General features: G+C 37.8%; 1 protein-coding gene and 1 long non-coding RNA gene across 2 annotated transcripts in view; one reads left to right on the plus strand and one right to left on the minus strand.

Moving 5' to 3' along the window:
• Positions 1-15284: 15284 nt before the first annotated feature.
• Positions 15285-100757, minus strand: LOC118280486 (uncharacterized). The gene is made up of 11 exons (XM_050701839.1): positions 98835-100757; positions 50496-50876; positions 25322-25433; positions 24368-24813; positions 23481-23623; positions 22577-22673; positions 21475-21800; positions 20760-20909; positions 19959-20142; positions 19250-19528; positions 15285-18483 (listed from the first exon to the last, which is right to left on the minus strand). The coding sequence occupies exons 1-11, from the start codon at positions 100332-100334 to the stop codon at positions 18172-18174; spliced, it is 3930 nt and encodes a 1309-aa protein (XP_050557796.1). The 5' UTR covers positions 100335-100757; the 3' UTR covers positions 15285-18171.
• Positions 100758-141574: 40817 nt separating this feature from the next.
• The window catches only part of LOC126912004 (uncharacterized), a 1038-nt gene continuing 102 nt past the window's right edge, over positions 141575-142510 (plus strand). The window contains exons 1-2 of the long non-coding RNA XR_007706613.1: positions 141575-142397; positions 142477-142510. The exon at positions 142477-142510 is cut by the window's right edge and continues 102 nt beyond it. This is a non-coding gene — a long non-coding RNA (uncharacterized LOC126912004). The remainder of the gene's footprint in view (positions 142398-142476) is intronic.

Here is a 142510-nt window from a genome sequence, read left to right on the forward strand (position 1 = left end):
AAACCTTAAATTGAAGTAAAAAATGTATTTCTTGAATAAAAGATTGTATTTTTATTTTTGCAGACGTTTTGCTATGTATGTAGTTATTCATAAGTGAGTGGAAAAGGGTATATTTAGTTGTTTTTTATCGAGTTAGTTTCGCCCCCCGGTGCCGCCCGCATTTATTGTAACGAAACTCGTTCGCGATTGATATAGACCGGTAATGGTGGGTTGATAATAGAAAATGGCTCCCATATTGGTTTTCTACCAAATTTATTGTTTTATATCTACAATTTTGTCGATCTGGTTGAGTTTTCAAAGATTAGTTGAAATGTATCTTCACGAATCTTATAGTTAATCTAATTGCTTAAGGAATTAGGCAGAGAAATACTTAAAAAGGTCGACAGTCTACTCTATTGGACTTCTGTCTTCTCTACATAAGAAGGTTAAATCATGATATCTTCTCGGTTTGAGCAAATGGATTACTTACTTACTTTAATGGGTTTTAAATGCCTAGGTTTATCAGAGAGCGCTGCTGCTCGGTCTCTGTCTAATGTGTAGTCCCTTAATCGGGTATATGACACCCGCGAGAAGAGTAGTGGTGGTGACAAGTGTATTCTACTCTATTGTCACCGCACGGTAGACACTATACAAATATCAAGAATTCAAGTAACGTAGAATAACTCGTCCAATGGGCAGACAGTCTAATTATAGAATCTTCAAATCTTCAAGAAAAGAGCGTATTCCTTTTTAAAAGGCCGGCAACACACTTGTGACTCCTCTGGTGTTGCGGGTGTCTATTGGCGGCGCTGATCGCTTACCATCAAGTGACAGGTCTACTCGTTTGCCCCCCATTCCATAAAAAAATACGATGATGAGATTATTACTTTTTATGACTTCATATTTAGACATACCTACTACAAAACCTAGAAATTTAAACTGTCTCGACACTAACACTTAAACTGCTATTTCTGGTCATCATACCCGGGAATCAAACCTGAGATCCTATGTACGGCAGTCGCACTTGCAACCACTCAATCAACGAGGCAATCAAAATGAAAATAAAGCTAGAAAATGGGTAATTGGACAAGACCTATGTTTAAAGCGTGTGAAGATATACCTAACATTAAATATTGAAACTAGATTAGTATATGGAAGTAAGTAGGTACTTAAAACAAATAAAAACCTTTAAATTGACTTTGAAAGAGACATCCCCACTCAAAACTCACCCCCTAAAAACAAAACAGCTGATCTACCTACTACCAATTTCCTCTTTCTACGCCTAACCGTCGAAAAAACATGAAAAAATTGAGATCATCCACATGAATGAACAATTTAAAGAGAATTTTTCATGTTTGTAATAAAAAAACATATTTTTCATTAATTGCTAAGACGTCTTCACTCCACGACGTCCAAGCATCGACTGAGCTTAAAGAAGACTAGCGTTCGAAAAGAAAAAAATCGTTCCAATTTCAAAATTGGCCCCGCCCCTCATTGTTATTGGCTGTTACCGAGTCTATAACCGCTTTTGTTTCCTACATTTGAGATTCAACTTTATTACTTTCTGTTTTAAGTTGATTTTGAATTGGATTTTTTATTTGTGGAAAAAAGTATCATGAATTTTATTTCTTCAAGCTTGATATTAGAATTAATGAGGTAGAGTAGGACAGTTGGTTATTGCGGTTAAATGTTCTCTTTAAGATTGAAAATTATTTACTGAAGCTTTGGATTTTCGTTCCGTTTTGAGGTTATAATCGTGATTGCTTCGTATGTGGGGCTTAGTTTTGGGTTTGGGGCAATTTAAATAGTGCTAGGTATATTTTTTAAGTGTGGGAGAGCCACGCTTCGGCACGAATGGGCCGGCTCGACCGGAGTGATACCACGGCCTATAGGAAACCGACGTGAAACAACACTTGCGTTGTGTGAGTGACCTTGACCAGAGGCCCAATTCTGTGGCTCTAGTGAAAAGGGATGTAAGTCTAAAAATGCAACTTTACAGGAGACGCAAAAAACGCTCCGCGCGATGTTTCGGTATTTATAGCGGTCAAACTGCTGCCGAATTAAATACATGTGATGTGTTTTATAGGTAAACTTTTTATGCTCTTTGCTATTATGGAGTTATTTTTTATGTAAACTTAATAGTTTCCGAAATAGTGACTTATACCAACCACAAAATGAAAGCCTAAAGGGTATAAAATAAGTTATACCCCTTTACATTTAAATCAAAAGTTTATTTACACAAGTGAAAAAGGATACGCATTTGGAATATTTTTTATGATAACTAAGTAATTCAATGGAATAATAAGTGATTAACTATCAGAAACACGTGTATTTGTTATAAACTTACCATCAACATGATTAAAATTTAAAAAATATGAAAAATAGTTACTTATTCCCTTTTTCACATTGATTATAGACAAGTTAAGGGGGACATAAAGACTTATATGAATCATTTTGTGTAACTTATATCTAATTTTGAACACAAGTAAAACTAAAAAAATACTTTATAGTGTTTTTTTAACACAAGTAAAACTAATAAATTACTTTATAGCGACCAGCCATTCAAAAACGAAATATTATTTACTTTAAAAAAATACCCATATAAGATCGGAAAATTGGTCTACTTATACAACTAATACTGAGTCATTCCCGCTCGTCCACACCCTGTCACCACACGTCTAGTCTAAGAGTTAATAAAGAAAATATGAAAATTACTTTAAAAGTACATACTTACTAATTCTAAACTATTTTTTGCGTATTTTATACTAAATTTATAGCATAAAATGTTTCACATTTTAATTTTACACACTGAGTATTGTATCAATATGAATTTAAATACAATTAATATGTAAAAAGTTTTAAAAGATACAATCTCCTGGATATACTATTATTTATAATAAAAAATCTATATATTAATACGTGAAGCAAAAACTTTGTAACAGTTTTTACGAAAATTGCGCGGACGTTGGAGCATAAAATTTGGTACACTTATAGTTTATGTGTAGGAGAATTGCGGAACGTTAATATTTTTCAAAAATAATGCTTATAAAGTACATTAAATCAATAAATAAAACATTACACACACATGCATAGTATCTGATCGTATTTGACAAAACGTCAAAATCGATAGACATTGCGATGGTATTTTCTCACGTCTCATATGAAAAGAGGTTTCTAATTGAAGGAGGTTTGGTTATTCATGATGCGCCGGAATATATTAATTTGAATTTTACAAAACTAATAGCAATTCGTTAAATACAAATTATCCTTGAACGTATGTTAAGTGGTATTGTAAATTAAATCATATATGGTCGAATTTCGACCACTAGGCGACCGCTAGTGTTAAATTAAAATGTGACATATTTTTATGTTATACATTTAGTAGGTATAAAATACGTAAAAAAATCTTTAGATTTATTAGATGAATGTATATTTATACAAATTTTCATATTTTCTTGATTAACTCTTAGACTACACGTGAGATGATGGGGTGCGGACGACTAGGAACAATGCGTTCTATACGTCCACAGAGTAGATGAACAGGCAGCTTGTGTTGGGCAGTGGCGACCCCACGGACCTGACTCCCGGGAGAGGCCCTATTTTTCGACTCCGGTTAGTACCTGCGACTAACCGGAGAGGCCTCTCCTACCTCATTCTTGCCTTAACCGGCTGGTTTGAGTGGAAATTCGCAAGAGTGGAGTTGCCTTCAACTCCAACCCGGGGAAGGATGTATCCCAGTAAGATGCTGGTAGGGGTCTTGACCATACTTCCGGGATTGCTCTAATAGCCGTGGGATGCCTCTCCTTCCTCAAGCAGCTCAACGTATATTGCCCCCTTGTCGCTACATGCTAGCCGTTTTCGGGGGCCCAGTAATTGAGTTTGAGAGTCACCCCCTGCCTGTTTATCCGTATGTATCAATATTGGTCAGGGGCAGGGGCCATAGTACCCCATAGTTAACCGGTTAACTATTCCACAGCCACCCACACCCATATCCCTATCATTTCTTTTTACCATATCTCACAATAGTTCTGCATCAACCGGGGATTGTCCTTTGGTGTACTTCCATAGTGCATACAGGGATAATCGCCGGTTGATGTCCCGTTACATTTAGATTAAAAAATTTCAACGGGCCTCCGCGAGTTGGCTTCGGCTCCTCATATGCCTTCCAAAGGTCCGGGACCCTGTGGTCCCGAGATAGGAAAAGAACAAACATAAAATAGTAACAATTAATAAACGGAATAACAAAAAAAGCACCGAGTAATAAGTAAAATAACCTATGTCAACAAGTTACGACTCTTTACAGGAATAAACACTTATCATTCGTATTTAATTTTATTATTGTAGGAAATATTATTAGAACAGAGACTAGAAACTCAGTGTAAAAGGGTACATGTTGACTAAAATCCATACAATTTTATGATAACATTGAAATAATCGACTAAAATAAGTGGAAAAGGATACAACTCACTCGCGTAATTATCGATTTTCAAAAATAATAATCAATAAACGGAAAAACAATAACAGCTTTGGTTTAGCAAAAAAAGCATCGAGTAAATCGAGTTGCAGTGCGCTCCCCACCCACCCGCACTGTACCCCGAATCGTCCATTCGTAACTTTTTACACGTAAAATGAAACATACTCGTAGGATATAAATACAGTTAAATCGATTTAAATTGATTAATTTCAATAATAAAAACGTGAAAACTGATGTCAACAGACTTGTTTTTAATTTTTCTGTTTTATGTAGGTGAAAAGAGATTTATGTCTAGTAAAACCATTATTCACTAAACATTTTTTAAAGAACAAGTACACTTAAGCCGTTTTACGCCAAATAAAACGAAACGCTGGAAATCTATAATTAGTTAAATTCCTACTCACAAAGTAAAGATGTCATAGTTCTGTATAAAGAAATTTGAATATACTTATACCCGAACTTTCCATTTTTTTTGTTTGAGTTAAACCCTTTTGCACACAGTAACTTCTTTATTTTTAGAGATAGGTTAGATCCGTTTTCACCAATCGATAGAGCATTTTTTTCTGAACACTTTGGTGTACTTAACTCATTTTCGGCAAAATCGGACTTATACCCCTTTTCACTAGGGCCACAGAATTATCCCCTTCCTCATCCTCGATTCCCTAACAACCCTTAAATTACTAACTTCCAAAAGGCCGGCAACGCACTTGTAACGCCTTTGGTGTTTCGAGTGTCCATGCGGCGAATGCTTACCATCAGGTGATCTATCTGCTCGTTTACCGGCTTATACCATAAAATAATATTATAAAGACGGAGCAGACCGATAGCTTGATGGTAAGCGGTTAGCGCCGTTTAGGGACACTCGTACGATTATTACCAAAGGTAAATTATTACGGGTGCGTTGTGAACCATAATATAAGTATGAAGAGGGAGCTGTTTAAATACCTAGGTCGTTCTTTCCGAGAAGATGGGGTTTCCGAGAATGATTCGTAATAAATACGAGTTGGGCGTCCACTTTGTATTATATGGTACCTATTTTGTTTAAAATGGATTTTTAATAGAGCAACTTACGTTAGCTGCAATCGGAAGATTGAAAAAAAAAAACAAATTGATTTTAACTTAATTTATTTAAAAGAAAACTTTTACGTATCTTCACTGAAGGACAGACTGACAGACTTCTTTATTTGTTCACGTTTTAAAAGTACCTATTTATGATTCAATTGGATTAAATGATTTGACTTTGAATACGAAATTATTCTAACTACCTAAGTGTCTAGAGTAATACATAAAATTGGAACCGATACGACTTTCAAGAAAATAGCGTATTTAAATGTCAGCATGGCACCTGTGACTCCTCTGGTGTTGCGGGTGTGACCGCGCTGATTGCTTACCATCAGGTGATCCGTCTGCTCGTTTACCTCCTATTCCATAAAAAAACCGTCTATTCTAAACACCAATCTCAAATCTAGTTTAACAACGACGCAAGTGTTCAGCTCACCCCCGCTAACGATAAACAGCGTGAATAATCACACGCATATTTATGCTTATAATAAATTTTATTCAAATTGCAAGCGTATTTACTAAATATCTTTAATTTGATACGGCCAGTTGGTGAAAGGGGTGCCATAGGGGTGCGATGTCAAAACAACGTGTCTATTGTATTGTTTGGGTGAGTTTTTGTGTTGGTCTGTCGAGTGGGTGAAAGAGCGAATGTGATGCGAAGGGGTGTTTTGATTCTTGATTTTCTAGGTCGGACTAAAATGTTGGATGAAACTAGTATTTTCGAAAAACTAAAACGAGACTCTGCATCTGTTAAGGCATGATGCTGATGATGATGAAGAATCACTCGTAAGTCACAGTAAGGGAGTATTAAACCAGATTTTTTATTAATTTAGTAATTCTCACGATAGTTATTATAAAAGAACCGTAAAGAAAAAATTGTTCAATAAGGACTATTTTTTTTTCAGTGCCTCTTTGCCCTACCCTTATTTAGGATTTCCTTCTGTGTCGTGGGTTTCGTTTCGTTTACAAACATACAAGTTCACATACACATGACACCCAGACCCGGAACAACAATTTCTGTAACACACAAAGAGTTGCTCCGTGCGGGAATCACTCGCTACACGTTGCACGGCAGCCGGTTGTCCAGCCACCGCACTAATTCTCTCAGTAATAACACGGAGTCTACAATGTGACTGGTGTACTCTCTTGTCATTTCTTGTTCCATGTAGCTCTGTCACGATTAAGTACATGGTTTCCTAGAAAAACTTGATTTTTTTATGGAATAAGCTGATAAACGAGCAAACGGATCACCTGATGGTAAGCAATTTACCCTTAAATTATTGTTGTTGAACGGACCTTGATGAAGGCTATGAGCTGACTTGCGTTATATAATACTTTTTATCCCACGAGAATGAGAGCGAAGCCGCTGGCAGAAGCCAGTAACTCTGACTTTTTACAATTTTCACAAAAGTACGAAAGTTTTGCATTTACTAAAAGCTTTAAATAATTTTAATATCACATCAACCAACCAAACCAATAAACAGAAACGAAACATCATAAACAATAATAAAATAAAATGAAATTAACTCCAACTCATAATAAAAATAAAAATTACTAATAATAAATAATAAATTCTCTATGAACGCGTGCGATTGACGTGCATTTTGGCGGCAAACGTGCGACGCCATATTTTAATTGTCCGATTCGACGCGTCACACAGAAATTAGGCACGGCGAATTAGCATTATTACAATTTCAGTTTTATTTTCATATTTATTACGATTTATATCGACTAATGGCGGATTTTACGCTTCGGTTTATTATTTTATTATTTTGCTTAGTATTTAAATGGGTTATGGTGATTTTTTTGTGAATTTAAAACTGGTTTTGTGGTGATATATGTGAGTTAGGGATGGTTTTGTTAGTGGCACGCTTCTATTTTGCATTTGCGGGTGGTAATTTCTCAAGTTAGATATTTGTAATACTTACCTAGATATTGCATAATGTCCTAGCGGGTTTACCGGGGCTCCGGTTGGATGCAGGAGTAGGAACGGGTTACGGGGTGGTGTTTAGTCAGTAAGAGTCTGACACTCTTTCTCGCCTCAGCTAAGCGGGAGAAGTCATTTCGATGATTTTTCTGTCCCGAAAGAGGATGTTTCACAAAATGTCGCGAGGAATTTCTTACAATTTTCTTTTATAATTTAGTAAAATAGATTTTTTTTTATCAAAATTTCCATCCGTTTCTTTACTCGGGAATCGAACCCAACACATTATTTGTTCGACCAAGGGGCAATTGCTGTCGAATAATTTTATCAAAATTGCCAAAGCCGTTTCGCAGTCCAAAGGGTCCGTCCACAGCTGAACATAGGAAATAGACTTTTTCAAGAGCAAGAAATTTAATAGAAGTCGATCTTATTATTCGACATAAATAATCAGGCGACTTTCAACTCTACGTGTATTTAGGCCAAGGTTGAATATCCAGATGGTAATTTTAATTCTAGGTACCTACTTATATATCGAACCACTAGATAATAGTTTTCGTCCAATTCAAGAATGGAACCAGATATTTTAAAATCCATTGTTATTATTATCATAAAGCACCATAAACCAGTTCATTACTTTATTTTTACTGTATAAAAAATGTAGTCTTACTAGCGACATCTATTATCGAGTAGTAATATCAAAAACGTTTTGTTGCGACATCTATTATTGAGTAGCAATATCAAAAACTTTAAACGTTACTACGACCAATGTCCGCTAGATGTCACTGTTTTTGGATTAAATATAACGAAATATATTTTTTTTCACAAAAACCACGTTTAGCACATCCTTTGTGGGGATTAACTTTGAGCTGTAAATCGTATGTATTTTTAGACGAGACCATATCTGAGAATCTTATAGTGTCATCTCTTGGTTGAAAATTGAGTATAGTGTCATCTCTTGGTGTTTACAATATGTGTTATCCCAGAAAAGTAACCAGGGGGCCTACTCTAATTCAACGAAAAACTAAATTTCGTCCGTTTAATTTTCGGCTGTAGGTTTTATTGATTTACTAATAGAATTACTTAAAATAACGTTTTATTTTTAATTCCATATCAAAACCTATTTATTTATCTTCATTTCATTCGTTCATTTTTGTTCACGAAAGTTCGCAATAAATAGAATTGTAGTATGCAATCTGTGAAGTTTCGGACGAAATTTCGTTTTTCGTTGAATTAGAGTAGGCCCCCAGAATTATATCAGTTACCTATGTATGTTACGACTTACGAGTCTCATTTAATAATAGGTGAGTTTATTGCCTTTTATTAGGCACTAAGTACTTGGCATTTTCCAAGTTATACGTACTTTCTAAGACAAAGACCACGGACAAACGGTGAAGGAAAACATCGTGAGGAAAGCTGGGATTTTCTAATTACAAATTTGATGCGCCAACCCGCACTGAGCAAGCGTGGTGATTAATTCTCGAACCTTCGCTTGTAACACCTCTGTTGTTTCAAGTGTCCATGGGCGGCGGCGATTGCTTACCATCAGGTGATCCATCAACTCATTAACCGACTTATACTACAAAACTTGATAAAGAGGTAATCAGGAGAAAAATAAAACCAAAAAATCCAGGATCTTAAACATATCGTGTATTATTTCCACAAAAAAAAAATGTATTACAGACAATTTTTTAATCACATTTTAACTGGGCCTAACTGGGTACAGCAATAATAATTAACATAACACGACTTATTATTAAATAATAGTATTTTAATAATTAAAACCTAAGTTATATACAAATACAATGATATGGGAACAGTCTAGTTTAGTTTTAAAATTAATTTTAAATAATATCACGCCTTTAATTCCCAAAGGGGTAGGCAGAAGTGCACGTATATCTAAAATTTAAGGTAAGCGTCCACAGGCCCGCATCGTACGCATCGGACGGATCGCATCAAACGGATTAATTTTTCAGACTGCGTCCACTGTATCGACAGCGATCGGATTGCCGACGCGAGTATCAGCAATCGGATTGCCGATGCCACTTTCACTCGGATTTTTGACATCGGCATTCCGTATGACGTCATCAGTACGCATCGCATGTAGACATTGTCGATGATGCGGTCCGTACGATGCGGATCAGTGGACGCAGTTGTATGAGTTTCTATACAAGACAAACTAAAATCCGTTGCGTGCGATGCGTACGATGCGGGCCTGTGGACGCTTACCTTTAAAACCCATTTTTTTACCAGTTATGTTATAAGTCCCATGTAATAGAGGGTGAGTCTATTGCCATAATGTATTTAAAAGAGTGAATACAAAATGCACCTTAAAGTATGAAAAATACAGTTTATATTTCAATAAATTATCATTATTTTGTTGTCTATTTATTTAATACACAATTTAATTAATATTAACGGTTTACTAACGTAACAAATCATGTTTAAGAATGCTCTACTAGCTTCTGATTATAAGTCCCGATGTGGCTTGAAATTAGTTGAGCATTCTCAAATGATTTACGTTACGTGTGTAAGCCGTTAATTTTAATAAAATTTTATATATCTCGTAATAGTTATTATTCAATATTAAAACATTAAAATCCTTTATAGGTTTATGAAGAAAACATTGAAAAATTCATTGAAAATTGGAATGTTTATATAAAATACTAAAAATATAATACATATTCAACCTTACAGCTTTGTAATAACACTTATAATGCATTAAAGTTTGACAAATTGATATATTTTTCATGTCTTTACATAATTAAAAACAGTATTACATACAAGCATACAATATCTACCCTTAGTATGAGTTTGCTTTACGTTTAAAGTAATCGAAACGAGAGCGCGTTCGGTGTTCTGATTGGCCGGCTCGAATAAACCAACCAATCAGTAGTTTGTCTTACGTTGAACGAAAACAAAACAAGAGCACGTTCGGCTTTCTGATTGGCCAGCGCGAATGAACCAATCAATTAGAGCGCCAAACGCGCTTTGTTTCGATCTCGTTAAACGTAGCATCTAGTTTCACTGTCAGACAGACTGACGGACAATTCAATTTTACGTTTCAAAAGTGCATAATTTAGGATTAATTGTAAATAAATGCTATGACTTAAATGTTAAATGAAGTCGTACTAAGCCTACAGAGTGCCGAACGCGCTCTCGTTTCGATTACTTTAAACGTAAAGCAAACTCGTACTAATGCGTACAGGGCAAAGTAATATCATAATTCTTTGATGACGATTCAATATATAGGAATGGCAGTTTTTAAATCAGAGAGCCTTCCGCCTGAATACTCAAACGCTACTCAATTTTAAGTTGTACTTAAATATCGTGCTATCTCTGTCATTTTATAAAGAATTGATAGAGACAGAACTACATTTGAGAGCGTCTTAAAATTGAGTAGCGTTTGAGTATTCGGACATTAGTTTAGTAGGTTAAAAAACAAATGTTTTTGAAAAACATACATAATTATATATGTCCTTTACAAATAACCAAGTAATTTAGTTTGCAGGTAAGAAATTAAAGATATTCAATACAGACAGTAGCTATTGTTATACTAAATTGTACGCTTTGTAACGAAGCCATATCTTTTGTAACTCAATCGGCTCTAGACAACCAATGTTTTTTTTTTAAGGGTGAAAATCATCCAATGACTTCTCCTGCCTTAGGCGAGGCGAGAGGGAGTGTCAGACTATTACTAAGTAAAAATCGCCCCGTTCCTATTCCTGCTTTTCGAGCCGGAGCCCCGGTAAACCCGCTAGGTAGTCCGCAGCTCCGGATCAAGCATCAGCCCTACTGGGCCCCATCTGTGGTGGTCTGATGGCTCTTTGAGGCGCGCGCAGAACACGACATGCCGTACGTACGGATCTGGTTCTGTTCGGGCGGCGAACTACCCTTGCTCGCCGTCCGCAGGCCCGCACTCACGGTGGCCGGAGATCGTCGCGCGAAACAACCAAAGGTTACTGTCTCTGTACTGAATCTATCTTTATTTTCTTTAAATAACTTGGCTTTTAATCCTCGAAAGGGAAGGCACAATGTATACCCACTTTTCCATTTATGTTATAAGTCCCATGTAATATTTCGAACTTATAAGGATTATTTAACTATCTAATACACAATTAACTAAAAAATCACGGTTTACCCACGTAATCACGACATCGCCGCGTCTGCGTACGCTGCTCATGATGAAGAGTCCCTCTGTGACTCAAAAACTAGTAGAGCTTTTCTCCATTAATGTACGTGAGTAAACCGTGATTTTTATTAAATGTAGTATGTCTCACGATAGTTATTATAAAAATATCTAATACACATATGTAGTAATAATAGGCACTTAGGTAGGAAGCTCTTAAACCATGAATAACAGATCATAACATTACCTCTTTCCAAGAAGGGGTAGGCAGAGACACCGGAATTCCTAGTCATAATACCAAATAACTTTACTACATTATCCCAACTACTATAACTGCAAAAGTAATGCATGTTTTAAAGAAACTTTTCTAAATTTTGAGGAATGTCTAACTACCATACTCATGTCCGAATACTCAAACGCTACTCAATTTTAAGACGCTCTCAAAACTAGTTCTGTCCCTATCAATTCTTTATAAAATGATAGAGATAGCACGATATTTAAATACAACTTAAAATTGAGTAAAATTTCAGTATGCGGATGTAAGATACATTAAATGATAACTTAAACTGTTCCACAGGCCCGCATCGGACGCATCGTACGCAACGGATTGTCTTGTATAGAAACTCATACAACTGCTTCCACTGATCCGCATCGTACGGACCGCATCATCGACAATGCCTACATGCGATGCGTACTGATGACGTCATACGGAATGCCGATGCCAAAAATCCGAGTGAAAATGGGATCAGCAATCCGATTGCTGATACTCGCGTCGGCAATCCGATCGCTGTCGATACAGTGGACGCAGTCTGAAAAATTAATCCGTTTGATGCGATCCGTCCGATGCGTGCGATGCGGGTCTGTGGACGCTTACCTTAAAATGGGCATTACTTTATTTAAAACCTCTTTACGCTTTCTCATTATAATTTTGCATACATGTAGTTGGGAGTATGAATAAAGGGACATAGGCAGGCAAAACCGCGGTAAAAGGCTATAACAATAACATTACGCCATTTCGCCAAAGGAACAGGCAGAGAGTGTAGTACCCTTAGTACGAGTTTGCTTTACGTTTAAAGTAATCGAAACGAGACCGCTTTCGTACCCTTAGTACAAGTTTATTTTACGTTGAGCAAAAACAAAACGAATGCGCGTTCGGCGCTCTGATTGGCAGATGCGGATAAACTGACAAATCAGAGCGCCGAACACGCTCTCGTTTCAATCTCGATAAAACGTAAAACAAACTCGTACTAAGCTCTCTGATTGGTTGGGTTATTCGAGCCGGCCAATCAGAGCGCCAGATTTCGATTACTTTAAACGTAAAGAAAACTCATACTAAGGTTTCTGATAAAAAATAAACAATTCTAAGATTATTATATGTTATCGGCTTACTCACGTAACTGTTTGACGAGGAACTCGACTAGTTTCAAGCCATGCTAGAGGCTCATATGGTGAGTAGCAGCGCGACAATCGCCGCGTCGTGTGTCGCGGAATGCTACTCATGAATATGAGCCTCTAGCATGTCTTGAAACTAGTCGAGTTCCTCGTCAAACAGTTACGTGAGTAAGCCGATAACATAATAATAATTAATTTAGTATGTCTCACGAAAGTTACAATAAAATTCTAAGATTATTTGTAGGGTTTGTGTTATTATTATTTTATACACAAGTATCAGTCGATATCTGATTGTTATTTTTATTTTAAACTAAAACATAAGTTATATACAATGTGATGTTAATACCTAGGATTAAATTAAAAAATAATTTATTTACATTTTCTTTTTTAATAATATAGTGAGATTATTATTGGGCTTATTACAAGACATGTCGCTTTTTGACCACCGAAGGCTGAAGGGGTAGGCAGAGGTGTACATATACATATGTAACAACCATTTTTCACCAGTTTTCATATAACATTACCTATATATTTTTTTGGGAAATTGTGTCTTACTATCATACTCAGAGACATTTAATGATTACTTAAACTATTCCTTAGTAACGATTTTGTTACGAAAACAATAGGGTAGATGACTAATTTTCGTTTTAATGTCTGTCTTGTAGATTACTTTAAAACATTAGACACGTATTTTTTATTTTCTTACGGAAACAAATAAATAGATCGATTTGAAATATCGCGTGACGTGACTTTTAGGTACATTTTATACGTAGAAATGACGTATTTGCTCCCACTCCCAAACTTTGATTCGTTTTATCATCTTATACGACAAAACAAAAAAATACGTGTCTAATATTTTTTCATTACCTAACTGACGGACTAAATACATTTTTAATTTTCATACCCCGTCATCATCCCTATTGCTAAGGACTGGGTTAAGTAACCATTAAATGACTTGCATACGGTAGTAAGCTTAACTTATACATACAGTGAAACTTTATTAAGTGGGACCTGGATAAGTGAGAAACCTCCACAAATGGAACTCATACTGAGGTCCCAACACATTGGCACTGAATTACCTTTATTAGTGGGAAAAACAATCCTCTTTATCTGATGTCTCACTTAACAAGGTTTCACTGTAATATGTATATAGAATCAAATAACATAACTGGTGAAAAGTTTGTGTAGTGTGTACCTCTGCCTACCCCTCTTTGAGAACAAAAAGGACAATGTTTATTATTACTTTAAATGTCGTATTTATTATTGATTTAAACACCATTATAACAACTTAATTAAATACAGTTTCAATAACTCATCTATCAGTACCCCTTTTTTTTGAGGGGGAAAATCATCCAATGACTTCTCCCGCCTTGGGCGAGGCGAGAGGGAGTGTCAGACTCATACTGACTAAAAACCACCCCGTTCCTACTCCTGCCTGTCGAGCCGGAGCCCCGGTAAACCTTCTAGGTAGTCCGCAGGTCCGGATTAGGCATTAACCATTTATCAATCCCTTAGTATGAGTTTGCTTTAATACGTTGAATTAATCGAAACGAGACTGCGTTCGGCGCTCTGATTGGCTGGCAGTGAATGAATCAACCAATCAGAGTGCCGAAACTCGCTCTCGTTTAACGTGAAGCAAACTCGTAATAAGGGTTATGTAGATGTCTTTACTAGAGATACAATCTTATTTAATAATATAAATGCGAAAGATTGTATGTATGTTTGTTACTCAATCACGTCAAAACGTCTGAAGGGATCAGGATGAAATTTGGAACAGGGGTAGATTATAGTCTGGAATAACACATAGGCTACTTTTTTCATGGACACCTGAAACACCAGAGGCGTTACAAGTGCGTTGCCGGCCTTTTGGGGGTAAGGAATTTAAGGGTAATTGAGAAATCAGGCATTGGGAAGACTGGGAAGGGGGTGGGAGGTAATTGGGCCTCCGGTAACATTACTCACACAACGAAACATGACGCAAGCGTTGTTTCACGTCGGTTTTCTGCTCGGCCGTGGTATCACTCCGGTCAAGCCGACCCATTCGTGCCGAAGCATGGCTCTCCCACAAATGTACAAAAATTGTATCTCTAGTAAGTAAATCTACAAATATATGAGTTATTGTCACTGGTCGCTAGTGGTTTAATTGTAACCTAAAATGTATTTTAATTTAACTAATAAAATAAGGACAATAATCAGTCGTTATAACAAAACCTAACTACATAACATTGAGGACAGAATCGAGAAAAATATATCTATCCCTTTCTCTCTTATTAAAAATTGCATATCCGTGATATTATGTGCGAAATAGTGTTATTCTTTTTATTTTATATTTAACCTAGGATATCGTCTTTTAATCCCCGAAGGGATAGACAGAACATATACACAATGTAACCCCCACTTTTCCACCAGTTATGTTATAAGTCCCATGTAATAGGGGGTGAGTCTATTGCCATATACTGGGCACAATTTTAAACTCCTAATAGTTTATTTATGTAATAAATAAGATGTTTATAAGATCATGCCATTATCTACAATCAAAAGGGTTAAAAATCCATTTTTTTAACATTAGCTCATGTAAATGACAGTCAACCTCGCTACATCCTTGTTGACTGGACATCTACACTACATGAGCTGCTGTTTACATGTGAACATTAGCTCATGACGATACTAGAATGATATGAAATATTAATATCACGCTTTTTATTCCCCAAAGGGGGTAGGTAGAGTACATAAGAGACTTCAATTCGAGACTTTGGGCTATTACTGAGAATTTCTAAAATGAAAATCGTAATACTAAATGATTTCGATATATTAAAATACTGTTTCAAAACCATTGATTATCATTCAGTTATCATAAAAACTGCTTCCATAGTAAAGTTTCTTCGGGAAAGTTGTTTGTAATCATGAGTACAATCACGTGTTTAAATATCGTTCACTAATTACCAGTCACCCTATATACTTATGTGTCAGTTACAATAATCAAAACTTTAATCAGAGGTTATGAAACAGTCCTCTAATAACTTATTTGCAGTAACATATCATCACGCCCATAACCCCGAAAGGGGTAGGCAGAGGTACGTTAACAGTATACTCTTTCATTTTACAATATTAGTAGATACACGAGGCTATATAAACCATTTAACCTTCCTATACTCGCGCATTGGTCTGTGAGACCGACGAAACATTTTTTCAATTTTTTTTTTGTTTTTGGTAACCCCAGCGACTCCATTTTTTTAGTAGCTGCCGGATTCGTTGCCAACTTCATTTTAGTGCACACAGTGCGTTTGTGCGAAACGCACATGTTGGTGTGTTTGGCGCCAATCGGTCCGTCAGACCGACGTGAGTATAGGCGTAACTTTTATCGTCAGTATAAAAGTAGTATAAGATTGTTACTGTGAAGCTGATAACCAAGTGAATCTGTGATTTACATATCTTATAGCTATTGTTTTTTACAAAAAATAAAGTTTATTTGAGTTTTTTTTTTGAAGAAATATGTTTTAGTTCAGTTTACTTAGTACATAAGAAAAATATGTCAATTTTGAAGGCTAGGCAGAGGTATGAGACTGATAGTCAAGTTAAATATATAATTAACAAGTTATAACATGATATGATTGTTTCATTATATCCTCTATTTTGAAAACAAAATATAATCTTTATAGGTTTTCATAGAAAAAAAAATAAATGACAGCAGTTCAAACTATCGGTCTGTGAGACCGCGCGCGAGTATAGCTGTAACAAAAAATCACGCGAGTATAGGAAGGTTAATAATGGTCTCGCTTTGTAAGATCTTACCGCACATTCGACGGTCAGTTTAGGGCCTATGCACATCACGTTTTTTAAACGCGCGTCGCCGGCGCGTTTTTCTCCTGCACTGCTGTGGTTCTTTCCTCAAAAGACCACTACAGAATCAACTTGCACGGTTCTCCGACATCTTTAATTGATTTTGTCTGGACTTTAAAAGAGACTATGACCTCTGAGTTTGTTTCGGCATTTCTTCTCAGAGTAGTCGGATAGGAAATGCCGGCCTCATCTAGTTATTTAAGAGATTGACGTGTAAAAGTGTTATTTTATAACCTATTTGCAAAATAAATATCATTTATCATTTATTTATCAGAGCAGTTTGTTGTCGTTTGTATCAATACAAAAGTGTGAATCTACGCTAGTACCAATCGACCGATTTAGTGCACCGCACGTCATTGGAACAACGGAGCCTTTTGACACTTAATAACTGAAATTCAATGGCCAATATTGTAGAATTCACGATTGCTACACACGCGCTTTTACATCGCGTCTGTTTTTTTTTAAAACGTTGCCCCACACTTGTATTTTCTCCTGTGTCGTGGGTGCGTTTACAAACATACAAGTTCACATACACATGACACCCAGACCCGAAACAACAATTAGTGGATCACACAAAGAGTTGCTCCGTGCGGGAATCGAACCCGCTACCCGTTGCGCGGCAGCCAGTTGCCCAGCCACCGCACTAACCGTGCAGTCAAAAACCATGTTTCGCTATACAAGCGCGTCAGGAGTGCAAAGGTCTACAGGCTGCGTCTAACTTGCGTGTGTATCGCGTCTGTATCGCTACAAACGCGCGTCGACGGCGCGTTTAAAAAACGTGGTGTGCATAGGCTCTTATACTGGTTTCATTAGCTTGATGCATGAAGCTATACAAAATTAGTTCGCTTTTCCAACAAGACAGACAGACATACCAGTTTAGATCTTAACAGTCTTATTAATAACATAGCGCTATTTAACTCCCAAAGACGTAGACAGGACCATTTTTTAAATATTGATATATTATAACTCCTAATTAAATTAATTATGTTATTTGCGTAACTTTTCGAGTTGACTCGACTAGTTTCAAGTTAGACAGGAGCCTATAATCTTTAGTAGCTTGTGCGAGAATCGGTAATATCATTGAACAGTGTTTTTTTTCTTGAAACATGGCTCTACGCTAGTATTTTCTCCTGTGTCGTGGGTGCGTTTACAAACATACAAGTTCACATACACATGACACCCAGACCCGAAACAACAATTTGTGGATCACACAAATAATTTAGTTACATAATTAATTTAAAATATCTCACCATAGTTATATTACGCCATTTAAACCCCAAGGGGGTAGACAGAGGTCCAACAAAATAAATACAAATGTAACACCAACTTTTCACCAGACACATTATAAGACCAAAACAAACACAGAATCACACTTTACGCGACCAAATCCCTGAGTTTACTTTTGAGAAATTTGACTTTTTTATTGACTACGTTTTTGTAATTGCTTCTTGAACTATCTACCGACTTACTTGAAGATTTGGTTCGGCTTCTAACTCGTTCATCGAATAAGCCGTAGTAGTTGGGAAGGGGGGTGTCCACCAGGTCTGGAGGGGAGTTGGGGGTGACTTTGGAGTGGTGTATTGAAGACATGTTTTGTATGAAGTGGGTGAACATCGCCGTCTCCGTGAACCATTCTAGAAAGTACTGGTTCTGTTTTGATGTTGAGCTCTTTATGAATGCTTCTTTCTGTGGAGAGAAGGGGGAGTTTATTAGTGTTTTTTTGTGAAGAAGTATGTATTTGTTATGATATTTTTTAATATTATATTTTAAAATAAAGGGGGTTATATGTATAGGGTGATTGGTAATTAGTGAACGATATTTAAACACGTGATTGTACTCATGATTACAAATAACTTTCCCGAAGAACATTTTTGTATTAGTTTTATGTTTATCACCATAACAAAACAACAAAATTTCATTGTTTGGGAAAGCTGTTTGTAATCATGAGTACTATTACGTGTTTAAATATCGTTCACTAATTACCAGTCACCATATATACCATTACTAGCTAATGCCACGGTTTCACCCGCTCTGCTTGGCTCCTATTGGTAGCGTGATGTTTTATACCCCGTAACGTTTCTTGATAAATGGACTATCTAACACAAAAACAATTATTCAAATAAAAAAACTCTTCTGAATTGTTTGAACGTGCCGGAAATACTGGTCCAAATTGAATAATATTTTTTGTTTTGGATAGTCATAAATTGATACAAAACTAAAAAAAAAAAAGCGCCTGTAAAGTGTGTATAACCTTTCCTTAGCTTACAGCTTTCCAGAAGATTTCTTATTACTGAAAACTTACGAAAGCCCCAATATCGCTTAACTAAATCCAGGAATCGAACCCGAAACTCCATCTCAATATTCAATTTTCTATAGACCTCGTGATAACTTCGAATTAATGAGAGTCGACTGTACTAACAAACAGAAAAACACTAAAAACATAAATACTCACATCAAAAACCACCCCATTACGTCCCAAATCCCCATCCTTAACCTCTCCAAGATGGAAGAATCGCCAGAAATCACCAAGTATATCCACGAAGAACCTCAGAAACGCTTCAGAAATCATCAGGTTCCTTGTTTTAATGTCTTGCTCCCTATCTTTGTTTTTGCTAGTTTCCATTTGTAAAGCAGTCTTTAAAGTCTTATAGCATGATGTGGGGAGGATCGTAGATTCGTCTCCTTGGTAGTAGAGGACTTTTGATGGGTGCGTCAGGTCTATTAGCATACCCTGGTGAAGAGAGACGGTGTGGTTATTAAGACAAACATTTATTAAATTAAATGACAAATAAATAAAGGTAATGAAATAAAAAACATTAATGATGATAAAGGGACCCTTTATCATTACTGTTTTTTATTGATATTCGACTAATTTCGGACTAGCTCGAAGTCAGTCAAACATCAAAAACTGTAAATGATGATGGCATTACAGAATATAGCTCAAACAATAGGTAGTCGAACTTTATGCAGTCGAAATTTGGTATTTATGTTTCTTTAAAGGTTCAGGATCACCCGACTAATTTCGGAAAAGTTCGAAATCAGTCGAGCATGCTCGAAAACCGTAAGTATCATACCATACATAATCACACTTACCCAAAACTTAAAACTAAAATATACCATAACTATAAATAGACCAAAAAATCTCCATTTTACAAACTCACCTCTTCAAAAACAACAGAACTGAGGTCCGAATCGTGCGGCGGGTGCAGCATACCCGCGAGGATAGGCAGCGGAGCCTCGAGGACCTCGCGCTGGATCTCCATGGGGATGGAGGAGATCAGGGGCTGCTGCCACACGAACGGGTACAGGGAGGCTTGCAGGGCTTCCACGCACGATGATACTGATCTGTAATTAAGGAAATAATGTTTTATTACATGTAATTAATTTATAGAAGTAATTGGCTAGTTACTTCTTTGGACTGGCTCGTTGGTCGGGTGGTATCAAGTTTAGTTGCGACTACCGGACAAGAGGTCTGATTGGGGTTTGATTCCCGGGTCATGTAAAGTATTACAGAGCTAGTTTCGGTTTTTCGATAATTTCTCAGTAGTAACACGGAGTCTGGAATTGTGTCCGGTATATGGCAATAGGCTCTAATAATTTCTGATTATAAGTTTGAAATCGCCAATCCGCATTGAGCTAGCGTGGTGATTGATGCTCACACCTTCTCCATGTGAGAAGAGGCCTTTGGTCAGCAGTGGACACTTATAGGCTCCCCAAGCTCCCAATTCCCGATTCCCCAACAATCCTCATATTATTGTACCAGTTTGTGTAGTCCATTAATCGGGATTAGCACACCCACAGGAAGAGAAGCGGTAGTGAATTTATCAAAAATATATATTTACTTGGTTTATGAGCTGATTATTGATTGCATTGAGCAAGCGTGGTGATTAATGCGCAAACCTTCTCCTTGCGAAAAGAGGCTTTGGTCAGCAATGACCACTTATAGGCTGTTGATGATATACCTGAGCTGATCTCCAATAATGATGACCTTCCTCTCCAGCAGCAGCGACCCGAACACCTTGATGACCAGCCCAGCGCCGAGCAAGTCCAGCAACACCGACATGTTGTCCTCGTCCACGCGTGGCTCTATCGGACGCTTTATTATTTTTGTCCTGGAAGTAAATTCAAATTGTATAAATTAGAATTTTTCTTTAACTATCATCATCATCAGCCGAGAGACGTCCACTGCTGAACAAAGGCCTTAAACTATAAATATTGTTAATTATATGTCGAGAATCGAATCCGAGACCCATTACTCAACATTCACACTTAATTACAGCACAGATCAACAAGACAGAATTGCAGCATTTAAACCAAAAACAAATATTTTGGTTTGATTACTTGGGAATTGAATCAAGATTACTTTTACAAAACAAAACAAAAATAATTACAACCGCATCAAAATCGGTCCGGCCAATCGTGAGATAATCGCACATAAACATACATACATTTAACGCCTAATAGAGGGAGTTTTTTAATTCACTTTTTCTTTGTTTTAGTTTTAAATTATAGTAAGTTATACATATTTAGTTAATTATTTATTTATGTATTATTTCATGTACATTTGTACACTAAGTACTACGTTTAATTTATGTTTCAAATAAACATTACAACCCACGTCAAACTAAGAACCTCATTTTTTTTAAAGTCGTTTAAAAACTTAAAAACACAACTCACCTCAGCATATTATCAAAGGTAACATTAAAATTCTTGACCCCATTATTATTTTCCAAATCATAAAACGTTGCCATTTCACTTTTCTCTTCCCTCCTCAAATCTGGCAAAGTCTTACTTTTGGGAGACACATTATAATCACCGCTCGGTACATTATAATCCCCGTTCGGGGATTCGTAATCACCGGGGATGTCGTAATCGTTGTTCTTGGCGTAGCTGATGGTGATTTCCTCGCCCGGGTTTGGGAAATCGGTTTCGAATAGCTGTTGTAGGATTGAGTGGATCTCTACGTCTGAGCTGCCGTGGTGTGATTCTATTTCTTCTAGGACCTGAAAAATTATTAAACATTATTATTAGAAAGAAGAAAGAAAGAAAAACAGTTTATTTGCACCATTAAAAAAAACAATAAACATAAAATTAATAATTATAAAAAACATAAAAGTCGCGGTGCAAAAATGACTAAATTATTATTTATTAATTACATGACTAAATTATTTACAATTTAAAATACCTAAAAAGAAATAAAAACTAACTTAAAAGTAAAGTAAAGAAAAAAATTTACAAAACTAATTAATTAATAAAAAAATTACATGGATTGAAGCTTTAAAGTGTAGGAGAGCCATACTTCGGCACGAATGGGCCGGCTCGACCGGAGTGATACCACGGCCTCACGGAAAATCACCTTAAAACAATGCTTGCGTTGTGTTTCATTGTGTGAGTGAGGTTACCGGAGGCCCAATCCCCGATTCCCCAACAACCCTTAAATTCCTAACTCCCAAAAGGCCGGCAACGCACTTGTAGCCTAGCCTAGTGTCCATGGGTGGCGACGATTTCTGTACCATCAGGTGATACGTATGCTCGTTTACCGGCTTATACCGTTAAAAAAATTGGTAGTATCGATAACGAGGACGCTTATAATCGAATCCAGGCGCTCTGATTTCGACCTATCAAACAGTAAAACAAACTCGTAGACTACGTGGTAGTACCCTCCGGTAGTCCACTGGGCGGCAGTAGCTGGAAATATGCAATTATTAAATCAGGTGATCCGTCTGCTCGTTTACCGGCCTATAACATAAAACAATTTGTAGTAAGATAATGTATGTACCTTATAATAGAAGCCAGGCGCTCGGTAGCGACCTATCAAACAGTAGCAGAGTGGTAGACACGTGGTAGCACCCTCCGGTAGCACTCGACGGCAGTAGCTGGAAATATACAATTTTCTAATTAAAATTGGATTTTCTATGGAGGGAAAACATCCAATAACTTCTCCCACTTTGGGTAAGGCGAGAGGGAGTGTCAGACTCTTACTGACTAAAAACCACCCCGTTTCTTCTTCTGCTCTTTGAGCCGGAGTCACGGTAAACCTTAAACCTACCACTGGTTTGTCTTTGCGTCATCAAAAGTTTTGCTGGTAGAAAATGCCTACGGTAATAACCCCACCTTGTACACATTTATGCGCATAAAGAGCTAAATAAATAAACGCCATCTGCCGTTTTGGTATCAATTCTGACGTCACTATCGACAAAACAATCTGGATTTTTTGATGGAGTAAAATCGCCCAATGACTTCTCCCGCTTTGAGTGAGGCGAGAGAGACAGAGAGAGTTTCAGACTCTTACTGACTAAACGTTAGTTGATTAAGTCCCTCTACGTCGAGGATTAGAAACGGGGTAGTGTGTACTACGCCGTTCCTGTTTCGAGCCAAAGCCGCGGTAAGGTTGTCTACAGCCCCGATTGGACTTTAATCCAACTGGGCCCCATCCCTGATCCGGAGCTGCGGACCCTGATCCGGAGCTGCGGACCCTGATCCGGAGCTGCGGAATACCTAGCGGGTTTACCGGGGCTCCGACTCGAAAAGCAGGAGTAGGAACGTGTTCGTTTTAGTCAGTAAGAGTCTGACACTCCCTCTCGCCTCGCCCAAGGCGGGAGAAGTCATTGGATGACTTTCACCCCTCAAAAAAAAACTGGACCCAATCCACTATTGTAGTATAAATACTGAGCACAACTCACCCATAAGCCCTCTCGCCCCTCTCATCAGTGAGCACCAGCGAGTAGCACTGCAGGCTGCGAGCGTCCACCGACCACTCGCTGCGGGGAGACGAGCTCATCGTCTCCGGGAACACCAGGTTCTCTATGTGGGGCGGCACTTGTACCTGGAAATTTTTTGTTAAGACATTTTAATATTTTGCGCAGACTTAAATAATGTTAACATCAAGCTTTTTCTTATCTGAGGAGATAGTTCATAGGTTGATTTAAGAGATTTAACTCGAGATGCTTATCAATAGCATTTTTTTATGAGATAAACGAACACAGATCACCTGACGATAAGCAATCGGTGCCACCCATAGACGGGTGTCTGGATGAATGCAACATCAGAGGAGTAGATTACTTCGTAATTGATCTGCTATGAGGAAAGTTCTGCTATAGAAGTCCCAATCTTCCCTTTTTATCCCCAAATGGATAGACAGAGGTGAGCATTACGACACATAATGCCATTGTTCAACGTTCACCAACTTTTTACCATTTGTATTATAAATCCCATGTAGGGGGTGAGCCTATTGCAATATACTGGACATCATTCCAGTGCTACTACTGAGACATTTTCATAAAACCGAAAAAAGCCCAGCATTGCTTTTGCCGACCCGGGACTCAAACCCGAGGAACCCTTACCCAGCAGTCGCACTTGCAACTACTCGACCAACGATTCATTAAAAGTGCGCACGCTACACATGATGAGAAGCCCCTCTGTTACTGTTTTCTCCATTAGTACATTAATGGAGAAAAGAGTGAGTAAACCGTAATTTTTAGTTAATTTAGTATGTATCACGATAGTTATTGTAAAAAATACAATCAAGACAGTCAAAATTCTTAAATATATTGAAACAATAATCACTCACCTGACTAGGAAAAACGCTTTTAACATACGCCTGTCCAGTCATATGATTCAATCCGACCAACAAGCACAAATTGAACAATCCTCTTTCACGGGGCTCAAAAGGCAAATCTATACATCCAGCCTTCTCATCAATACTCATATTATCAATACTATCAGAACTGGCATCTAACACGTCTTTCATCGACAGGACATTCCCATCTGCATCGGTTAGGTTAAACTTTGAAGCAGTATCCATTTTGGTGATATTTCCTTGGGACGTTCTAAAGCTTTTCCAAGATCTGAATGTGGAGTAAGGGTTGTCAATGACTTCGGATTTGTAAGAGCAGATTGAGGTTTGGTGCCTGAATCTCTTGATGTTCTTCGGGTCTAAATAGGCGACTCTGGTTGACACTCTTCGCACGTAATTCTTTCTTTTTTCTGTCAAACTTCTTGTTAGTTTTACTGATTCTGTAATTAGAAATATGAGAAGAATTATAATAGAGATTGGATGAGATGGCGTTTGTTTGAAATTAAGTTTATTAACACATTGAACGCCGTGGTGGTCACCGGTGACCGACGTTAGCGGAGGATTTGCCTTCAACGGTTTTCTATTGGCAGTCAAAGTCAAAGACTTAAATATTATGTAAAAAAATGTCGTGGTTGCTCGGAGGCTTAAGACGTCCGCTTCTCATGTATGAGAGTGCGGGTTCGAAACATACCAACAGCAAGTACCAATGTGACTTTTTCGAGTTATATGTACTTTCTAAGATTATTTAGACACCACTGACAAACGGTGAAGGAAAACATCGAAAGGAAACCTGGGCTTATAATTGTAAGTGTAAAATCGCCAACCCGCATAGAGCAAGCGTGGTGATTAATGCTCAAATCTTCTCCGTGTGAGAAGAGGCCTTTGGTCAGCAAGTTTGGTGACACGCATAAGTTCAATATAACTAAGTTCCATTTCAAATTCTCTTACCTTCGCTAGTGCTGCCATCTGAGTTCTCTGTGGGGAAACTGCCAGGCTTATTGTCGTCCATGTTGCAGACAGCTGTGACCGTCTCGAAGAGCTCGTTCATCAGATCGTTGAGCTGGAACAAACAGACATACATACATGAGCAACACTTTCCATTTAATTAAAATAACGAACCATTTAAGTTTAATAGAAAACTGTTGAAGGCAAATCCTCCGCTAACGTCGGTCACCGGTGACCACCACGGCGTTTAAAGTGTTAATTTAATTAAATTTTAATTTTTAATGATTTAATATTGGTAATTAATATTGGTTTATAGTGGTTACAGCTTTAAGTCGCTTTTCCACCAGAGATGTGTTAAGTAGCTATGCTACGAGGATGTAACAGCTAAGCTCTGAAACTATGTGACCGTTTTCTCTGATACTAAGATATGTAACTGTGCGAGAAAGATACGATACTCGAGTATGCGATGAATCGCTAGTAGGGAAGCCATCCATAGCACGCATTTTTTTCATATAAAAACATATCTTAGTTGAATCTGTTTCCACCAGTGCTAAGCTATGTGTAGCAAAGAATATGATTGGTGGAAGCCAAACGCATCCACAACAACGTAGCATAGCAAATCTCTGGTAGATAGGATTGCACCGAGAAAAGCCAAGAAACTCCAAACAAAACTACACCTTACTCACCAACAAAATAAAAACGAAATTCACAAACCAGTAATAAATACGACAAAAAAAAAATTGACAACCGCGCTACTTCAGCGCTGAACTATGACTCAGGTGATACGACTATCCATGCGAAAAAAAAACAATAGTTTGCAACCATTTCTGTGAGAATTACAGTTGTGTGACCGAGAGGTCGTGGCTTAATCACAGGTTAAGCTACGGTGGCCAAGGTCGAATTGACGATGGGTGTCCATTTTCCATTCAAGTTGTTTATGGGTTTCTATGATGACTTTAATGGTGAGTCAGACGCGTAAAATATGTGACGTTGGGTTTCATTCAAAAATAGTTCTTTGTATTTTTGTGGTATAAGCCGGTGAATGAGCTGACGGATTATCTGATGGTAAGCAATCGTCGCTGCCCATGGGGGTGTAAATACATACCAGAAGCATTACAAGCACGTTGCCGGCCTTTTGGGTTGTTAGGATTCGGATTCGAGGATTTAGAAGATTAGGATAAGGTAAATTCTGGCAGTATAAAACTATTTCAAAATAATTATACACAGGAGCAGCACAACCTTAAATTATTTTATATTAACATTCAAGGCTGTTCCTCAAAAATCTTAGAATTAGAGCTGTTTTTAGAAAAAACTAAGTTTGATTTAATTTGTCTATCAGAGCATTGGTTAAAGGAGGACCAACTAACATCTTTAAATCTAGAAAACTACAATGTAATTAGTAATTTCAGTAGAAAACAAATATTACATGGTGGGTCCCTAATATTAGTTAAAAATAGTATTAAATCTAAAGAAAGGAAAGACATTGTAGCACTGTCAGTTGAACACACCATTGAGTTGTCCTGTGTTGAGCTGGATAGACATGTTGTAGTTTGTGTTTATAGACCACCTAATTATCAGAATCTTCCTTTATTTGATTCTGTCATGGAGGATGTTTTAAGAAAGGTTTCTACTAGTCACAAGTCAATAATTGTTTGTGGCGATTTCAATATTAATTTATTAGAAAATAGTACAAGCAGTATGGAATTGTTAAATTTGTTTGGATCATTTAATTTAAAAAATGTTTTTTTAGAACCAACTAGAATAACATCCTCGACTGCCACCTGCATTGATAATGTTTTTTGTAATTGTGATTACAAAGAAAAACATATTATAAATAGCTTGCCATCCGACCACTGTGGACTGATGGTTGCGTATAGCTCTTATTTGCCTTTGCTAAAAACTCAAATAAGATTTAGACAAACTACACTTAGAAATTTGGAGAAATTAAACAATTCTTTAGCTAGTAAATTAAGTATAAAAACATTTGATATTAGTAATGTGAATAAGTTTTACAACGTTTTCTTTGAATTATTAAACAAGGAATTTAACAATATTTTGCCACTCAAAAATAAAGATATTCATACCAAATTTGTATTTAGCGATTGGGCTACTGTAGGTATTAGAAAGAGTAGAAATAAACTTTTTGATCTTTATGGCATGAAACCATATAATAACGACCCCCATTTTCAACAATATGTAACATCGTACTCAAAGACTTTTAGATTAGTGTGCAAAGCCGCAAAACGTCTTTATATCAGCAATAAAATAAAATCAGCTGATGACAAAATAAAGACAACTTGGAAAATTATACAAAACGAGACTGGTAGGAAAAAAATACATAATTCAGAAATTAAATTAAGATCTGAAATTGGACAAATTTCTTCAAAATGTGATGTAGCACAGGAGTTTGAAAATTTTTTTACTAATATTCCTATTAAAATAACTAGAGATTTAAATTCTTCAGCTACACTCTCAGCTAGTTTGCTTAAAAAAAATGTAAAATCATGTCAACATGACTTTATTTTTCAATATACGAATCCTCTAGAGATCGTAAAGGTCTTTAAAGAAATTAAAATAAAATCAACTGAAGATCTTTGGGGACTATCAGTGAAAGTCTGCAAAACAATTATTCAAACTATAGCGCCCTGTCTGGCTATGATTTTTAATAAAAGTATAGATGACGGTGTTTTTCCTGACCTTATGAAATATAGCAAGGTTATCCCACTATTTAAAAGCGGCGAAACCACAGAACCTAATAATTATAGGCCTGTATCTATTTTGCCGGTCCTTAGCAAAGTGTTTGAAAAGTTGATACTGTCTCAGATGCTTCATCATTTTAATAAAAACTCCATCTTCCACCATCAGCAGTATGGTTTCACTAAAGGTCGTTGTACAACTGACGCCGGTGTTACTTTAATGAAAGAAATATTTGGTGCCTGGGAGGAAGCACAGGATGCCATAGGTGTTTTTTGTGACCTCTCAAAAGCATTTGATTGCGTTGACCACGAGACACTTTTGCTGAAATTAAATCATTACGGGATTAGAAACACTGCGCTCCGTCTATTGAAATCATATCTAGGAGATAGGCAGCTAAAAGTTCATATTAACGGTGTTAATTCACAAGGGTCTGAGATAAAAATGGGCGTTCCTCAAGGTTCAATATTGGGTCCTTTCCTCTTTTTAGTGTACATAAACGATTTGCCACTCATATTCGAAAATGAACCAAAAATGGTTCTGTTTGCAGATGATACATCACTGATTTTTAAAATAGGTCGACGTACGAATAATTTTGACGACGTGAACAGCTCCATTCTTCGAGTCTATGAGTGGTTTACTATTAATAACTTGGCGCTTAATGAGAAAAAAACCAAATGTATTAAATTTTGCTTGCCAAACGTACAAAATAACGAATGTTATGTTGCTTTGAACGGACAAAAGTTAGAATTTGTTAAGGAGACTGTATTTTTGGGTATCACATTAGATGACAGATTACAATGGGGGCCCCATATAAAAGCACTTTCGGGGAGACTAAGCTCAGCTGCTTATGCAGTTAGACAGATTAGGCAGCTAACGGACGTAGGTACGGCAAGGCTTGTTTATTTTAGTTATTTTCACAGCATAATGTCTTACGGCATTTTGCTGTGGGGGCGAGCTGCGGATGTAGAATCAATTTTTATTTTGCAAAAGCGAGCTATTCGAGCAATATATAACTTGCCCCGTCGCGAATCTTTGAGAGAACTATTTAAAACTATAAACATTCTTACAGTGCCTTCTCAATTCATTTACGAAAATATTATGTACGTGAGAAAAAATCAACAATTGTTTGAAAAAAGAAGCGACAGACACAATTTTAATACGAGAGGTAAAAATAAGTTATCTATACCGCAATTCCGATTGTCCAAAGTGCAGAAATCCTTCATGGGTTTTTGTGTTAAGTGTTACAATAAACTACCAACCACCATACTGAATCTGAACGAGAAAAAATTTAAATCTTGTATAAAGCGTGAACTGTGTAAACAGGCATATTATAAACTGTCAGATTATATTGAAGATAAAAATGTGTGGCAGCATGTTGGTCCGGCTCCACTGGACACTCGCTCACACTAGACAATGCTCTAATACGATCACTAGTTACACGTTAAATTAAAGTACTAATTTATTCCAATGTAGTCTAGGGATCCTGTGGCATCAAGCAGTTATTTATTTATTTTTTATTTGAAAAATTAAATTAAAGATTATTTTTTATTTGTATAGAAGCATTATTTCAAAATTGTAAGTGTACATATGTGGGCACTATGTTTGAAACAACCCGCTTTTTTAATTTATATTCTTTACAAATTGGTTTTATTGTCCCATAGTTTTGACGTCGTATTGTCGTTACATTGTTCCTACATATATATACAATAGGTAAATGATCAAATAATGTATCAGAGATATTGTAAAAATCATTTTTTGAAAAGAGTAACGATGGAGTTTCTTGCTCGTTCTTCTCCATTCGAAGCAACACTTTGGAACGAGCGCCTAGCTTCACTGACAGACAGACTGACGGACAATTCAATTTGACGTTTCAAAAGTGCCTAATTTAGGATTAATTGAAATAAATGCTTTGACTTTGACTTTGACTTTGGGATGGTGGGGTAATTGGGCCACTGGTAACCTCACTCAGACAAAGAAACACAACGCAAGCATTGTTTCACGTCGGTTTTCTGTGAGGCCATGGCATCACTTCGGTCGAGCCGGCCCATTGGTACCGAAGCATGGCTCTCCCACACTTTGTATACGATGCCAATGGTGTAATGGTACTTTTTGAAAGATTATGAAAACAAAATCTGATTTAATGGTTTGCATAAACGATTCTAGGATACTCGATTAATTTCAAGCTGCACTGGGACTCATAAGCATGACCTGTATCCTTGGTATGAGTTTGCTTTACGTTTAAAGTAACAAGAGCGCATTCGGCGCTCTGATTGGTTGGATTATTAGAGCCTCGTACTAAGGGTACTATCTTTGCGTAGATACAAATTCACTATATCAATATGCACTACGATTTAGGTTTACTTAGAAGCTAACCCCTTTTTAATACAATTTCAACTTTATTGGAAAGTGTTAAAGATTTCATTGACGTAATTGGACTTTCTATGTAGTCTGCTCAAACCTTCTCCGTGTGAGATGAGGCCTTTGGCCACTTAGAGGCTGTTGATGATAATGATGCCGATTGCACCATCGTAGCTGGCAGAAACGACAGTTTTATACATATCTACCTATCCCTTCAGAGTAAAATAACCGTGATAATAATATTATATTTATATACAGAGATAACAGTACACGAGAATAACATTTCCTCATACCTGTTTTGTATAATATAAACTTAGTTATCATCATTTTACAAATTATAAACTACATAAATGAAATGTCAACTTGCAATTAATATAGAATTTATGATATATAGGATAAATAATGTCTACTAATATTATAAATACAAAAGTAGCTCTGTATGTCTGTTTATAAACGTAGGTTTTCATAAACCAATATCAGTACCCTTAGTACGAGTTTGCTTTACGTTGAACGAAAATGAAACGAGAGCGTTTTCGGCGCTCTGATTGGTTGGTTCATTCGCGCCGACCAATCAGTGATGCCATGAATCGGTGGCTGTCGCGACAATCGCCGCGTCGTGTGTCGCGGAATGCTGCTCATGAATATGAGCCTCTAGCATGACTTGAAACTAGTCAAGTTCCTCGTCAAACAGTTACGTGATTAAGCCGATAACATAATAATTAATTTAGTATGTCTCACGAAAGATATAATAAAAAAAATATACCTATCTCTGCTAAGCCAATCTACAAATAGATAGACTATTGGAACCGGCCGTAGTAAGAGAGTTATAAACTTATTTTCGTCTCTAGCAAACATGATAGATTTAACTTATAATATCACACTTAAAAACAAAACCAAAGAAGTACCTGTATTCGCCATTGTGACAGTTTCAATCCGAATGACACAATAATATAACAGTTTCATATACACTACACAAAAATCTATTTTAAAGCACAAAAAATCACTACACGTATCTTCCTTACACACAAACACTTTTAAATGTACTCATATTCAAAAGAATACAACACATAAAAAAATACAACAAACAAAATTCCAATTTTAAACTTGAATATTTTCACAAAAAGAAATGAACACGAATTTATTCTTTATTTTCGTCACACACCGCGGTTTTTAGACACTGTATTGTTTACAAAATACAACACAAAAAATGTATTTCTTGTAATTTTTTTATTTGTATTTCAAGAAGCATGTATGTCTATGCAAACTGATCTAATTTGTACCGTGTTTCAAAACACAATGTTTCAAGTATTGATAAGTAGTTGTGTGGACGCCGCGTCCGACTTTATGCAGTACTGAACAATTTTATTATAATTTATCCTCGTTTAATTAAGATACCATTTTTTTCCTTAAGAGTGAAGGAATGTGAGGTTTATTAAGTCTATTATCGTTTGAAGGGTTAGAGAATGACATTTAATTTGTACTTTGGAACTAATGTTATAAAATTTTGATAAAGGGCGGTATTAATAGAACGATGCTCAAGCGGAGATATTAATCAGTTAAAAAGGGATGCAAATTTTTTCTATGATCACTTTTTACTATGAGTTTTCTTGAGGGGGAAAACATCATCCAGTGTCTTCACACGTCACTCGTTTAATTTTTTTAAGAGGGGAAACTAGGCGAGAAGGAGTGTCAGACTCTTTCTGACTAAAAACCACCCCGTTCCTACTCTTGCTTTTCTATCCGGAGCCTCAGTAACCTGCTAGGTAGTCCGCAGCTCCGGTCTCACGTCACTCTTACTGATTCAACACTACGTTCCTACTCCTTTTTCAAGCTGGTGTCCAGGTAAACCGTTAGTCCATCTACAGCGGTATTGGAACACAAAACGTAATTTAATAAGTACTAGCGACCCGCCGCAGCTTCGCATGGGTGCAATGGTGATATATTATGCATGTATTATACATATAAACCTTCCTCTTGAATCACTCTATCTATTAAAAAAACCGCATAAAAATCCGTTGCGTAGTTTTAAAGATTTAAACGTACAAAGGGACAGAAAAAGCGACTTTGTTTTATACTATGTAGTGATTATAAGCAACTATTAACCACAGATATCACACGTACGTTTCCTATGACGATCAAAATATGACTAGGTATTCTAAATTCGCAATAATCAGCTATCTTGTCCCGAATATTTGTATAAGCCTCGCCCATATCACAAAATCGATGAATTCAGGGCTTGTCCCCTCTTGGTAATAAAGTAAATATAAAATATACAGACGAACATATACACGGTGTAACAAAAAGGGGGTATACATATCAAGTGCACGGTTTCTAGATAATATAACAAACGATACGGGAAGGGCTTTTTAAACTCATGTTTTCATGGAACGAAGTTATGAATTTTTCCAATATTTCATTATTTATTTTTCATTCGAATTAAAATTAGGTAGATAGGTACTAGGCGATCAGATTTACAGAAGAAATGTTTCGTAATTAGCGAGTGACCCCTGTAGTGCTGTGACACGTTTGTATGTTATAAAATCAAGACCATACGACAGCAAGTATTTGGTACAATTTTTTTTTAAACGTATTTTGATCTGAAACTTTGTGTAGAGATTCTATTCAACTTGTATTCTTCAGTGCTTCTTGATGTATATGGGTATTTTGTTACACGCTGTATATTGTGTTTATTTTTTGATAAAAACTGCACTGTGCCTTAGTAACAGACATGATGGCGTATTATTCAGTGGAAGCGTGTTGCGATTTTTATACAAATAAATATGTACTGTAAGTAAATGGGTTTAGGAATCAAATTTGAACTAATAGGGTTCCTAAACAAAGTACTGTTGTTTCTGAGATCGAATGCTATGCGAATTTTGACTTTATGTGTGTTGGATTAGGGTTTCAATTGGATTGGAATGTCCTGTTTCTTTTATAGATGCAATTATTTGTTATATTTAAAACTAAATAAAGCTCACCACCAAAGGAGTTATTTGTTTATAATGTCATGCCTTTTTATCAACGAAGGGGTAGGCAGAGGTGTACATTACGGCGTCCCATGTAATAGGGGGTATGCCTAATGCCATAATATACTGGTCACATTCCAGACTCCGTACTACTACGCATTTACTCCAGTTTATCCATGATCATGGCGCTTGCAATAATGCCGAAATATCGAAAACTCATAAAAAAAAAATGAAAAACATGGTAAATATCCCGTTTTAAGTTCCAAGTATAGTGCCACTGAGAAATTTTCGAAAATCCGAAAAAAAAGCCCAGTAATACTTCCCGAGGCCCAGACCTCTTGTCCGGCAGTCGCACTTGCGACCACTCGACCAACGAGGCAGTCTAAAGGAGTTACTGACCAATTATTAATGCCAATTAATTTCTTGGTTCCCTTTCGATTAGTGAATATAATAAACAAATGAGGCTAGGTCATTACTAGTATTATTATGACGTTAACGATAGTGATTTATTGCGCCAGTGTTGCTCTTTAACGATTATCGATATCGATGTTTTTTTGAATTGTAACGGAATTTTTCCTTGAGGCTATTATTGTTACTTATTAGAATAAAAAGGAGAATTGATGTTTGTTTGTTTGTTACACATATTATGTAGTTATTACAAAGGGTAATAACTATTTAGAATAACTCTTTTTAAGGGAATTTTCCAAGAGTGCTGTTTTTTGAAGAAGTAAAATCATCAAATCAGTTCTTTGACCTTGAGTGAGGCGAGAGAGTGTCAGACTCATTCTGACTAAACACTACCGTATACATTTTTTATGGTATAGGCCAGTAAACGTGCAGTCGGATTACCTGATGATAAGCAATCACTGTCGCCCATGGACACCCGAAACACCAGAGGTATTACAAGTGCGTTGCCGGCCTTTTGGGCGTTAGGAATGAAAGGATTTTTGGGGATTAGGAAGATTGGTTGGATTGCTGTTGGACTTACAAAACTAGTAGAGGTTTTCTCCATTCCTCCATAATGTACGTGGGTAAACCGTGGTTTTTAGTTAAGGAAGAGCGTGAGTTATTCAAGCATTTTTATACAGTATAATACCTCATACATTAGCTAAGTTTAGTTTATTACAAATTGTCGATATTGAAACAGTTCATTATTGCTTTTATTTCACTCAAAATAGGGATAATGACGGGGTATGAAAATAAAAAATAAGTTCGTCAGTTAGATAAAGAAAAAATATTAGACACGTATTTTTTTTATTTTGTCATATAATATAAAAATACTTAGATAAAATCAATCAAAGTTTAGGAGTGGGAGCAAATGCATCATTTCTACGTACAAAAAGTACCTAAAAGTGACGTCACGCGATATTTCAAATCGATATATCTTCGAAAGTATTTGTTTCCGTAACAAAATAAAAAATACGTGTCTAACATTTTAAAACAATCTACAAGACGGACATTAAAATTAAAATTAGTCATCTACTCTATTGCAACACAGCCAAACCCAAATACGGAAGCTAGTATTCCTTTATAGATAGGAAATTAACGAGATCCCTGACATATTTTTTAATTGACCTTAGGGGTCGGGAATGACTATTTTTGTCACGATAGGGTGTGAGTTTTGACGCCTCATATCTCTGAGGTTAATGATTACTGCGGTTTTTTGCAATGACCCCGAATCAACAACGCGGTTTGAGTTTATGAATGCCCTTGGGACAAAACCGTTATATTTGAAACGCGGAAGTTTTAGAGGTTATTGACAGTTTCATAACAATTTTGACTTTGATATTGATTTTTATTTTATTTTAACGTTCGTGAGATATACTAAATTAATTATTATGTTATCGGCTTACACACGTAACTGTTTGACAAGGAACTCGACTAGTTTCACATACACACGACGCGTCGTGTGTCGCGGAATGCTGCTCATGAATATGAGCTTTTAGCATGGCTTGAAACTAGTCGAGTTCCTCGTCAAACAGTTACGTGAGTAAGCCGATAACATAATAATTGATTTTTATTTGTTTTGTGGGACATGTGAGCTTAATATAGAAATGTGTAGCTGAGTAATTATAAATTTAACGAGGCCTTTACCCAGCTATAGGTCTGATAAAAAAAACTGCGTTTTATTATAATACACTAGCTGTTGTTACTCGCGACGTCATGTGTAAGTGTGATAATCCTTAGGGAGGATCATTCCTCTTTCTAACTTAGATTAGGAATATAACTTAGGTAAGGAAGAGGGAGGATTCTCCAACCAGACCAGGTGATTATGCCTGGAGGGCTGTTGTCCATATTAAATAGCGCGTAAACTTTTATTGCGCGACGTCATCAGTTTGATATTTATCATGTTGATGACTTGATCACCTATGATGTGGGTCACCAAAAATCTCTCTACTTATAATCCACAATTCACTAACACCTACAAAACAATTCTATCGATAAACATTCCACCAAACTATCGATAGCACCCCATCCCTAAATAAATAGCTAATTAGTTTAAGACATTTTGGTGTTAACATCAGACGGCCCGACGCCCAGTAGATACAAGATATATAAACTACATATACATACATATATATGTATGAACAACACTGATCCCATTTCTCTAAGACGTAGTTCTTTAAATTCATATCTGTTGACATACAATTATTTACAAATTACTCTCTCTTATCTTAATATACCTACGAGTTTGTTTATACATGCAACAATTAAGTTTTTTATGTAATTAGTTTAGTAACTATGATTTAGTTGAGAGGAATTTCTTGTATGTTTTATATGAAACTAGCAAACCCGGTGAACTCCATTTCGCTACCAATGAATTTCCCTGTTTTCCTAGTTTTCACTTGATTTTTTTCTGAATCCTTTGCTATAAACCTCACGGAGCCCGAGACCTTTCCAAAGACTAATAATACGTCAGGAAGATCTTCTGCCAGCAGCATAGTTGGATAAAAAGTAACCTATGTGTTAATCTAGCCCTATTTCAAATTACATCCCGATCCCTTTAGCCGTTTGGACGTGATTGAGTAACAAATATACACACAAACTTTCGCATTTATAATATTACATATAATAAAATGATTATCAAGGTAGAGGTGAATCAACTTTATGTTTTAATATTATCTGTACATATTAAATTTAAGAATAATGAAGATTATATGAGTATTGATATTATGAAATATACAGCGTGTAACAAAATACCCATATACATCAAGAAGCACTGAAGAATACAGGTTGAATAGAATCTCTACACAAAGTTTTAGCTCAAAATAAGTTTAAAAAAATTGGTACCAAGTACTTGGTGTCGCATGGTTCTTGATTTTAAATCATACAAACGTATCACAACACTACAGGGGTCACTCGCTAATATTACGAAATATTTCTTCTGTCAATCTGATCGCCTAGTACCTGTATCTACTTAATTTTGATGTAGGTTCCGCACTCTCATGCAAGAGAAGGCGTCTTAAACCTCCGGACAACATTTTCACATGTTTTAGTCTATGTTATTATCTGTACAGTTAAAATCTCCCAATTGAATGCAGTGCCAACAATTTCTATGAGCAATTAGCCTACATACGGGAGATGAGTCAGTTTTTGCTACATAGATAACAACTGGATGTTTTGTCACTTTAGTATTAAATGGTAATATGGAAAAATACTCCATCTATACTTAATATTATAAAGCTGAAGAGTTTGTTTGTTTGTTTGTTTGAACGCGCTAATCTCCGGAACTACTGATTCGATTAGAATAATTCTTTTTGTGTTGGATAGCGCATTTATCGAGGAAGGTTATAGGCTATAAAACATCACGCTACTATCAATAGGAACCGAGCAGAGCGGGTAAAACCGCGCGGAAGCAGCTAGTTATAAATATTATTATTGTATTGAGAGTAGAGAGGATTACATTTGTTGCCACGCCTACTATTTCTTCAAGGATTGGCCGCAAAAAGCTTTAAACAGAGAGGAGTGGAAGGAGGGTAGCGGGGCCTTTGTCCTGCAGTGGGACGATCATGGCTGAAATCTAAATCCAAATCTACTCTTCTAGCGGGTGTCATGAGAGTAAAAGTCATTGGTTTATTCATTTAAGTGGGGTTTGATTACAACCTAATTTAAGTTGATCCTAAAATTTAATTCATTTGAGCACCCGTTAAATATTTTAGAGACGATTCAGTATTCGGGCTTAAGAATCTGATATTCTTTGTAACCTCACACAAGGCGGGAGGAAACAGGGGGTGTTTCCTCCCGCCTAAACCTAAACGAACAAAAGTCACCTTGACTTATCAATTTTGTGGTCTTACAATTAAACCAAGAACCCAAAGAAACACACTCGATGAGGACAATCCATGCAGGGTCAAAGTACGCGAAACTATGTAGTATGTATGAAAGGAAACTGCCGCTGAATGGAATTGAATCATCAGTCCTTTGCTATAGGGAAGAGACGCCCACTGGTTTTATAGGGATCTACCAGTGTTTAGGAATTCCCTTGATCCGTGCCAATCTATACTAATATTATAAAGCTGAAGAGTTTGTTTGTTTGATTGTTTGTTTGTTTGAACGCGCTAATCTCCAGAACTACTGGTCCGATTTGAATAATACGCCTATTTTTGTGTTGAATAGTGCATTTATCGAGGCTATAGGCTATAAAACATCACGCTATGACTAATAGGAGCCAAGCAGAGCGGGTGAAACCGCGCGGAAGTAGCTAGTATAATAATATTATTCCTCGCAATAGGTTACATCAATATAATATCAATGTTTATAAAATTCTTCCTTTCTACTTTTATAAAGTCGGCTGCGCGAAGCTTGTATCGTTTGTCGTGCATTGAATACTAGTATGAGCCTCTAGCGTGGTTATGATATAGTAGGGCGATAAACGAGGAAACGGTTCACCTGGTGATAAGCAATCGGCCACAGGACAAAATGATGGACAATCAGGGGAATTACTAACATGTAGATGGTGGTTTTCTACCACGGATGTGCTACGCTACGTTGCAGTGGATGCGTTTGGCATCCATAATTAATGACATTCATTGGTACACATTGCTTAGCTCTGACGGAAAAGGGAAACAGCTAAGCTATGTATTTATATGGAAAGATGCGTGTTATGGATGGCTTCCCTATTATCGATACATCGCATACTCGAGCTGTGCATCTTCCTCGCACAGTTACATAGCTTAGTATCAGTGGAAACGGTCACATAGTTTCACAGCTTCGTAGCATAGCTACATAGCACATCTCTGGTGGAAAAGCACCCTTCAACTGCTTGAACACAAGCGTCTATTTCAAAATATTCAAATTCGAACCGTTGCGTTAAGTTTATAAGGTTATGTCATATTAAAGATAAATTACATTTCACAGCTGTTTTATTAATACATAGAGCAAGATAAGGAAGTTAGGTACCTAAACTGTTATCAAACAACTTGGTTAAACAAAGAATGGCTGTGACATCATCGGTTTAGTAATTCTACTAATTATTATTATTAACATCACGTGTCTAACATGCTCTTTTGATATGTTGAACCTGATATGTGAATCTGATAGGAGATATACGATTTGTATTGCTAATGAATTTTATGATAAAGTGTCTGTGTTTCAAGATTTCGAAGCTACACTTTGGAACGAGCACCTAGCTTCACTGCCATACAGACTGACGGACAATTCAATTTGACGTTTCAAAAGTGCCTAATTTAGGATTAATTGAAATAAATGCTTTGACTTTTTGACTTTTGATAGGAGATATAAGATTTGTAATGCTAATGAAGTTTATGATAAAGAGTTCGTGTTTCAAGTGAGGGAGGAAAACCATCCAATGAGTTTTCCGGGTCAGAGCCCATTCGTCCCCTAAAATTCGTCCCCCAGCATAAAAGTTGTAGATTCGGCCCCTATATAGGTGCCCATTGGTCTCCTTGTAGGGGACCAATTAATATTTTAATTAAAAATATTATTTTTAAGGTACCCATTCGTCCCCTCTAATAAATATACAATATAAGTTAAAGATTCGGCACCTATTCAGGTGTCTATTGGTACCCTGAGATAAAATTAGCTATATTTTACATAAGAAACGGTTAACATAGTACACTTGTGAACAGTTTATTATCGGAATTAATTTAATAAATCATAACATTTTTTTGATTATTAAAAAAAAACATAACCTTCCTTCTGGCGCAGTCGAGTAAAAAGAGCTATGATGAATGATAATCCGTCATGATAATAATAATTATATAACCTGTCGATAGGTTAAAATAACGGGTTACGAATAGATAAGGTGTTTAAAATTGGTAAGTACTTACTCTCCAGAAAAAATAAATATTCTTCAGGGGACGAATGGGCCCCTCAAAAGTTGCAGGGGACGAGTGGGCACAGGGTGCGAATCTTAGGGGACGAATGGGCTCTGACCCAGTTTTCCTGCCTCGGGCGAGGATAGAGGGAGTGTCAGACTCTTACTGACTAAAAACCACCCTGTCCCTACTTCTGCTATTCGAGCCGGAGCTTTGGTAAACCCTCTAGAAGCGAACGTGAAGCGTGCGGTGACACGCGAATTCAACGCGATGCGGTGTGACGCGGCGGCTATGTCTTACGTAAATGTATGTGAATCGTTTCGTTTTGTTTCTGTTTCCGAGATTATAAACAAAAACGTGACGGCCCCGCGTTCAGTTCGCGCGACAATATCAAGCCATTGATTATTTCAAGCCGCGCCACCGCCTTAATAGATTTTGGAAGCCATGTTCATTCGCGATTCGCGTCCAATTACGCAAGACGTCGCGTGAGACTTTTGCTACTGCTATGCAGCATGAAGGCAAACATCTTGAGGCTTTTTTAATGGGATAGAGCGGCAAAAGCAGGATGACCTGATGGTAAAGCAATTTGTGCCGCTCATGGACACCCGAACCGAGGTTACAATTGTGTACCGGCCTTTGGGATTTGGGCATGGCATAAAAGGGGTCACACAACGAAACACAAGGTATGTTTCACGTCGGGGGTTAAGAATTAAAGGGTTGTTGAGAATTTGGTGATTGGGAAGATTGGGGAGGTAATTGGGCGACTAGTAACCTCATTACAGTGAAACAGCGCAAGCGTTGTTTCAATCGGTCTGTGAGGGTGGCATCACTCCAGTCGAGCCGACCCATTTGTGCAGAAGCATGGCTATTCTACATATAAAACTTGAAATTATAAAGTATTGATTAAAAATAAAGTGTCATGGCAGCGGTTAAACGTAGGCGTTTTATCTTAAAAAACGGATGCAGTGATAAGCAAAAAGTATTATAAACGAACCGAGGGGGAATTAAATTCCTTCTGGTCATTATATGGATAATTTGATAAGCATTCGTTGATATTTTACCCAAGTTTTAGTTATACATCAGTTATTATTAGCGCCATGATCACGGATAAACAGTTTATCCGTAATCATGGCGCTTGCTACAGTGTCGAAATATCGGAAACTCATAAATAATGAAAAACATGGTAAATATCCCGTTTCAATTCTAGTGTTAGAACCATGTCAGTTTAAAAACTTGAACTATGAGCTTCCTTTACATTAGAGGCTCCACGCTTAAAAGGCAGATTTTTTTGAGGGGCGTAAATCTCCCATTACGTTTTTGTGCCTTGGGCGAGGCGACAGGGTGTGTCAGACCCTTACTGACTAAAAACCACTTCATTCCTACTACTGTTTTTCGAGCCAGAGAGCCGCGGTAAACTCGCTAAGTAGTCTGCAGCTCCGGATCAGACATCAGCCCTACTGAACCTCATCTGTGGATTAAAAGGCAGTTTGAATATCGCATTTCAAAGATCAGTTTGAGCTTGTGCCCGATTTCTGACAATATATAGCCCTTTAGTCGGTTCAAACGACACCCATGGGAACAGATAGGGTAGTGACAAATATAGGTAAATATTCTGCTGTATAAATAAAGTAAAAAAATTAAACTATCCATCAACTAACAAAGCTTTTACTACAAACAATCCCATAAAACAACAAATCCCATAGCGACTGCGCACTATAAACTTGGCGACCGCAAACCCGTGCTAAAAATAGAGCGAAAATTATTCACCATGAGTCATTGTGGTTGGGGAATGGCGATCAATCACGATAAGAGTCCACTCCCTGTTAAACCATGAGGTTTGGCTACTGTAAAGGTCAGACCGCGCCTAGAAAAAGCGCTTGAAGTTTGAATAGATAGGCTTTTGTTAAGAGTTATTTTGGGACTTGGGAGCCTATTCAATGGGGTAGCGGGGTTTAACGAGCCCTAGATATTTAATGGGGGATAGGAAGGCTAACGTGCTGATTACCTGATGGTTAGTAATCAGTGTCGCTTATAAAGGTTTTCTTTAACACCAGTATCCTTAGTACGAGTTTGCTTTGCGTTCAACAAAAACAAAATGAGAGCGCGTTAGGTGTTCTGATTGATTGGTTTATTCGAGCCGGCAAATCAGAGCGCTGAACGCGCATAAGAGTTAACACAGTTAGATTTATTCTCTTTGTTTTGCTTGTACAACAAAACTGTGTAATGAGTTGTCGTCGGCGGTATTTCCGAACCAATACGACGTCCAAACCCTCAAGAACAGAGCGTATTCCTTTTTAAAGGTCAACACAGGCAGTGTTTACAAACTATTAATAAATAAAATGGAGTGTCTGTTTGTAATATTGAAACAACCACTTTACATACACCAAAATAATATTTTTTCACAATTTTTGTTTGTCTGTCTGTCAGTTTGTTCCGGCTAATCTCTGAAATGGCCGGACCGATTTTGACGGAACTTTAAATGACTGACAGCTGACGTACTACAGCTTAACTTAGGCTACTTTAATTTAGGAAAAAAATATTCTATTACGTATCTTATTCATAAAACGCAGCCGTGCGCATCAACTAGTTTCAAATAATCTTAAGTCCTCCATTTACCTTTATAAAACGTCATCACAACAAACACATTTTTTTCTTTCATCCGCCATATTTACTTAGGTATTACCCACCCATTCATCACGTACACACAATTATCTTTTTAACTACAGAGCAAACTCCTGCGCATGTCGTTACGGATCATTCCTAAATGCGTAATATATAACAATATATACAAAAGATAAGGTATATAAGATAACAGCTCAACGTAAGAATGGAAACCTGCATGTTTGTGTATTGATATGCAAAAATGAACTTTAATGTAATAGATATAGGGTTGATGGACAAGGTTAGGAGCGTTGTCGTTTGATGACGTCACTCTTACAGTAATTGTTTATGAAACATAGGCCTCTTCTAAGAATTTTCTTAGGAATAATGTCGGTCAATACCTGGCGTATTGGTGCCAATGTTGGTTGTAATGTGTGTTACTAAAAATGCACCTTATTATTGTTTAGGTAAAGTAGATATTTGTATGCTATTATGATTCGTTACCAATATAGCTAAAAGTGTTGATGATATGTACTTCAGTATGAAGCTTTTAACTGAGTCACCAATTAACAGTTTAGACATACATACATAACTTCACGCCGTGAAACTCGTCGTAAATGGAGATACTTATGTATAGAGACCATATTGGCGATATATTAAAGAAAAACCAAGTTAAAAGTACCCTTAACAGTTTAATTTACTTAAAAAATCCAATTGCGTTATTAGTCAAATGATCGCAAGCAAAAATGCTAAGCATAAAACCTCATGGACGTCAAAAATCAAGCCGAGACAATGGAATTGAGGCGAAACTATGTATTCATCTGCCGAAGAACACGGGATAGTATGACATAGAGTTCAAAAGACTCTGTTTTTACTCACTAGTGAGAGAAAGCACCAGGGGTTTTTAGTCAGGAACTACATATTTCTGAAGTAGAGAGTCTCACAACCGACTCAGGCGAAATAAAAAAAAAACATTTCGAAGTAAAAAAAGGACATTGAAATTCCGTAGTAACTAACAATTGAAACAAATAATAACTATCGCGACGTGCACGCTGCTCATGATGAAGAGTCCCTCTGTGACTCGAAACTATTATCTTTTCTCCATTAATTTATGTGAGTAAACCGTGATTTTTAGTAAAAATCATTTTAAGGCCTTTTCAAATGGAACATTTTTATAACATTTATCATCCTACAAAGAAGTCAAATGCGTGTTTACTTTGCGCAACGCAACATGAAAAAACATAATTTTACGATCAAAAAACTAAAGTATACTTAATTACCTTTAAAAGAATCCATTCATTCAGCCGAGTAGCCTTGATAATTTATTAACACTGATTACACACAAATAATCAGGCAATCACACTCAAAAAACGTTTTTATCTAAACACTGAAATCACTGTTTCATACAATATTATTCGATAACACTGAAAAATCACTGAAATTGTTAAATAAAACTTTCCAAAACTGTATTTCTTTCACATTATCACTGAAAATCACTTTTTCAACTAAAACAGTTCACAATCAGATCAAAACATAAATTCTTTTGTTAATAAACAAAACAAATTCAATTAGACAAAGAACTAAAAATCACATGTTTTAACCCAATTAAAGAAGGGTAGTTCGAAATTATGATCACTCTCACTTTTTTCGCAACTACCTACATTTTTTTCGACACGGTATATTTGTAATTTAACCGATTTTAAAAAAAGGGTAGTGCGATGTTATTCGGACGGGCACTGGTAGTGAACTAGCGGACCGTTGAGCAGCATGCGGCAATACTTAGAGTGGGCTTACATGGCGGTGTGTCGCAAACTTTTGCAAACCATTTTATTTCGTGTCATGGTCAAAGGTTTCGTTTCTAATGGGAGTTTATGAGAGATATTTTTTTCGGAAATGGCGTTAAATCTTTAATTAGGTCTGGTATTTGGCAACAGTTATTTATCTGACGACAATCAAATCTTTTAAGTTTATCATCTCTATGCAAGAAGAGTCATCCGGAGTTACGGACTACCTAGCGGGTTTACCGGGGCTCCGGCTCGAAGGGCAGGAGTAGGAACGGGGTGGTTTTTAGTCAGTAAGAGTCTGACACTCCCTCTTGCCTCGAGAGAAGTCATTTAATGATTTCCCCCATTACAAAAATAACCAATCCTAAACTACACTTAAGTAAATCAGAAACCGCCTTTGAAGTTATTCCAACTTAAATTATTGTTCCCATTTCACTTTTTTATTACTTCTCCCACCTTAGGCGACGCGAAAGAGAGTATTAGACTCCTACTGAATAAAAACCACCCTGTAACTACTCCTGCTTTTTGAACCGGAGCCCAGGTAACCCGCTAGGTAATCTGCAGTAGGCTACTCCAATTTAAGGGGTAGTTCCGATACGACTGGCATGTAAACCACCCACAATCTCATTCCGTGATTCGCGTCCACGTGAGTCACAGATAATAAGTATTACACAACTGCTACGGTTGTGTGCGTCCATTAAGCACACAAGTGGAAAGATTTATTCACGTTATCTCTGTTGGTATTAAAAGTCATTATTAGGAGCAGAGGCTGCCGATTGCTGGAATGTGTGATTGATTAATTAGTGTGGAAAGCTTCTAAGTCGTAAAACTAACAAGTTGTGGTATTCATATTAGGTTAGAAAGAGAGCCATGCTTCGGCACGAACGAGCCGGTTCGACCGTGATACCACGGCCTCACAGAAAACCGACGTGGAACAACGCTTTCGTTGTATGAGTGAGGTTACCGGAGGCCCAATTACCCCCTTCCCAATCCCCGATTTTTTTTTCTTTGAAAAACGTTGCCCCACATTAGGATTTTCTCCTGTGTCGTGGGTGCGTTTACAAACATACAATTTCACATGCACATGACACCCAGACCCGAAACAACAATTTGTGGATCACACAAAGAGTTGCTCCGTGCGGGAATCGAACCCGCTACCCGTTGCACGGCAGCCAGTTGCCCAGCCACCGCGCCAACCGTGCAGTCAAATTCCCCAACAACCCTTAAATTGCTAACCGGCAATGCACTTATAACGCGCATATCTGGTGTTTCGGGTGTCCATTGGCGGCGGCGATTGCTAATCATCAAGTGATCCGTCTGCTCGTTTACCAGCTTACCTATACCATAAAACACCACCGCTGGAGACACTCCAGGCGTCAGGGATCATGACGATCTCCGGCCACCATCACTGCGGGTCTGCAGACGGCGAGCAAGGTTAACTCGCCGCCAGACTAGAACTAGACCCGCGTAAGGCGAGTCGCGTTAAGAGCCAGACTATCACAGAAGTATCACGAATGCATTACTGATCATGAAATAGACTTAATTGCGCCATCATTCTTATAGTGCCCTTTTCCTTGAAAAACGATGAGCGTAGACTGAACAGAATGTCTTGAGTAATTCAACACGACGTATGACGTATAAAACATAAGTAGAGGCCAAAAGTAGCGTTTAAACTTACTTCGTTGTGTGAGTGAGGTTACCGGAGGCCCGATTCCCCCCTTCCCAATCTTCCCAATCCCCGATTACCCAACAACCCTTAAATTCCTAACCCCAAAAAAAGCAACGCACTTGTAACGCCTCTGGTGTTCCATAAAAAAAAAACTTACAAGGTCAAAGTAAGGACATTGCCAAAAATTGGATTTCTTTGGTTACCTATTTAGCACGCATGGCAAATGGCTTTATAATAGTCTCGCCTACCCGTACATCGGACTAATAACAGAAATAGCAAATGAAATGTGGGTTTATTACTAGCAACCCACCTTTATGAGGAAAACAAGACGCCATATGAAAGATTTATTTGAGCTAACAAATATGCAATGTTGATAAAAATCACGGTTTACTCACGTAAATTAATGGAGAAAAGCTCTACCAGTTTCGAGTCACAGAAGGACTTCATCATGAGCGACGTGGGCAGACGCGGCGATATCGGGCAGCCTACTCATTCTCTCAGTCAGTAAACAGTGATTTTTTGTTAATTTAATATGTCACACGATAGTTAATAAAATGAAGTTTTTAATTATGGCAAATGAGCAGACCGAACCCTCGATGGATGATCCCATGGACATCCGCAACACTAGAAAAACTGGAGTTTCTTGCTCGTTCTTCTCCATAGGAATCTACACTTTGGAACGAGCAAATAGCTTCACTAGAGGACTGACCGACAGACAGACGTTATTAATATTATTATATTTGCTTCGACGTTCAAAAGTGCCTTCCTGGTCTAATTGAAATAAATAATTTTGACTTTGAGAAGTCTTTCAGGCACGAGTAAATTACCAATAAGAGTAGCTTAGTTAAGTCAGAATTTGCAAAAAATATGGCTTGTTCAGAAGCACTGTTTAGACAGAGGTCAAGAACCGCTAAGACGATGATTAATCATTAAAGTCACCTTACCTAAGCTAGAGTCTAGAATGATAGCTAGCTAGAAGGATAATTTTAACTGACAGGAAATACTAAGTATCAATTATGAATACCGACCGATGTTATGACATTGTGTAGAAACATATACGACAATTGTTATAGGTAATTAAATGCCCAAAACTGACAATTAATGTGTCTACTGATTGGAGTCATGCCTTAAAGAAATCGATGCATGACCTTGAACTCCCTGCTGAGGTCTTCCGGTTACAGTATGACGTTCCTCAAGAATGGAGAAGATAGGTTTTTTAAGGGTCGGCAAGGCGCATGGTAATGCCCCAAGTGTTGCAAGCGTTCATAGGCCACGGTAACTACTTACCATCAGGTGGACCGTGTGTTTTTTTGCCATCGTCGTGGTATAAAAAAGACCTCAGTAGTGATATTCTAGAAGAAAAGATGATTAGGGGATAATGCTGCTTTAATTAAATCAGGCTGACGACTACTAACAAGTACCCTTAGTACGAGTTTAGTTTACCCTTAGCCGAACGCGCTCTCGTTTCGATTATTTTAAACCCAAAGCAAACTCATACTAGTGGTAAAGAAACTTTTTCTTAGGTATATGCGATAAGGCGACAAACGAGCAGATGGAGAAGCAATCAGCGCCGTTCTTGGACAACTGCAACACCAGAGGAGTTACAAGTACGTTGTAGGTTTCTTGGAGATAGCGAAGGATCTCCGGTAACCTCACTTCCACGACTACACACAACGCTGGAGGCCAAATTACCCCCCTTCCCAATCTTCTCAAGCCCGATTCCCCAACAACTCTTAAATTCGTAACCCCTAAAAGGCCGGTAACACACTTGTAATGCCTCTGGTGTTTCAGGTGTCCATGATCCGATGGCTCGTTTACCGGCTTATCGCTTAAAAAACGCAGGCTTTGTTTCACGCCGGTTTTCTATGAGGCCGTTGTATCACTCCAGTCGAGCCTGCTCCTTCATACCGAAGCATGGCTCTCCCACGTGTAAGTAGAGTAATAGTTAACTCTCAGTACATTTCTCGCATACCATACAAAACAGTTTCCTCCAATGACGTCATAGAAACGTAAGCATTCGTTCAAAGTCTAAACCACAGTTTATTTTCAACTGTACACACTACACATGAAGCTATACAAAACCAATTTATTATGGTCTCTCTTTCTATACTAATATTATAAAGCTGAAGAGTTTGTTTGTTTGAACGCGCTAATCTCCGAAACTACTGGTCCGATTTGAATAATTGATTTTGTGTTGAATAGTGCATTTATCGAGGAAGGCTATAGGCTATAAAACATCACGCTATGACCAATAGGAGCCAAGCAGAGTGGGTGAAACCGCGCGGAAGTAGCTAGTTCTATGATATTTCTCTACATTTGACGGTCAGTTTATATTGGTTTAACATAGCAAGACTAATAGCCGTTTTCCGGTTTGGCAATATGATTGCATGACGTAAAACATTGTTATATTTAACCGTTTTATATAAGAGTTTAAAATGAGGACTTTTGAGCAATTTTTACGTTATGAGACTAAAAACGTAAGTGGCGCCATCTAGTCTCTTGATTAAGTTTTTGTCGATGAAGAAGTTAAATTGGATATTATGGAATAGATGGCAGGAAATGATTTGAAGGGCGAAAATCACAATGTTCTTCCCGTTTTGGGTGAGGTGACAGAGAGTGTCAGACTGTTACTGACTAAACACCACCCTGTTCCTACTCCTGCTTTGAGCCGGAGCCACAGTAACCCGTTAGGTTGTCCACAGCTCCGGTTCGGGCACCAGCCATACTGGGCTCCATTTATGAAGGTATGTACCCTTAGTATGAGTTTTTAGAGAGCGCGTTCTGGGCTGTGATTGTTTGGCTTATCCGAGCCGGCCAATCAGAGCGCTGAACGCGCTTTCATTTCGATTACTTTAAACGTAAAGCACACTCATACTAAAGGTAAGCGTCCACAGGCCCGCATCGTACGCATTCCGTATGACGTCATCAATACGCATCGCATGTAGGCATTGCCGATGATGCGGTCCGTACGATGCGGATCAGCGGACGCAGTTGTATGAGTTTCTATACAAGACAAACTAAAATCCGTTGCGTGCGATGCGTATGATGCGGGCCTGTGGACGCTTACCTTAAGGGTACTGATGGCTCTTTGAGGCAACTTGACATTCTTTTAAAGAATAGAAAAATCCCAGCAATTACCCTAAGAATCAACAATAATTGATTGTATTTGTAATTTAAATCAATATAGCCAATATTTCATAACAAACTATGTCTAATTAAAACCATTATCTTAATTAGTTTAAAGCAATTAAATCAAATCAATGCCAACACTTTTATCTTTACTTGTACTCTCTTGTCCTTGTCTAATGACAACAAAAACTATGTCTATCTCACTCGCACGGTACAATTAAAGTAATTTGAACTTTATATTAAGTGCGTGAGAGTTGATTGTGCAATGTATGTCTTGTATAAATGTCATTGTGGTTGATTTTGAGCTCTATATTTGAGATTTTAGAGTGTATTTTAGAGTGAAGATGATAGTTTGAGATGAGTAATTGTTTCAAAACATTGTGATAATTAGTTGATAATTGAATCACGGCTTTAAGGTTATGGGTGTAAGCAGAAGTTGTGGTATTGTTCTAATTATGACCAATATTTCCTTATACCCAGTTTCAAATACCTATCTACCTGTAGCTTTACCTAATAGAGATACAATGGACTGTACAGTTGGCACAGTGGCTAGAGAAACGCCTGCCGCGGAAAGTGTACAACTCTTTGTGTGATCCATAAATTGTGGTTTCGTCTGGGTTCATGTAATGTGAACTTGTATGCTTATAAATCCACGAGGCAGGAGAAAATTCTAGTGCGGGGTAGCGTCGGAAAAAAGTGCATTTATTGAGGAGGTTATAGGTATACTATAACGCTACGACCAATAGGAGCAGAGCAGAGCGTGAAACTGGGGGGGGGTATGCTTAACTGGAATATGATTTAATACATCAATAGGTAAGTGCTTATAAATTGACAGCAATTTTTTTCTTAAGACCAACTTATACTTGTTTCTTTCTTCTCACCACTTGGAGAGACAGAAATCATAAAAGAAAATATTTGTCTGTGAATGCAGAGTTGTGTGTGTAATTAATTAAAAGTTCATATAAATGATCACTTACCATCAGATGACCAGTCTACTCGTTCGCACCCTATTCCATAAAAAAACTAACGCCATCTATCCTTTCACGCTTGTACTAACGACAGTGAAAGCTTGCACAATAGCCTAATAGTTCTAACAGTCGCCGCTAGAAAGCGCTAGTGGTACTAACGTTTTAGAACATTTAATAGGTTAGGTAATAATAATATAATTTTATGATCACTTTCCTAGATAGGTATTTTAACTGCTTATCAGCAATGAGTGTTCAGTGTTTTATGACTAGTTTTTTAAACGCAAAACTATTGAACTCGCGTGCAATTTTCTTATATTTAGGATATACTTTTTTTAATAGCAATTTGCTTATGTACGAGTCTTTTTTACTACCACATAAAACTACTTACATAAAGGTCAGTGGGTGAAATGATAACTATTATAAACGCCGCTATGCAATGTAGCACGTCTTTTAACCGACTTCAAAAAAAGGAGGTTCTCAGTTTGAATGTTTGCGTGTTGTTATCTGCGCGTTTGGCTGGACCGATTTTGATGCGTTTATGCAGACTTAGAAGAAGATTTTAGGGATAGTTATTGCCTGAATGAAATAAAGGCCGCAAAAAATATTAAAGGGCCTTCGATATCTTATAATACTAGGTATTGGTTTATGATTAAACCTATAAAGGAGACTGATTTAAAAGGAAGAGCTCTTTCAACCAAAATAGATAAACAAAATATAAAATACTCACATTTTCCCTGTCCAAATCCAGTTGCGTATCCCTTTTCGGCAATGTAAAGCTGATTCCCATATCTGCCTTATTCTTGTACCTCCGATGATCAGTATGATACTTCCCAGGGTTCCTCAAGAACTCTCCATTCAAATTTTCTATAGACTTCCCAGTTTTAAACTTCGAAACCAGAATCGGCTTCGGTTTAATCGGAGTCGGCTTTTTTTGCTCCAACATCGGAAAGCCATTTTCGAAATTCTGGCGCAGTTTTGCGAAATCCGTTTTTGGAGGGTTCTGGACTGTTTCTGCGGTTTCTATGGTGGGTTTTGGGGATAGTAGTGCGATTTCTGGAGTCGGTGGTCTCATCATTGGTTCGTATGGGATGTCGTAGATTTTCGAGTCCTGGAACAAAGAAAGGGGTGGTTTTAGAATTATGTAACACAAATGAGCATACAGATCACCTGATGGTAAGCGGTTTATGCCACTTGCAACACCAGAAAGACAAGCTAGACGTTCTTTGCCAACTTCAAAATAAAGATAAAATTTTGTCGATGAGATTGAAATTCGTATGGCAGGCTGGCGTCATTTTATTATTGCAAAAGATGACAGCGTACAGGATCTCTCGAAATTTAATTTTTATAACAATATTTTTTTTTATGGCCAATTTTGACCTAAACTTTTGGCCAAATGAAAAACGAATATACCCTCTGTTATAGATGTCTATTGGTTATGGGATTTGGATGAAAGTTACCCCAGTGGGTCAAAAAACCCGAATATACCCGATATCCAGAATTGTTCTAAAATCTCCTGGTACTACGTTCTACCCAAAGGGAGTAAATAGAAATGACAAGATATCTCATTAGATATTTATATTTATAACTATGAAAAACAACCGTACGAACCAAACTTCCTTTAGTATAAATCATACCGGAAACAATTTAAAGCTCGCAAATACCGTATAACACGACTTTCACGGTAGCAGACAGACGGACAAGATTCAAAAAGTCATCAGAACTAATAGGATGTTATTAGTTTACAATGGCACACTCTCGCTAGTCTGTCTGTCTGTCACACGAACAATACTTAGAAAGTTTCGAAGATTTTTGGTGTCAAGGCAATTATTGGATGTGTGTGTAAAGAATTTTGTCGCGGTTTTGGTACTGACATGTAAGAATTAAAGGTTCGGTGAAGATATGGAAAGATGTGTAGCAGAGTTTATGATTTTATTGTAATCAGTAGCAGCGCAACAATCGCCGCGTCGTGTGTCGCGGAATGCTGCTCATGAGTATGAGCCTCTAGCATGGCTTGAAACTAGTTGAGTTTCTCGTCAAACAGTTACGTGAGTAAGCCGATAACATAATAATTAACAGAGTTCTTGATGTTTTTTATGGTATAAGCCGGTAAACGAGCAGACGGATCACCTGATTGTAAGCAATCGCCGCCACACATGGACACCTGAAACACCAGAGGCGTTACAAGTCTGTTGCAACGCCATAGCATATTGGGTTGTTGGGGAATGGGGGTTTGGGAAGAGGGGTAATTGGGCCTCCGGTAATATCACTCACACAACGAAACAATGTAAGAGTAAAGAATTTTGTCTCGACTAGATGTGAAATGAGTCATTTAAAAAATACCAACAGTTATTTAACTATGTTGAAATTAGAAAAAATGGTGATAAAAATTCAATAAATCGATTTATAAAAAATTGATGAAGTGCAATATTAGTATTTAAACAATGCAATAAAAAAACAGGTATGTTATTTAGTATTGTCCTCTTCTAAAGACCGAGCCAAATAACATTAATCTTATAGTATTTTTATAGTGAGGTAAGGTATTATAGCTATCAGGCACAAATGAATTTATTTTAGTAAATAGGCTTCAAAATAGGACTCTTACATGACAATACTTTAAGAAATTCTAGATTACGATATGCTAAGTAACAGTTCTTAGTCCAATTGAATGTATATAGGTCCTATCCTATTACATGAAGCATGACCATGATCACACATGCGATGTATCGATAGTAGAGAAGCCATCCATAGCACGCATCTTTCCACATAAAAACATAGCTTATCTGAGTCCATTTCCACCAATGCTAAGCTATGTGTACCAATGAATATGATTGGTGGAAGCCAAACGCATCCACAGCAACGTAGCATAGTTGGTACATATTGGTAGAAGAGCACTGTAAGATTTACAATAAAACTGTACGTATTTAATTCACATTACCGACCTACCACTATAAAGAAGAAACGACACAAGACATAACACATTAATATAATGTCATGTTACATAAATCCTCTTTAAATCTATATTTAAATAGACAGACAGTCGTATTCATTAACATATTTATGATGATAGGATGAGTAACGACGTATTTAAAAGGAAGTACTATCGACGAATAGGATAGATGACTAATGTCCGTCTTGTAGATTTATTTTAATACATTAGACACGTATTTTTTTTATTGTCTTACGGAAACAAATACTTTCGAAGATATATCGATTTGAAATATCGTGTGACGTCACTTCTAGGTACGTTTTATACTCGAGGAGCCATCAGACCACCACAAATGAGGTGCAGTAGGGCTGATCCCTGATCCGGAGCTGTGGACTGCGTAGCGAGTTACCGGGGCTCCAGATCGAAAAGCAGGAGTAGGAACGGGGTGGTTTTTAGTCAGTAAGAGTCTGACACTCCCTCTCACCTCGCCCAAGGAAGAAGAAATCATTAGATGATATTCCACCCTCAAAAAAAAAACTTCTTTTGTTCCAACCTCGGCTCCAAGTGCAATCCCTTGGGTAGCTGATACTACGTACTAAGGAGTAACTTAGAATACTTTTATTAGTCACAAAAATATCCGTAATCCACGCGAACGAAACCCTCAAGGATTATCTATAGATACTAATATTATAAAGCTGAAGAGTTTGTTTGTTTGTTTGAACGCGGTAATCTCCAGAACTACTTGTCCGATTTGAATAATTCATTTGTGTTGGATAGCGCATTTATCGAGGAAGGTTATAGGCTATAAAACATCACACTGTGACCAATAGGAACCGAGTAGAGGTGAAACCGCACGGAAGTAGCTAGTTCTTTATAAAAAGACAGAGACAGCACGATATTTAAGTAACTACAACATAACATTGAGTTCCACCGAGTATAGTCTTCGGGATGTAACTTGGCAATTTTTTTTTAAAATAATAAGAAAGTTCCGCCAATCGCACAGGGATTGATCCTCACAAGCATCGTGCGCAGACGCGGCGACGTTGCGCTGACTATTATACGTCCGCGTCCGCGTAGTTTTAGTTAATAAAGTAATTTTCTTATTAAAAATTTAAAAAACCCCCGACATAAAAACTTAATTTCCCTTTAAAAAGTAAAAAATAATAAAAGAAACTTAATCTTAAAGTACCTAAGAATGTACTAATAATTCTAAAAAAAAATACGTCGCGTTGGGGGACCGCTCCTAATTATTTCTTACTTATCTACGATTTGTTCATAAGTATCACATGCTTGGTGTTTATTAAAGTAAATTGATGTTTAAGTACTTAACTATAACGCAGAAAATAGAAATATAGCGGCGCGGGCGGCGGTGTGCAGTCCGTAAGAATGCGGTCCCCCAACGTGACGTATTTTTTTTTAGAATTATTAGTACATTCTTAGGTACTTTAAGATTAAGTTTCTTTTATTATTTTTTACTTTTTAAAGGGAAATTAAGTTTTTATGTCGGGGGTTTTTTAAATTTTTAATTTAGGGCGGCTTGCGCAACATTTGGTCTAAACAGAATTTAGTTAAATGTGTTTATCTTGCTAAATATGTTTAACCTAAATACAATTAAAAATCTCTTGCTCATGTCCGTATGGATGGTAATTTAACTAATCATAGTTAGAGAGTCGGTAATGCAGTTTCATGCGTTCCTTTTTACACTTTCGTGCGTTGTAGATTTGACTTAGAGCAAAATTGTTGCATTTCTTAAAACAAAAATGCGTAATATGGACCGACGAACTTTCAACTGACACATCAAGTCAACCGAGCTGTCACACATTGTGCTGTTGTGATTTGTGAATTGTTCTCGTGATATTTTTTATTGATTAATAATTATTTTAGTTGAGTCATAATTACCATGGCAAAAAAAGTGTTTCTTCTAGGGCCCGGGGGCCTAATTTTACAAAAGAAGAACAGATTTCACTGATTGCAGCGATGGAACCATACACCCATATTATTGAGTGCAAAAAGACTGACCAAATAAAACAGAGTGAAAAGCAAAATGACTAGGTCAAAATAGCTATTATTTATTGAATATCCATTAATAAAAGTACATTTCCTTACTTGTTGCTAGTTTTTATTTATTACTATTTATTGAATTATTACTATTTATCCATTAATACATATATATATCGTCACGCCTTTAAGCCACACATTATGTTTACACCCAATTTTCCCAATTTATGTTGTAAATCCCATATAATGGAGGGTGTGCCTATTGCCTTATACAGGGCACATTTCCGAACTCCGTGCCACTGCTGAGAAACTTTCGAAAAACGGAAAAACCCCAGTAATACTTAGCTCGACCCGGGAGTCGCACTTGCAACCACTCGGCCAACGAGGCAGTCCATATCCATTAATAAAAGTACATTTCCTTACTTGTTGCTGGTTTTTAAATGTGGGGCTATTTGCTGTAACAAAGATATAGTGGTTTCTTTCGTTAGACGATACCTGAAGATTTTGTGGTTCGAATACATTCCAAATAAGTCTGCTCTCTCTAACAATTCCCTCGGTCTATTAATATATTCTATAATAATCGCCTCATCGTCGTCAGAATACAATTCCCACAAATCCATCTTACAAACTTCCTACCGACCTCTTTACAATATTTTATAAAATAATAGTAAAATGTCTATAACCTACATAAATATGATGACGCGTGATTGGTACTAAACGTATTTAGCGAAGCTAAATAGCCATCTTTGGGTATTTAACTTTGACAGTTCGTTAAACGTGATTAGTGCCTAAATTTTTGTTGTGCAAGACGCTAAATGTAATTAGTAGACTAAATGCGTTTACGTCACTCTTAAACTGTATTTAGCGACGATGCGCAAGCCGCCCTTAATTTTTTATTTTACACTTTTTATAGGTAGGTTTGTTAGGCTTGGCAGGTTAGGTTGAGTTAGGCTTAGCATATTACATATACCTACTATAATTTCGATTCTTGTTAAGGTAAAGATTACATCTAAGGTCAAGCTCGTTCACTTTTATTTATTTTTTTGACTTATTAATTACTAGTTTTTGTTTCTATAAGTAGGCTAAAGATTACATTGGTGCAAGATTTTTTGTTTATAATAAAACGTTAAATTGAAAATTTTATGTTTTTGTTATTAAATTTTTAATTTTATTTTTATTTTTTTAATTATTTATTTAATTTTTTATTTTTGGTAATACGAAAAAATAATATCTTTCAATATCTTCTTTCAGTGCGGTTTAATTTGAGACCCCATCCCAGTATATTTGCAGACCTTCGGCTACTCTCCCCACTTTCATCGCCCATAACTTTAAAACGGCTCAACCGATTTTCATCAAACATGTCTAAGAACACTCGCACATAAGTCCCCTTTCATACGAAAAAAACTAAATTGAAATCACTGCATCCGTTCGGGAGTTATGATGCCACAGACAGACAGACAGACAGACAGACACGTCAAACTTATAACACCCCTCTTTTTGCGTCGGGGGTTAAAAAAAAAATATAACAAAATATTGCCAAGTTATCTGCTAACGTTTATATTCGGGCGTTAAAGTCGAAATAAAATCAACCTATGTCACCGACATGTAGGTCGATTGTACCATACACACGGTGATAAGAAAACAAAACACGCTCGGACCGCTTGACACGCATTCTAGCACGCATTGTCATAGGCATAGCATAGGCAAAGTGGGTTTAGCACCGCTAGTGTTAAAGGATTGAGATTATAACATTTAGAAATAGTTATAACAAATGGTAAATAGTGGGTGTACAATGTATAGCGGCATTGCCGTAATGTGCACCTCTGCCTACCTCTCCGGGGATAAAATGGCGTGATGTTGTACAAATAGTTAAAAAACATAAGGTCACATCACACATCACATCAACAGCCTATAAGTGACCACTGCTGACCAAAGGGATCTTCACACGGAGAAGGTTTGAGTATTAATCACCACGCTTGCTCAATGCGGGTTGGCGATTTCAAACTTATAATTAGAAAGTATACGCGAACCACCTTCAAAAAGTTAAGGGGCGAACCTCAATTTTTTAAGTCGGGTAATATACCTATATCCTTCTCCAAGTATGATAAATACTAGCCGAAAACTGCATCAAAAATCGTTGCTAAGGGCGAGATAATCGCGCCCAAACATGCATACATTATGAGTGTAGGAGAGCCATGCTTCGGCACAAATGGGCCGGCTCGACCGGAGTGATACAACGGCCTCACAGAAAACGGACGTAGAACAACGCTTGCGTTGTAAATTATTTAAATCGGTACAGTGGTTTAGGCATAAAGAAGTTACTAGATTTTCACCCACGACTCGACTCCTATTGGTCATAGCGTGATGTTTTCTAGCCTATATATAACCTTCCTCGATAAATGCACTATGCAACATCAAAACAACTATTCAAATCGGACGAACAGTTCCGGAGTTCGGAGATTAGCGCGTTTAAACAAATAAACAAACAAACCTTTCAACTTTATTTATTTATATTTATATTTATTTAATGGAAAACCAATTATTATCATTTCTTGAATACTGTATTTTTTATCGGAGAAAACTTATGTATTTGTTTGACACGTATAGCAAATAAATAGAGGCAGAATAGCCTCAGAAAGCCAATTACATATAGGTTTTCTTGTATAAAAAATACAGTGTTTAGGAACTGGTGAAACACTATACAATGTGATATGGGTGAGACTTCTAACCCATTAAGGCTGAGTACTACATCTAATTGTATCGACAAAAAAAATATATTAAAGTAAAAGCATAGATTTAAGTATTTAAAAACTATGGAAGATTTAAAGCTAACAAATGGTAACAATTTAGTCAAGGTGTCAAAAAAGAAATACAGTGCCATAAAATCACAAAACAGTTAATTTACTGGGCAGACAAAATCATCCAAAAATACTTTTATTTTTGGGACAAGCCCGCCACAATCCCCCAAACCGCTACAACTCCTGTAAGCCAGGATCTACAGTAGATACAACCATGCAAACAACGGAATACTGAAGTCCGGCGCGTCCGGATAGAATGACTGTCTTGGATCCCGCAACGAAATAAATCAGAAAATGAATTATTATGTTATCGGCTTACTCACGTAACTGTTGTCGCGCTGCTACTCAATCGCCGCGTCGTGTGTCGCGGAATGCTGCTCATGAATATGAGACTCTAGCATGGCTTGAAACTAGTCGAGTTCCTCGTCAAACAGTTACGTGAGTAAGCCGATAACATAATAATTAATTTAGTATGTCTCACGAAAGTTACAATAAAATCAGAAGATATTATTAGAGGAGAAGAAAGAGAAAACGATATGAGATATGTACCTTTCTACCACCAGTCCTTTTCGCCATCAATTTAAAATACATCAGCATCACACGAAACGACTGCCAAATACCAACTGACCAATACTCCCCAAATACCAAAAAAAGAAGCCTCCCAAAAAAAACATTACCCATTTGTTTTACAAAAAACACAATCAAAATGGGCTCAGCAGTTACGTAGATGAGGTACACACATACGTGGTTAACAATACCATAGTTAGCACATGCTATGCGAATGAATAAGATTCCTTGGACAGAATGCCACCATTCAATAAACGTAATCATCATTGGATAAATGAAAATAAATATTTATGTGAGTTACTATCATATTACGTCATTGTTACGGCCATTGATCTGAAGCATGACTAGGTTTTAGTGGTTTTTTTTTCTTTTTAAAAAACGTTGCCCCGTCGTGGGTTCGTTTACTTACGTTTAAACATATAAGTTCACATACACATGACACCATGGGGTTGTGCCTGGGTTTATTATCTTGATTAATGGGATAGGTATTTGAAATTAATGTTTGGTCTATAAAATTATGTTTGATTTTTGAGCCTAAAGGGCAGTTTAAAATCTTCTTCTTCTATTTAAATAAAATTGATTAAAATTATGTCATTTAATACCCAAAGGACTTAGGTAGAGGTGCAGCACATATGATTATGTAATGTATCAGTGAGATTGTAATTTCTTTTTTTAAAGATAACCTTGGAGTTCTTACGCGTTCTTTTCCATTCGAAGCTACACTTTGGAACGAGTACCTAGCTTCACTGACAGACAGACTGACGGAGGTAAAGAAGTGCCTAATTAAGGATTAATTCAAATAATTACTGATATACGAGTCCCATGTAATAAAGAATGAGCAATGAGCTAAGTTTTGAAATTTTCGCGAAACCGAAAAGACTCCAATACTTATGTCGCTTTTTCCGACCCCCTAAAGAGATTGACAGTTTTTGATCCAGACCACTGCGGACTACCTAGCGAGTTTATTGGGACTTCGGCTCGAGGGCTTAGGCAGGAGTAGGAACGGGGTGGCTTTTAACCAATAATCATAGAAATTACATCTGAATAGTTCACCACACAAATCTCTAAGTAAATTGACTTATAGCTAAGTCATCATAATCCAGTTAAACAAACAATATAGTACCATTTGTCTATTTAAACTACTAACTAACACAAGACGTAGTGAGACAATTTTGCGGTTTGCGGTTAGTGGTTAAAAATAGCCGAAAATAACTTGAGATCGAAAGTTTTGGGTATCAGGTTAGGTTTGGTTAACTGATATGGTTTATTTTTAACTGTATTGTTGAATTAGTGGTTAAAAGTGTATTATTTTTAACTTGTGCTGTGGACTGCCTAGCTGCCTAGCGGGCCTGGTCAAAGTCAAAATTATTTACTTCAAATAACTAGATCAGGAAAGCACTTTTGAACGTCAAGGCAAATATAATAAGATTAATAACATCTGTATGTCGGTCAGTCCTCTAGTTGCTCGTTCCAAAGTGTAGATTCCTATGGAGAAGAACTGGTAAACCAGGGTTCTGTTCTCTCGAAAAGCAGGAGTAGGGACGGGATGGTTTTTAGTCAGTAAGAGTCTGACACTTTCACGTCGATTTTCTGTGAGGCAGTATCACTCCGGTCAAGCCGGCACATTCGTGCCGAAGCATGGCTTGCTATGTCAAAAAAATTGACGTCGTCGCTAGCGACTATCGACAAATACTATTGCTTGAAACTCATGGTAGAGGTACTGAACACAGTCATACGATGCCACTCATACATACAGTAAGCCAGTCACCCTCGCATTATAAAGTAACAAGATTATTGTTTAAAATAACTGTTTGTCTTGTTGTTCATACGTTGTACTTATTTACTATTGCATAATGTGTTGTATTTGTAAACTTTTTCCGTAAACATCGGTTGTAGAATACGAGCTTGAGTTAGTTGTAGATATAAAATATATTTACGTGGTTATACTCCCAGTCATGTCTGACTCTCCAGTCATGTTAGTTATTCATATCATCACTTCAACAGCTTGTAAGTGGTCATTGCTGACCAAAGGCTTTTTCTCACACAAGTGCTCAATGCGGGTTGGGGTTTTTAAACTTAAAATTAGGAATTATAAGCCCAGTTTTCTTGACGATGTTTTCTTTCACCGTGTGTCAGTGGTGTCTAAACAATTTAGAAAGTACTTATAACTCGAATCTGCACTTTCTGAGAGAGAAGACAGAAGAGAACACTCACAGCATAAGGTTCCACCAGAGATGTGCTATGTAGCTATGATGCGAAGATGTAATGGCTAAGCTGTGAAACTATGTGACCGTTTCCACCGATACTAAGCTATGTAGCTATGCGAGTAAGATGTGTTATGAAGATGCGCCGCCGCAAAGTAGCTGCACGACGAAGGTACGCAGCTCAAGTATGCTATATACGTATCAATAGTAGGGAAGCCGCCCATAGCTTGCATCTTTCCAAATAAAAACATAGCTTAGCTAAGTCCGTTTCCATCAATGCTACGCTATGTGTGTACCAATGAATATGATTGGTGGAAGCCAAACGCATCCACAGCAACGTGTCACATCACTGGTGGAAAAGCAGCCTGAGTCAAAGAACTTACATATTATTTGTTCAAAACTAGCAAAAATTCTTGTAAAATAACAATACATATAAAAAAAGCTATATATTACAAAACGTGATACGTACGTACGACTATTAATACACTATATGCACGGCCTTCAACAAAACCTGTCTGTGAAATCTGAGAATTATATCTTTTGGGGTACCGCAGATAAAATAAATACTAGAAAAACAATAGTTTTCGTTTCACTGGCATGTTATATGGAATAAGCCGGTAAACGAGCAGACGGATCACCTGATTGTAAGCAATCGCCGCCGCCCGAAACACCAGAGGCGTTACAAGTGCGTTACCGGCCTTTTGGGAGTTAAGAATTTAAGGGTTGTTGGGGAATCGGGGATTGGAAAGGAGGGTAATTGGGCCTCCGGTAACCTCACTCACACAACGAAACACAACGCAATCGTTGTTTCACGTCGGTTTTCTGTGAGGCCGTGGTATCACTCCGTTCGAGCCGGCCCATTCGTGCCGAAGCATGGCTCGCAACTGTGGGACACTTGCGGACTGACTGAATTGAGACATGATCAAAGATCAAAGTTAAGTTTCGATGTCATACACAACTTATGCCAGATTTCTACCTATATATTTCATAAGAAATCAAATACTTATTTACCACCAGCAGCCACAAAACTACCGACAATTACCAAAGTTATTGAGTCCGACACGCTTGCACAAAATTGAGAAAGTTATGAGGATTTCCTCCTAAGAACATATTCAATTAACATAGAAGTGAAAATACCTAACTACATAACAAAATAAGTAAGTAAATATAAAATAGAAAACGGTTTAACAACTCAAATATGTATGTTGTGCTAAGTTACAAACTATTTTTTTTTTTTTTGAAAGGGGGAAATATCGTCCAGTTACTTCTCCTGTCTTGGGCGAGGCGAGAGAGAGATATAGACTCTTACTGACTAAAAAACAACCCCGTTCCTACTCCTGCTTTTCGAGCCGGAGCCCCGGTGAACCCGCTAGGTAGTCCGCAGCTCATGTTTTATAGCATTCCTAGATAAATTGACTATTCAAAACAAAAATAGTTATTCAATTAGAACCAGTAGTTCCGCAGATTTACCTGCACGGTTGGTGCGGTGGCTGGGCTGGGTTCGATTCCCGCACGGAGCAACTCTTTGTGTGATCCACAAAATGTTGTTTCGGGTTTGGGTGTCATGTGTATGTGAACTTGTATGTTTGTAAGCGCACCCACGACACAGAAGAAAATCCTAGTGTGGGGCAATGTGATTTTTTTAAAAAAAAAAGATTAGCGCATTCGATCAAAAAAGCTTTTCAGCTTTGTAATATTGTAAATACCTACTATAGGTTTATATACTAGAGTAGGGAAATATTTATAGAAATAGATGACCTGATAAAGGTTGAAAGGAGGCCACTGGATGCAGGTCGCTTCATTCCAAGTAACTGATCTGGAAGTAATTAGGGGACAGGCCTATACCGATTTAGCCGTGGACATTGTATTACGCAATAATGTTTCATTTTTTTTATTTTACTAGCAAACCCGGCGAAATCCGTTTCGCTACCAATGATTTTCCCTGTTTTTCTCTTGAATTTGTCCTGATTATTCTTTACTATAAACCTCACGGAGCCCGAGACCTTTCCAACGTATGCAAAACCGTGGAAATCGGTTCGTGTGTTCTAAGGACAACCCGACTTATTTTTATATTATAGATAACTAGCTTCTACCACCGGCTTCGCCTCGCCTAAGGCGAGAGTAGTTATTACATGATATTCCTCCCTTAAAAAAGAAGCTATAAAACATCTCGCTACGATCAATAGTAGCCGAGCAACCGATGAAACCGGGAGTAGCTAAGCTAGTAATAGTAAATTCTATACGGAACCTTTAGCAAAACACAGCTCATTGACAAGCATAAAACTAAGTCGAATCAGAACAAATGACCGACTGGCTCGTACGTAATACTCCAGCTAAATAACCATGCAAAACTCGATTTTGGAAAAAATATTCTTCACAACTCATAACATAACAGATTGGTTTGGAAATCTGCGAATTTAGATGCGATATATGGAGAAATTTAAGGAGTTACACCTTGAAGCAGGGGTACGAACGGGATTAGTCAGTAAGAGTCTGACAGTCCTCTCGGGGATTTGGGAATACAATTCTTTTGCAACACACACTTTCTACATAAAAAACGTACATAAAAGTGACGACACGCGACATTTCAAATCGATATATCTTCGAAAGTATTCGTTTCCCTAAGAAATCAAATAGACGTGTCCAATATTTTAAAATAATCTACAAGATCAACATTAAAATAAAAATTTGTTATCTACCCACCGGAGCTGCAGACTACCTATCGCGTTCACCGCGGCTCGAAAAGCAGGAGTAGGAACGGTGTTGTAGTGTGTGTGACACCTCGCGCCTATAAGTAGAGTAAGTTAGTCGTATAAGGAGAGTTAATTAAAGTTATTCATAAGAATCAGACGTCTCCTTCATTGCTCCCGAAGCCACGTCATTGCAGTGTGGTTTTTAGTCAGTAAGAGTCTGACACTCTCTCTCGCCTTGCCCAAAGCGGGAGAAGTCATTGGATGATATTCCCACCTCAAATGCAAGTCTTATGCAACACCACAGGACCAGGGGCCGCAATTGTAGACTCAGAATTGCATATACCAAAAGCTACAATTTTAAAGTTAGACTCTAAAATTGCAAATTGCCTAAACCAAAACCAAATAACACTCAAGTCCAAACGCTAACCAAAAATTGGACAATGGTTAATTTAAAGTTAACAGTAACACAGTATCTTAGGCAGCGGAAACTGTAGCCCCGATACGCTAGTTGGATGTTGCATCACAGTTATGGCAGCGAGTGAATAACTTGGCAAATAAGTCAGACATCTTAATTTTACACTTGTTAAGACGTTTATTTATATTTTTGCACTTAATTTTTTAATACCTCAGTTAAGTAAGACCGGCTATGTACGTTTTGTATTTAAGGAGTTAAATGTTAAATAAATAAAATAAATTGTTTTTGACCGTATTCCAAAAAGGAGGAGATTAACAACTTTTTTTATGTATGTTCACCGATTATTCGGAGACGCCTGAAACGAATTGAATAATTCTTTTTTTATTTGAAATGGTGTAACTACTTCACAGGTGGTCCTATGGTCACTAAGTCGAGATCTGATGATGGGATCCCAGATTGGGAAATTTTAAAAATTGTTGGGGGGAACTATTTTTTTTTTATCCCTCAATCTCTTTTTTTATCAATCTCCGGAACTACTGGACCGAATTGAATAATACTTTTTGTGTTGTATAAATAATCCATTTATCTATGAAGGTTATAGGTTAAGGTTTAGGTGAGTGAGAGGCACGCTAAGTCCAATAGGAGCTGAGCAACGGGTGAAACCGTGCGAAAGTAGTTAGTTTTTTTTTTAAAGGAGAAAAATCATCCAGTGGCAAGGCCAGAACCCAGTCCTTCTTCTGCGTTGAGCCGGAGCCCCATTACTTGTTACATTGTCCACAGCTCCGGATCGGGCATCAGCCCTACTGGGCCCCATCTGTGGTAGTCTGGCTCTTAGAGGCGCACGCGGAACGCGACACGCCGTACGCTCGGGATTAGCTAGTTTTTCAATAAAATCCAATTCTACCAATCCACGTGTAAGTAAGAAAGTCGTTAATTTAAAAAATCTAGCATACACCTAATTAATTCAATCGATTATTCTTGTTTATACTCTCTTTTAATAACCTGTTCTATTGCGAACTAGTTTCAAATCTTGATAGTATTAATTTAAAGTGTTAAAACCTGATTTAAAACGATATCATCTATCATTTTTGTTATGTATATAATATACATGTGTATATATATACCGCATGTATTTAGGTTTTGTACAGCCAGCCAATTTAATTACTGTCTGCCTTGTGGGACGAGTCGAATAGAGTCAAAGTATTTCTGGCCTTTTTTCGGGATTTCGATTCTTTTTTTATTGATTGACTGATTTTATGGTATTAGCCGGTAAACTGGCAGATGAATCACCTAATAGTGAACAATCGCCATAGCCCATAGACACCCAAAACACCTAAGGCGTTACAAGTGCGTTGCCGGAGGTTAGGAATTTAAGGGTTATTGGGGAATCGGATATTGGGAAGGGGGCAACCTCCTTACACAACGCTAGCGTTGATTTACGTCGGTTTTCTATGAGGCCATTGTATCACCTCGGTCGAGTCGACCCGTTCGCGCATAAGCGTGGCTCTTCCGCACTTGATTCGTCAGTAGTAGCACAGGATCTGGTGTTGTGCCCGGTATAAGGCAAGAGGCTCACCCCCTATTATTTAGTTATGTATGCAGGTAAGAAGATTACTATGAATTTAGTACCAGAGACAGTTATATAGTACCTATGCTATGTAACGAAGCCATATATTTTGTAACTCAATCAGCTCTAGACAACCAGTGGTTACTGCCTCTGTACTGAACCAATGTCTATTTTCTTACCTTCACACTTAATAACTTTGCTGACTGTACTTCGCGAAATATCCTTTTTTATTTTTAGCTGACATGACGCCGGCGCCGATAGATGATCAATCTATCTATGACTGAACGGTTGGTGTGGTGGTTAGGCAACCGGTTGCTGCACAACATGTAGCAAGTTCGGTTTCTGCACGGAGTAACTCCATATAGATATGTGATAGATCCACAAATTATTGTTTCGGGTCTGGGTGTGATGTGTATGTTCAGATGTATGGTTTTTTTCTTAATTACTTAATAACTAGAATTTTCCTAATTCGAGAGTGAGGAATTGGGAAGGGGTGTAATTGGACTTCTCTCTGGTATTTTTAATTTTTTTGAAACACGAATGTAAACGAGCAGCGGATCACCTGAATATGGTAAGTAATCGCCGCCACCCATAGACACTTGAAACAACGGAGGCGTTACAGGTGCGTTGCTGGCCTTTTGTGAGTTAGGAATTTAAGGGTTGTCGGGGAATCGGGGATTGGGAAGGAGGGATTTAGGCCTCTAGTAGTAACCTCACTCAAACAACGAAACACAACGCAAGCGTTGTTTCAGGTTGGTTTTCTGTGAGGCTGTGGTATACCGGTCGAGCTCGACACAGCAGTGCCGAAGCATGGCTCTCCCACACTTATATATCATATATCTACCGAGCTGCTACGTCACCACAATAGATGAGTATCTACAAGATATAATGTGGAAAGAATGCGACAGTAAATCATATTCAAATGTAGTCATATGCAAGTATTTGCAACAACAAGCGTGTGAATTATGCGGTGAATAATGTCGATACAAAGATGCCTTGATGATTAGAAAGTCTTAGTGGAATCTGATTAAGTAATCAAATATTTTTGCATGTAATATTAAGTGTTGCGATCTCCAAATAGGGGTATTTCAAAAGAGACTGAAATCCTAATAATTCTTGTACTACCTCTTTTTTATGGGAGGAAAATCGTCCAATGACTTCTCTCACCTTGGGCGAGGCGAGAGGGAGTGTCAGACTCTTACTGACTAAAAAAACTAAAAAAAAATCATATATACGGTCGAATTGAGAACCTCCTCCTTTTTTTGAAGTCGGTTAAAAAACACCCCGTTCCTACTCCTGCTTTTCAAACCGGACCTCTGGTAAACCCGCTAGATAGTCCGCAGCTGCGGATCAGGTATCAGCCTTAGAGGGCCTCATCTGTGGTAGTCTGAATCTGAAGGCTCTGAGGCTCACGCAGAACCGATATTTATTTAACCGTGAAACTAGGTGTACAATTGTACATAGATCACCTAACTTACCTCTTTCATATTATAGGAAATCTTCCATCACATATCTGTTAACCGTAAACTCAAAAACTACTGAACGAATTTTGATACATATTTCTCTAGTAGACAGAACGTTTTTCAAAGCAGATTCAAGTGAGTAATTCGTGAAGATTTAACTACTACAGACACAAAACTAGTACAGAAACATAACACAGAGATGGAAAATAAAAAAAATACATAACAAAACTAGATACAAGCAGGAAGATAATAAAGTACCTACATAGTACATAATATAATACATTTTGGACAAGTAATTTGACACTAGAGACGAGGCCGCTGGGAAGTAGGTCCGATTGTGATACAAAGGCTTAAATATTGCTGTAACCTGTACTGCTAGGGTTGGCAGACACGTTTTAAATGAAGTGAAGTTGAAAGTAGAAGGATTTTATTTCCTAAAAAACCTGATTAACTGCCGTATTCAGAGACATTTAATGATTAATCATTATTTTATCAGCTAGTTTCAAGCCATGTTAGAGGCTCATATTCATGAGCAGCATTCCGCGATACACGACGCGGCGATTGTCGCGGAATGCTGCTTATGAATATGAGCCTCTAGCATGGCTTGAAACTAGTCGAGTTCCTCGTCAAACAGTTACGCGAGTAAGCCGATAACATAATAATTAATAAGTATGTTTCACGAAAGTTATAATTGATCGTGGTGGATTTTAGGACATAGATAGATAGGATATTATAGAAGAGGTTTACAATGTTACAATTTCGCAATTTTAAATGAACATTGCAAACTAAACCTTGAACAAAAACAATAAAGTTTCGTTTCAGAAAAATCACACAAAAGATGGTGAAAACACCTAACAGTCAAAAGAAAATAAACCTTAACAACCAAAAAACAAAACACATTTTCAAATAACCACACAATAATCCTTGCATCATGAAAAAATTTTTCAAGCTGAACAAATAAGAGTATACCCACTATTACCCAGCTATCGTCAGCTATTTGTCATAATGAGTCAGTATATGACAAGTTTGGAAAACTAGCTGAGTCAGCCCTGCTATTGTTATACTGAGATGTATATCTAAGTAGGTTAAACTGCGTTGAAAATGCGGTTAAAATTAGAAGAATACTGTTTTGGAAAGACGTAATTGAGGGCAAGATTATTTGGGGATTATGTCATTATGTCAGAGGATCTTCAAAGTTTAAAGAAAAGAGTGTTGTTACTCCTTATAAAGCTTGCAAGACGGGATATTTACCATGTTGCTATTTATGTCGTTTGAGCTTCTATCAATCAAATTCATTGGTACACAAAGGTTGCAAGCGCTGATGGATCACAGAGATAGCTAAGCTATATTATTTATATAGAAAGATGCGTGCTATAAGCCGACAGTTCAATCTACCCTAGTATTTTTGTTCGTTTTTTGCTAACGACACCGCTACAACTGTCACTTGTATCAATTAATCAACACGCTTGCTCAATGTGGGTTCGCGATTTTAAACTTATAATTAGAAATTATAAGTCCAGATTTCCTTAGGATGTGTTCCTTCATAGTTTGTCAATGGTGTCTAAATTTATAATCTTAGAAAGTACATATGTATATTAATCTTAGACTATATAATTGTACGTACCTATAGTGAAGTGTGGACGCTATGGCATGCCCCTCTATTATAGTATAGAGGAGGCTTATTGTCTACCAATGGACTGTCACCAACTGTTGATAATGATGACGTGTATCCAAATCTACTGACAGATAATACTGAAGACTAATCAAAATATTATAAGCCATTGAAGAAGAAAACCTTGGCACTTGCATTAGAAATCAAAATCAAATAGCAAGGCGGACCACGTATTAGAATATGCAAAAACAATTAGTCAAGGTACCTACATTAGATAGCGTAGTTCAAGGTATAGACGTAGATGACTTAGATTAAGATTTTACGAGCAATCATCCAATAAGTGAATAGCCGATAAGATAGTACTGGATTTATCATTGAACTGTAAAATCTCAGTCAGAATCAATGTCAGTTACTTTTTTCTACTTTAAAAATTATTTGTGGGAGAACCATGCTTCGGCCCGAATGTTCCGGTTCGACCGGAGTTATACCACGGCCTTACAGAAAACCGACGTAAAATTCATTTCCTTAAGGTTTATCTAATCAAAGAAACGTCAGAAGAAATCGTTCTTCTCTTTCTAACAAAACACCACACAATCACACTAATATTATAAACGTGAAAGTTTGTTTGTTTGGATGTTTATCCATCAATTACGTTGAAACTACTGAACGAATTTTGATGAAACTTGTTATACAGACAGGGTATGAGTTGACTTGGGTGATATGATACTTTTTATTCCACAGGAACGCGGGTGAAGCTGCTGACAGAAGCTAGTACCATATAATTATCATCAATCATCATATCAGCAATAAGACGTCCACTGCTGAACATAGGCCTCCCCCAATGCCTTCCAGAGAGGCCGATTGGAAGCGACCTGCACCCAGCGGCTCAGTCAAAAGTCTCCGACATAGCCCAGCGGATAAGCAAGTGGTTGGCAGGGCACAAGTGTGCGCTTCTCGTTCAACTTTCTGCCTCGCACAGCAAAACTGTGGAATGAGCTGTCGTCGGCGGTATTTTCGAACCGATACGACCTTCAAACATTCAAGAAAAGAGCATATTCCTTTTAAAAAGGCCGGCAACGCACCTGTGACTCCTCTGGTGTTGCGGGTGTCCATGGGCGGCGCTGATCGCTTACCATCAGGTGATTCGTTTGCTCGTTTGCCTCCTAAGTGAAACAGTGGATAATGGTGGACAAACGAGTGATAAAGATAGCCAAAAGAAAGGATAAGAAAGAAGAAAGTAATGTGCTTAAAACGGATACTCTTTAAATATATATTTTTTAATGGTATAAGCCAGTAGACGAGCATACGGAACACCTGGTGGTAATCAATCGCCGCTGCGCACGGACACCCAAAACACTAGAGGTGTTACAGGCCTTTTGAGGGTTAGTAATTAGTTAAGAGTTGTTGGGGAATCGGGGATTGGGAAGTTTGGGAAGGGTGGGGAATTGGGCCTCCGGCAACTTACTCACTCACGCAACGCAAGCGTTGTTTCACGTCATCTATCTGAGGTATCACTCCGGTCGAGTCGGCCCATTCATGCCGAAGCATGGCTCTCCCACACTTAGGGGGGTTGACAATGGCTGTTTTAAAAAATGAAGGTTGCCTAGACTAGAGTGTACACGTATACTAAAAGTGCAATAAACAAAAATAACTTATGTGTAACAAGTTATTTTTGATTTATGTCCAGACTTAGACTTTAAACAAATATACTAAGTACTTGTTGATAATATTCTAGATAGAAAGTGCTCAAAACAGTGTACAATGAGGGTAATAGATCACTGGGTTCAAATAGTAATCACAGTTATGATTTATCATAATAATGTATGATAATTACATTATATTATATAGGTTTGTGTCCAATTTAACTGCCTCATTGATAGAGTCGTTGGTTGGTTTATTAGAGCCGGTCAACAAATGCGCCGAACGCGCTTTCGTTTCAATTACTTTAAACTTAAAGCAAACTCTGTACTAAGGATACAGAGCGCCGAACGCGTCTCGTTTCGACATCACAACGCAAGCGTTGTTTCACGTCGGTTTTCTGTGATGCCGTGGTTTCACCCCGGTCGAGCCGGTCCAGCAGTGCTGAAACATGGCTCTACTACCTAAATGTGTGTGGGAACACAGGTTATTTAGGTAGTAAGCAAGGTAACGAAATAAACATTGACTAAAGACTAAATTAGATACGAGTTTCATAACAAAGCCATATCTCTTATAACTCAGTCGGCTCTATACAACCAATATTTACTGTGTCTGTACTGAATAAATCTTTATTTTCTTACCTGCATTCTAAATAACATAGCTCCATGTAAAGCCTCACAGAAAACCGACGCGTAACAACACTTGCGTTGTGTTTCGTTGTGTAACTGAGATTACCGGAGGCCAATCCCCCCCTTCCCAATCTTTCCAACCCCCGATTCCCCAACAACAGCCCTTTAATTCCTAATTATAAAAGCCGGCAACTCACTTGTAACGCCTTACTAGTCTATTTGAAGTGTAAATAGGCGGCGACTTTTGACTTTTGCATACTAAATAACATGACGTCTACTCGTTGACACGTACATACATACATACATAAAAGGCTCAAAAACTACCTTTTTCTTTACAAACTTTCTCAGAATATTATGTAAACAACAATGTATTGTAAGTGTTCGATTTAATTACCTTTACTTACAACGCAATACATAAGTGATTGTACATTTTAAAAACTGCTTTCACTAAATTTGTTGGTTATTAAAAATCATTAAATTTAAAAACTTTTAATGGTAATAAAACTTACTTTCTAATTATTTGATAAGTCGGTAAAGTGATCACTTGATGGTAAGCAATCAACGTCGTGCATGAGCACCCGAAACACCAGAGGCGTTATAAGTAAGTCGCCAGTCTTTGAGGGTTAGGTTAGGTCAGGGTTAGAAAAGAGTGTACTCCTTTCTAAAAGGCCAGCAACGCACATGTGGCTTACCATCAGGTGACTCGTCTGCTCATTTGCCACCTATTCCATAAAATTAAAACTGAATTCTTGGACATTTGGGGATTGAGAAAATTGGGGATGAGGCGTAATTAGGTCTTCAGTAACCTCTCACGACGAGACAAGCGTTTCATGCCGGTTTTCTATGAGGCCGTTGTATCACTCCGGTCGAGCCTGCCCATTCGAGAGAGAAGTATTTTATTTTGGTTCACATCAATAGCTTGTGTCATTCCACAGCGCACGCTGCTCATGATGAAGAGTCTCTCTGTGACTCGAAACTAGTAGAACTTTTCTCCATTAATTTACGTGAGTAAACTGTGATTTTTAGTTAATTTTGTATGTCTCACTATAATTATTATAAAAACTACGCAACTCAATCCACCCTACTTCCTAATAACACAGAAAATAGCAAAACAACCCACCTATACTAATTTATCTAAACTCATCAATCAATTTCCAACTCTACAATACTGTACAAAAAGATTAAAATCTATTGACAGATAGGTAATTGAACAAACACCCCTCATCCTATAGATACAAATTTTAACTAAACTCTTCAATCAATTTCCAACTCTACAATACTGTACAAAAAGTTTAAAATCTATTGACAGGTAGGTACAAACATCCCCTCTTTAAAACCTTCAATCAATTTTCAACTCTACAATACTATATAAAAGGTTTAAAATCCATTAATAGATACGAGTAGGTACTTGAAGCAACATCCCCTCATTAAAACCATATGTTTAAACTAAAAATAACAACAAACAAAAGATTACCATCTGTTTTTGACGTTTGTGGCGTCTTGAGATAAGTATAACTATTTATAGAGGCTGGATGGTTATTTTTAACTGAGCTACCGAACAGTTATTTTAAGTGGTTGAGTAGTTCTTCAATGAGATGGTTTAGATGATAGGTAACTAATATAAATAGATAAAAGTTAAGTCTGTTTTTACAGTATATAGTAATAGGTTCACCCCCTCATTAAAACCATATGTTTAAACTAAAAATAACAACAAACAAAGGAATACCATCTGTTTTTGACGTTTGTGTCGTCTTGAGATAAGTATAACTATTTATAGAGGCTGGGTAGTTATTTTTAACTGAGCTACCGAACAGTTATTTTAAGTGGTTGAGTAGTTTTTCAATGATATGGTTTAGATGATAGGTAACTAATATAATTAGACAATAGTCAAGATTTAGTGTGTCGCGGAATGCTGCTCATGAATATGAGCCTCTAGCATGGCTTGAAACTAGTCGAGTTCCTCGTCAGACAGTTACGTGATTAAACCGATAGCATAATAATTAATAGTTAAGACCGTTTCCTACCTTCAATATTGTAAGCTGATACCACGGTCTTACAGAATACCGCCGTGAAACAACGCTTGCGTTGTTTGAGTGCGGTTACCGGAGGCCCAACAACGCTTAAATTCCTTACACAAAAGGCCGGCAACGCACTTGTAACGCCTCTAGTGTTTCGGGTGTCCATGATGAAATCCTACTAATATTATAAATGCAAACATTTGTGAGTATGGATGTTTGTTACTCTTTCACGTCAAATCCAAAACGGCTAAAGGGATCGGGATGAAATTTGAAATATCAAACCTAATGAAATTTATCCTTCTACTAAAGTCAAAACAAAATTTTCCGATGACCGCAAACACCAACTAGGCAATTCCTCTAACTCTAAATAACTAAACTACCTATACAAAATAAAACCAGGAAAAAAATCGGACAATACAAAAACAGTCGTATTCTGCAAAAACTCACTCTTGGAACTGCCGTCTGTGACGACAGTTGCAAGACAGTTATGACAATTGACAATCGGCAGAGCAGTCACGCAAAACATGGCGTTGATAGTGAGATTTTACAGAATACGTACGCACGTCGCTTGATGTAAACAATACCGTTTGCTTTTCGACTTATAAGTTTTTAAACTGACATGGTCACTAACACTAACATTAGAACTTAAGACGGGATATTTACCATGTTTATTAAGTCATCCGTGATAACTGATCTAGGCGCTTGCAACAGTGCCGAAATATCGGAAACTCGTTAATAAACATGGTAAATATCCCGTCTTAAGTTCTTTTCGACTAACTACTGTTCCGTTTATGGCTTTATCTGGATGGATTTTAGAAGATTTTGAAGTTTCGATCCTATAGGAAAATTGTAATAGTAATTGCTAGTAGCCTATTTGACAGGGACCGGGCAGCAGCTTTCTCATAAACCTGAACCTTTTAAACTGCGTTCTCCAACATGCCTGTCAAGCGTGAATATTATGGAAAACCTTCGTGTAAAGAAGCCCATTGCTCATCATATTACGGGCCGTTGAAGACGTCTTTGACCTCAATAGCCCTAAAAACCTCTTTTTCTTGAGAAAAGACATCATCCAATGACTTCTCCCGCCTTGAGCGAGGCGAGAGGGAGTACCAGAGCGTATCTTACTGACTAAAAACCACCCCGTTCCTTCTCCTGTTTTGAGCCGGAGCTCCGGTAAACCCGCTAGATAGTCCGCAGCTCTGGATTAGGCATCAGCCCTACTGGGTGGTCTGATGCCTCTTTGAGTACGCTAAGTCCTTGAATTCAGAAACCCCATTACGATTAACTAGATCAACAAAGCGTTATTATAACAGTTGTCAAAGTATAGTTGTTTGCGAAAACAGTTAGTTATACTAAAAACTGCTATTAACGTATACACATAATAGTTAGTTCGTTATATTTATCTCCGATCTTTAACACGCAAGTGTAAAGCTAATTAGATACAGTTATTTAATAACACGTAGAACATTATATTACGGTTTTTTTAAGGACATAGACATGCAGTTTCTTTGTGGCAAACGAGCAGACTGATTACCAGATGGTAAGCAATCAAATGCTGATTAAGGTCGCAGGTCGCTTCCAACCGACCTATCTGGAAGTCATTGGGGGAGGCCTATGTTCAGCAGTGGACGTCCTGTGGCTGATATAATGATGATAAAGCTATCAGTGCCGTCTTTGGACACCCTAAATCTTCAAGTGTTACAAGTGGTTCACCTGATTGTATGCACTTGCCGCCGCCCATGGACACTTGAAACACCAGAGGCGTTACAAATGCGTTACCGGCCTTTTGGGGGTTAGGAATTTAAGGGTAGTTGAGGAATCGGGGATTGGGAAGATTGGGAACGGGAGTAATTTTTTTACCTCACTCACAAAACGAAACACAACGCAAGCGTTATTTCACGTCGGTTGTCTATGACGCCATGGTATCACTCGAGCCGAGCCGGCCCATTCGTGCCGAAGCATGGCTCTCCCACACTTGAAGTCTCTTCAGGAAATCTATAAAACTATGATATTAAGTTACTCTACACACTATGTGAAAACTAGTACATAATGTACATACAAGTACCTATTACATAAACACCATACGTTCTGCACTCGTTTATCAAGCCATGCGCATGGGCATGCGTATATATCACACTTTTACCCGACATAAACAAAATGGAGGTTGCGTTTCACTTTTATTACTTACCGAGTATTTTTGTGTTTGATATTTGGAGCAGATTTTTGTTATGTAATCGCGTTTATTTCATTAAGAGGACAGTAGAGGTTTACTACCTATACGTAAAATATGCTTTTGCTTTTGCCAACAGCTTTGTTCGCTTTATTGGGATCCATAAACACATTAAAAGTTGTGAGTAGCGATTGGGAATGGTTGGCGGGTTTAAAAGTGTCAAGTCAACAACAAGTGAATACCGAGCAGACGGATCATCTAATGGTAAGCAATCACCACCGCCCGTGTATGATACTCCAAACATCAAAGGCGCTACAAGTGCGTTGCCGACCTTCTGGGGATTAGAAAGAGAGTTGTTGGGGTATCCGGGATTGGGAAGAATGGACAGGGTGGTAATTGGGTCTTCGGAATGTGAACTTGTTATGTTTGTAAACGCACCCACGGTACAGGAGAATCATACTAGTGCGAAGCAACAAAAAAAAAATCTGTCAAAGCAACGTCAGAAGTCAAAAATGTTATTTTGATTACTAAGTGTATAGAAAAAGTTTCAATTATACAACATACTTAGTGACCTTTTCAGGCAAAAGTGTGACATGAGCGAAGCCGCAGGCAAAAGCTAACGTATAGCACACTAGCTAATGTCTGTATGTATCTACGTGCTATATTACACAACCCACTTTTACTTGACATTCAAAATAAATGGGATATTGATGGCGTCTTCACTTTCATGATGATATTATGCAATTACGAGTGGATTAGAAGCCTACAGCTATATGCTGTTAGAATATTAAGTATGGGAGAGCCATGCTTTGACATTAATGGGCCGGCTCGACTGGAGTGATACTACGGCCTCACGGGAAACCGACGTGAAACAACGCTTGCGTTGTGTGTTAGAGGTTATCGGAGGCCCAATTTCCCCTTTCCAATGCCCGATTACCCAACAACCCTTAAATTCCTAACCATCAAAAAGCCGGCAACGCAGTTCTAACGTCACTTATGTTTCGGGTGTCCATTGGTGACGGCGATTGCTTACCATCAGGGGTAACCTATCCCTGTTCTAAATTACATCCCCATCCCTTCAGCAGTTTCGATGTGATAGAGTAACAAACAAACTTTCGCAGTCATAATATTAGTTAGATAGATTAGATTAAATATAATAAGTAGTGAGATTACTAAAGTATAGATTACAATCACCGGCTGTCGTGTAGTAAGTTATAGCGTGTTAATAAAGTGCTATAACCAGTCGCGTGCGCATAATTCAAACTATTGTTTTCATTCCTCAATCATCATAAAGTCACAATATTTACTTTTAATTGCTTTGTCTATTAGAGAAAATGTGCTTAGCGTTCCTAGTTCGAGGAAGAATTAAAGTAAAAACATTAATCGACTTACAAGCATTTTTGGGACGTCATAATTTGACTGTCTTTTAGTGTGGGAGAGCCATGCTTCGACGGGAGTGATACCACGGCCTCACAGAAAACCGACGTGAAACAATGCTTGCGTTGTGTTTCGTTGTGTGAGTGAGGTTACCTACCTACGAGGCTACCGGAGGCCTAATCACTCCCTTTCTCAATCTTCCTATTCCCCGATTTCCCAAAAACGCATAAATTCCTAACCCCCAAACGGCCGGCAATGCAATTGTAACGCCTCTGGTGTTTCGGGTGTCGATGGGCGGCGGCGATTACTAATTAGATTTTTAATTGTTATACCCCGTCATCATCCTTAGGTATTTGTATTGTTAAAAAATGATAGAATATCAATTATTTACTTAATTTTAAGATTTTCGCGTTTCCAGCTTGACAGACTGACACCAGAAGGTACAAATATAATTAATCATTAAAAAACCCAGTCAATTATCACTGCTCACCTTGGTTTCTCACAAAGGGATCAAGATAGACAACTCACATAGAATGAATAGACAAAATCATCGTCACCCGTGCATCGAACTTGGATACCGGCCAAATGGGACAAATACGCGGAAATTCCGAAACACATATTTTGCATATAGATAGAAGATTCTGGCTTCAACTAGTTACGGATTGTTTTAGTTAGTTAGCGACGTCACGCCTTTTATCCCCGAAGGCGTAGGCAGAGGTGCACATTACGGCACGTAATGCCGCTATACAATGTACACCCACTTTTCACCATTTGTGTTATAAGTCCCATGTAATAGGGGGTGAGCTTGTTGCCATATACTGGGCACAATTCCAGACTCCGTGCTACTACTGAGAAATGTTCGAAAAACCGAAAAAAAACAGTAATACTTTGCCCGATCAGGGAATCTAACACGAGACCCCTTGTCCAACTCGACCCACTTAACCAACTAGGCAGTGTAATTTTGATGGAGTAGCTATATCTACTGTGGCTGGTAGTGTCTGGATGCGAAGAGCTGAAGATCAAGTTCATACACAAATCAACAGCCTATAAGTGGCCACTACTGACCAAAGACCTCTTCTCTCACGGATACGAATGTTTAAACATTAATCACCGCGCTTGCTCAATATGCTTTGGCAATTTCAGACTTATAATTAGAAACTATAAGTCCAGGTGTCCTCACGATGTTTTCCTTTATCGTTTGTCAGTAGTGTCCAAATAATCTTAGACAGTATATATAACTCGGAAATAGTCACATTGGTACACCATGTTGGTAGGTTTCGAGCCCGCACTCTCAAGCATAAGAAGCGGACGACCTCTGCGCCACCACGACATAGAGTTCAGAGGCAGGATTTTTTTATGGAATAGGTGGCAAACGAGCGGACGTGTCACTTGATGGTATCGATCAGCGTCGCCCATGGACACCCACAACACCAGAGTGGTCAATGAGGAGGACAGGTGTGTGCCGGCCTTTTAAAAAGGAGTACGCTCTTTTCTTGAAGGTTTGAAGATGTTGGATAGGATTTTGAAGAGGCTAAGGTCTAGCAGTGGAAGGAAATTATCTGACAATGCTGACGAAGTAACGCATAATCACAGTGAATTAGTCAATGGTGTAATTTCCGTAACGTCACATTTAACCTATTTTAATATTCTAATTAAATATGGCACAATTCCAAAATGAAAAACCCTGTTACTTTATCTGGAAATTACATTAGTAATTAGGGTTTTTCAACGGGTTTTCTTTAGCTAGTCCTCACATATTATTAGAAACTTTTACATTACAAGAAACCACGGCCTCACAGAAAGCTGATGTGAAACAACGCTTGCGTTGTGTGAGTGAGGTTACTGGACGCCCAATTATCGCACTTTCCAATCCCTGATCAACAACCCTTAAATTCCTAACACCCAAAAGGCCAGCAACGCACTTGTAACGTCTCTGGTGTTTCAGGTGTCCATGGGCGGCGGCGATTGCTTACCATCAGGGGATCCGTCTGCTCGTTTACCGGCTTATACCATAAAAGAAAGAACATATGGCGGTGTTACCCGCAACCCCGGCTAGATTACCAGACCTAACTAATAGCTACAAAGTGATGTTATAATCAGAATTATAAGCAGCCTACCATTAAATGCAATGTTCCGCATACAATCGTAACTTTCTCTGCACCCACACAACAATTGACTTTCGATCCGACGTATGAATATATTATTGAGCAGTTATTAATTGCACGTAGTTAGCCATCAATTGTTTTTGATCCAGGTTTAGCTGTGACTGGCTATTGGGGTCCCATCTATCGATGTGAATGGGTGACCATTTTGAGTTCTAAGTGCCTCTGAGATCCGGAGCTGCGGACTACCTAGCGGGCTTACCGAGACTCCGGCTCGAAAAGCAGGAGTAGGAACGGGGTGGTTTTTAGTCAGTAAGAGTCTGACACTCCCTCTCGCCTTACCCTGGCGAGAGAAGTCATTGGATGATTATCAGCCCTCAAAAAAAAGCCTGCCTTTGAGAGCTATGCTAAGGTAATGGTTCCGGTTATTATCAAAACATCTATCGCATTACATTATAATTATCTGTTAGCCTAAAAATCTGACAAATGAATCTAACCAAGAACGTGGTATCTTAGTGGGTTGCAGACGGTAGATGATGTTTTGTGGTATAAGCCGTTAAACGAACTGTCGTATCACCTATTGCTAAGCATTCGTCGCCGCCCATGGACACCCGAAACACCAGACGCGTTAAAAGTGCGTTGCCGGCTTTTCATTTTTCTGTGAGTAGTATCACTCCGGTCGAACCGGGCCATTCATGCCGAAGCATGGCTCTCCAACGTGACACAACGCTTGCGTTGTATGAGTGAGGTTACCGGAGGCCTAATATCCAATCCTCAATTCACCAACAACCCTTAAATTTCTAACCCCCAAAAGACCGGGTGCACTTGTCTTTTGGTGATTCAGGTGTCAATGAGCATACCATCAGGTGTTCCGTCAGCTCATTTACCGACTTATACCATACAAAAATAGGTCTAACTAAATACTAGCTACCTATTGTACTACTCAAGTGTCTAGCAGACATCTCTATCTTACTTAGGTAACATCCTCCCGTCCCAAGTTGTCTCCCTAACTTCATACACATTATTCAAGTGTTATGTCAAAGATAACAACTTGGCTACCAAACAATTGTCCTTAATGTTGAGATGTTGAAACACTTACTGATATAGTTAATGTAATAAAGGACCGTTTTCAACATGACAGGTTTATTTCTAGGGCCGGATTTTGTTGCGAAAATGTATACAGGTATATGGAGTAGTAATACAGGGTGTGTACTAAGAATTTTATGAGCAAAATCTATCAATTATACGTAAGTATTTTGAAATTAGTGCAAAACGAATAAATTGATCTGCCTCGTTGGTCGAGTGGTGGCAAGTACGACTGCCGGGCAAGGGGTCTCGAGTTTGATAAAGTATTTCTGGGCTTTTGTCGGGTTTTCAAGAATTTCTCAGTAATAGCACGGAGTTTGGTATTGTGCCCAGTATATGGGAATAGGCTCACCCCCTATTACATGGGACTTATAAGACTAATGGTAAAAAGTGCGTTTATTGTACAGTGCAGTGGCATTACGTGCCGTAATGTGCACCTCTGCCTACCTCTTCGAGGATAAAAGGCGTGACGAGAACAAACAAATTCATTAGTTAATTAAACATAAATAAGATTCACTTTTCCACTATCAAATGTAGTCCCTTAATCAACTTCCGACACCCACTGCAAGAGCAGGGATACTGACAAATATAGCCGTCACCAGAAACAGGAAGCAACTCCTCAGATCTACCACAATTATTGAGAACACCAACACAATCAACAAACAAACACAAGTGACGTAACAGAAAGAGACAGCACTACTTCCATCTCCCTCTAACAATAACTGTAGTAGCATCCTCTGCTAAGATAAACACTATCGACGGCTGCACTGCGCGCGCGCAGCTATTGCCTTGAACGACAGGTTTTACATCCTGTGTGTACTAACTGGCAGTTAACTTTCTTGTGTAAATGTTTTGATCTCGTAACGTTCGGTTTACTTGCGTTATTCGGAAAATGTGTTATAGTTACTTAATAACTTTGTCAACGTCAACTTCACGCCTTTTATCCCCGAGGGAGTAGGCAGAGATGCATATTACGGGACGTAATACTATACAATGTACTCCAACTTTTCACCATTTGTGTTATAAGTCCCATATAATAGGGGGTGAGCCTATTGCCATATACCAGGCACAATTCCAGACTCCGTGCTACTAGTTACTGAGAAATTTTCGAAAAACCGAAAAAAGACCGGTAATGCTTTTCCCGACCTGGGGACTTCATTTAATAGGGGAAGAACCTATTGTTAAGAGCTAATAACTTTTGTAAAGGAGAGAAAATCATCTAATGGCTTCTCCCGGCTTGGGTGAGGCAAGAGGGACTTAAGAAGGGGGAGACAGATGTAGTTATGTAATGACATCTTAGACCAAGATTAATGTGGAATGTTTGAAAATTAACGACAAAGGTAAGATTACATCTGATCGAACCAAAATAGCATTTTTCTACGCTTCTATCCAATTCCTATCAATCAGAACAGTAACTAAACAGCGTGAGGAAGTTAGCGGAAACGTAATAGAATCGTCGAGGCGTACAATACACATTTTTTGTTTACAAACATACCACGGCAGGCACAAGTATGGTTATGTTTTCGAGTTACTCGAATGGGTGACGAACATATAACAATAGATACATGAGCCCGTTTCCGTGGACTGTTGAAAATATGCCTTTATAATAGCACACCATTGAGGTTGATCTTCAGCTCTCCACATCGGACATCGTCACTCCATCTTTTTTATGGAATACGCCGTAAACGACGTATCACCTGATGGTAAGCAATCGCCGCCACCCATGGACACTTGAAACACCAGACGGTTTTCTGTGCGGCTGTATCACTCCAATCGAGCCGGCCCAGCAGTGCCGAAGCATGGTTCTCCCACATCTAGCTGGAGAACGTCCTATACTACGTTTGCCTAAACGTGGTCTACAACTAGACTCCAAAACCAACCTTGCCGGATTACCAGAGCTCCAGCTCGAAGCAGGAGTAGGAATGAAGAAGTTCTTACGCCTACTCTTCGTGTGTCGTATAGTCAACTAAAGGACTACACATTTGATAGAGACTAGATAGCAGACAGCACTCTCTGTCACTGGGGCTCCCGGCTCGAAGAGCAGGAGTGGGAATGGGTTGGATTTTAGTCAGTAAGAGTTTGACTCTCTTTCGCCTCACCCATGGTGGCAGAAGTCATTAGATGATTTCCCCTAGACTCTAAAATCGACAGCGCTCTCTGTTCTCGGCTCAAAGAGCAGGAGTAGAAACGGGGTAGTTTTTAGTCAGTAAGAGTCTTACAATCTCTCTCGTCTTACCCAAAGCGGGGAAAGCATTTGATTATTATATCCGGACTCAAATACTAGCCATAGACGCATAAATTGCATACTAAGATTGCATTCGTGTAGGTCAGTGTTTTTATATCAAGTTTCATTGATTCGGATGCAGTACGAAGTTCAGCGGAACAGATAATATAATTCAGTCGAACGAAACATAATAAAAAAAAACTTATAATTAATTAATTAAATAGGTAACAGTAGACATAGTTAAAAATTGCAAAAATATCATATCTATGTATGGCGATAGTTTTGGCTCTGTCGATAACTTTGTTACATCTTGCATAACTACATATTTATAGACGAAAAAATAAAGATTCGTAGCAACAAGATTCAAACGACTAGCACTGGGTGTAATTATTTCGGATAACACATAAGTCATTTTAATTTAAAAATTGCATGTCTTAGATTTTTTTATTTTAAGTAAATAAAAAAATCTGTCTTCAGTAAAAAAATCTATCGACGTGTATTAGAGCAAGAGTAGATACGGGGCGGCGTTCAATCAGTAACTATGAGACTGACACTTCATCTCGCCTCAACCAGGGCGGGAGAAGCGAGTTGATGATTTCCCACCCTCAAAAAACCTAAGTTATTAGTTAAGATAGATCAGAGAGTACATTAAAGAAAGCCTAACATAACGTATATCATTACACCTCACTAGTAAGAAGCATGGTATCTCAGTACAGTTTACGTATAGAATTTCAAAACCGTTACAGAGTCCCACGGTTCATACAACGCCGGGCAAACTGACAAACATTCTTCGTTAACAGTTAACATTTTAGTTTGTTACTCATACCAACATAATTTTGTATAACTAAGTCAACCAAACCGATAGTTTTAAGTGTGGGAGAGCCGTGCTTCAGCACGAATGGGCCGGCTCGACCGGAGTGATACCACGGCTTCACAGAAAACTGACGTGAAACAACGCTTGCGTTGAGTTTTATTGCGTGAGTGACCGTTACCGGAGGTCCAATTACCCCCTTCCCAATCCCCGATTCCCCAACAACCCTTAAATCCCTAACCCCCAAAAGGCCAGCAACGCACTTATAATGCGTTTGGAGTTTCGGATGTCCATGTGCGGCGGCGATTACTATCGGGTGATCCGTCGGCATATTTACCGGCTTAATTATACCATTAAAAAATCCAGATTTGCGATATATTAAACAAGGACCGAATGAAAAGAACAATCAGCTCGCCTATTCGGAAGACCCTCCATTTCCAATCTTAGGGAACGTTACTCACTGTTCCATAACCAAGGTACATCATTATGTAACATATTTATATAAACTAACGAGGTAATAAATAAGAGTATATTATACATAATTGGTAACTATTTATTGTATATACACGCACTGGTACACATATTAGTTATTTTCGCTCTGCAAAATAACTGTGGTTTTCCTTGAACAACTACCAAAAATAAACGATTAGTTACAAACATTAAACTTCGCCGTAATTAGTTAGGAAAAATATTAATTACCTATTATAACTAGTTAATATGTATTTTGTGATTATATTAAAGTCGTGATGGCCCGGAGGTTTAAAACGCCCGCAGCTGGGGATACGGTTTAGAAACCTACCAACGGCAAATATCAATGTGACTTTTTCCGAGTTATAGTGAGGTACTTACCAAGATTATTTACACACCACTGACAAACGGTTATGGAAATCGCCAACCTGCATTGAGCAAGCGTGGTGATTATTGCTCAAACATTCTCCGTGTGAGAAGAGAAAAATGAATTAACTAGATTTTTTGCGATTTACGAGAATAAATAGAATGTCCGATAATTTGACGGTAGTTAATGCCAAATTGCTTCCAGGAGGCTTACTCTTGAATCCAATTCCGATATAACGACATAAATATTGTGAAATTTCGTTCTCTTGAGTTGCAACACTAGTAGCGCCCATTGCATCCGTATTGCGTGGATATTGAATGAACTAAATGGTATTGAGTTTAGCTTTATATTCCGTACTCTGAATGCTATTTTATTCTACAGGTACGATTGGGGTTGTATAGTTTTGACATTGAATAATTATTGAGGATTGAAATTGCATTGACATTGAGATTGGTTTCAAGAGTAAAGTCAAAGTCAAAGCATTTATTTCAATTAATCCTAAATTAGGCACTTTTAAAACGTCAAATTGAATTGTCCGTCAGTCAGTCTGTCAGTGAAGCTAGGTGCTCGTTCCAAAGTGTAGCTTCGAATGGAGAAGAACGAGCAAGAAATTCCATCGTTAATCGTAAGCCCCCAGACCCGTTTAGTAATTTTTACCTACGTAAAAGAGCAAACAAACGTAGATGAATCATCTAATTCGGTGCAGCCGTTCCGTAGTTACGCGCGCTCATAGTTACAAACACAACAATTCATTACTATTTAGCCTCTAGTTATGTAGAATGTAGCCAATTCAACAAGTCACCGTCCCAAATTCTTTATCTACCGGTCCCAACTCAAGTTTACATACGACTGAAAAGTTTTTCATAGATAAATCGCACTTGTACCTAGGTAATAAGTGCGATATTAGCGTGACAAGTTTGTGCAAACAAATTATGTTTGCCGACATACTTGTATGTGTCAATTGGTCTATAAATTGAGGTATGTAGAGTGAGTTGAAGAAAAAAAAATATAACAACATCATGATACTATGTATTTGTCATAGAAGGTGCCAGCGGTTTTGCTCGCTTTACCCAGATTTATCGGTTCATATCTGACGGAACATGCGTCGCGTATCATCGGTCGCGTAACGCCAGAACTGACAAATGTATAGAAAAACAATTGACCGTTCACACTCAACCGATGATACGTCAGTACGACCGATGATACGCTCGACGTATTTTACGTCAGATATGAACCGACCCAAAAGTAGCCTAAGTATATATTATTCCAGGCTATAATCTATCTAGCCATCAGACCACCACAGATGGAGCCCAGTAGGACTGATGCCCGACCCAGAGCTGCGGACTTCCTAGCGGGTTTACCGGGGCTCTAGCTCGAAGAGCAGGAGTAGGAACGGGGTGGTTTTTAGTCAGTATTGCCTCACCCAACCTCAAAAAACATTAGATGATTTCCCCCCTCCCCCTTAAAAAAAGAATACAATCTATCTTTGTGCCAAACATTCAGTTCCATTTAGTAGTTTTTGCATGAAAGAAGAAACACAATATTATTGTACTGGATAAAAGTGGGTGTCATTTAACATGAGCAGCTGTGCACCTCTGCCTACTCCTTCGGGAATTAAAACTAGTTGATGCGACACATAGCTAGGTACTTAGGTTACATGTCTAGGATTAGATGCCAAGGCCGGGCCAAGAACGATTAGGTTTATCTAGTACTTAATAAAACTACTTATACCAGTGCATTAAAACTGTAATTTGGACGTATTTTTAACCGACTTCAAAAAAGGAGGCTCTGAGTTTTGGATCCAATTTTGATGCGCTTTTCAGCATGGCATTTTTTTGACTTAGGATAAACTTAGGTAAAGAAAATTGAAGGTGGTTCCCTTGTTAACCGACTTCCTCAAAAAAGAGGTGGTTCTCGTTAAAAATATTTTTGATCAGCTAGGCTATTCTATAATTGTGAATTTGAAACATTCGAAGTGAGCTAGATCGCATCCTCGCCTTCCAATGACCGACGCATTCGTGCCGAAGCATGGCTCTTAAAGGTAAGCGTCCACAGGCCCGCAACGTACGCATTGCACGCATCGTACGCATTCCGTATGACGTCATCAGCACGCATCGCATGTAGGCATTGCCGATGATGCGGTCCGTACGATGCGGATCAGTGGACGCAGTTGTATGAGTTTCTATACAAGACAAACTAAAATCCGTTACGTGTGCTGAGTTCGATGCGGGCCTTTAAACTCCGCTATTCTAATCGGTATTAAAAAACCCCAAAACGGACCATATAAAATCGACACATAGAATACGAAATTCGCAACACAGTGTTAGACAAAAATACTAACTGTCAGCCATCCGGATAACGGCCTTACCAACCGACGCTTAACCTACAAAGAGCCCGTGGGAAAGTAGCATACAAAACTTATTGTCATAGTTAGATAGATAGTAAGCAGACGTAACTATAGATCTTACTACTTCATAGTAAGAATGTTGAAAAAATAATTTTATAAGTACCTACGTAAAACAATGACTTGTAAATTTTTTTCTCTAGTTAGTACTACTTATGGTAGGTATAACTTGGAGTTGTCATGCTCACTCAAAGGTCTCATTGGCGGTGGCACGGGCATTGGATCCCTCGATTCTCCCTTTTTTAGAGGTGAAAATCCTCTAATGGCTTCTCCCGCTTTGGGCGAGGTGAGAGGGAGTGTTAGATTCTTACTGACTAAAAATCACCCCGTTTTAATCCTGCTTTTCGAGCCGGAGTAACGTGGGCGGTGCTGGTGTACGCGTCATGTTTGTGAACTGGGACTGCATTAATTTTAGTGTCGTCAAGGTATTTTAATTTTCCATCTCTTTTGCTGATTATTGGTGTTACATTGTTATGACATAGTTAGTTAAACCAAACGAATCAATGTAATCAAGAATTGTATTGTGCAACATTTTAAACGAGCAGACGGATCACCTGATGGTAAGCGAACGGCGCCGCCCATGGACACCCGCAACACCAGAGTAGTCACAGGTACGTTACCGGCCTACTAAAAAGGAATACGGTCTTTTTTGAAGGTTTTGAAAGTCGTATCGGTTCGGAAATATTACCAACGACAAATCATTCCATAGTTTCGTTCACAATTATATTTGTTTGCTCTTCACACAGTCTCATCATAATTTAGAACATAAACCCACACCATCAATCACAACCAGATGATCTACAAAACTAAAAACCAAACGCCCACCCATCCGTTTCCAAACCTCAACAGCGTGCGCTTAACCTGCGTGGGAACTCGAACCGACATAATTACAGATCAATGATTGCATTAGAAACTTGTTTCAAGTGAAAGTGACAAGTTGGCATGACAAGTGACAAACGAGATTTAAAAAGACGTGTCGCGGACGTGTCATGAGGCGCCATGTTTATTTTACTATATACCGTATGGGGAAACCTCTTATGACTTAATTTAAACCACATATTTGTTATCATTTTGGCTGACAATATACGAAAAATGAGCGAAATAGGCCCAGTAGGTAAGCCAAAAAGTGCATTTTTCTCTTTGAACTAATTTGAACACTCTTTACAAAATAATATGGCATTATAACAGCCGCGCCGCATGTCCGTAACATTCCTAGACAACCTACAACATTACAGCTCTTCTGTGATCAAGGTACATGGAGCTGTATATACAAAAAAATAATACTTGATTAATTTGATTGTTTTTTTTTATTATTTTCAGTTTTGTCGAAATATTTAGTTGTATTATGCTTCTGTAAAATACCTTGTAGTTTCATTTAAGTCAAATAAATGATCTCTATACTGTACGGTCTATATAACCTGTGCTAAGTTTATTTTTAAAAACAAAGAAATATGTATATCTTAAACAATATAAAACACTTTTTTAAAGGGAGAAAACCATCAAACTCCTCTCGCCCTGGTTGAAACGAAACGGATCCTATGTTTACGCACATACTTATGAAAATCATCCCTTGACTTCTCCTGGCAAAGCAAGAGCGTTAGACTCATACTGACTAAAAACCACCCCGTTCCTACTCTTGCCCTTCGAGCTGGAACCCCGGGAAACTCGCTAGGTAGTCCGCAGCTCCGGATTAAAATAGAACACCCTAGCCATGTAACGACTACTCTTTTGTTTAGCAAATAAATTGATTTGATTTTGATCCATAATCTGACGATTATGATCGAAATCGATAGGAAGATTTATTTTTATTTAACACATTGAACGCCGTGATGGTCACCGGTGACCGACGTTAGCAGAGGATTTGCCTTCAACAGTTTTCTATTGGCAGTCAAAGACTTAAGGGTATTCTATTCTACCGTCTCAGTATTAATACCATCAGCTAACAAACCACTTTGGAATGTAAACAAACAGTCCAGTTAAATATAGAACTAAACGCACCAGTCATAACTGTGTTCAATTTATAGGAAACCAGACCTTATTCCTGAAGGTTTAAAGGTGGTTTTGGAAGTGAGAGGAAAACCCTCGTTTATTGAGAGGGTCAGAGCTATTGGATTCTCAATTAGAGTACAGAATGCATATTTTTAATGTCATGACTGTTATGGGGGTAATAAAGATTGTTTTTTGGTACTTTATTTGACTATGATGCGTCTTAATGGGCTACATTTCGGTAGATTTGTCTACTAGAGGATATTTTGGCTTGAGCTCTTTACAAAATGTGTGATAATAGGGTAGATGATTAATTTTTATTTTAATGTTCAATTTGTAGATAATTTTAAAATATTAAACACGTATTTTTTGTTTTCTTACGGAAACAAATAACTACTTTCAAAGATATATTGACTTGAAATATCGCATAACTTCATTTCTAGGTATGTAGTTACAATAATTTATAGGTAGAAACGACATATTTGCTCCCACTCCTAAACTTTGATTCGTTTTACCTTAGTTTTGTTATCTTATATGACAAACTAATAAAATACGTGTAACTATAAATTAATTTTTCCATACCTACCTGACAGACTACTTAAGTAAACAGATTTTTAATTTTTATACCCCGTCATCATCCCTATTGTTGTCAGCACAACCTCGTTATTAAAGCATACCTATTTTTAAGGGGGAAATGCAATCACTTCTCCCGCCCTCGGCGAGGCGAGAGGGAGTATCAGACTTTTACTGACTAAAAACCACCCCGTTCCTACTCCTGCGTCCGCAGCCCACTAAAGCATCCGGAGCTGCGGACTACCTAGCGAGTTTACTGGGGCTTCGGCTCGACAAGCAAGAGTAGGAACGGTGTGGTTTTTAGTCAGTAAGAGTCTGACAGTCCCTCTCACCTTGCCCTGGCGAGAAAAGTCATTGGATGATTTTCTCCCCTTAAAAAAAAAGCTCACTAAAGCACATAACCTAGTTTAAGTAATCATTAAGTGTATCTAAGTTACAGTAACAATATTAACTAACTATAAAAATAAAACAAGTATTGTATGTACGTCCCATTTCTTGTTATAACCGACAAGGTTTAATGAATAAAACCAAGGTTACTAGCTGATTACTACGTACACATACACCTTGTATGTGTTCAACTGTCTAGTTTGTCTTTATACCTACTTTTATTTAGTATTTTTTATGGTATAAGCTGGTATACGAGCAGACGGATCACCTGATGATAAGCAATCGCCGCCGCCCATGGACACTCGAAATACTAGAGGCGTTACAAGTGCGTTGCCGGCCTTTTGGAGGTTATGAATTTAAGGGTTGTTGGGGAATCGGGGATTGGGAAGAGGAGTAAATGAGCTTGCGGTAACCTCAGCTTCACTGACGAACAGACTGACGGACTATTCTATTTACTTGACGCTTCAAAGATACTTGTAAATGCACGGTCTAGTTGAGATAAAGGCTTTGACTTTGACACCTGTATAAACATTTAAGTTATCGATGTACAAATCTACGAACTATCGCGAAAATGGCATCGTTCAGTACTTATAACTAATGCTAATAAAATAAAACCTACTGATTGGCGGAGCTGCGGACTACCTAGCGGGTTTACCAGGGCACTGGCTCGAAAAGCAGGAGAAGTGTTTTTAAGTCAGTAAGAGAGAAATAATTGGATGATTTTCCACCCTCAAAAAAGAAATTGAACCAATCTCAGATAATTATGGGACCAAATTTCAGCTACTTAAATAATCTGTATCGAACAAATAAAGAATTACGCAAATCAGTCCATAAACCTCCTGTGTACATAGAAAAATAAACATACCGACCGAATTTTTTGGAAAATCTGTTAAAAATCATCCAGTTTTCTACTAACTTCACTGTACAATACAACAAAATCCTCTCAGTTCATCCGTGATCATGGCGCTTGCAACAGTGCCGAAATATCGGAAACTCATCAAAATAAATAAACATGGTAAATATCCCGTCTTAAGTTCTAATAATAAAATCCTCTGGCTGGGGTTGGGCGGATGGATTAAGGGCCTGATGCAGAAGGCAGTACTCCTCGAAACGGCACGTATTGTGAGGAGGTTTCTGTCTCTGGAGCCCTAACCACCGGTAGCTTGGACCATGCCCCCGCTACTGGTCGGTACCTATTTTTATATTTTTAAATATTATTTTATTTTCAAATATCATTTCCCTGGGACGCGCCGGACTTCAGTGTTCCGGTGTTTTCATGGTTGTATCTACTGTAGATCCTGGCTTACAGGAGTTGCAGCGGTATGGGAGGTTGTGGCGGGCTTGTCCCAATAAAAAAAAAAAAATATTTTGTATGTATAGTATTTAAAAATGTAAATTTAGAGAATTTTAAATAAATATCAAATAATAAATCCTCTCATCAAACAGGAAGTATGAGAAACCTGATGACTCAGGGTAAGGTTCCCATCGTCACGGTCTACCGCTGTGGGTATCGGCAGCGTCGCCACCCGTGTCTTGGAGCCACGCATCGGTGATCACATCTAACTACGGCGTCATTTATTTCGGTATGATATTGTAGCTAATCTGAGATTTTAGATTTGCAGTGTGTTGATGGCAGTGTAGAATACGTATGTTATAATTTATGTGTGGGAGAGCCATGCTTCGGCACGAATGGGCCGGCTCGACCGGAGTGATACCACGGCCTTACAGAAAACCGACGTGAAACAACGCTTGCGTTGTGTTTCGTTGTGTGAGTGAGGTTACCGGAGGACTAATGCCCTCCTTCCCAATCTTCCCTATCCCGATTCTCCAATAACCCTTAATATCCTAGACCCCAAAAGGCCGGCAACGCACTTGTAACGCCTCTGGTGTTTCAAATGTCCATGGACGGCGGCGATTGCTTACCATCAGGTATTACGAATGCTCGTATACTCAGCGTGTTCCATAAAAAAAAAACTAAGATATTAGATTTGCAGTGTGTTGATGGTAGTGTAGAATACATTTGTCATAGTTAATTGGCTATGACACCAATGCTACTCTTTACGTGGGTGTCGTTTGTCGATTTCAATAACTGACTAACTGATCTTTGACTGCCTCGTTGGCCGAATAGTTGCAAGTGCGCCTGCCAGGCAGTAGTAGTTAACACGGAGCCTGGAAATGTGTCCGGTAGTTATATGGCAATAGGCTCACCAACTATTACATGGGACTTAACTACAACATAAATTGTGAAAAGTGGGTGTATATTGTAGAGTGGTATTGCGTGCCATAATGTGCACCTCTACCAACCCCTTCGAAGATAAAAGGCGTGACGTTTAATTTGTATGAGTTTCCGATATTTCGGCACTGTTGCAAGCGCCATAAGTACGGATGAACTGGCGTATATGTGTGGATGTCAGGTAGTATGCGTATGGGTGGATGTCAGGTAGAGCGACAAAGCCAAACTTTTTACAGTGCACAGTTGGCGCGGTGGATGGGCAACCGTCTGCCACGCAACGTGTAGCGGGTTCGATTCCCGCACGAAGCAACTCTTTGTGTGATCCACAATGTATGTGAACTTGTATGTTTGTAAACGCACCCACGACACAGGAGAAAGTCCTAGTGTAGGGCAACGTTTTTTAAAGACAAAAAGAGAAAAAAAAGTGTGTAACTACCTATCTGTAATCACCAGCAATGGATTGTCACGTGATTTTAAATAAACAAATACGATACATTTCCAAAGAAAAAGCGACACGTTATACAACATAAAGATAGGAGGTTAGCTGCGGCTTCAGGTCTTTAAACTTTTAGTGATTCATCCCAACAAGGTAAAACCTAGGTCCACTCATAATCTCAACAAAGCAGGAGGAAAACGGAATTACTAAAATACTTCAAAGAAAGTACAAATAAGATAAAACTACAAAAACGTAACTGAAAATACCCATGGGTTTATCCTTAGTCCCTCTTAGTAATGTATTTGTAAAGTAATCAAGGATAATCTTGCGATATAGTTAAATTCCAACATAAAATAGGAATTTTATATGCCTAAAAAGACATGGTCATCACAATAACTGAACAGTACCGTTAGTATGAGTTTGCTTTAATTACGTTTAAAGTAATCGAAACGAGAGCGCGTTCGGCGCTCTGATTGGTTGATCAATTCGAACCGGCCAATCGTACAAAGGATATTGGACGGGGTTGGGGATCAGGCGCAATGATGTAACTACCGTGGCTCCGGCTCAAAGCAAGAGTAAGAACAGGGTAGTGTTTAGTCAGTAAGAGTCCAGCGTTCAAAAAAAAGTCAAAAGTCAAAGCATTTATTTCAATTAATCCTAAATTAGGCACTTTTGAAATGTCAAATTGAATTGTCCGTCAGTCTGTCTGTCAATGAAGCTAGGTGCTCGTTCCAAAGTGTAGCTTCGTTTGGAGAAGAACGAGCAAGAAACTCCATCTACATCTACTCCAACTCCACTCCACTCTCTCGCCTTACATAACTATAGTGGAAAGAGACATTTAATGATTTTCCCCCTCAAAAAAAACGTAAGTAACTGCTCTTGCAACACCAGAGGTTGCCGTTGATGACGTAGTAGGGAACTGTTTAATTGCGCTACCCTTATTGTTGCGTTTTTTTAGAGCAGTGGTAGTATCTTTTGGCTGATATAACAACTATGAACAGCTGGACACCGTGACAATTAATGTGTACCCAACCTACATAAATATTTTATTTAAAAAAAAATGGAGCCCTTTACAACATATAGTATTAAGATAGGCAACACATCTGCCTATCCTTTTGGTATAACAAAGGTAAAGATACGGTATTATTAACACATTGAACGCCGTGGTGGTCACCGGTGACCGACATTAGCGGAGGATTTGCTTCCAACAGTATGCTATAGTCAAAGACTTAAAAAACTACAAATGCAACAATATAGTTAAACGAAATCTTCTACCAAGTTATATCCTCAATTAAAATCAATATCAGATTACAATATTGCTGTTAAAACGTAAACAAAGACAGATATTTGCAAAGTTTATCTAATCGGTCATATTTCTGAATCAATTGATTTAAAATATAGGTGATAAAAGCTAGCTTTGCTCCACGTCTTCACTTGCTTATAAGTGGCCACTGCTGACCAAAAGTCTCTTCTCACACGGAGAAGGTTTGAGTATTAATCACCATGCTTGCTCAATGCGGGTTAGCGATTTCAAACTTAAGCCCAGGTTTCCTCAAGATGTTTTCCTTCACCGTTTGTCAGTGGTGTCTAAATAATCTTAGAAAGTACATACATGTAACTCGGAAAAAGTCACATTGCCAACATGTTGCCAATTGTCCACATTTTAATGTGCTACTTTCTGAGCGCTTATAACCTATCTACACCTTTTTACTTATAATATCATTGGGCAGGACCCATTTGTTTTGTCACAGTGCACAATCACATTATGGCATCTCCTCTTTGTACTTGCTTCATGAGTGCTACTATATCTCTGTCAAATGTGTACTTTGAAAGTTGGCTGATATGATACCCGAGGGAAGAGCAGGGCAGGGCAAATCCAGGTCATACTAAATACTTAAATGATAAGAATTTTCGTTCAAATTAGGTCATTTTATTGATTGAGTAGATCTGATTAGTATAAAAGATAAAAATAGCAATTAATTCGTTTTATTTGTGTACACTTTTACAACAATATTGATATACCTAACTATATCTGAATCTAAATAAACAATAAAGAATATCACTGAAATGATTGTAAGTTTCATAATCATCATCATCAGCCGAGAGACGTCCACTGCTGAACAAAGGCCTCCCCCTTAGTCCTCCACGTAGAATGACAAGCCGCCACCTGCATCCACTGGCTCCCCGCCACTCTGACGATGTCGTCGGTCCACCTAGTGGGAGGTCTGTAAGTTTGTCTAACCGAAATGGTTGTAAGTAAGTAGGTACGTGCAAAACTGCTAAACGACTGCACCGAATTGGATTGTTCATTATTTTTTGTCCATTAACTATTGCAAGAACAATTTGAGAAATGCCGAAATCAGTAGCACCCTTGCGAAACTAGGCTACGTTGAAAGTAAATACCTGTGTACCTAAATAAATAGATACAGATTGTATCTATAGGTATTTATCAATTGATAAAATCTATCTGTGTTAATTGCAATGCATTTTGAGTAATATCCATACTCCAATTAATCACTACATAGTATAAAACAAAGTCGCTTTCTCTGTCCCTATGTCCCTTTATATGCTTAAATCTTTAAAACTAGAGTGTGTAGTTTTCTTAGAGTGATTCAAGAGGAAGGTGTATAACTATGTACAATACATGCATAATAACTATATCACCATTGCACCCATGCTTTATGACATAATTTCTAAACTTGAAATTCTTCACGTCGAGTTTATGACATAATATTTTGTGGTGATTTTGTGTGAAGTTAGTTTGGGGGCTTGAGAATGACATGCTTTTGGTCTCCTTTTATCCTTTCATTAAATGGGGGTGGAAGTTTTTATGGAACATTACAAGATAGAGAACTAAACATTAACTAATATGTGGACATATTTTTTAAATCTACCTACAACCGCTTTTAACAGCATGTGAGATGCCTCGGGCGAAAAGTTAGTTCAGAATTAAATAGTGACCTAAATCTATCTTATCAAAAGTTACCTATCCCAAAATACACGTAAAATATAAATATGTGGTACATGGAAGTCCAAGTCCTATACGTAGTATCATAGGCGTAGCCAGGGGGTGCTTTGGGGTTCAAACCCCCGAAAAGTTAAGATGAAACTTAAGTAACTACTTAGCTAGTTACAGGGTATATCTTTATATATATAATTCTTCTGTAAGTGTGTATGTCACTGAACTTCTCTTAAACGACTGGACCGATTATGATGAAATTTTTTGTGTGTGTTCAAGGGGATCTGAGAATGGTTTAGATTCACAATTTTGTCCGCTGGACAATGTTTTTTTAAATAATTTTTAATTTATTAGTAGATTTTGCAATGTTTTACATTGGATCGGACAGACGGCGCTACCATCGCAGTGTCAAATATTAATGACGTTAGATATTGTCATAACTAGAGACCGGATAATATGCATTTGCATATTTGCATATGCATTTGCATATTTAGGCGATTTTCAAGGTTAATAGCATATTTTTAGTAATATCTAGTGATGATGCATATTATTGCTATAATTTACAGTAGGTAGGTATTTTTCGAGCGTAGGGCACTCGGCAGCCGCGCGTATTTTGTTTTGGTAGGTACTCAAAAAATGAAAGAGACAAATGATCGATGATGAATTGATGAATGATGAATGAAAATATAAGCGCTAACATAGCACCCAAGCTCAAATTCTGCCCAGTTACCTCAGTAGATGTGGAGCGATCATTTTCGACCTATAAAAACTTACCACTGAACATTTGGAACAATACTTGATTGTTAATGTTTACAAAAATATTAAATAATGTTACATGTTACTGTATCAATTAACATCTATCAATGGATAGTTTTCTATAAATGTATGCTGATTTTTTAATAAAAAATATAAAACTTAATATTTTTTTATTTTATATAAAACATAAGACAAGTATTTACTAACAAAATACTTAAATCTAAAGGAATAATATTTACAAAACAAAAAAAAAAACTCATTTCATGTTGCATATTCTGTTAGTTTTCGTGCATATTTTAGGCATTTTTCATGCATATTTGCATGCATATTTCAAGCTTTTTATGTTGCATATTATCCGGTCTCTAGTCATAACATTTGAATAATAATTTTCATCAAAATGGTCCAGAATGTTTTAGCTTACGAGTATTAAAAAAAGTTTAAAATTTTCTAATTAAAGACGTGTAGACAGGACAACGTCTGTCGGGTCCGCTAGTTAATATATATTCTCATGAATGAAGGAAGTTCATGAGGGAAGTTTTGTTCGTTTTACTTTCTTGAACCCCTCCCGATACTAAAACCTGGCTACGCCTATGCGTAGTATATGTACGTGAAGTAATTGGAGGAGGCCTATGTTCAACAGTGGACGTCATGACTCATGTGGGTGATAGCATGACGATATTTCACATTTTTGACACGAGACATGTCAAGTTCATTGTCCGGTTAAAAAAATCTAGATATTTTCGTCACCACACATTCTTAAGAGTCTGGATACATGCCCAGTAGTTATTTTGTACATTGTATATTTTTTTAACACTAAATGGCATGGCATAACTGTCCTCTAATAACTATATATTTCATTCTACCCTTTAGATGTAAAAGACATGATATATCGAAAATGTATCATCTCGCCTTTTATCCCCGAATGGATAGGCAGAAGTGGACATTACGGCAATAACTAGTTAATGCCATTGTACAATGTAACTAACTACACCTACTTTTCATCATTTACGTTATATATAACTACCTATTACTCCTGTAATAGGAGGTGAGCCTATTGCCATATACTGGACACAATTCCAGACTCCTTGCTACTACTGAGAAATTTTCCAAAAACCGAAAAACCCAGTAATAGCTACTTTGCACGAGCAGGGAATCAAACCCTCACTCGGCATGCACAAGACCATTTGACAAACGAAGTTCATCTATATTTTAATTTCTATAATTAACTACCTACAAAACAGTGACGCATCGTGTCAAGCAGTTTCGTAGCTGAGATAAAACATACGGACAGACGGGGAGCATCATTCTATATGTTGTATATGTATACTACTTATATTACAAGTACATACTCATTACTCTAAGTGCAGTGCTCTCGATGAATCACAGTTTACATTAAACGGGCCGTTAAGCTTTTTGTAAAGATGGTTTAAATTTAAGTTGGTTAAAATATGAGTAATACTAAGCTACTATTAATAGTTAAATCAAGAGTTAAATAAGTTTATTTGGAGTAGTTTGGAAGCGTTTATCTTCGGAATTATTGATTCGAATTGAATACCATTACATATATATTTAATGGGCCGACGTTTGGCCGCTATCTCACCTGATGGTAAGTGATGATGCGGCCTACGATGGAGCACGTCTGCTCATAAGCAATCTATTCACTCGGGCTTTGAAGACACCCAGGTTATACCCATCAGGAAACACAGACTCCGGCAAGGAGTTCCACTACATAGCAGTTCGCACAAGGAAGCTTGAAGCGAAGCGTTTCATGCGAGTGGGTGAGATTTCTACCATGAAACCTGTCTAATTATTTGATGAAAGAAAGAAATATAAAATATCCTATGTGTTTTTCCAGACCATAATCTCTGGAATAACACATAGGATTGTTTTTATCCCACGTTTTTGTCCCAATTTAACTGCCGTACTCAGAGACATTTAATGATTACTTAAACTATTCCTTAGTAACGATTTTGTATGGAAAACAATTGCAAAGGACTGGGTTAAGTAACCATTAAATGACTCTGAGTATGGCGGTAAATGGTTCAGGTTTATCAAAGACACCTGCTGTGTGGATTTTGTCAAGTTGTGCACTTCCTGAGATGGCAAGATTAGGCCTGGGTGTACGACACCCACGACAAGAGTAGGGGTGGTAAATTCTTAACGTTACTTTGAACTTCTTGTGTGATGTTATAAATATTACGTTATGTTACCTTACATAAGAACTTTATTTACAAAATACTAGCAGGTAGGTAACATAATATTTTGCATAATTACCTATTTGCATATTTTAATAAAAACTACATCTGTCGTAAAATTTGAGGTCAATTCTATGTAAATTGGACACAGTGGACAGCAGATGAAGCTATACTACTTTATCTTTGTTAGATTTTAGACTTTAAAACTTTTTAAATAAAGACGATAATCTAGTGAATTCGACCATTGGTATGATGGTTAAATGGTTCTTTCCAGTGATCAAGCAAGAGGTCGTAGATTATACAAGATTATACATAGGTATTTCTAAAAGTAGTAAGTGGAAGGTACCTATCTATTTTAGTTTATTAGGTCACTTTGTCCATAAGTAACTAGTTAATTAAAACGAAAATTCTTATTCCTAATAGTTACCTAATAAGCAAGTAGTCTGGAAGGGTATATTGTAAAAGGTATGTTTAAAAAATCAGTTAGTACCTAGGTTAGTTACAACCATTTTTTTTTTAAGGGGGGCAATCGTCGAATGGCTTCTCTTTCTACCGCCTTTAGGCGAGAGGGAATGTCAGACTCTTACTGACTAAAAACCACCCCGTTCCTTCCTACTGCTTTTCGAACCGGAGCCCCGGTAAACCGGCTAGCAGTTATAGCTAACTTGCTAATTTTGCTCTGAAGCTCTGGCAATTAGCAATAAATAACTTTCCAATATAAATAACTAGCTACCTAAATAAATAAATTAACAAAATTTCTAGTTAGTTAGAAATTATCTAATGATAACCTAGATGTCAAGGTTGCAGCTTAGGTAACTAATCTATGTTAATTTTATTTTGTAAAACTGTGTTATTAGTTTAGTGATTAGTTACATCAAATCTTGTGATTGCAAAGTTAAGGCCCAGAACAAGAAATAGGTAGTGCAGGCTATATCTAATTCAGATGGGGCCCAGTTGGGCTGATGCCTGATCCGGAGCTGCGGACAACGTAAAAGGTTGGGCTCCGGCTCAAAGCAGGAGAAGGAACGGGGTGGTTTTTAGTCAGTAAGAGTCTGACACTCCCTCCCGCCTCACCCAAGGCGGGAGAAGTCATTGGATGATTTTCCCCCTCAAAAAAAAAAAAGGCTATATCTAATTAGGGCCTAAGAGCTTAAATAATGAATATAGGTTCTAGTTAGGATAAAAATATAGGGCACTAACTGGCTTGGCAAACTTTGTACCCATTCAAACATATTTTTCTCTCCTTTTAAACCTTCCCTGGACTTCCACAAACAATTCAAGACCAACATTAGGCAAATCGGCTTAGCCATTCTCGAGTTTTGGTGAGACTAATAAACAGCAATTTCTTTTTTATATGTACCTAGTTTTAATTTGTATATATTAGGTATTATATGTCCCTAGAGGTAGTATACCTATGTCCTTGTTAAGTAACTACCTATTTAGTAATTTATCCCCTTCAAAAGGGTTATGAGTGAAACAAAATTAAACTTTTTACTTTTAATATTCTCAAAAATTACAAGTAACTAGTTATTTCCCAATAGTTAGAGATATTAGACTAATTTTGATGTAATAAAGTTACAGAAAATTCATTAAAAATTAAAATAGACTTTAAAACTCTTAAACCGATATACGCAAAGTCATTTAAGTAATGGTTACTTAACCCAATCCTTAGCAATTTTTTTCAGAACAAAATCGTTACTAAGGAATAGTTTAAGTAATCATGAATTGTCTAGATGAAACTTTATTTATTTATTCATAGACAGGCAAGCAATTGAAACAACTGATAATGCCCGCATCCTGTTAATATTCACTAGTTTGTTTCTTGCAGTCAAATAAATATTTGTCTAATCGGTTCTTAAATTGGTTCAGAATATTTAGGGCTGAATTCACATTTTCCGGGAGCTTGTTCCATTCTCCAAACACTTTGTATAATATATCAATATGTCAAGACAATAGCTTAAAAACTATGAAAAACCAAAAAACAACTATATTTCTACCACTCACCTCAGATTTCTTGCTCCGTAACTCCTCCATACTTTTACAGCTCTTCAACGTATTGATCGTACCATACGTATGCTTCGGATCCTCCTCCATGCACGGCACGTCATAAATATGCTCATTATGCACATAAAACTTGGAATTTTTCACATCACACACACAATTCACATGGCATTTGAAACGACCAACTTTTTCATCTTCATCGGTACACCGCAAACACTTATTTGGCCACTTCGGATCCTTATTCTCACTGGTACACGCACAACACAAGTTCTTCGTATCTTCATTAGTCTTTAAACGAGTGTACGGAAGACTTGATGTGGAATTATTCTTTATGGCACAATTTAGAGAGTTTAGGCAACGGGAGATCGGGTCAGAGGTCTGATTCGGTAGCAATGTTCTGTTCGTTATGTCCAGAATCTCCGTACATAAGTAGTGGATTTCTTTTGGCTTCTTTGGAGTTTCTACGGTACCTTCTCGCTTTTGTAAGACGAGTTCGAGCTTCTCGAGCATTCGTTTTGCTTCTTTCTTCTGTTCATCAGTTGTTTCTGGTTGTGGTTGAGGACTTTGAGGTTTCAGAACTCGGGGCGGCTTTGCCGGTGGTGGCCCCGCTGGTAAGGGTTGTTTTAAAGCCTTTTTCAGTGTATCAGTCAGTTTTAAATGTGGATTTTTACGTTCCAAGCGTATAGTTTCACTGGAATCACACAAATCATCCATTGCTTGTAGATTTGTGAGGTGAGTCTTTTCAGGAGACTTCTCAAATTGAGACAGAAGTCGTTTTATCCTCCCATTTTTATCTTCTTCAACATTTTCAGTCTCCGAGCTCACTCCACTGTCCGTCATGGCTTCCTGCTTCTCCCGTTCCTGCCTTTTAGGCTTCACGACAATAGCATACTGGTCTAGAATATGCTGAGGGACCTCGGAATCAGGTATGGAGTCAAATTGCTCAGCGTCTTTGACTTCACCAACAATTTCAGCATATTGCACTTGTGGCACATAATTCTCTTTCCTCATCTGCTCTTCTAGGAAGTTTCCGAGCCTCTTAAGCCTATCTTTGCTCAATTTACGTTCCATTTTGAATGAAAAATCACTTGTTTCGGACCTACCGTTGCAGCTCCCGTGTCGCTTCGGACTGTTGGCTATTTTTTGGCTCCTGTCGCAGCGGAAAGCATGACTCCTGTGCAGTTTCTTCCCAGGATCACTGGACTGACGAGAGAGCGAGTTTTTCGTGTCACTAGTACTCCGTTTCACTTCGATTTTATTGTATAAATAACTGGAGTTGGGTGTAGGTGTCCAATCGTCGCTCTCTGATTCATTGTCGATGCCAGTTTTGTCCGATAGCTCATATTCGATATTTTCACTGTTTTCCTTCCCGTAACTATTTGTGAAAGCATTTTTATTCAGAAATAATTGATTTTCAATCCGTTTGTTAGGTATGTTCTCGGTGTTATTCAAATTCTCGAATTTACTCTTGATTTGTTGCACTCTGTTCTTTGCAGATATCATTTCGACACGGCATAATACATTTTTGTTGGCACCAATTATTTGTTTCAAACTATTTTAGTAAGTTTATTAAACGCCACGGCTAACGCATATATTTATCAACCATTTTGTTATTTTGAAAAACGAATAAACATCACACATCAATGAGAAACAGTCTTGTTGTTTTTTTTTTCAAAACACTTCGGCGCACAGGCAGATGTAATAACGGACTGATTGTAGTTTAGTTTATGTTATCTAAAAATTCCACGTTATAGTAGGAAGTTGCACGACACAATCGTTTTAATTGCGAAAGTAGAACGTCAATTGTTGTTTTACGCGATGTTAACTAGTTCCAAACACAATGCACTTGACAGAAAGTTTATATAAACAGTCGTCCGTTGTCGTTCGTACGTCGAGGGCACGGCATGGCACTAGCGGTATTGCCAGACTGGAGTACGAATTTACCCGCTGCTTGCTTCTGTTTACATTCTGAGAAAGTGATCGCCGCGCCGCTGTGTTCGTTAGCGAAACTAAAATGAAATATCTAACTCATACTATACTGATCTAAATAAAATGTTGTATCAATATCATGACTACAGACGTCAAAGTCAAAGTCAAAGCATTTATTTCAATTAATCCTAAATTAGGCACTTTGGAAACGTTATATAAATTGAACTGTCAGTCAGTCTGTCTGTCAGTGAAGCTAGACTTAATAATACTTAACAAAAACATAAAATAACTAAATTTCTATTACACTCACCTCAGATTTCTTGTTCTGTAACTTCTTCTTACTTTTACAGCTTTTCAACGCATTTATCGTACCATACGAACGCTTTGGATCGTCCTCTGCCATGCACACATCATAAATATGTACATTTTGCACATAAAACTTGGAATATTTCGCATCATACACACATTTATTATGGCCTGAATATCATATTGAAACTATATTCCCATTTTAAATCCCCTAAAAGGATAATATAATAATATTTCAAACCGTCTCTTTGAAATTTGAACTTTTAAACACGCAAATGCTGTATTTAGTCATACATAATAATATTATCAATCTACTTTGGTATAGTTCGGTACCTAATTACTTATAATTTACGAAAAATAATAATTTTACCGCGTCAAACTACGTAATTACATTATAAGCACATTTTGTTTTCCTCGTTTATCATTTAATGTAGTAACAGTTGTCAATTTGACTAAATTATAGTATATGGCTATGATTCAGTTTGTGAGTAATGTTTTGTGGTTTATACCTTTGAATGGTTAAAGAAAAACCTCATGTTTTATTGGTAATAAAATTATAAGAAATAGTACATTTTATTAAACGTTTACCCATTCCTTGTTAGATAGATAGAAAATGGTTTTCCTTGTTTTATTATTATTTTTCCTGCGTATTTTGTGAATGAATTTTACGTGGAGAATACGATTTATTGTTGTTATGTTTTAAGTAACTGAAATTTAAATGAAGCAGGAAACAGTTGAGGAAATATAATATTAAATTGATTTTGTTTCAGTGTAATGTTAGTTGTGAATTACGAAATGTCTAGTACAAACTTAACTGATTTAGATGAAAATTTGTATCAATATCAAGACTCGAAATGTCGATATTCACATGTTAAAATCATCAGTTTATCTTTTTAGTTATAATCCATAAATTTAAAAATAATTAAACAAATATGTGTATTTGTTTAATTATTTTTAAATTTATATATAAATAAATATTACGATATTATATTAGTGATCGACTTATTACATATGGACTACAATGTAAGCACAATAAATAAAAAATATCATGAACAAAGCCGCGGGCAAAACTATGTTACTCAGATAAAAATCTCCCTAGATTTGGGTAGATTTTTTTCATCTTGATAAGAAGCAGCTGAGATACTTGTGACGTTCGGATACGAAGTTTTCAAAAGTTTTGTTAGATTTTTAACTATTATAGAAAGTGTATTAAAATTAAACTTTCCTATTGTACAAAAATATTATATTTATTTTGATATAGTGATTGTTCTAATAAGAATTGAAATAAATAAAACAATCTGTTCGACAAGTTTAGTGACATCTGTTGAGTAATTTAGAGTACTATTATGTCTTTTTCTACATATTGAATCTGTAAAATAACTTTTTTTATGAATAGTCGGGTAAAAATAAAATCTATGCCTTACAGTTACTAAGTATAAAAATATTTTATTGCAAATCATCAGTGAAATAAACTTATAAAACAATTTTAAATAACATTTTGGGTACAGCGTACTCTAGCGGTGAGTAGACTAACTATTATAGCAAACACTCCTTGGAAGTAGTTTGCTTTAGTTAAGATAGATGGCGCTTAATATAATTAGTTTTGGAGTTTACTCATAGATGTCACTATTATAAATATACACATTTCACATACATAGTGACTGTAATATTTTTTGTCAAAAATAATTGTACGTATGTCACACTTTTCTAATCTTTCTAATTCTAGATTTTGTGCTCTTACTAAAATACTTACGAATAACCTCGAAGCCTATAACTAAACCACACACACAAATAATAATTACCTAATCCCAAAAACATTATGGAATTTTCCCCTTACCTATTTAAATCCGTAAATCAAAAACAAATTCTTGCTAAAGGATTTTCATTTGTCTTGTATAGAAACTTATACAACTGCGTCCACTGATCCGCATCGTACGGACCGCATCATCGGCAATGCCTACATGCGATGCGTACTGATGACGTCATACGGAATGCGTACGATGCGGGCCTATAGACGGCTTACCTTAAAGAGTCCTTGCAACTATTTTTCAAAACATAACACTTCCGTATTTATTTCCTTTTACACTAAGATAATTATAAATCGCATAATAAATAGAACTAATATGATATATCGCCTGTTCAATATTTATGACATACATCTAATCAAAATTAATTTTATCGTCGTAGCTAGCTTTTGCCTGTGACTTCTAACGCATTAATAATAATTATTAAGTCGAGCCTTCATCTTGAATCACTGTTTTATGGTAAGTATAAGCCGGTAAACAAGCAGACGGATCACCTGATGGTAAGCAATCGCCGCCGCCCATGGACACTTGAAACACTAGAGGCGTTACAAGTGCGGTGGCGGCCTTTTGTAGTTAGGAATTTAAGGGTTTTGGGGAAGCATGGTTCTCTCACACAATTAACAGACTGCACGTTTAACTTGTATGTTTGTAAACGCACCTACGACACAGGAGAAAATCCTAGTGTGTGAGGCAACGTTTAAAAAAATACCTTGCCTAGTTTTAAAGATCTAAGCATACATAGGGACAGATAGAAGCGACTTTGTTTTATACTATGTAGTGATTATTATAAATCATATCTAATAAATAATTTAAAACATACAACTATGTAATTCCCACGGAATTGTATGTTTTATGCGATGATAAATGACTCTATCGTTGAAGTCAAGACTAAGGTTGTATATCAGACCTCCAAATATATCGGAAAGTTTTCGACTAGCCAATTAGAATATTCTGTCTCATACTTTTTTTGCAATATTAATATTTGTTTTATCATAAATATTTAATTACTACATATTATAACTAATTCTCGATCTTCAGCTCTTTGCATCCAAAAAAAATCGTCCATTTACTTGTCCCGGCTTGGGCGAGACGAGAGGGAGTGTTCTTACTGACTAACAATTCCCGTTCCTACTCTTGCTTTTCAAGCCGGAGCCCTGGTAACCCGCTAGATAATCCGCAGCTCCGGATCCTCAGCCCTACTGGGCCCCATCTGTGGTGGTCTGATGGCTCTTTAAGGCACGCGTGGAACGCAATGCGCCGTACACAGGAGTCTGGTTCAGGTCAGGCAGCGAGCTACCCTTGCTTGAGATCGGAAGACCCGCATTCATGGTGGTATGATCCCCGACGCCCGGAGTGTCTCTCGCGACGGCTGGGGCGTGAGGAGGTTCGTTCTCTCACGCGCCCCACCTTGACAGACAGACAAAAATTGTTTAAATCACATTTTTGGGTTCGGTGTCTACCTAGTACCACCTCCCACATTTTTTTTTATATTTTCAATGTACAGAATTTACTCTTCTACAGTTTTATTATATGTATGTACAGACAATAATGGATGATTGAATTGAGTATTATTGCTAATTCATACTTAGATCTTAAACTGCCGGCAGTGATTACAGATTACCTAGCTACGAACCTAAGTACCTGATTGTTATCTGTCGTGTTTTGCATTATAATAACTTGCAAACATTGTAACATTGTAAGTAAATTGTGATAATCTATACATCTATACAAATATATAAAGCTGAAGTTTGTTTGTTTTCTAATCTCTAGAACTACTGGTTTGATATCAACAATTATTTTGTGTTGGATAGTCTATTTATCGAGGAATGTTTTTTTTAACGTTGATAAGTCTGCGTTTGGCCACCAACCCGTTTACTGCCAGGACGGCGAAGCGAATATGTTTTTTTTATGGAATAGGTGGCAAACGAGCAATCGAGTCACCTGATGGTTAGCGATCAGCGCCGCCCATGGACACCCGCAACACCAGAGGAGTCACAGGCCGAAGATGGAGTACACAGACTTAGAAAGAACCTATTCATATTGACCTTGAAAAGGGTTGTGTTTCTCAGAAAGGCTTGGGCTATAAAATATACACATACATGCATGACCTCACGTCTGTCGCCCATAGGGATAGGCAGAGATAGATATAATAAACGCTGCAAATCTTACATAAAAGCTCTACTCGTTTGGATTTGGCTAATTTTCGTCTTGAATTATTTATGGAAGTACAATAAGGTTTAAAATATGATAACAAAATGTTTGGGACGGAGTTTGACGAATCATCTAGTACTTATATAAGATACAATTGTTGTTAGTTAGTCTAGCTACAACTCGAAAACAGCTGGACCAATATTTGGCTAATTTTGATCTTGAATTATTTATGGAAGGTTTAAAAGTTATTGGCAGTACGTAGTTTGTTGCCGGGGTCATCATCATCAGCTTATAAGTGGACACTGCTGACTAAATACCTCTTCTCACAAGGAGAACGTTTGAGCATTAGTCACCACGCTTGCTCAATGAGGGTTGGAGATTTCAAAATTATAGTTAGTGGTGTCTAATCTTAGAAAGTACATAATATAACTCGGAAAAAGCCACATGGTAGGTTTCGAAGCCACACTCTCATGCATGAGGAGCGGGCGTCTTAAACCTCCGGGCCACCACGACACCACGACTTGCCGGGTCAGAAGTAATTAATTATAGATTAACTGACGAAGAAAATATTCCACGATAATATGGACTTCAAACTTTAGTTACAGAAATCTAGTAAACAAAGAAAAAATAATCCATTGACACATATCATTAGCATATACATATACAGTTTACGTTGTAGGGTTCAGTAATTATAATCGTCTATAATATAAAATATAAAAATAAGTGTGGGAGAGCCATACTTCGGCACGAATGGGTCGGCTTGACCGGAGTGATACCACGGCCTCATAGAAAACCGACGTGAAACAACGCTTGCGTGGTGTGAGTGAGGTTACCGGAGGCCATATTCCCCCCTTCCCAATCTTCACAATCCTCGATTCCCGAACAAAAAAACTTAAATTCCTAACCCCCAAAAGGCCGGCAACGCACTTGTATCGCTATAACTCCAGAACTCACGAACCGATTTCCACGGTTTTGCATTCGTTGGAAAGGTCTCGGGCTCCGTGAGGTTTATAACATAATCAGGAAAAACAGGAAAGGCGGGAAAATCATTGGTGGCGAAACGGAGTTCGCCGACTGCACGGTTGGCGCGGTAGCTGGGCAGCCGACTGCATTCACCATTTGTGTTATAAGTCCCATGTCTTAGAGGGTGAACCTATTGCCATTATACTGGGTACAATTCCAGACACCGTGCTACTGCTGAGTAATTTTCGAAAACCGAAAAAAGCCGAGTAATACTTTGCCCGACCCTTGCTCTGCAGTCCGCAATGTCCTGATACTGTTATAATATACAGAATCATCGAAAAATTAACAGTTAAATTGATTCTTAACTATTTTTTTACCTTGTTATATAAGTAGTTACATTAATTTCTGTTTTTGTGTCTCTACTTTAGATTAGTAAGTTACACTCTCTGGCCACATTATTAGGCACACTCTTGTTTTTTGTTTAATTTTTAATACATTTAGATGAGTTTATTCACTGTTTATAGGTATTCAGAAACTTCCTGCCTCGCACAGCAAAACTATGGAATGAGCTGTCGTCAGCGATATTTCCGAACCGATACGACCGTCAAACTTTCAAGAAAAGAGCATACTCTTTTTTAGAAGGCCGGCAACGCACATGTAACTCGTCTAGTGTTACGGGTGTCAATGAGTGGCACTGATTGCTTACCATCAGGGGACCCGTTCGCTCGTTTACTGTCTTCACCACATAATATAATACAAAGTCCCTATGTCCCCTTTGTATGCTTAAATCTTTAAAACTACGCAACGGATTTGGTAGTGGTGAGTGATTCAAGACGACGGTTTATATGTATAATACATGCATAATATAATATCACCATTGCACCCATGGCGGGCAGGGCGGGTCGCTAGTATACAATAAAAAATAATTTGGATGCGTCTAATAATGTGGCCAGGGAGTGTAAGGTATATGAAGAGTTGTTTGTCTCTGACTTCTTGTGACATTTTCGTGACGTTAGTTGGCAAAAAATGTTAAATGTATTTTGGTTTATCCGACAATCAGTCTTCGGAAACAAACATTATCTTATTATAACTGTTTATTTATAGAAAGTTCCATGATATGTAGCTTTTTTAGATGGGACTTTGCTTATTTAAAAGAACGTTGCTCACACACTAGCATATTTTCGTGTGTCGTGAGTGCGTTTCGACACCAGCAATTTATACTACGCTAACTCAAAAAAGCGTACTTTACAGTAGAGGCGTTTAAAGGGATAACTTTTACATTCATTAAGATACTTTTTTGAAATTTGGTATGCTTAATATTTAATTTATTCATTATAATATCTCATATTTATATTTCCTTAATTATTTCTATTTTGTGATTTAGCGCAAGTTAGCTGTATATAAACGTATTTCATCAAAAAAATGTTACATCTTATATACGTCTAACTAATATTAGCGTAGTGTAGTATGGGAGGTCGTAGTGCATGATCAATCATCTGATGCATATTTCAATGTTTTTATAAAGAACATGTACTTACTTACAAAAAGAATAGTCAACGTACCATTAATAAACTAATTAATACGTTAACACATAAGTATTTACTATGTAAAAGTCGCTAAGTAGTTCATTTTACAAACGAACAAGTATACACACGAACGCACTAAACTACGCTAACTATGAGTTAGTGCAGTGTTGCACGGACTTTGACCAAAGTGATCCGCGCGCACACTCCGCTAATAATAGTTGGCGTAATATAAATCGAGTGTTTTCAAAAAGTACCTTTACTTAGCGTTTTATAAGATTTGTAACTTTCTTATTTTTGCATATTTCAATCAATCAATTTTTTTATGACGTATGTAAAACCACATTTTAAGCAACTTGGCATAAAAAAACGTTTTTACCAAAATTCGAGTTAGCGTAGTATAAATTGCTGGTGTCGGTTTACAAACATACAAGTTCACACGCACACTTATTTTGATGATACCCAGGCCCGAAGCAACAATTTGTGGATCACAAAAATGAGAATGATGACGAAAAGATCACAATTGCTCCGTGTGGGGGCATCGGACCCGCGACACGTTGCGCGGCACCGCTTCTTTTTATGAGGTGAAAATCGTCCAATGACTTCTTTCGAAAAGAGCGTGGCAAGAGTGAGTGTCAGATTCTTAATGACTAAAAACCACCCCGTTCCTTCTCCCGCTCTTCGAGTCAGAGCCCGGGTGAACTTTTAGGCGGTCCGAAGCTCTGAGTCGGCTTCAGCCCTTAGTCTTTGAGACGCACGCGGAACGCAACACGCAGTACCTACGCATAAGTCTGGTTTTAGTCGGGTGGCGCTACCTTTGCTCGCCGTCGCACGCAATCCCCGACGTCCGGACTGTTTCTCGCGACGGCTAGGGCGTGAGGGCGCCCTGCCTCGTCCTTAGCTGGCATAACTGTTTCGTAGAAGGAGGAGACGGCAGAAAGATCAGAAAGAGTCTAAAAATAATATAAGCGGTAATAACCCATCTTTTCGGGGATTGTAAGGCATACATAATTGATATAAGTTTTTAAACTGACATGGTCACTAACACTATTATTAGAACTTCACAGTTACACATTAGGAGTTCATCCGTGATCATGGCGCTTGCAACAGTGACGAAATATCGGAAACTCATAGACATAAATAAACATGGTAAATATCCCGTCATAAGTTCTAATAATCATACATAATTGATGAAAACTTTTAATGTTAACTAAAAAAAACACGGTTAACTCACATAAATTAATGGAGAAAAGCTCTACTAGTTTACAGTCACAGAGGGACTCTTCATCATGAGTAGCGTGAACAGCCGCGTCTTTCCACGCGACTCGAAACTAGTAAAGCTTTTCTAAATTAATTTTACGTGAGTAAACCGTGATTTTTTTTAAATTTAATTTAGTATGACTGCCTCGTTGGTCGAGTGGTCGCAAGTGCGACTGCTGAACAAGGGGTCTCGGGTTCGAGTCGGTCGGGCAAAGATTCGGTTTTTCGAAACTTTCTCAGTAGTAGCACGGAGTCTGGAATTGTGTCCAGTATATGGCAATAGGCTCACCCCCTATTACATGGGACTTATAGCAAATGGTGTCGTAATGTGCACCTCTGCCTACCCCTTCAGAGATAAAAGGCGTGACGTTGCTTTTAATTTAGTATGTCTCACATGTGGTGTTATTTAGATCGCTCCCTTAATACATTGAACGCCGTGGTGGTCACCGGTGACCGACGTTAGCGGAGGATTTGCCTTCAACAGTTTTCTATTGGCAGTCAACGACTTAATTAATTATAATTAATTATCGGCGGATACGAAGCAAAATTTTATTGATGTAATTATGTCATTTTAGAGTATTGAGGACAATCATAAAATAACTCGTTTTTTGGAATCTAATGATGTAATCGTTATTTTCATACGATCGAAAGTACCTTCCAGATTTCTATTTTTATTAGATTAACCTTCAAAGATTTGTATTTTTTTTATGGACAAGCCGGTAAACGTGCAGACGTATCACCTGATGGCAAGCAATCGCCGCCGCCCATGGACACTTGAAACACCAGAGGCGTTACAAGTGCGTTGCCGGCTTTTTTAGGGGTTAGGAATATAAGGGTTGTAAGGGAATCGGGGATTGGGAAGATTGGGAAGGGGGAATTGGGCCTCCGGTTACCTCACTCACACAACGCAAGCGTTGTTTCACGACGGTTTTCTGTGAGGCCGTGGTATCACTCCGGTCGAGCCGGCCCAGCAGTGCCGAAACATGGCTCTCCCAGACTCATGAAGTAATCCTTATTTTCATACGATCGAAAGTACCTTCTAGATATATATTTTTTGTTACATTGACATTCAAAGATTTGTATGTAAAAAGAAGATAAAAAATTCGCACAATAAATCTTGTAAGTATTTTTGAAAATCAAGGTCGCATTAATTTTAATAATTAATTTTACCGATAATTTTGAAAAATAGTATTTGTATTTTTTAATTGTTGATTGCCCCGCTTGTCGAGTGGTCTCAAGTGTCATTGTCGCGCAAGGGGTCTCAGGTTCGATACCCCAAGTGTGGGAGAGCCACGCTTCGGCACGAATGGGCCGGCTCGACCGGAGTGATACCACGGCCTCACAGAAAACCGACGTGAAACAACGCTTGCGTTGTGTTTCGTTGTGTGAGTGAGGTTACCGGAGGCCCAATTCCCCCTTCCCAATCTTCCCCATCCCCGATTCCCGAACATAAATTCCTAACCCCCAAAAGGCCGGCAACGCACTTGTAACGCCTTTGGTGTTTCAAGTGTCCATGGGCGGCGGCGATTGCTTACCATCAGGTAATACGTCTGCTCGATTGCCGGCTTGTTCCATAAAAAAAAAAAAAAAACCCGGGTCGGGCAAAGTTTGGTAGACTTTTTTTTTCAGATTTTCGAAATTCTCAGTAGGTAGTGGTACTGAGTCTGGAATTGTGCTCGGTATATGGCTCACCCTCTATTACATAGGCTTTATAACACAAAAATCATCCAATGTCTTTTCCCGCCTTGGGCGAGGCGAGAGGGAGTGTCAGATTCTTACTCTTGGGAACGGACTCAGTTAGGTAAGCTATATATATATATATTTTTTTTTTATATGGAAAGATGCGATGCTATGTGTGTTATGGATGGCTTCTCTACTATTGATACATCGCATACTAGAACTACGCATCTTCATCGCACAACTAAATAACTTAGTATCAGTGGTAACGGTCACATAGTTCACAGGTTAGCTATAATATCTTCGTAGCATAGCATCATAGCACGTCTCTGGCGGAAAAGCACCATCCCACCCAAAACATAAATGTGAAAGGCTGCCAAGTTCGATAATATTAGAATGCTTCGCCTATAAAAGAAGTGAGATCTAAATAAGTACCAAGTTCCATACACAGACCTCAGTTAAAAATGATATAACAAGTTGGCAAGTTTTCACACACTTTTTTATAAACCTACTAAACGCAATGAGTCCATTTTCTATTAAAACTTGCCAAGTTATATCATTTTTAACTGAGGTCTGTGTATGGAACTTGGTACTTATTTAGATCTCACTTCTTTTATAGGCGAAGCATTCTAATATTATCGAACTTGGCAGCCTTTCACATTTATGTTTTGGGTGGGATTTCATTTATTTTTGTAAGGTTTATTTTCTTTTTTTCTTATTTTACTTTACTTTGACTAAATACAAACCTTCGTAACGAATTTTCGGTCGGTACGACCATTGGAAGATATAGATATTTTTTTTGTTTTAGTTCCTTAGGGGTATGAATTTACACCTTCATTATTTTTAAAACCGACTCACACTTGGAGTTTTCAGATTTTTTCCTTTACCTTGACCTAAAGACCTACCTCCATGCCAAATTTCAAGTCAATACGACCATTGGAAGTGGTCTAGGTTTTTGATGAGTGAGTGAGTGAGTGAGTCAGTCAGTGAGTGTATAGTAAAAATAGCGATTTTCTGACGTCAATATCTCAAGACCTACAATAGGTACATTAATGAAATTTTGTATTTTAGATAAGTACGTAGATCTCAACAGATACTAGAAATTTCATATGCGTAGATAAAATATACGAGTTATAGGTGGGTCGAACTTGGCCCGAAATGGTTCGTGTAATATAACCCACGGCCGGTGTGTCGGTTTTTTTGCTCGAACTTGGCGGACACACTGCCGTGTGTCTAGATTACACAAATGTTTCCAGTTCCGCTAGAATTTAGCTTAAACAAACTACCTTGACGAGTAAAAGAGTTGCATTGTAACCTATTTGCAAAAATAAATACCTATTATTTATCATTTACCAAAAAATGAAAAAAATATTATTTTCATTAGTGGGTGTAAACAGTGGCAATACGAGCCATAATGTGCACCTCTGCCTACCCCTTCGGGGATTAAAGGCGTGACGATATGTATGTATTATTTTCATTACATGTATTTTCACTATATGTACTTCAATAAAATGTCACGTTGTTCCGTGAAGGTTCGCCATTTGTGGAAAACGGTAACTGCTTTCCATCAGGCAGATAATATAATGATCTTTACACTTAAGGTTCTTTTTCAATACCAATTTTACCTGAGGGCCCCAAAAAACCAAAAAATGTAAAATAAACACTTAAAAACCCATTAAATTTTAACTAGAACAGTAAAAATGTCACCGACAACATAATCGTAAATCTTTTGGGTTTACTTTATTTATTTAATTGATATTTTAACTATAAAAAAAACTATAACTTTGTTAAATTTAAATAAAATTAATTAAGTCATTGTATTTCATTATAAATCACGCTTTATAAAGGTATACATGTATAGCTCGACAAATAAGTAGCCCAACCAGATTACCTGATGGTAAGCAATCGCCGCCGTCCATGGACACTTGAAACACCAGGGGCGTTACAAGTGCGTTTGCCGGCCTTTTGGGGGTTAAGAATTTAAGAGTTGTTGGGGAATCGGAGATAGGGAAGCGGGGTAAGGGCCTCCGATCACCTTAGTCACACCACTCACACAACGCAAGCGTTGTTTCACGTCAGTTTTCTGTGAGGTCGTGGTATCACTCCGGTCGAGCCGGCCCATTCGTGCCGAAGTATGGCTCTACCACACTTAAAATTGTTACCTATTTATAATCACTACCGAATGATGTTAAGTTCAGATTGAAAAGAGAAATTCGAATGCTTAAATAAAAACAATTGAATGTGTTAGGAAACAGGAGACCCCGAAATAATTGAACACGAATTTACTTACGGCCAATTCCAATAATCACTGTCGGTAGATTTGCCTACCAGAGGTAGAATTTTGACACATTGTGTATGGAGCTTATGTCAATACACTATCTCTAGTAAGCAAATCTACCGACAGATAGGTTATTGGAATTAGCCGTTAAACAATAGAAATATTATTTGCAAGGCGCCGACATTTCCTGAGATGGCTGAGCCTATTTATAATCACTACCGAATGATGCTAGATTCAGATTGAAAGTAGAAATTCGAATGCTTAAATAAAAACGAATATTATTAGAGGAGAAGAAAAAAACGATAGTTTCCACTTCCCTCGGTGAATTTAACGCAGGAGACAGAATGACTTATTTCCGTGGGATTTCAAGTATCCTATCACCGAAGTTTGACTTGGTTTGCGAGGTCGCTGGACAATTGGCTGTCATGCAACGTGTAGCGGGTTCGATTCCCCGAACAACTCTTTGTGTGATCCACAAATTCTTGTTTCGGGTCTGGGTATCATATGTATGTGAACTTGTATGTTTGTAAACGCACACACGACACAGGAGAAAATCCTAGTGGGACGTTTTATAAAAAAACAAAAAATACCGAAGTTAGTTCATACTAAATTTCATCAAAATTCGTTCAGTAGTTTCGGCGTGATTGACGGACAAAAATGAAAACAAACAAACTTACACTTGCTTAGTTCGACTTGCGTAGTTCATAGTGAGTAGTTTGTAGTGCGTAATTCGACTTGCGTTGTTCGACTAGCGTGGTTCGTAGTGCGTAGATCAACATGCGTAGTTCGACTCGCGTGGTTCGTAGTGCGTAGTTTGAGTTGCGTAGTTCGTAGCGCGTAGTTTTATTTGCGTAGTTCTACTTGCATAGTTAGGTTTGGGTTAGGTTTGGGTTAGGTTTGGGTTAGGTTTGGGTTAGGTTTGGGTTAGGTTTGGGTTAGGTTTGGGTTAGGTTTGGGTTAGGTTTGGGTTAGGTTTGGGTTAGGTTTGGGTTAGGTTTGGGTTAGGTTTGGGTTAGGTTTGGGTTAGGTTTGGGTTAGGTTTGGGTTAGGTTCGGGTTAGGTTTGTGTTAGGTTTGGGTTAGGTTAGGTTTGGGTTAGGTTAGGTTTGGGTTAGGTTAGGTTTGGGTTAGGTTAGGTTTGGGTTAGGTTAGGTTTGGGTTAGGTTAGGTTTGGGTTAGGTTAGGTTTGGGTTAGGTTAGGTTTGGGTTAGGTTAGGTTTGGGTTAGGTTAGGTTTGGGTTAGGTTAGGTTAGGTTTGGGTTAGGTTTGTGTTAGGTTTGGGTTAGGTTTGGGTTAGATTTGGGTTAGGTTTGGGTTAGGTTTGGGTTAGGTTTGGGTTAGGTTTGGGTTAGGTTTGGGTTAGGTTTGGGTTAGGTTTGGGTTAGGTTTGGGATAGGTTAGGTTTGGTTTAGGTTTGGTTTAGGTTTGGTTTAGGTTTGGTTTAGGTTTGGTTTAGGTTTGGTTTAGGTTTGGTTTAGGTTTGGTTTAGGTTTGGTTTAGGTTAGGTTTGGGTTAGGTTAGGTTAGGTTTGGGTTAGGTTTGGGTTGGGTTAGGTTAGGTATAAGTTAGGTTTAGGATTGGGTTAGCCTTACTTAATTCAAACCTAACCTAACCCAAATCTAACCCAACCCAAACCTAACCAAACCTAACCCAAACCTAACCAAACCTAACAGAAACCTAACCCAAACCTAACCCAAACTTAACCCAAACCTAACCCAAACCTAACCCAAACCTAGCCCAAACCTAACCCAAACCTAACCCAAACCTAACCCAAACCTAACCCAAACCTAACCCAAACCTAACCCAAACCTAACCCAAACCTAACCCAAACCTAACCCAAACCTAACCCAAACCTAACCCAAACCTAACCCAAACCTAACCCAAACCTAACCCAAACCTAACCCAAACCTAACCCAAACCTAACCCAAACCTAACCCAAACCTAACCCAAACCTAACCCAAACCTAACCCAAACCTAACCCAAACCTAACCCAAACCTAACCCAAACCTAACCCAAACCTAACCCAAACCTAACCCAAACCTAACCCAAACCTAACCCAAACCTAACCCAAACCTAGCCCAAACCTAGCCCAAACCTAGCCCAAACCTAGCCCAAACCTAACCCAAACCTAACCCAAACCTAACCCAAACCTAACCCAAACCTAACCCAAACCTAACCCAAACCTAACCCAAACCTAACCCAAACCTAACCCAAACCTAACCCAAACCTAACCCAAACCTAACCCAAACCTAACCCAAACCTAACCCAAACCTAACCCAAACCTAACCCAAACCTAACCCAAACCTAACCCAAACCTAACCCAAACCTAACCCAAACCTAACCCAAACCTAACCCAAACCTAACCCAAACCTAACCCAAACCTAACCCAAACCTAACCCAAACCTAACCCAAACCTAACCCAAACCTAACCCAAACCTAACCCAAACCTAACCCAAACCTAACCCAAACCTAACCCAAACCTAACCCAAACCTAACCCAAACCTAACCCAAACCTAACCTAACCCAAAACCACGCTAGTCGAACTACGCAAGTCGAATCACGCACTACAAACACTATGAACTATGCAAGTCGAACTAAGCAAGTGTAAGTTTGCTTGTTTTCATTTTTGTCTGTTAATCACGCCGAAACTACTGAACGAATTTTGAAATTTAATATGAGCTGACTTCGGTATTTTTTGATTTTTTATAAAACGTCCCACTAGGATTTTCTCCTGTGTCGTGGGTGCGTTTACAAACATACAAGTTCACATACACATGACACCCAGACCCGAAACAAGAATTTGTGGATCACATAAAGAGTTGTTCGGGGAATCGAAACCGCTACACGTTGCATGGCAGCCAATTGTCCAGCGACCTTGCTAAACAAGTCAAACTTCGGTGATAGGATACTTTAAATCCCACGAAAATAAGTCATTCTGTCTCCTGCATTAAATTCACCGAGGGAAGTGGAAACTATCGTTTTTTTCTTCTCCTCTAATAACATCTTCTGATTTATTTCATTGCGGGATCCAAGACAGTCATTCATGTCCCTGGGACGCCGGATTTCAATGTTCCGGTGTTTGCATGGTTGTATCTACTGTAGATCCTGGTGTACAGGAGTTGCAGCGGTATGGGAGGTTGTGGCGGGCTTGTTTCAATAAAACAAATCCCATGAAAACGCGGGCGAACCCGCTGGTAGAAGCTAGTTTTTTGGCAAAGCCCTTTATACAGGTTATAATTTATGTAAATGTTTATAATTATATATTCAACGGTAATTCAATTAATATATTCAAACCTGTTTAGATAAAAAGGGCCAGAATTTAACATTACATAACTTTGGACAGATTTCCTGTCAATGTCAGGGTCAAAGTCAAATTCAATGTCAAAACATTCCAACAAGACTACCTCGTTGGTCGAGTGGTCGCAAGTGCGACTGCCGGGCAAGGAGTCTGAGATATAAGTTTTTAAAGTGACATGGTCACTATCACTAGTATTTTAAAGTGGTCTGAGGTTTGATTCCCAGTTCGAGCTAAGCATTACTGGGCTTTTTTCGGTATATCGCAAAATTTCTCAGTAATAGCTCATCGCGGTCCTTACCCATGGCGCTCAAACTTTGCTCTTTGTCACAACATCCAAAAGTCCACACTCAAGGTTTGCCAGCGAGCCATGGAGCGCAGTACCTTAGGAGTCCGATTAATCGACAGAATGAGAAGCTCCACGCTGCACTACAAAACTCAAATTGCTGACGTTGGTCAGAAAGCCGCAAGTCTAAAGTCAGAGTCAAAGTCAAAGTATTTATTTGTGAAACATAGGGTACATTATAAGTTGTAGGGTATGCTGCTATACATGAATAGATCCAGCTATGTTTTGCTTCGGAAAGCGTACAAAATTGTATAATAATTATGTCAAAAAAAATTAAAAAATTGGGAAAAAGTATATAAACAAATGTCAAATGGCGTGTGATAACAGTCAAAAATACTAAAAAAATCTCGCAATAACAAGAAAACTAAATAAACAAACTAAATAAAATGGAACTGGGCTGGTCATGTCTGCCGCATGTCGGACGAGCGGTGGGCAAAACTCACTACTGAGTGGAGCCCGCTCAACGTCAACAGACGTCGCGGCAGGCCCAGGAGGAGATGGCGGGACGAACTCGACATCTATGACAAGGATTGGCCGCAGAAAGCTCAGAACAGAGAGCAGTGGAAGGAGGGTAGGGAGGCCTTTGAAATTAAAATAAATAAATAAAATTAATACGACGATGTCTAATGCAAAACAAACCATGAAACAAGATTATTTTTTTCACTACACCAATTTATTAATTACGATTAATACTCTATGGGTTTTTATGTAGGTACATATATAATATGTTAATTGTGGACCTTTGATAGGAAGCTATATAAACAAAAAAATACGCAGGTACCTACAATTAGTTGATTTACACGTTCCGAATGTAAACTGGATCGATGAAAAATTATAATATTTTTTTATAAGCACTACTGTTGGTAGTAAAAATGCTTGGTTTAATGGTAAATGGACACCAAAGCCTAATCATCATCATCATCATCATCAGCCTGTTCTCATCCACTGCTGGACATAGGCCTCTCCAATGGCACGCCACTGAGCTCGATCTTCAGCTCTACGCATCCAACCACTACCAGCCACCTTGCGGATATCGTCACTCCACCTAGCTGGAGGGCGCCCTACACTACGCTTGTAATTTTCTGAGCAAAATGATCATCAGGGTTCTTTTCCAGACACACCAGAGATGTACTATGTAGCTATCCTACGAAGATGTAATAGCTATGCTATGAAACTATGTGACTGTTTCCACTGATTCTAGGAGGAAGAAGCGCAGCTCAAGTATACGATGTATCAATAGTAGGGAAACCATCCATAGCACAAATGCATAGTACGCATCTTTCCATATAAAAAATATAGATTAGCTGAGTCCGTTTCCACCAGTGCTAAGCTATGTGTACCAATGAATATAATTGGTGGAAGCCAAACGCATCTACAGCAATGTAGCATAGCACATCTCTGATGGAAGAGCACCCTTAATCGAATATCTCTAAATCGATGTAGGTACCTAAGCCCTTGATAGACTCATACATAATCTCATGCCTGTCTCCCATAGGGGTAAGGTAAGACTATGGAATGCCAATAGGAATGACGGGGTATGAAATTTAAAAATCTATTTAATCCGTCAGTTAGGTAATGAAAAATATTGGCCAAGTATTTTTAACCGACTTCCGAAAAAGGAGAAGGTTCTCAATTCGGCCGGTATGTTTTTTATTTTTTTATACAACGTGTAACAAAAAGGGGGTATACATATCAATTGCACGGTGTCTAGATAACATAACAAACGATACGGGAAGGGTTTTTTAAACTCATGTTTTCATGGTACCAAGTTATGAATTTTTCAAATCGCGCCGGTGCGCGAATCAAAATTAGGTAGACAGGTACTAGGCGATCAGATTGACAGAAGAAATGTTTCGTAATATTAGCGAGTGTTCCCTGTAGTGTTGTGACACGTTTATATGATTTGAAATCAAGAACTATGCGATACCAAGTATTTGGTACTAATTTTTTTTAACGTATTTTAAGCTGAAACTTCGTGTAGAGATTCTATTCAACCTGTATTCATCAGGGCTTCTTGATGTATATGGGTATTTTGTTACACGTTGTATAAGAAAACAATACTTAACACCCGTAGAAAAAGTAAGGACAGTAGATCAATGGGTACCCCTCTCTCTCACCACGCTCCACCGCTTTGTCACCACACGGCGTTTTCCTCACACCCCTTTCCAACTATACGTTTATACCAGGGATTCCCAAACTTTTCGTGCTCAAGGATCTATTTTTTTACCATTTTGTTAGGCCACTGACGTTGTTTATGTGATCCCACAGAAGATTTTATCCAGAGGTACCCCTCTCATGAGGTTCGTTATTATAAAAATAGTGAATTTTTGATTATTGAAACCAGTTGATCTTCTCAATTGTGACATACATTTTATCTAAGCTTTTAACCATAGTAAAGTAACCATTGTTCTCGCATAGTTGAAGGAATCGAAACAATGTAACCAAGAATTGTATTGTAAATCTGATTGAAAAAGAGTAACCTATGGAGTTTCTTGCTCGTTCTTCTCCATAGGAATCTACACTTTGGAACGAGCAAATAGAGCAACTAGAGGACTGACCGACAGACAGACGTTATTAATGTTATTATATTTGCTTTGACGTTCAAAAGTGCATTCCTGGTCTATTTGAAATAAATGATTTTGACTTTGACTTTTAGTATCTAGAGTAGAGTCAGGCGCTACTTTGTGGAATTCCATGCTACACTAACAATACAATACATTTTTAGTTTTCATTCCGCTTGTAGATGTATTTTCAGCATGCGGTGTGCAGCAATTAAACGCTCATGCAGCAGAGGTGCAACACAAAAACACACACACATCATAACAAAACACTCGATTGATTTTATTACGTGCTGTCTTGTGTATCTTACGGATAATATTTTGCCTTCTAGAGTCCAGAGAACACGATCTCCGGTCACCGTAAGTGCGGGTCTGCGGACGGCGAGCAAGGGTAGCTCGCCGCCCGACCAGAACCAGACCCGTGCGTGCGGCGCGTCGCGTTCCGCGCCTCAAAGAACCATCAGACCACCAAAGATGGGGCCCAGCAGGGCTGTTGCGTGATCCGGAGCTGCGGACTACCTAGCGGGATTACCGGGGCTCCGGCTCGAAAAGCAGGAGAAGGAACGGGGTGGTTTTTAGTCAGTAAGAGTCTGACACTCCCTCTTGCCTCGCCCAAGGCGAGAAAAGTCATTGGATGATTTTCCCGCCTCAAAAAAGGTGTTCAGAGAACGGTTGAGAACCACTGGTATATACTATAGATGTCTAGGTACCCTAGGGATAACCCCACAGTCTGACACTAACCTACTTGGCATCTAGCCAACTAGTGCACACTTTCTCTTTCACATGACCTAGGTATAAACTAGGGTGTCTGGATTCAGACTAGTCTAGACAAACAATTCAACAGGTGATAATTAGCCTACAATACAAATTTTCCATTTTCAGCTCACAAGACGACTCTTAATGTATAAGATCCTGTGAGTACGAACCAGTTTAGCTGTCATAAGTTAACTGATTACTTAACATTAGCAAATATTCAATTATCCCCATTCCTAATCCCCGATTCCCCAACAACGCACTTGTAACGCCTCTGGTGTTTCGGATATCCATGGGTGGCGGCGATTGCTTACCATCAGGTGATACGTCAGATCGTTTACCGGCTTATACCATAATAAATGCAACAACATGGGGTTCTTTAATAAATGCGTAAACAGGCTTTTGCCGACCCTTAAAGGGTCGGCAAAGTGCAAATAAAAATTTGTAGGTCATTTTCTATATTTTTTTTATGATAACAGTTAAAAATTTGCCGATCATCTAGTGCCACTTGGTCGTCGACTTCAATACATAACATGTATAACAAGTTAAATCTTGTCTTAAGTCTAATTAGTTTTTATTACAACCAAAATTTTTATGATTTTGTTACTCTGTTAAAACAAAAAAATAAATACTTCAAAAGAACTCCAAAAAACCGTGTTTTTTTTTTCTCAAAAGTACCGGTTTTTATTTACGTTTGAATTTTTTATTGGTTAATGTAACAACGTAGTTTTAAGATAACATCACGACTTTTTTATGAATGGGTGGGCAGAAGTGCACATTATATTTCATAATGATTTTTTTACATTTGATGGGTCGATGTTTGGCCGCTATCTCGCCTGATGGTAAATGATGATGCGGCCTACGATGGAGCACGTCTGCCCATAAGCAACCTATTCACTCGGGCTTTGAAGACACCCAGGTTATACCCATCAGGAAACACAGACTCCGGAAAAGAATTCTTTACTATAAGAAAAGAAAATGGAAAAAGACTGAAATATACCCAATAATTATCAGCTTTTATTTTGAGGGGGAAATTTATCCAATGTTTCCTCCCGCCTTAGACGAGGCGAGAGGGAGTGTCAGACTCTTACTGACTAAAAACCACCCCGTTCCTACTCCTGCTTTTCGAGCCGGAGCCCCGGTAAGCCCGCTAGGTAGTCCGCAGGTCTGGATCAGGCATCAGCCCTACTGGGCCCCATCTGTTATTGTTACTGTAATTATTTATCCAGAGCTATGGACTACCTTGCATCCGCAGCTCCGGATAATAACTATCAGCTTGACTTAGGAATCGAACCCCCGGTACCCCTTACTTAGCTGTTGCACTTGCTACTACTCAACCAACAAAGCGGGCTATATGCCTTCATACTTTTTGTCCTCCAACAGGGGACTTTAGTCATATATGTATAATGTAATACCCATTTTTCACCAGTTATTTCGCCTTGAGCAAGCGTGGTGATTAATGCTCAAGCCTCCGTGCCAGTAGAGGCCATTGGTCAGCAGTGGCCACTTATAGGTTGTTGATGATCTTGATAATAATGATTGCATATACAAAAAACCCTTAATAACACCTTACCCAACTCAAAAAAACACCCCAAAAGCAAAAAAAACTAATCAAAAAACCAAAATTTCAATCAAAACATGCCAAAATCTAAACAAAGGAAGTACATAAGTACGCGTGTACTCTTAATGTAAACAAACCATGCCCGGGCTATCATAAATCAATACAGCTCTCAGAATATTCTAGATAAAAGAGCGAGATAGACTTATGCGAAAGTCTAGTGCTAGAAAGAGATAGTTGCAGACGCAGTCGCATTACGATGCGTTGATTGCAGGATGTTGAAATATCAATCTGATATCTCTTTTGCACCTGTAGGGTTGTTTTGATATCGATTCTGCTGACGTGGCCCGCCAAGGGTTGTTTGTGATGTCCATATGTGTAAGATTAATGTTATTTGTAACTGTTATTCGTTATTGGTAACTGTTATTCGTTATTTGTAACTGTTATTCGTTATTGTTAGATTTTTGTTAATATTAGTTTAAATAACTTACATAATGTTATACCTAATGATTTTCAAAGAGAATCCAGGTGAAAATTATATTATAACAACCACTTTTCAGCAGTTATGTTATACTTGGCGCGCTGGCTAGGCAACCGGCTGCTGTGCAACGTGTAGCGAGTTTGATTCCCATTCAGAGCAACTCTTTTCATGATCTACAAATTGTGGTTTCGAGTCTGGGTGTCAGGCGTATGTGAAATTATACCTTTGTAATTATACGTAGGTACGAAGCTGAAGAATAGTTTTATCTGATACAAACCGCTGCAACTCCTGTAAACCAGGATCTACAGTAGATACAAACATGAAAACACCGGAACACTGAAGTCCGGCGCATCCCAGGGACATGAATAATAGTCTTGGTAGCGTGAGACTGACGCGAGACCAAATATTTAGTATTTGAATATCAAACTGTTGATTGTTCTTTTTATGAAAAACTTGACAACGAGTTACATGATTCAGTCAGTCAAAGTAGGAAAAGAAAAACGGCATTGCAAATCTGTATTACCTAGAGGCCCATGATAAGGTTAATCCGGCTCTGAATTTGCTTTATTATAATTATGGGGAATTCCGATCTATAGATTCAAAACTTGCTTGAGGTCATCAAACATGCATTTTTATTGATGTTATAAAAGTTACCTATCTTAGAAGTCGGTAATATAACTTTTTTGGCATGTTTTTGAGTCACTAATGATCAAATACATCTATAAAAGAAACCGCAATCTTTGATGGTATTTCGGTGTTTTATAAAGTACTTTTAAATAAGTATGACTGCACGGTTGGTGCGGTGGCTGGGCAACTGGCTGCCGCGCAACGGGTAGCGGGTTCGATTCCCGCACGGAGCAACTCTTTGTGTGAACCACAAATTGTTGTTGGTGTAATAATGTGAATGTAAACTTGTATGTTTGCAAACACACCCACGACACGGGAGAAAATCCTAGTGTGGTAAAAAAAGTATGATTAAACAACAACAAGCGAACTTTACTGTCTGTTCATGAAGAAGAGTTGCAATACAAAACACACATAACATGCAACAAACCACTTGACATATGTTTTGCACCTCCACAGGGCATCCCCAAGAGCTGTTCATTGGAGGCTCCCGCAGCTCCAATTCCAATAAGTATTTGCTTGTAGGTGCTGAAGCAAATACAAAAAGGAGATGCCATAAACTGATTGTGCACTGTGACAAACAAAAAAAATTGGCCCTGCCCAATAATATTATAAGTAAAAAGGTGTAGATAAGTTATAAGCGCTCAGAAAGTGGCACATTAAAATGTGTACTATAGGCAACGTTTTTGTAGTATGGTACCGCTATATGAATCTCATCAAGTGCAAGCAAGGATTAATTATTCGGTGGTGATCAAGCATTTATTCGGTTGAAAGAACCGCTTATGGTTATATGATTGTTTTTCCTCTTACCTTAAAATGCCTTATAATGTGGTATGATGAATGCTGAATGCATATTATAAAACTAACTGTGAATCTTATACTTCGGCGGTATTTCCGAACCGATACGACCTTCAAATCTTCAAGAAAAGAGCATACTCCTTTTTAAAACGCCGGCAACGCACCTGTGACTCCTCTGGTGTTGCGGGTGTCCATGGGCGGCACTGATCGCTTACCATCAGGTGACACGTTTGCTTGTTTGCCTCCTATTCCATAAAAATAAAAAAAATACTTTATTACATAAAACTGAAGAGTCTGTGCGTTTGTTTGTTTGAATCATTATTTTTGTGTTGGATAGTATTATTTACCATTTATTGAGGAAGCTTATGGGCTAGAAAATATCACGCTACGATCAATAGGAGCCAAACAGAGCGTGTGAAACCGCACCACAGTCACTAGTTTCAAAATAACGTTCAATATTTCTTTTTCGAAACCAGAGAATATGAAAACCATTGGATTTCAAAAATAATCTATTACATACATACAACCACACATCACATAAATAAAGCGAAAATGTCACTACATAGTATAAAACAAAGTCGCTTTCTGTGTCCCTATTTCCCTTTGTATGCTTTAAAACTACGCAACGTATTTTGATGCGGTTTTTAATAGATAGAGTGATTCAAGAGGTATGTTTATATGTATAATACAGGCATAATATATCACCATTGCACCCATACAACGCTGGGGCGGGTCGCTATAGTTAAACATAAAAAAATATTAGCCAAATAACGAAATCTGTTATAAATAACAGTTACTTTTAGTAACGGATAACAGTACGCGACAGCCTTAGGTACGAGCCTACAGGACTCCTATTAAAATTCAGTTCGAGCCCGAAAATGATCCGTGGTACAGTAATATGTCGCGCGGGGAAATGCTGTTACTATCATGCAACCAAGCAATATCATCAAGGTAAGTGAATTTAATATTGATATTTATTAATTTAGAAGCTATTTTTTCACTTTTGCGATTGATATTTTGAGGTTTTTCGAGAGGCGAATTTTTTTGGCGATTTTGCGGTTTTTTTTTTCTGTGAAGACCCCACCCGTTATGACCTTGTGTAAAATTATTATTGTTTTTGTTTTTTAATTGAAGTGTTTTTTTTTTGGTAATTTTTGTGTAAATTTTTGACTTGTTTTTTTTTTAAAAGGGGCCGAGGGGTGTTTATGACAGGTGCATTATTATAGTAAATTTTAATATGCCATGTTTCCTCTTCAAAATTATCATCATCAGCTCAAAAGACATCCACTGTTGAATAAAGGCTTCCTGAGGGGTTTGAAGAGGAGGGGAGGGTGTGTTTGATGCTGATTAATATTATGACGTCATCTCATCTTTAGCATATTGCCAACGCGACTTTCTGTAGTAACAACGTCATCAGCATTGTGCTTTGTTGAAACAAGGGATGCCATTTTTAGTAGCAATTGGAGGGGGGGGGCGAATCTTTCTTTGTCTTCTATCGCCTTGGGTGAGAGGTGAGAGGGAGTGTCAGACTCTTACTGACTAAGTACCACCCCGTTCCTACTCCTGCTTTGAGCTGGAGCCCTGGTAACCTACTAGGCAGAGGAGTGTGGCTTGCGGGAAGGGGTAAATGGGGGGGGGGGGGGTTGTTATGAGATTAGGCTGACTTAATCATCATTTCATGTGGAGCGGAATTAACTTCGCGACTTTTCTGTATTCGGTATTTATATCCATTTGACTTGTGGGAACAAAGAATTTGTTTAAAAAAATACTTATTGTACTTTACGCGACCGGTAGAAAAGGTGGGGCTGAGAGCTATTTTTAGATCATATTGATCGATTTCGTTCGCGCAGTCGCAGTGTATAAAATAGTTAAATAAATAGATATAGGGACTAGGATTCTAGGTAGTCTAGTTTTCCGGAATTTATAATTGAAATGTGTTCGCCTTTGATGTGACTCGGAGTCGGAATGGGGATTTGATTTATGATAGTGATATTGGGGTGATAGTGATATTGGGGTGGGAGTGATAGTGATATTGGGATGGGAGTGATAGTGATATTGGGGTGGGAGTGATAGTGATATTGGGGTGATGGTGATATATGGGTGGGAGTGATAGTGATATTGGGGTGATGGTGATATTGATTGTGATATTGAGTTGATTTTGATAATCGGTGGTAGTGATATTGTAAGAGAATGATAGTGCAGTTGAATAAAATGAAATTATGTGAAATGAAATTAAACGAAGTGAAATGAAATGAAGTGTTTGCAAATGAAACGAAATGAAGTGAAACAAAATGAAGTGAAATGAAATGTTGTGATATAAAATGAAATGAAGTGAAGTGAAGTGAAGTGAAATAAAATGAACTGAACTGAATTGATACGAATTGAATTGAATGGAATTGAATGAAATGAATTGAATCGAATTGAATTGAATTGAATTGAATTGAATTGAATTGAATTGAATTGAATTGAATGAAATGAATTGAAATGAAATTAAAATGAAATGAAATGAAATGAAATGAAATGAAATGAAATTGAATTGAATTGAATTAAATTTAATAAAATAAAATAAAATAAAATAAAATAAAATAAAATAAAATAAAATAAAATTAAATTAAATTAAAATGAAATGAAATGAAATGAAATTAAATTAAATTAAATTAAATTAAATTAAATTAAATTAAATTAAATTAAATTAAATAAAATAAAATAAAATAAAATAAAATAAAATAAAATAAAATTAAATTAAATTAAATTAAATTAAATTAAATTAAATTAAATTAAATTAAATTAAATTAAATTAAATTAAATTAAATTAAATTAAATTAAATTAAATTAAATTAAATTAAATTAAATTAAATTAAATTAAATTAAATTAAATTAAATTAAATTAAATTAAATTAAATTAAATTAAATTAAATTAAATTAAATTAAATTAAATTAAATTAAATTAAATTAAATTAAATTAAATTAAATTATGTGAAATGAAGTTAAAAAAAATTATAAAGGAGGTTTTTTATTACAGCAGTGGATTGTCATGGGTTGTTGATGACGATACCTATAATATTATTACGCAACTTTCATCATTTTGAGAATAAACGAATAAACTATTTTTTTTAAATTTTTTTTTTCAATATAACGCATTGGAACGAGCAGCAAATTGAGGGACTATTATTCATTTGTTGACAATTCAAAAATACCTGTTTATTGATTAATTGACATCAATACTCGTTCTTCTCAATAGGAATCTACACTTTGGAACGAGCAAATAGAGGACTGACCGACAGACAGACGTTTTAGTTTCTTTTTATATTTTAATATTTGCTTTGACGTTCAAATGTGCCTTCACAGTCAATTTCAAATAAATAATTTTGACTCTAATTTTAACTTTGGCTTTCATTTTAACTTTGACTTTGAATTTGAATGTGACTTATTTATACTTTGACTTTTGATTTTGACTTTGACTCTAGCTATGAATATGACTTTGATTTTGACTTTGACCTTTGCTTTGACATTTACTTCGACTTTGACATTTGACCTTGACTTTGACATTTGAACTTGACCTTGACATTTGACCTTGATTTTGATTTTGACTTTGACTTTGATCTTGACTTTGAATGCTTGGAACCATTTTTTTGTAACTATATATTAAATAATTTTCTTTTCAGGCGAGCCCAAAGAGCCCAATGAGCCCAAAGAGCCCAAAGAGCCCAATGAGCCCAAAGAGCCCAATGAGCCCAAAGAGCCCAATGAGCCCAAAAAGCCCAATGAGCCCAATGAACCCAAAGGGCCCAATGAGCCCAAAGAGCCCAATGAGCCCAAAGGCCCCAATGAGCCCAAAGGGCCCAATGAGCCCAAAGAGCCCAATGAGCCCAATGAGCCCAAAGAGCCCAAAGAGCCCAATGAGCCCAAAAAGCCCAATGAGCCCAAAAAGCCCAAAGAGCCCAAAGAGCCCAAAGAGCCCAATGAGCCCAAAGAGCCCAATGAGCCCAAAGAGCCCAATGAGCCCAATGAGCCCAAAAAGCCCAAAGATCCCAATGAGCCCAAAGAGCCCAATGAGCCCAAAGAGCCCAAACAGCCGGGCATACAAAATGTGAAAGGAAAGAAAAGGAAAAAGGAAACCATTAAATACCATAGGGTCGAATATATTTTTTGTTTTAAAGTCATAAAATATAATAGCAGAGTTTCGTACCTTATGTTTTTGTTCGCGTTCCACGTTCGGCTGCGCATGCGCTGGTACAATTACGGACGGCCCCGATGGCGTACATCTTTCTCTTGTACATGTAATTGTAGACGAGGCAAGCGGGCAGGTAAGTGAGCAGCTTTTTAGGTAGAGATGAAACGGATATCTGGTAAATTAATTATTATGTTATCGGCTAAAACTAAAACTAATAATCTATTCTATTGTTAATATAGCACAGATTTCCACAATGTAACGCCTAATTCTATTCTACAATGTGATAGGGGTGGGACTTCTAACCGGTTAAGGCTGAGTACCACACCTAATTTTATCGACAAAAAAAATAATATGGGGAGTTGAACCTCTAATAGTAAATATTGAAAAATAAATTTTTTTTCTCACCAAAACATTATCAAACATATGAAAAAAGTAATGAATTAGTTAGCCAAGGTTATTAGCTACCGTTTGTTGTTTTTTTTTTGTTTCTACGACGCATACAACCTTTGATATCAAAAAAAGTAAAAAAAATATTAAAATAGCCATAATTTTTAGGGGGATTCGACCCCTTCGACCCTTGACTTTTGTCGATAAAATTAGATGTAGTATTTAGCCTTAACGGGTTAGAAGTCTCGCCCCTATCACATTCTATATACCGGATAGTTACCAGATATCCGATTTTATTGTAACTTTCGTGAGACATACTAAATTAATTATTATGTTATAGTAGTAGGCTCATATTCAGTAGCAGCGCGACAATCGCCGCGTCGTGTGTCGCGGAATGCTGCTCATGAATATGAGCCTCTAGCATGGCTTGAAACTAGTCGAGTTCCTCGTCAAAACATTACGTGAGTAAGCCGATAACATAATAATTTATTTAGTATGTCTCACGAAAGTTACAATAAAATCGGATATCTGGTAACTATCGGGTATATAGAATAGAATTAGGCGTTACATTGTGGAAATCTGTGCTATACATATTCATATTTAGCAGTGCGACAATCGCCGCGTCGTGTGTCGCGTAATGCTGCTCATGAATATGAGCCTCTAGCATGGCTTGAAACTAGTCGAGTTCCTCGTCAAAACGTTACGTGAGTAAGCCGATAACATAATAATTAATTTAGTATGTCTCACGAAAGTTACAATAAAATCATATTCATATTATCAATAGAATAGATTTTTAGTTTTTAGTTTTGCTATAAGCGAAATGAAAACTAAAAATCTATTGTATTGTTAGTGTACGAGGTATTCGGCCTATTTTCTCTATCCGGTCGGATACCGGATAGTAGCGCACTATCCGGTCGAATAACGAAGCTACACTTTGGAACGAGCACCTAGCTTCACTGACTGACAGACTATTGTTTATTTCTTTCTTTGTTGACGTTTCAAAAGTACCTAAGAATATGGTTTAATTGGAATAAATGATTTGTTTTGACTTTGAATTATGAGTAACGATGGTGTTTCTTGCTCGTTCTTCTCCATTCGAAGCTACACTTTGGAACGAGCGCCTAGCTTCACTGACAGACAGACTGACGGACAATTCAATTTGACGTTTCAAAAATGCCTAATTTAGGATTAATTGAAATAAATGCTTTGACTTTGAATATCGGTATCCGCCAAATCACTATCCGTTTCATCTCTACTTTCAGATACTATTTTGTATAAAATAAGATATATTGTATATCAACTATATTTTTGAATTCAACTTTACAGTATAACTACGCAATTGGATTTTGAAATACCTCTTCCAAAGTTTAAACTATTACTGCGACGCTGCGTTTATATGGCTCTTCAAAATTAAAATGCTTTTTCTGTGTCAAACTTAGTTAGATTCCCAAGTCAAAAACAAATTAATTTTGAATAATGTTGTATGTCAAAATATTTTATTTTTTTTAAGAACTGAAAACGTTACTAACTAAGCATTGTTATTTCCGTGTTAAAGTTTTTTTAAATGAGGATTTATTTATAAGTTAGTTGTTTGAAATATTTTAAGTTTAGTTGTTTTTTTTTATAGTTTTTATAAATTTTATTATTATTTTGTACGCCAATTATGGCAAAACATGTTGAGACTTACAATTTTCACTGTACTATCTGCATTTGCATTTATATGTATAATGTTAGCTACACATGTTTATAAATTTATTTTAGGGACCATCCATTAATTACGTCACACGTTAAGGGGGGGGAGGGGGTCGACGAAGTGTGACTTTATGTGACAAGGGGGCGGGAGGGGTCTTAAATTTCGTGACGTCACATTTCAATTATTATAATCTAACTGTTAAAACACGAACTTGAAACTATTATCTAAAAACTCAAAAAAATCTAGATGTAAAATTATAAAATGTGATGTCACACTAGAGAGGGGGGATCTCGCAAATGTGACCAACTGTGACAAGGACGGGGGAGGGGGTCAAAAATCATGAAATTCGTGTGACGTAATTTATGGATGGTCCCTTATTACAAGTAAAGTAAGTAAATTTATCTTTATCTAAAAAATACCCAATTACCTTTCAATAAGATTTGTTTTGCTTTGCAAACAGGGTTGGTGTTCAGATGTATTTATTCAATAACCTTACCAAATGTGTGTTCAATGTAAAATAATTTCGGTGAAGTACAAACAAGAATATACAATGTGATAGGTGCGAGACTTCTAACCCGTTAAGGCTGAATACTACATCTAATTTTATCGACAAAAGTCCTGGGTCGAAGGGGTCGAATCCCCTCCCCCTAAAAATTATGGCTATTTTAATATTTTTTTTACTTTTTTTGATATCAAAGGTTGTATGCGTCGTAGAAACAAAAAAAAGACGACAAACGGTAGCTAATAACCTTGGCTAACTAATTCATTACTTTTTTCATATGTTTGATAATGTTTTGGTGAGAAAAAAAATCATTTCTGAATTATTCTTACCGAAAAAATCACTATTTTCCTATATTTTCAATTAGGGGTTCAACCCCCATATTATTTTTTTTGTCGATAAAATTAGATGTAGTACTCAGCCGTAACGGGTTAGAAGTCCCACGCCTATCACATTGTATATTAATTTTTTTAATCAGACAAACATTAATATCTATTAATGTTATGTTATATATAAATATATAATACCTATTAATGTATGTTAAAAACGACTTTCCTAAAGAAACTCTGTTTGTGTACTTATTAGTTTTTTTTATCACAATAGCAAAACAACAAAATTTCATTAGCACGCGCGCGTAACGTTCTAAAATGCCTACTAGACCACCGATAACGCGGGCGCTGGCGCCTCGCTACTAACAGCTGATCATGCGAAAGCACGCGCGCGCGAAATTTAATTGTTTTGTTATTGCAATAAAAATAAAACTAATGAGTATACAAAAAAGTTTCTTTGGGAAAGTTGTTTGTAATCATGAGTACAATCACGTGTTTAAATATCGTTCACTAATTATTAGTCACCATATAAAGTTGTATGTGTATTATTGCATATTTTTAAGAACTGTATGTATCTAATTTATATTTGCATATTTTTAAGAATTGTATGTATCTAGTATGTATATATTTGATGCCACAAATGAGTTAAAAACTCTATTTCGACTGTTACTTCGACTCAGCCCATTCGGTCTCGTCACTGTTAACAAGGAAAATCAGTCGTTAACATTGTATCGATATTAAATTTTCTTCCATTTTCAATCTTATTATAAAAGTGTAAGGTTGAAGTGCTCAAGTAATTAGACATCGATACGACTTGACATTCCATTTTTCATGTTAACAATATCGACCCTGGAAGGGAGAATTACTTTGTTAAATTACTCAAATGTTAACAAATATTTTTTATATATGTATTTATGATAGTCAGTGCCGGATTAGCCATGTAGCAGGAGGTAGCAAATGCGACGGGCCCCGCGCTATCAACAAATAAACGACTTCAAAAACCATAAACTAAAAATGTACTAATAACAAAAAATAAAAATATTATTCATAAGGGTGTTACCACACCAATCGAGCGATCGTCGATAGATACTGTCTGTTGATGGTAGAATGGATTAGTCGATGTTGATCGATAGTTTCTACTACACCAATCGATCGATAGTCGATACATACTATCTGTTGATGGTGGAATGGATTGGTCGATGTCGATCGATAGTTTCCGGCCGGAATATAATCAATCTACATCGACCGATGCCATCGACCGGCAATCGATCGACCGGTATCCGTCGAACAATTAAAGCTACTGCACCAATCGATTAATATCGACCGATGTCGATCGATGCCATCGATGGACTATCGATCGATAGGTGTGGTAACACCCTTAATTTTATTTTTATAAATGTTCTGGATTATTTACATCCTAAATTTTAATAAGCAATGTCACATAATTTTAATAAGCCCTTTCACATTTGCTACGGCCCGTGTCGGCTTTAACCGGCATTGACGAGAGAAGAAAAATATATGTAATATGTTAGTTTTTATAAAACTATGTAACTTCATCACTAATAATACAATAATATATCTTTATATACGCTTATTTTATAGTGTCAAAATTACAGATCTATTATAGAAACTTAGTAGACTTTTAGACTATACAAAGTACAAAAAATATTCTATTTACTATTACTTCATAGTTCTATATACTATTTTTATTCATATTTAACAAATCATATTTCTTGACGGTTGTTTTCATGACAGTTCAAAAGTGGACTAGGCCTGAAAAGGGACACCACTATAAAAAAAACGCGCCTGCAGTTCTACCTCATGGGTGGTGCGGAAAAGAGCTGAGTAGGGAAATGGAATGAGAATTGGGATAATGTGACGTCACGTATCCCAATTCTCATTCTAGTATTTTCATTTTCATTCTACTAATATAGTATTTAATTGTATACCTCTTCTTTTATTACTCTTTTTTGACAAATCTCACAAATTCGTGCAAGAACTATGTCTATTAACCCAATCCTTAGCAATCGTTTTCTGAACAAAATCGTTACTAAGTAATGATTTCAGTAATCATTAAATGTCTGGTAGTAAGAGTTAATGATTATATATTCTTCTTAATATTTTAGATTTAACCACAACATCTAAGGGATCTAAGAAGAAGAATCTATCTAACAAGAAGAGAGGTTATAATAAGCTTAACTCTGCCAATGACGGTCCCAAGCCCGTATGAAAAAAGAGGAGGGTTGGCATTATTTAAATCCGGTGAAGATACTTGACCGAGACGTACAAGTTATCAACGTTTGACCGCCGGGCGAAAACGGTAATTAATTGATGAGATTATTCTTGCAGATTATTTGCTAAATATGCTGTGTGTCAGATTCTATTGCGCGTGTGTGTGTGTTTAATTGCCGTACTCACGAGTCATTCAATGCTTACTTAACCTAGTCCTTAGCAATGCCTGAACAAATCGTTACTAAGGAATAGTTTCAGTAATCATTAAATGTCTGGTAGTAAGAGTTAATGATTATAATTTTATTCTTCTTAATATTTTAGATTTACTGCCACACTCAGAGTCATTTAATGCTTACTTAAACTACCTTAGTAACGATTTTGTATGGAAAACAATTGCTAAGGACTGGGTTAAGTAACATTAAATGACAGATGACAGAACCCCAACATCTAAGGGATATAAGAAGAAGAATCTATCTATAACAAGAAGAGAGGTCATAATAAGCTTAACTCTGCCAATGACGGTCCCAAGCCCGTATGAAAAAAGAGGAGGGTTGGCTGAGTGATCTAACCAGCCGTAAAAGATCAACGTCGAGTATCGGGCGACGGTAATTAACCCGAAAAAGCCCTGGCCTAACAAGCCAGGACCTGCTGGAGGTAGGAAATGACCCCCGCAACTCGTAACTCTGCATTCACAGAATCGAGGGCCTTGGCTTAGCCGCCCGGGCTATGAGGTAGAATACCCTCTAAAAAATTACCCTAATCCTACGGTGGGACTACGTGCCAAAAGGATGCATGGCTTGCGGAAGGCAAGTTCTAAGCGCCAACCTCGGCGGACCTGGCAAACGCCGTTGTATACAGCATTCATGAGGGAATGGGCGTCACCCCTCTTGTGACCTGTTAAATCGACCCTACTCGTGGGAACAAAAGCAGAATGAACAATTATAATGAAAATGAAAAAAAATTACATAAGAATAACCCAAAACCTATGACCCAACAACTTTTCCACAAAGGAATGTTTATAAACCGCCCAAGATCAAGTTCCTTTAGCGGATCAACTAATCAAGGGAACATTGAAGTTGCAGATAAACCAGCTGAAGAATCTGAAGAACAGTTCTTCACAGAAGTGCATTATGGCAAAAGGCAAAGATCCAGTCCAGAAGCAGTGATGCGCAACCAAAAACAGACAAAATTGAATTACTGGCTTGCAACACCAGCAGTACCAACATCCAATAGCTTCACAGGGCTCGACGAACTAGAGCTAGCAGACAAACCCGAAACACAAACACCAAAGCCCATAAGACCTCCACCACTATTTATTGACGGAGTCAAGAACATACAACCACTACTGAAATTATTAGAAGACATTGCAAAAGGAGAATATGAAATCAAGGTTTTATGAGGCGACAAGGTTAAAATACAATCGAAATCAGCCGACTCATATTCCACCATTTACAAAGAACTAAAGGCTAAAGATACAGAATTTTATAGTTACCAGCCAAAACAAGACCGCAGTTTTAGAGTTGTGCTTAAAAACCTTCACCCATCTACAGACAAAGAGGATATAAAAATAGCTATTGAAGAGCTCCACCATAAAGTAATAAATGTGTGGAACATCCAGAACTCTAGAAGAAAACAGGCGTTATCAATGTGCAACATTGAAGTGGAGCCCCGTGAAAATAATAAAGACATATAATATAGCGTTAAATATCTACTCTATAATAAATGTGCTGTGCGTCATGTGTGTTATGTGATTATATTCTATTGCGCGTGTGTGTGTGTTTAATTGCCGTACTCAGAGTCATTTAATGATTACTTAACCCAATCCTTAGCAATCGTTTTCTGAACAAAATCGTTACTAAGGAATAGTTTCAGTAATCATTAAATGTCTGGTAGTAAGAGTTAATGATTATATATTCCAATATTCTCATTAGTAATGAGATTTTTCCTAAGGCTTTAGGTAGGGAAATTATTGTAAGTTTTTGGGCTGTGGTGCTGTGCCTACCTATTGTGCTGTGCCTACCTATTGTGCTGTGCGTCATGTGTGCATTATGTGATTTTATTCTATCGTGTGTGTGTGTGCATTGTGTATTTAAGAGTAAATGATTATAATTATTCTTAATATTTTAGATTTAACCACAACATCCAAGGGATCTAAGAAGAAGAATCTATCTATAACAAGAAGAAAGGTTATAATAAGCTTAAAATGGAATATGTATTGAAAAATCTGAGGAATAAAAAATGTAAGTACACAGCTTGTTTTAATATCATTTTATTACCTTAACTTGAAACTAGAACATGGCTAGGCTAAGCGTAATTTGATAAAATTTTTCAGCGTATTTTGTCCAAAGTGGACTAGGCCTGAAAAGGGATACCACTATAAAAAAAACGCGCCTGCAGCTCTACCTCATGGGTGGTGCGGAAAAGAGCTGAGTAGGGAAATGGAATGAGAATTGGGATAATGTGACGTCACGTATCCCAATTCTCATTCTAGTATTTTCATTTTCATTCTACTGATATAGTATTTAATTGTATACCACTTCTTTTATTACTCTATTTTGATAAATTCGCCGCAATTTCACAAAAGGGTTAATGCACTATGACCGGTTATATTATATATTATGCGCACTTCATTATTTTATCGTACGCTATAAATCGTTTTAATTATTGTAATAATAGTGATTTGACTACAATTCTACAATGATAATGAATGAGCTTCTACAATGTATAATATTAAGGATTGTAAACGAACCGTATTTTTTTGAAGAATAGTAATCTGCTTATTGTATTTTTTTAGGTATTACTGCGAATAAAAGTGAGGACACAACTGCTCTGGTATTGGAATACTAATCAATTCTTGGGAATGGGTTTGGAAAACACTAAGGCACCTACAATCGTAAGTACCTATCATATTTTTACTGAAGTAATAAAGGAATTTGAACCAGTTTCTTTAACATGAGTTGAACGCGTTGTCTGAAAAACCATTTTGAGTAATTCTTTCAATTTTGTTCTCTAATGCCTTTGTGTCACGGTTTAAAATCACTGGATATAGTGGACTAGGCCTGAAAAGGGATACCACTATAAAAAAACGCGCCTGCAGCTCTACCTCATGGGTGGTGCGGAAAAGAGCTGAGTAGGGACACAGTTGTGGCTAGAGATATTGATGTGATCGCGCTCTAGGTGCAGCTGTGGGAATTGAGAATGGAAATGGAATGAGAATTGGGATATGTGACGTCACGTATCCCAATTCTCATTCTGTTTAAAATTTCCCTTCTATTAAAAAAGTCTATTTTCTATCCAAAAGGTGGTGGGACAAACTCGACATCTATGACAAGGATTGGCCGCAAAAAGCTTTACACAGAGAGGAGTGGAAGGAGGGTAGGGAGGCCTCTGCTCTGCAGTAGGACGATTATGGCTGAAAAAATCTTCTAATTAAAATAGTAGTTTCATTACGATTTTAGTGCACTTTAGCAGTGCAACTGTGAAAATAAAATTAGTCTACATGACCTGTGTAGCCGTACAGCACTGCAGGCCACTTCCGAGGCTAACCATCATCGAATTAGTCTTTTATTTTACAAAAGGCGTTGCAACTGCGTCGCCAGTAAAATTTCAATTTTATGAAATTTGACCCAGACACACAAACGAGGCTACCAATGTGACTTTTTCCGACTTTGTATGTACGTTTAAGTACATTCTAAGATTACTTAGACACTACGGACGAACGGTGAAGGAAAAACGAGAGAAAACCTGGGCTTATAATTTCTAGTTATAAGTTTGAAATCGCCAATCCGCATTGAGCAAGCGTGGTGATTAATGCTCAAACCTTCTCCTTGTGAGAAGAGGCTTTTGGTTAGCAGTAGCTACTTATAGGCTGATGATGATGATATGAGACACAATAGAAAACACATTGTGTCTCGCGTATATCTGCGTTCCGACATACAAAGGGTTATTTAAATTAAAGATAGTTTTACAGTGGACTAGGCCTGAAAAGGAAAAATAAAAAAACGCGCCTACAGTTCTACCTCATGGGTGGTGCGGAAAAGAGCTGAGTAGGGAAATGGAATGAGAATTGGGATATGTGACGTCACATATCCCAATTCTCATTCTAGTATTTTCATTTTCGTTCTTCTGATATACTTTTTTGATAAATTCGCCGCAATGTCACAAAAGGGTTAATGCACTATGACCGGTTATATTATATATTATGCGCACTTCATTATTTATCGTTTGCTATAAGTCGTTTTAATTATTGTAATAATAGTAATTTGACTATAATTCTACAATGATAATGAATGAGCTTCTACAATGTATAATATTAAGGATTGTAAACGAACCGTATTTTTTTGAAGAATAGTAACCTGCGTGTTGTATTTTTTAGGTATTACTGCGAATAAAAGTGAGGACACAACTACTCTGGTATTGTAATACTAATCAATTCTTGGGAATGGGTTTGGAAAACACTAAGGCACCTACAATCGTAAGTACCTATCAAATTTTTACTGAAGTAATAAAGGAATTTGAACCAGTTTCTTTAACATGAGTTGAACGCGTTGTCTGAAAAACCACTTTGAGTAATTCTTTCAATTTTGTTCTCTAATGCCTTTGTGTTACGGTTTAAAATCACTGGATAAAGTGGACTAGGCCTGAAAAGGGACACCACTATAAAAAACGCGCCTGCAGCTCTACCTCATGGGTGGTGTGGAAAAGAGCTGAGTAGGGACACAGTTGTGGCTAGAGATATTGATCATCCAATGACTTCTCCCGCCCTGGACGAGGCGAGAGGGAGTGTCAGACTATTACTGACTAAAAACCAACCCGTCCTTTCTTTTGCTTTGAGTCGGAGCCCCGGTAACCTGTTATGTTGTCCACAGCTCCGGAACGGGCATCAGCCCTACTGGGCCCCATATTATGTGGTGGTCTGGTTCTGGTCGGGCGGTGAGCTACACTTGCTCGCTGCCCGCAGCCCGGACTTGCGGTGGCCGGAGATTGTCACGCGATCCTCGACCCCTGGAGTGTCTCCTGCGGCAGCTGGGACGTGAGGAGGTTTGTTCCATCAGGCGCCCCGCCACCTCCTTAGGTAGCATGACAGCTTCGCAAAAGGAGGAGACGGCATCCCAGTCCCTCTCGCTCAGCGACATGGCCTGAACCAGTAGAATCAAGTGGACTAGGCCTGAAAAGGGACACCACTATAAAAAAAACGCGCCTGCAGCTCTACCTCATGGGTGGTGCGGAAAAGAGCTGAGTAGGGACACAGTTGTAGCTAGAGACATTGATGTGATCGCGCTCTAGTTGCAGCTGTGGGAATTAGGTGAGAATGAGAATGGAAATGGAATGAGAATTGGGATATGTGACGTCACGTATCCCAATTCTCATTCTAGTATTTTCATTTTCATTCTACTGATATAGTATTTAATTGTATACCACTTCTTTTATTACTCTTTTTTGATAAACTCGCCGCAATGTTACAAAAGGGTCAATGCACTGTGTCCGGTTATATTATACTGCGCATTTCATTATTTATCGTTTGCTATAAGTCGTTTTAATTATTGTAATAATAGTGATTTGACTATAATTCTACGATGATAATGAATGAGCTTTTACAATGTATAATATTAAGGATTGTAAACGAACCGTATTTTTTTGAAGAATAGTAATCTGCTTATTGTAATTTTTTAGGTATTACTACGAATAAAAGTGAGGACACAACTACTCTGGTATTGGAATACTAATCAATTCTTGGGAATGTGTTTGGAAAACACTAAGGAACCAACAATCGTAAGTACCTATCATATTTTTACTGAAGTAATAAAGGAATTTGAACCAGTTTCTTTAACATGAGTTGAACGCGTTGTCTGAAAAACCATTTTGAGTAATTCTTTCAATTTTGTTCTCTAATGCCTTTGTGTCACGGTTTAAAATCACTGGATATAGTGGACTAGGCCTGAAAAGGGATACCACTATAAAAAAAACGCGCCTGCAGCTCTACCTCATGGGTGGTGCGGAAAAGAGCTGAGTAGGGACACAGTTGTGGCTAGAGATATTGATGTGATCGCGCTCTAGGTGCAGCTGTGGGAATTGAGAATGGAAATGGAATGAGAATTGGGATATGTGACGTCACGTATCCCAATTCTCATTCTGTTTAAAATTTCCTTCTATTAAAAAAGTCTATTTTCTATCCAAAAGGTGGTGGGACAAACTCGACATCTATGACAAGGATTGGCCGCAAAAAGCTTTACACAGAGAGGAGTGGAAGGAGGGTAGGGAGGCCTCTGCTCTGCAGTAGGACGATTATGGCTGAAAAAATCTTCTAATTAAAATAGTAGTTTCATTACGATTTTAGTGCACTTTAGCAGTGCAACTGTGAAAATAAAATTAGTCTACATGACCTGTGTAGCCGTACAGCACTGCAGGCCACTTCCGAGGCTAACCATCATCGAATTAGTCTTTTATTTTACAAAAGGCGTTGCAACTGCGTCGCCAGTAAAATTTCAATTTTATGAAATTTGACCCAGACACACAAACGAGGCTACCAATGTGACTTTTTCCGACTTTGTATGTACGTTTAAGTACATTCTAAGATTACTTAGACACTACGGACGAACGGTGAAGGAAAAACGAGAGAAAACCTGGGCTTATAATTTCTAGTTATAAGTTTGAAATCGCCAATCCGCATTGAGCAAGCGTGGTGATTAATGCTCAAACCTTCTCCTTGTGAGAGGAGGCTTTTGGTTAGCAGTAGCTACTTATAGGCTGCTGATGTGATATGAGACACAATAGAAAACACATTGTCTCTCGCGTATATCTGCGTTCCGACATACAAAGGGTTATTTAAATTAAAGATAGTTTTACAGTGGACTAGGCCTGAAAAGGAAAAATAAAAAAAACGCGCCTACAGCTCTACCTCATGGGTGGTGCGGAAAAGAGCTGAGTAGGGAAATGGAATGAGAATTGGGATATGTGACGTCACATATCCCAATTCTCATTCTAGTATTTTCATTTTCGTTCTTCTGATATACTTTTTTGATAAATTCGCCGCAATGTCACAAAAGGGTTAATGCACTATGACCGGTTATATTATATATTATGCGCACTTCATTATTTATCGTTTGCTATAAGTCGTTTTAATTATTGTAATAATAGTAATTTGACTATAATTCTACAATGATAATGAATGAGCTTCTACAATGTATAATATTAAGGATTGTAAACGAACCGTATTTTTTTGAAGAATAGTAACCTGCGTGTTGTATTTTTTAGGTATTACTGCGAATAAAAGTGAGGACACAACTACTCTGGTATTAGAATACTAATCAATTCTTGGGAATGAGTTTGGAAAACACTAAGGAACCAGAAATCGTAAGTACCTATCATAGTTTTACTGAAGTAATAAAGGAATTTGAAGTATAGCTTCTTTAACATGAGTTGAACGCGTTGACTGAAAAACCACTTTGAGTAATTCCTTCAATTTTGTTCTCTAATGCCTTTGTGTTACGGTTTAAAATCACTGGATAAAGTGGACTAGGCCTGAAAAGGGACACCACTATAAAAAAAACGCGCCTGCAGCTCTACCTCATGGGTGGTGTGGAAAAGAGCTGAGTAGGGACACAGTTGTAGCTAGAGACGTTGATCATCCAATGGGTTCTCCTGTCTTGGGCGAGGCGAGAGGGAGTGTCAGACTCCTACTGACTAAAAACCAACCCGTTCTTTCTTTTGCTTTGAGTCGGAGCCCTGGCAACCTGTTACGTTACCCACAGCTCCGGATCGGGCATCAGCCCTACTGAGCCCCATATGTGGTGGTGTGGTCCTGGTCGGGCGGCGAGCTACCCTTGCTCGCCGTCCGTAGACCCGCACTTACGGTGGCCGGAGATCGTCACGCGATCCTCGACGCCCGGAGTGTCTTTTGCGGCGGCTGGGGCGTGAGGAGGTTTGTTCCCTCACGCGTCCCGCCTTCTCCTTAGTTAGCATGACTGCTTCGCAGAAGGAGGAGATGGCATCCCAGTCCCCCTCGCTCCGTTTGGTCAACAGTGGCCTCTTTATAGGCTGTTGATCAATGTGATATAAAACACAATAGAAACCACATTGTGTCTCGCTTAGATCTGCGTTCCGACGTGCAAAGGGTAATTTAAATTAAAGATAGTTTTAAAGTGGACTAGGCCTGAAAAGGGATACCACTATAAAAAAAAACGCGCCTGCAGCTCTACCTCATGGGTGGTGCGGAAAAGAGCTGAGTAGGTACACAGTTGTAGCTAGAGACATTGATGTGATCGCGCTCTAGTTAGCAGCTGTGGAAATTAGGTGAGAATGAGAATGGAAATGGAATGAGAATTGGGATATGTGACGGCACGTATCACAATTCTCATTCTAGTATTTTCATTTTCATTCTACTGATATAGTATTTAATTGTATAGCTCTTCTTTTATTACTCTTTTTTGATAAACTCGCCGCAATGTTACAAGGGTCAATGCACTGTGTCCGGTTATATTATATTGCGCACTTCATTATTTATCGTTCGCTCGCAATAAGTCGTTTTACTTATTGTAATAATAGTGATTTGATTATAATTCTACAATGATAATGAATGAGCTTCTACAATGTATAATATTAAGGATTGTAAACGAACCGTATTTTTTTGAAGAATAGTAATCTGCTTATTGTAATGTTTTAGGTGTTACCACGGATAAAAGTGAGGACACAACTACTCTGGTATTGGAATACTAATCAATTCTTTGGAATGAGTTTGGAAAACACTAAGGAACCAACAATCGTAAGTACCTAAACCTATCATAGTTTGATTGAGGTGTGTTCAACACGGTATATAGGGTGATTAATTAAGGAACATAACAGGCGGGTTCGTGGAACATGTTAGATTATTTAAAATGAGAAATGATAGGATGTATATCGAACATATACGCAATAATACATACTAGTCCTATAAACATAAATTTATACTAGGTATATGATATAATATAATATGATACACACATATAAATATGTACATAAGTATATAAATATATATGTATATATAGATACACATACTTATATTATACATACAATGTTGTCAATGAAACATTATCAAAATCAAGTGGACTAGGCCTGAAAAGGGATACCACTATAAAAAAAACGCGCCTGCAGCTCTACCTCATGGGTGGTGCGGAAAAGAGCTGAGTAGGGACACAGTTGTAGCTAGAGACATTGATGTGATCGCGCTCTAGTTGTAGCTCTCGCTCTGGTTCTTGTCGGGCGGCGAGCTACCCTTGCTCGCCGTCCACAGACCCGCACTTACGGTGGCCGGAGATCGTCACGCGATCTCCGACGCCCTGAGTGTCTCTCGTGACGGCTGGGGCGTGAGGAGGTTCATTCCCTCACGCGCCCCGCCACCTCCTTAGCTAGCATGACTGCTTCGCAGAAGGAGGAGACGGCATACCAGTCCCCCTCGCTCCGCATCATAGCTTGTACCAATACCGGACGCGAAAGGTCGCCGTCGCCGACCACATCCCTGAGGACACGGCGGTGCTCAGTCCATGCAGGGCACACCGCCACCGTATGCTCCACCGTGTCCTCCGGGCGATCCTCGCAGTGATGACGCCTGGCCGTTTCCTCCCGTCCAATCAGGAATCGAACCACTGGACCAACGATGTAGTCCAATGATCAGTAAGGAATAATAATTATGTAAGTATTCGAATTATGGGAGAGCCATGCTTCGGCACGAATGGGCCGGCTCGACCGGAGTGATACCACGGCCTCACAGAAAACCGACGTGAAACAACGCTTGCGTTGTGTTTCGTTGTGTGAGTGAGGTTACCGGAGGCCCAATTCCCCCTTCCCAATCTTCCTCATCCCCATTCCCGAACAACAACCCTTAAATTCCTAACTCCCAAGAAGCCGGCAACGCACTTGTAACGCCTCTGGTGTTTCAAGTGTCCATGGGCGGCGGCGATTGCTTACCATCAGGTAATACGTAGGCTCGATTACCGGCGTGTTTCATAAAAAAATTGATATGATTTCTAACGGTACTTGATTTCTATTTTAGATATTATCCGAACTAATTGCATTGGATCAAATTT

This window comes from Spodoptera frugiperda, chromosome 21, assembly GCF_023101765.2.
Source record: "Spodoptera frugiperda isolate SF20-4 chromosome 21, AGI-APGP_CSIRO_Sfru_2.0, whole genome shotgun sequence".
In the NCBI taxonomy this organism is placed as follows: Eukaryota; Metazoa; Arthropoda; class Insecta; order Lepidoptera; family Noctuidae; genus Spodoptera; species Spodoptera frugiperda.

Bases quoted from the DNA above. Each gene is read 5' to 3' on its own strand.
- LOC118280486 (XM_050701839.1), bottom strand. From the start codon at position 100,334: ATGATATCTGCAAAGAACAGAGTGCAACAAATCAAGAGTAAATTCGAG. The intron at 19,529-19,958 runs GTGAGTTTGTAA...TCTCTTCACCAG, and splicing joins GTTCTGTTGTTTTTGAAGAG to GGTATGCTAATAGACCTGAC. The intron at 18,484-19,249 runs GTGAGTATTTAT...TTCTCTCCACAG, and splicing joins GTAATGGGGTGGTTTTTGAT to AAAGAAGCATTCATAAAGAG.